General features: G+C 36.2%; 1 protein-coding gene and 1 long non-coding RNA gene across 13 annotated transcripts; one reads left to right on the top strand and one right to left on the bottom strand.

The window, feature by feature from the left end:
* Positions 1–1890: 1890 nt before the first annotated feature.
* LOC123818635 lies at positions 1891–5522 on the bottom strand. The gene is made up of 3 exons (XR_006785670.1): positions 5463–5522; positions 4447–4603; positions 1891–2387 (listed from the first exon to the last, which is right to left on the bottom strand). It is a non-coding gene; the product is annotated as an uncharacterized LOC123818635 (long non-coding RNA).
* A 45971-nt stretch (positions 5523–51493) lies between these two features.
* On the top strand, positions 51494–129278 carry RBM26 (RNA binding motif protein 26). 12 transcript variants are annotated; one of them, XR_006785683.1, is made up of 24 exons: positions 51494–52032; positions 76415–76533; positions 77740–77876; positions 81371–81459; positions 82076–82293; positions 83958–84218; positions 85651–85890; positions 86329–86469; positions 86814–86969; positions 87776–87887; positions 89003–89162; positions 91980–92144; positions 92793–92924; positions 94176–94247; positions 102157–102282; positions 102628–102702; positions 104317–104484; positions 106039–106143; positions 109417–109629; positions 111125–111211; positions 120457–120570; positions 122165–123329; positions 123939–123996; positions 127631–129278. XR_006785683.1 is itself a non-coding variant. In XM_045838966.1 (22 exons), exons 1-22 carry the CDS (start codon positions 51962–51964, stop codon positions 127652–127654), a joined length of 3015 nt encoding a protein of 1004 aa, XP_045694922.1. In that variant the 5' UTR covers positions 51494–51961; the 3' UTR covers positions 127655–129278. The 12 variants fall into 12 exon arrangements, 2 of the variants coding, with proteins under 2 accessions (XP_045694922.1, XP_045694921.1); XR_006785682.1 differs by having other exon boundaries at positions 86299–86469; positions 86829–86969; XR_006785679.1 differs by having other exon boundaries at positions 86299–86469; positions 123942–123996.
* The last annotated feature ends 14901 nt before the right edge of the window (positions 129279–144179 follow it).

The following is a 144179-nucleotide window of genomic DNA, read 5'->3' as shown; positions in this document are numbered from 1 at the left end:
GAAACTGCAAAATTGTTATTCTCTGGAGCAGTTAAGATCTTTCTCTCTTGTGTATGTAGTAAGTTTGGCTCAAATAAACCCTTGTAAAAATTTCTCTACAGGTTTGGACATTCCTAGCATTGACATATTCCACTGTGTGAATATACCATATTTGTTTAACCTGTTTTACTGAATATATATACACAATGGACCTTTGAGTTGTTTGTGGTTTGGGGCTTGCATTCGTTTCCTAGAGCTGCTGTAACAAAGAATCACAAACTGAGTGGAATAAGCAACAGAAATTTGTTACCTCTCAGTTCTGGAGGCTCGAAGTCAGAGATCAAGTGTCAGCAGGGTTGGTTTGTTGGGAGGGTTGTGAGGAAGAATCTGTTCTATGCCTCCTCCCTGGCTTCTGGTGGTTTTCTGGCAATCTCTGGCATTTCCTGGTTTGCATAAGGATGACTTTGATCTCCACCCTCATCTTCACATGGCATTCCCCCTGTGTGCATGTCTCTTCCAAATTTCCTCTTTCTGAAAGGTCACTAGTCATATCAGAGTAGGGCCTCACCCTACTGCAGTTAACATTTGGGTTATTTCTACCTGAGTTGTCTTATTTGATCTTTACAATTATTACCCCAGTAGACTTGAATTTGAAGGCTGGCTCTGTAGCTCACCAAAGCTGGCCTAGTCAAATGTTTCTTAGCACATTAGTTTTTTCATTTGTAAAATAAAAATAAAATTACCCACTTTACTATACTGGAATGAGGATTTAATAAAATAACAAAATACCTAGTATAGTTCCTGTCATATGGTAGATACTTAATACATGGCAACTAGTAACATAATGACTCATGTTTATAGTAGACAATTCTAGAATCTGTTTCATGACTTTCAGGATAATCTAGACTAACATATGTAATGTATCTCCTGCTTCATGAAAAGTTGCCTTAGGTCATGTATACATGACATATCCTAAAGATAATTTTACCTTCTAAAGTACTGAAATCGTTGAAGGATGACAAGAAACATTTCTGAAATGTGTACTTTTATTCTACAAGCGATCTACTTGCCAACCTCAGAGAGGTTAAAATGTTAGTTCAGAGTTCAGTTTTATGGAGTACCCAATCACTTGTCTTTTCAAGGAAAATAAGTTTAATATTATTTATCTGGCAAATAAGGAAAATCATATCTCTAAGGAATATGGCCCTAATAACTTACTGGAAATAAAAACATCTTCAGACTTAACTGAGACCATCTAATTCTCAGAGGGAGCATCTGGGAAAATAAATGACCAAACTTTCCAGGAGAATTCTTAATGAACTTTTATAAAATCTAGATTTAGATTGCCTTTAATGTAAAATATTAATATAAACCATAAAGAACTTTTAAGTATGCCTTATAATTTTAATAGCTAAAGTTGTATAATAAATATTTTTCTGATTATAGAAGACTTGAAAACATACAAAAAGAACAAAAAGTTTATTTCCTGGTCTTTTTTCCTAAGCATAGTTCTTTTGGGGGGCCTGGAGGAGTAAATATGGTGAATGATTCTCTATATTTGATTTCATATCCTTTTTCCCTTCAATCTTATAATCTACTACCCTACATAGGATTTTTTCCAAAGTGATGAAAAATTTTTTATTAACACAGTTCAGGAGAGTGAAATAGCAAAGTAATTAAGAATGTAGACTTAAGCCAAATTTCTGGGTTCAAATCTTGGTCCCAGCAGTTGCCAGCATTAACCTGAGTAAGTTACTACTTCTCTGTGTCTTAGTTTCTTCATTGAAAAATGGAAATATTAACAGTATACATACCTGATAGAGGTGGTATAAGTATTAAATGTGTTAACTTTAACACATTAATTCATACATATTTATTGAATACATATCAATATTTTAATAGTGCATCACATGCTAAGCATTCTATAAATGTCTATTATTATTATTATTAGCAGCTATTAATATTCTTTAGTATGGTACTGTATTGAAATCTTAAAATAAGACACATAATAATTGACTAACTACACTTGAAACTTATAACATTATTTATGGACAAATTATTTATAATGCTTTCTCAGTTTAAATTTTAAAATCTATAAAGTATATCAAGTCAAGTAGTATGAATTCTAATCCCTAATTTTTTTAATTTATGGAATAATTTTGTGATTTTTGTTTAATTTTATTTTTTGTGTGGACATAAACTTTCAATTCATTTGGCTAAATACAAAGGAGCACAATTGCTGGATCACGTGGTAAGAGTATGTTTAGTTTTGTAAGAAACCACCAGACTGTCTTCCAAAGTGGCTGCACCATCTGCATCCCCAGCAGCAGTGAGTGAGAGTTCCTGCTGCTCCAAGTCCTCACTGTTGTGATGTTATTTTCCACGTGTTAAAGGCATATATATCTTCCCTGAAAAACATAATTTGTCAGATCTTCTAAAGAAAGTGCTTAAAAGTACAAGCAAAAATTAAACTTCCATTCCCCAGGCCCACTAACCACTTCCTCATATCAACCAGTTCAATAACTATATATGGCTAGTGGCTACCACATTGGACAGAGTAGACCCATGAGGTTCCATCACTACAGAAAGTTCTACTGCACAGGGCTCTATTTAGGTCTCTCGGCAGAAAGTGGAATGTTTAGATTATGTATCAATTAAAGAGTACAAGAGTAACATGCTTTTGATCCAATTGAATTCAACTATGCAATATTTAGTAATTAAAATTTTTCTATTATGATCCAAATTTATATCATGAAAACTAGATCAATCATCAATCATCTAAGGATCAAATGCAAAAAAACAATGTGTGAGCGTGATATACACATCTTATTTCACAGTTTTCTTTTCTGCAATAACCGAAAAGCTCCTCTCACCATGCTTAACAAATGTTATCTTTTAAAATACTTAATAATGTAACAGATTAAACACAGCTTTAAAAACTTTTTTACAATGAAAAATCACAATTTACTCAGAAGTAGAAAGACTAATATAATAAACTTCTTTGAATCCATCACCCAATTTCAACAATTATCAATTGATAACCAATCTTTTTCATCTATAGCCTACCTGCTCTCACCCCTTCTGCTCACTGAGTTCTTAATATTATCAAATATATAGTCATTAAACAAATAAAGGAAACCAGTTAGTATTTCTGACTTTTACATCAAATTTCAAAGTTGAAAGCGCATGCGATATTGTCATCTGTTCAAGGTCACTGATCATTTTGTGTCAGAAACACTACAGATCAATATTCAGGAAATGAGAGCAGTATGTTTTAATCTATTATTTGCTAAGAACAAAATGAAGCTTTAAAAATAGACTAAAAAATAATCAATAGGAACAGAGGTACTTAGGCTATCAAATTATTCAAAGTAGACCAAATAATCTTAATAATGTAAACAAGTTACTACCTCATACCCATTAGGGTAGCAACCATCAAAAAACAGAAATTAAGTGATGGCGAGGATGTAAAGAAATTGGAACCCTTCTGCACTTCTGGTGGGAATGTAAAATGGTACAGCCACTGTGGAAAGCAGTATGATGGTTCTTCAAAGAATTCAAAATAGAATTACCATGTGATTCAGCAACTCCACTTCTGGGTATATACTCAAAAGAATTGAAAGCAGGATCTTGAGGAGATATTTGTGCACCCATGTTCAGGCAGCATTATTCCAAATAGCTAAAACATGGAAGCACCCCAAGTGTCCATGGAAAGAGGAATAGATACACAAAATGTGGTATACAAATACAATGGAATATTACATGCCTTAAAAAGAAAGGAAATTCTGACATGTGCTGCAGCATGGATGAACACTTGAGGACATTGTGCTAAGTGAAATAAGCCAGCCAAGAAAACAGTAATACTGTATGATTCTACTTACATAAGATACTTAGAGTAGTCAACATTGTAGAGACAGAAAGTAGAGCGGTGGTTGTCAGGGACTAGGGGAAGGGTGAAAAAAGCGGGGATGTTACTGTTGAATGGTATAGAGTTCCAGTTTGCAAGATAAAAAGAGTTCTGGAGATGGTTGGTTGTGATGATCATGCAACAACATGAGTGGATTTGCTTAATACCACTGAACTGTATACTTTAAAATGGCTATGATGGTAAATTTTGTTATGTGTATTTTATCAGATTTTTAAAAGTTGGGGGGCAAGAACACACCACACTGCTATTCGCAACAGAAGGCAAACTATATAAAGCGTGAGACAAGATGGATTATGTGTTTTGCACATGTGTTTGCAAATCTAGCATACACAAATAGGTAAGCAATCCCTGTATATCTTGAAAGAAAAATATTATTCATATAGGAACTTAGTTTAGGCTTGGAGATTTTGTAATTTCTATTTAAGGTGGAAAAAATAATTAATAGTATAAATATGAAGAAAACATAAATAGCTGATGACAAATGTCTGCACTGATGGGCAAAAATAAGTTGATCTGCTCAGATAAAAGATTCTACTCACAGGCCAGCAGAGATGGAGAATGGATTCTGAAACATTCAACCAACTTAGCATAGAAATTCAGACATAGGGGTGAATAGACGAGACATACTGTCATTTGCATGGAGGTTACTAGTTGGATTTACTGGTGCATTGGGAGATTTGGTAACCATTGTAGAAGCTGTATGGTAAAGAGAAAGGTAAACAAAGAATCAACAGTACAGATGAAAAAAACAAAAACAGGAAACATAGCTGAATACAGACCCAGTTGTTTCAGATGAGGTGTATGTATGAATTTGAGTTACAATTTATTTTTCATTTTTTAAAAATCTGTAGACATTTATAAAATAGACTACATGAACTCTGAGATCCTGTCCACTCTAAGTTTAATAAGTTTTGATAAGTTTTCTAAATTTCAGTTGCCTTTTGAAATTTTAATTTGCATTCTAGCTCTTCTCTGGTCAATAACTTGTTGGCTTTTTAAAATTTTAAATTCAATCATTCAGTCGTTCACCCAGTCATTCTTTGCTTTACAAAGTACCTACAACAATATTTTATGGCATTGTGGTATATAGTGAGGTCACAAAAATAAATCAGGTGTCTTTCCTGCTCTCAAGGAGCTTGGTATCCATAGCAAGGCAAACAGGTATACAGGTAATTTCATTATTTAAAAGGATAAGGATGACTGGGGTGAAGAAGTGGGCTAAATGAATTTCTGGCAGGGACTTTTAAAGGTAAAACCTGGGGGAAAGACACACAGTGCCTGGAAAAACTGCAGGTAGTTAAGCATTCTTGGGGAAAAGGGTGATGAGCAATTGGGCTGTACGGTTAGGAGTGGCTTTGTAATTAACATCTCCGTTTGGCATGCTAAGGACTTGGACTTTATCCTAAAGGCAAAGGGAAGTCAGTTAAGAACTCAAACTAGAAATATGAAAACACAAATCTAAATAAACTAATCTGAAGATTATGTGGAAGTGTATTCAGAAGACTAGAGGCACGTAGGGAAACTGAAAGAGAAAGGTAGTAATCTTTATCCTTACCTAGACCCAAAAAATGACAGTGGACACTCAGAGGCAGGAATAGCGTCCAGAGATCATTGAGGAGGTAGAAATGGCTTGATGTGTTAAAGGTCCCACCCTGGTTTTTAAAAGGTCTAGGGGCGGGATCTTGGAACCAACAGTTCAATAACATTTCCCAGGTAAGGCTGTTGATTAGTCAGGTATGGGACCCACCCGTGCAAACTGCGTCTCAATGAGCTTGAGCATGAAAAGAAAAGGGGGGGGGGATGGCAATGAAAGGGCCAAGGGGAGCCTTTTTATACAGGTCAAAGAGACTCTGCTGTTCCCTTGCTAAAGGAAGCAAACCAGCAGCAGGGGAGGAGCTGGAGGAGCTGAGATCGTGGAATGTTGCAAGGGAAAGATTTCAGGAGAAGGAAGATCTCGGTTCTGAGAGAGGAACGAAAGAAGAAAGGATAGGAACATACACCCAGACAGCTGGGGAGAGAGTGATAGGAATAGGGTTGAAGGAATTCTACCTTGAACTCCCTCCTTTTCACTCAGTGGAGCAGGTAGTGGGCACCCAGGACCTTTTCTGAAAGGGCCAAGGTACATAAGAGGGGGCTCACAAAAGAAAGATAAGCAATGGATAAGTTTTTAGTATAATTATGTCTTATGTAATATTTGGAACACACCTAAACTAAAAAGTAATTTGAAATTCAAATTTAACTGTGCATCCTATATATTATCTGGCAACCCTGTATGAACACTTGAAAAACCAGACGTGTGGATTATGACCTAGTACCTAAAGTTAAGGTTGAAGTTTACTATGAAAATCCCCTGCATTTATTAATACTTATTGGCAAGCAAGACTCACTGTCAGCAGCAGACAGGGTCATGGACACATGCCCATAGTATGGCACAAACCACAAGCAACGTTGACCGATTAGCTGGTCCCTGCCAACCTGCTTCTTTCCTGTGTCTGCTTCTGCCCCGTTTCCCGGAAACATCCCCTTTCACTCTGACCCAGCATCCGTGTTTCCGAACAGTGGATCGTATGTTAGGATTTTGTTATCCAGATTTGAAAAATCCTGGTTGTTTCTCTTGCACTACACTAAGCCAGCTACCCTGATAGGGTAACCAACTGTCCCAGTTTGCCCAGAACTGAAGATTTCCCAGGACGTGGGATTTTCAGAGCTAACACTGGGAATGTCCCACACAAATCAGGATGGCTCATCATCTGCCTTGACCATAGTAGATGCTTTTAAGCCAGTGATGTCTCTATGTTGAGTATTAAGCTTTAATTCTCCGGGGAGAGTTATAATTTTTCTCCTCAAAAACCCTGGTTTTCATTGCTTAAATTCTCCCTTATATGAAAGGTAATACTTTACAAAGAAAGAGGTACATTTTTTCATGTTTTATGCCATATCACACTTTAGTTCTTAGAACATTCTCACTGGAAAAGTATGTCAATTACAAGATAATATTTTTTCTAAGCTTATTATTAGAGATGCTATTTTTAAATGAGTGGGTCAAGAGAAGAGCTGATCCTTACATGTAGGCTGACTTTACCACTTATATGCCAATGTAGAGATATCCCATGCTCCGTGAATAATACAGAATGACACAGTATATGTATGTATCTGTATAAGTATTTCCTGAAGGCAAAAGGAAATGCAAAATATGAATGACTGGCACCCTGTCTTACTTTCAGAAATCAAAAATTTTGTTTTTGTTTCTTGAAGCAAATTATCTTCATGCAGACTTCAAGGAGCCTTGCATCCCACTGGCCAAGCAGATCTTTACCATGGGGCATGAACAAAGGCAACATCATTTTGGAGGAGTGCTTAGATCAGTTAAAACCTTAATTATGCTGGCAATGTTAGCTAGGGTCCTAATTTATAGTTATAAGAAAGGCTAGGTGCCAGAGCAATACTGATTTTCTTCTTATTTAATAACTAAACTTTGATATTAGTTCAGGATAGCAATATGACCAGTTAAAAGACTCCTTTTGACATCCTCCATTGCAACTAGATGTAGAATTTAGAAAGGCTCCTTAAGAAAGAAAGGGACAGCCCACTTGCATGAGCTCTTTTCACTTTCTTTCCTTTCTTTTACTTCTTGCCTGAAACTCAGACATGGTGGCTGGAGCTTCAGCAGCCATCATGGGCTATGAGAAAACCTTGAAGATAGAAGCCATGGATGGATGGGAAAGACACAGTAGGAATATTGAAACAGGCTTGTTCTCTGGTGACCCCGGCACCATCCTATGAGCTCTAGACCACCCACCCTCAAACTCGTTTTACTTCAGCAGAAAAACACTTAAAGATCCTGTTATTTTTCTTCTTTGTGACTAGCTGCCAAATGTAAAGCCCAACTGATAGAATTGTTCATTGTCGTGACTACACGTATGTATACATAAAGGTGAGGTAGTATTGGTTGGATTAGTAGTAACGGTAAAGCTTATTGAGTGTTTCCTATGTACCAACTTCTGAAATACTTTCTAAATAGTATGTTATTCAATTCTCAAAATACTTTATGAAGTAGGTATGTATATACTTCATTTTTCATATAAAGAAATTGATCTCAGGGATGTCAAATTCAAAGGCACAAAGAGAAAGTGGTTATATTGGGACTCAAAATTAAACTTTGGATGGTGAGCATACAGTAGAGTACACAGATGTTCAATTATAATATTGTACACCTAAAATTTATATAATATTATTAACCAATGCTTCAATAAATTTAATTTAAAAACAACAGACAAATTGTCATGAAAGCCGTGGTTCTATACTTCTCAAAGGTGAAGGTAATACAATCCTAGTAACAGAATGTGAAGATTTTATAATTTTTAACACATCAGTCATTCATTTGTGGAATTATCTATGTCTCTTATAAGCATAAGACATATATCCCATTTTTTATAGCTACTAGTTTCGGGGAGGGGAACCTTGTAAATCTCTCCAGGAATATTAATAATCCCGAGGAGATTATGAAATAGGAGAGGCGCTTCTTCAGAGCCCTCAGGCCCGCATCAGCCCTTTTCCCACCGCTGGTCGCAGGGAGAGCGGAGGCAGGATTCTGCTGGGCTCTGTGCACAGCCATAGTCATTACTGCTTTCTTGAATTTATTTCCACAATTTTCTGGCAGATAGCAGTAAAATCATTTTTTCTGACTTGCACACTTATTTGGGCTAGTGGCAAGGCTGGTTATGTGCTCTGCTCCTCTACTCTGGGCACCCTAATTTGTAATCTCCTACTCAAAACACCCCCAAAGTCTGAATTCATAGAAGTGAGTGTATGAGCATGTGTGCATGTGTGTACATGTAAGAGAAAGGGAGGGGGAGAAAGAAATGAAGTGAAGTGATAGCCATTTAAAAATACTGTAGTCCTGGCCGGGTGGTGTAGTTGGTTGGAATGTCATCCCATACACCAAAAGATTGTGGATTTGATTCCCTCTCAGGGCATACACCTGAGTTTTGAGTTCGATCCCTGGTTGGGCACGTAGGGGAGGCAACTCATTGATGTTTCTTTCTCACATGGATGTTTTTCCCTCTCTCTCTCTCTCTTTCTCTCCCCCTTAAACTCTCTAAAATCAACAAACACCCTTGAGTGAGGACTAAAAGTTAATGATAAAATAAAATTACAGTATCCTTACTCTGATTACTATAATCCCTCGATCATCTCTATCTCATTTCCCAGATGAAACTCTTTTTAATGCTCACACTTTTTTCCTGGTATTTACTTTCACATTTCTAAGTAATCTGTTTATCCTGGTATACTTATTTATCCATTTCAAATTTATTTATTACTATCCTGTAATAGTAAATGAAGATTTACCTCTCTTCTACCACCAGCCCTACTTTCCTTACATCTGCCAATTTCCCAAGATAGTTATAATGCAATTTTTTTAAGTGGGTTTTCAGTATTACATTTGCATGCCTGTGTAAATGCTGACACTTCAGAGTCGTGTTTTTTCCTGTAAAACACGATTTTTCCTAGCATTAATAATGGCCCTATTTTGTCATTTCTGAACATTAGTAACAGGCACATCTTTCAATGTCTCATGAAAAAAATTATGTACATGCTCCATCCTATCCCTCTAAAATTAATATTTTTCAAGTGCTCAAACATATCAGATAATCTATCAATTTTTTCTCAGAGGCCCTAGCCATCCTTCTGCTCAAATCTTGATTGATTTACTCTTGGGTTTGTTGCTCAGCTCTCATTTAGGGTGCCCTTTCACTATTACCCTGGGACTTTCCTTTGCCTCCTACCTGTGCTGAATCGCTTCCTTTCTGCGGTCCCAGAAGTTTGCCACCACAGGTTCATTCTCATCTGTTGCAGTGTAATCTTCAGTAGTCTCCTACAAAAGTTCTAAACTGAGTTCTCATGTGTCTTCAAGTGCTTTTATTTACCCTCATACTTAACTATGAATTTGTCTAGGAGAAAAACCGTTGTTTCAGAAACATTTGGAGAATTGTTTCTCTGTTTTCCCAGATGCTAAATTTCTGCTAGCCAGTTTGATGCCACTCCTATTCCCTTACATGTGAACTGATTTAAAAGACATTTTCAAGATTCTTTTAGCCCTCGTGTTCTGTAATTTCATGACTATATGTCTTGGTGGGAATCTCTTTTCATTTAAAGAGTCGTTTCAATCTAAAGACTCATGGCCTCGGTTCCAGGAATTTTTTTTGTTCTCTTTCTTTGGAACTCCTCTTTTCTCAGATGTTCTCCTACATTAATCCCTAGAATCTATATTACACTTTCTTTACTTGTCTTTGTCTTTTTGTCTTATTTTCTGGGAATTTTTCATCTCTTCATCATTCATATTATTAATTTCTAAGAGCCCTTTGTCATTTTTTTTCATTTTATTCTGTTTCTGTTTTTACTTTTTAGGTGAGAAAACATAAAATGGAGTAATTTTAAGTGAGCTGCTAAAATAATTAACAATGTGAAGTTTGAGGCATGTGGGAAAACATCATTCTTGTTTAACTAGCTGGAAAATGTAAACATTTTTTAACTTTCCAGTCTGTGTCAGTGCCTGGTTATACATCTGGACCTCCAGGTAACCTTCTGATTATTCCCCAAGGACCCATGTATCTAGTGATTAGCCTCTGAAGTACTCACGTGTACATCCATCAGACACCCAGTGTCCAGACCAGCCTGGGACTGACCAGACCTTGGGCACCCATCAGACCATCCCGCATGCCTCATCCTGACCGCCTGATGTCTGACTGATAACCACTCTTGACCAATCCTAGGGCTAAGAATACAGGACTGATACTTTTCAAGAATATACCTTTTACTACAAGAACTTTTTAACTTTTCTTTCTCCTTTAGAACACTTCTGGGGTTTTGCTCTGTATCCCATTTGCAAACTCCAAGACCCGTGAATAAATCACTATTATCTCCAGCAAAGCCTCCAGACTTTTTTTGAGTGTGTGTAACATAGAGATGCAGTATCTTGGGGGGAGGTTAGGCATGCACCAGGATATTAGTGTTTGGGGATCAAGTCAGGAAAAGACGATTAACAACTTTCTTGGGAGAAATGTGAGGAACTAATACACTTACACATTTTCTAAGAAGATCACCAGGAATAACATAGGATCAGACTGCTTTACTTCTCAAAGTAGCTTTAGGGCTGCCCTTGTTGAAGTCTGTGAAACAACAGTTTCTGAGTCCAGGTAAAGTCAAATGTGTAGATTAGGTTATAGTAAGCATTAGACAATCTAATGGCTGGAGAATGATATCAAACAAAATAAGATGATCTTCTTATTGTTGAGCTCTTACCAATACCAAAACGTGAATTTAGATTTCATTTTATCTTCTAACTTTCTGGCTACAGGATTCCTTAGGTTCAGAAGTAACTCGAGTGCTTCACTGAGCAAATTTGCTCAGCTTGGTTTGATAGTATGCACAATAATAATTGAGGTCCACACACTTCATCACTTGAGATGATTTCTCTCAGAATCTTTCTTGTTTTATGACCTTTTCTGTTAACTAAGCTAAACTTACATTTTGTAGTTCTCTCAGTTTTTTTGGTTTTTAGCACTTTCCTGAAAGACCAACCAAGTAGCTAAAAATCTTTGCACGTTATATAGCTGTCAAACTAGCCCCCCGCACTCTCCTTTTTACCTTGAAGATAATCTGATTCTATTAACTTCCCTGTATGAAGTCCTAGAACAATTTGGTCAGGGACAAACATCACAGCCTCACCCTACTCTTCAGCTGGTTAGCCAACATATTTACACAGACGGAATTTCATTTAATGTGAAAATCAGGGGTCATTGCAGTGTTGTTTAAGAAGCATGAAGGATAAACAGTCTGACCTTTTCTTTGGAAGACAATGGAGGCAGGCCTGTGCCGATGATACAGATTCAGCCCTCAGGCCTGTCTCTAGCAGAGACTCAGCCACTTCCTCCCTTGGAACCGTCGCTGTCCTGAGTCACCACCTTGCTGTTGCCAGGTGCTTGTTTGCTAAGTAGTAATGCGCTACACCCCCACTTCCCCACACAGAGTTCTGGGGAATTGCCCCAGTTTTCAGCTCTGCTAAGGTGGTTTGTGACTCATCCTCCTTTCTCTTTAGTGACCTTTTAAAGAGACAGGAATAACCTCTATTTTAATTTTTTTATCATTTTCATCATTTCTTGTGCAGACCTCTTTTATTTGAACACAAGCTATAATTAAGTCTGAAATCAATAACTTTGTTTTGCACACTATTTATATAGGTGACTTTGTATTCTATTTCTCAGTTAAAATATTTTCTTTCCATTGGGAGAAAAAAATAGTGTGGGAGGATCTTATTTCCTACAGGACAGTCAACTACATTTCCCAATAAATGCTAACAGCAATTGTGCAAAATAAGGCACAGAACTGCAATCCTAGGAGCTCTACTTAGGATCTGTTTACTTTTAGCTTTACATACACTACATCTCCTGGAATGACAAGGACTGTCAGTGCAAGGAAAATCAAGGGAATGATTTTTTTTTTAGACATTTTATTTATTTTTAGAGAGAGGTGAAGGGAGGGAGAGAGAGAGGGAGAGAAACATGGATTGGTTGCCTCTCACACTCCCCCAACTGGAGATCTGGCCTGCAACCCAGGCATGTGCCCTGACCAGGAATCCAACTTCCAACTGGTGACCTTTCGGTTTGCAGGACAACGCCCAACCGACTGAGCCATACCAGTCAGGGCGAAGCATCTGACCTTTGGACTAGTCGGCAACATCAAGTGATGTTTTTAAAGAATCTTAATTCTAGTATATGTATTTCTATGATTTATTTTATTGTTATGGTTTAAAAATTGCTATCATAATTAAATATCCTTCACCTTTTCTTAGACTTGAAAATGCCCTTACCAATATTTTCTGTTAAAACTTTTTGGCATGCTCATTAGCAATTTAATCCCCCATAAAGTGGAGAAACCCATGTGGAAGATATGTCTTTGTGTATGTACTCAGCTCCTATCCCTAGCCCTGGAGCCAACTGGATTAGACAATTTTAAGCAGCCCAATTTTGTTAGAACATAAGGTGTGAAGGTGGGAATGGCAGGAGATGATGTAAGAGAGACAGTGTTAAAGAGCTTGAATTTTGTTATTTTAGAGTTTGTCATAGGTCTGGAAAGAAAAGCTGGGTATAATCTAATTTTAGCAAATCTAAAATCTAAATTACATCAATTTTCCTAAGTTCAAGAAGCAATATTTTTAAAAATTTAGAGGAAAAAAGTATAAAGCCCCTATATAGTTCAAGAGAGCTTAAGGCTTCAGAAATATATTCCTGATTACATAATTCAAAGGGCACTGGCAATCATACTCATACTCAGGAGATACTCTACACTGGAGCGCTATTGGTTTAGCATATGCATGAGTGAATGAAAGGTATAAAAATGTGATTCACAGGGAATTTTCTGGTAATTTCACATTTAAATTATATATATTATATATATATAGCTTTGAATGTGATATTTTCCATATATGAGTATGTGTGTGTATATATATATATATTGGAAATAAAAAGCACATAAAAAAGGACACCGCCCAAGGACAGCAATATGCGTAAAGAATGAGCTAAGACTGTTTTTCAAATACCATACATAGCGAGTTCCTTTTTTTTTTTTCCCCTTTCTCCTGGCTTCCTTCCCCCACCCCTTTCTTCCCCCACCCCCTTTCTTCCTTTCTTCCCTTCTTTCTTCCATTTCTGTTGTATTTGATAAAAAAAAAATTAAAAAAAGAAAAGAAAGAAAGAAGGCCTCAGGAGCTGGAATTAGAAACCATGGGTCCCAGCCAGTCCTGCCGCTCCTGGAGACCAGGCTTGCAGACTGGTAGTTGCTGGGCGGTGCCGGTGGGTGACGGCTGTGGAGCCGCGGTACGTGCGTGGATAAGCACTAGTCATTTTTATATAACCTCAGACCAAGTAGCAAGATGGTCTCTATGACATAGTAGAAAACTGTACCTAGAACACAAATGAGGTTAATGTAACACAGTTTGCTGAAGACACTTTTACACGCCATCTGCGGCAATTATCCTGGAGTTTCAGATGCACGTGTTTCAAGAGCAGCCGCAGATTCAGGTTTTCTGGGGCTGAAGCACACGCCGTTTGGGAGGAGGCCCCTGCTTAAGGAGAAATAACACTGACAAATTCCAAACCTCCTATGGTTTCTCCCAAGGCCTCGGGAAAGGCTTATGCAAGTGGGGGACCCTAAAGCTTAATTAAGCTCAAAATTGTCTTTGCTCCAGGGGAACTTCCTCTGACGTGGTAGGACCTGACCCTGGGCAATCAATCACAAAGCCATTGCCACCACCCAGACACGTTCTTTGAGGGACTCTGGTCACCTGAAACACAGAACAGGAAAAAATGATTTGAATGACAGTTTTCTCAGTTGTCCCAAGATCATGACCTAATTAATACCACTCTATCTAGATACACAGGAAAGAAGTTAATTCACTGCACACAATAGCTATCTCAGTGTAATAAGGCCTAATTCTCTCTCAGTTGAGGAAAACTGCCCTAGCTTCATATCTAGGCTTGTTATTCTTCGATGAAAATGCATCACTGGAAGTTACAATAAAATGTACACGATAAAATATGTCAGAGTGCTCACTTTTGGTCTCTTCAAAGCTGATTTCTATGAGATTAAGTTACCATTTCAGATTGTAGTTCCAGACATAGGGCTTACTCATAGTGGACTTATATAAGCAAATATGTCCTTCTAGTTAGCATCAGAGAAGTAATATCAGTAATTAGGACCAAGGGGCAAAGGTGAGGTCACAAACAGGAAGTGAGGGAAAGCATCAGGGACCATAGTGGGCAGGAAGGAGATATCAAATCTAAACACAACCGGTGTGCAGGCGACACAGTGAAAGCATACACATTTCCTATGCTGTTCTAATGTTTTCCCTCAAGGAGAACAATCTCCTAATGGACAATCATGAATGAATATTAGTAAACAAAGGAAACTCACAATCTTCTACATGAGATGATGTCTCCTAAGTTGGGTAAGTTCCGTGTCAGTTGTGGGATATAAAGCACAGCTACGCATTAGCTGTGCTTCTGGGAGAAGACATCTGGGAAGGACTCTTAAAAAAGGCAATGCTTGAGAGGAATCTCGGGGATGAATACAACATCGTAGGGGGACAAGTCTGGGTAAGAAAGCAAAGCAGTGTAAACAAGAACTTGCAGGGGCAGCTGTGATGCTTGAGCAGCTGTGAAAGATGGATTCAGGGCAGGAGTGAAATAAAGATCATACAACATTCAGAAGAGAAAAGATCATTCCACAAATCCTAAAACAGTTGATCTCAAGGAGGCTTCTAAATTGGATTATTAAAGAACACTTCCTGTCTTTCTGGTTCCCAGCATGGATTAACTTGAAAAGATCAATACATTCTAAACTCATCTCTCCAAATCCCACAACCTAGTTCATGACTGGCAGTAGCAAAGAGTGTCTGTGTGCTTAAGGGAGGGGGAGGAGGGGAAAGAAAAAGAGGGGCATTGACCAAGGGGCTTCAATGAAAATTAGAATAACAACACTGGGGATTAAAGTAAGCAATGGAAAGACATAGCACTGGGAGATATTAAGTCCAGATGATTGAAGAAAGAAAAAGAGAAAAAATGTGCCAAGTTTCAAAAATGTTAGAAAAAAGAGTTCCAGACATTAAACATAGAGTACAGTACCAAATATACGGATAACAAGATAATAACAGCAGGTGCAAACAGTTTGGGATTACATGGAGGAAAGAGAATTCCTCATCATCTGATGGAGGAAGTGGGTCCTGAACGGCTGCCGTAGAACAACTGTTCTTCAATTATAGACCCCAGATGAGAACTTGTTAGACATACAGATTCCCAGGCACTGCCTCAGACCTAGTGAATCAGGGTCTCTTGGGTGGGATCCAGCAATCTGTGTTTTAACAAGCCACCAGGTGATTCTGGCACACGCGGAAGTTTGAGAACCACTTTCCTGGCAGTTCAGGTAGAGTTGACAGCTTGCTTTGTTGGGAATGGGGAGCTCAGTCTTATCCCAAGGGCCAGATTCTACCTTGATGGTTTTAGGCTAAAGGTTTTTGTTTCAAAAGTTATCCAAAGTTTTTGCAGTGTTTAGATTTCAGGGATCAGTCACAAATTCTTTTGTTAAAAGGATCTGCTGCAGAAAAGAATATAATTTTTCTCTAACCACCGAGAGTTATAATGATCTTTTTATAGCTCTGAAAATAAAAGATTGAAAGAGAAAACTTAGTGAACTTGCTGCTGATTCATTTGTACCAACCGATAAAATTTATGAACCATCATAAATTTCACTGTAGCTATTATATCATGACTTTAGGCAATTATTTACAACAATGCTTCACAAATCCTTGACGCACTCAAGTACAAAGGTTCCTATGAAGTATTTTATAATAGATAATATCAGGTTCCATAGCACATCCTCTTCTTTCCGGGCACAGAAGCTCAGAGAACAGAGAGTACACTATAAAGCAAACTACTGTTTAATTTAGGAGACTGATTCCCTTCCTAGTAAATCCAATGAGCAAAAGGTTATTTAATTGGTAAAAAATAAATTATTTCCTTCTCAAAGCGTCTAGGAGTCAGGGTCCAGGAGACAGAATCCACACCAGTTACTTGAAACGGAAAAGTTCGATATAAAGAATTGTTAAATAGTAGAAGGTGGTTATCTACCAAAACAAGTCCAAAAATGTCAGGCATTGAAAAAGCATCTACTAGCCCTGACTGATGTGGCTCAGTTGGTTGGGTGTCCTACAAACTAAAAGGTAGCAGGAATGATTTTTGGTCAGGGCACGTGCCTATGTTGCAGGCCAGCCCCAATTAGGACAAGTGCAAGAGGCATCCGATTGATGTTTTTCTCACACATTGATGTTTCTCTCCCTATCTTTCTCCCTCCCTTCCCCTATCTCTAAGAATAAATAAACTCTTAATAAGAATAAAGAAACAAAAAAGCAGCTACTATCTGTAGGTTGCAAAAGCACAGACACAAAGGAACTAAGTACCAGGAGAAGGCTGCCCCCCACCCCAGGATGAGATTTGGATCTCTTGAGAGAGGAAGCAGCTACCATGGTAACACACAGCCTGTGAATGCATGAAGAAGTTTCCAGAGGTTGGCACCAGTCACTAGAAGGGGCCCCCCATTGCTGGAGCTTGTGAGTGGGCTGGAGCTGGTCTCTGGAAGTGACACACCATTGCCAGAAGGTGTAGGCAGGCTAGAGCTGCTCAGACCATGGCCTCAGGGCATGGCTGGAGTTCATCTGCTAATTTCCTGCTCTGAATAATAATATCAAAGAACAGAACCTGAAAGAGAAGTATAATTCTACTGCTATTGCCTGGAGGATCGCACCAGTGCTCCCTATTGGCAAAGTCTAATATTCCCCTAATGGAAGAATAAGATATGTTTAGAGGGTCTAGTTGGGTATCACATCGTATGGCAAAGCTGGGCAAAGAATGGTGGGTAGGAGCTGAGAGAGACAAATTAATAACAGTGAAGTCTATCCTTTGGCTACTCAACTTCCATATGCACTTTTTTACACGAGTTTAGACTTCCACCCAATAACAAAACAGTTCAGGTCTTCCACCCAACATGAGATGAAGCTATTCCTCATACATGTGAAGTTCTCACTCTCTTCCCCAAAATGGGAGACACATTGTTCTAAGGGTTATTGTAATTACTGTTTCTTAATTCAGCCATAGACCCGCTGAATAATCTGTTATCTGAAGGATAAATTATAAATGTAACCTTCAGATACTTGTATGTAAAATAATAAATGAAAGAAAGGAGAAAAATCACTTTATATATATATATATATATATATATAAATATATATATATTTATATATATATATAAATGTATACACAAAGAAAGCAAATAGATAATGTACAAAGCTACTACAGTCCTTGTTTCTGTACTGGCCATGAGGCTGCAGTTAATATCTATGACTTTTTTCTTCTACTATTCCCTCCATGTTTCCCTGTTTCTCAGGGAAAATATCAGTTCGTTAGGGCTCTTTACCTGATAGAATGATTCAAAATTAATTCCTTAAGAGTCTGTATTCTCAATAATCTTGTCTTCCACTTGTTTATTTTTGGTTGCTGAGTAAGTATTCCATTACTCTTAGAGCATGAAAGTATTAAGGGGTAGCCCAGAGGATTCCTGGGTTCTAGACATAGTCCTCCTTGCCTTTATGAAGAGTAGCAACCTAGTTTCCCCTTGGTAATGGGAATCAGTTATGCCACCCAGCAGAGCAACACTTTTTTTTTCTTGTTTATGTAGTGGTACAACGTGTTCAAATGACCAGGTGACAATCTTATTTTCCAATTCAGTAGAACCATTATTTTGTCTTCTGGTGGAAGTGTTCCATCTGGGAACTAAGACGTCCAAACCGGTAGAGCTCAATGTTGGGACATGAAGCAAAAATTCTGCAAGTGGAATATTAGGTTCGGCAATAAGGGAAGTTATGCCTGTTTCTACCCCTTGATTCCTACCAACATATGTTATGGGGGAGAGAGTACCATACAATAGTCTCTGATGTAAAGAGTGTAATGTAGTCTGTAAGATAGACCCCATATTTTTTTAAAAGATTTTATTTATTTATTTCTAGAGGGGGAGGGAGGGAGAAAGAGGGAGAAAGGAAACATTGTCGTGTGGTTGCCTCTTGCACACCCCCACTAAGGACCTGGCCTGCAACCCAGGCATCTTCCCTAGACAGGGAATCAAACTGTTGACCCTTTGGTTTGCAGGCCAGCACTCAATCTACTGAGCCACACCAGCCAGGGATAGATCCCATATCTTCAAGATAGTTTTTTCCCAAAAAACTGGAAGCATAATTTGTTTTTTAAAAGTCATTTACTAATCAATTAAGCCAACTGCTTCTAGGCCTTTGAGTTCATAATTTTTCTAAAAGAAAGGACTTACACATTTATTTTTAGAGCAGAATGAAAATGGCTTGTCTAGTGTGGCTTGAACCATAGTGGAACATTTGACAAATGGATCATGATACACTTATGGACCATTTAGGGAAATATGCATTGATTGGATGGCTTGATCAGAAATTGGTTGAACACCCACTCCCAAAAGAGTCACAGGTCAATGTCACTTAGGAGGTACATGCCTAAGATATCAAAGCAAAAGAATATCCTTGGCCCATAATGTATCCCAGTTTGATAAATCACACGAATCATTATATGACGTTGAGGGCATACTCTTCAAATCTGTGATGATACAAAATTGGAAGGGATATAGAATAAACTGAATGAGTCAGGATATTAAAATAGTTAGACCTTAAATTTGGGACTTAACAAGATTAAATTTTACAAGGAATCAATACAAATGCTACTAAGCTTTTTGGGGGTTAGACAAGCTGATTTAAAGTTCATATAGAAAAACAAAAAGGCAAGAATAACCAGGAAAACACTGAAAAGGAAACACTAGAAGGGGGAAATAGCCCTACCATACATTAAAAAACATGGTTCATACAAATCCTCTATAATTAAAATGTGTGGTACTGGCTTGTGAATAGACAGGCCAGTGAAATAAAATAAAGTAGCCAGAATGAAGTCCAAAGTCTTATAGAAATTTAATATATAAGAAAGGTAACTATTCAAATCACTGAGTTAAAGATGGACATTTTGATACATGGTTGCTGGAATAATTGAGTAGCTATTTGAAAAAGGATAAAATTAGATTAATATATCACACACAAAATAATCTCCAAATGGATTAGTAATCTAAACACAAATTTAAAAAATCATAAAAGTACTAATAAGATGGGTGAATTCCTCTTTACCCTTGGTGTAATCAAAGACTTTCTAATCATGACTCAGAATTAGAAGCAGTAAGAAAATAATCAATTTCATTACATAAGTATTTTAAAAACTTGTATGACAAAAACAAAGACTAAGTACAACAGATAAACTGGGAAAAATACTGATCACATATAAAATAAAGGACTAATAATCTTTCTTTAAAGAATTTACTTATTTTTAGAAAGAGAGAGAGGGAAACATCAATGTGAGAGAGAAACAGTTGCCTCTTGCACACTCCCAACCAGGGACCTGGCCTACAACCTAGACATGTGCTCTGACTGGGAATCAAACCAGCGACCTTTTGGTTCACATGACAGTCCCCAACCCACTGAGCCACACCAGTCAGGACAGGACTAATAATCTTAACATATAGCAAATCTTAAAATTGAAAGATAGTAGGTAAGCAGTGCTTACTAAGGTATTTAAGGTATTAAATATTTATATTAGAAAGGAAGAAAAGTCTCAAATCAATAACATAAGTTTCCAATGTAGGAAGTATCAAAGAAGAGAAAAATAAACCCAAAGCAAGAAAAATGGAGGAAATAAAGATTAGAGGAGAAATCAATGAAGTCAAAAGCAGAAAAACAGTAGACAAAGTCAATAAAACAAAAAGCTTGTTCTTTGGGGAAAAAAAAGTGAAATTGACGAACTTCTAGCAAGACTGAATGAGTGGCACAAAAACACTAACAGGAATGCAAGAAAGGATATCACTACAGACAATGAAAGGATAATACAGGAAAAGTATAAATAATTATATGCACATAAATTTAATAACTCATAGGCACATGATATAAAAAGGACCAATTTCTTGAAAACCACAAATTTCCAAAACTTATCTAAACTGTAATAGATAACTTGAGTTGTCCTGTTACTAGTCAAGAAATTGAATTCAGTTTATACAAACAAACAAGCAAAATGTAACCAAAGACACTGAAATTGAGAGCAGGCTGACAGTGACCAGAGGGGAGAGGGGAGGAAATTTCAGGGGAAGAGGGGAAGGGTTTGAAGGAACAAGTATAAAGGACTCATGGACAATAACAAGGGGAGGTGGAGATGGGAGGGAGGAGGGGAGGGTTGGGGGGTGGGCTAGGATGGGGGGTAAAGGGCAGAAAACTATACTTGAACAAAATTAAAATTAAAAATAAGTAAGTAAATAAATAAACCTTTTGAAAAATAAATACCCAGCCCCAACTTTTTTTTGCTAGGGAAGTCTACTAAACATTTAAAAAGAAATAAAAGTAATAGGAAATCTCTTCTAGAAAATAGAAGAGAACACTTCCCCGTTTATTTTATGAGGCCAGCCATTACACTTACATCAAATCTGGTCAAAGACGTTATAAGCAAACTACAGACTCATACCTTAAAAAGCATGAACACTAAAATCCTCAACAAAATGTTAACTAATGCTATTCAACAACATATAAAAAGAATAATAAATCACAACCTAGTGGGATTTATCCAAGGAATGCAGGGCCAGTTCAGTAACAGAAATGTAACCATTATAATTCACCATGCTAACAGTTTAAAGAAAAATAACTCATTGTCATTACCAGTTAATACAGAAAAATCATTTGACAAAATTTAACATCTATTCTTGATTTTTTAAAAAGTCTTCACACCCAATGGACAGCTAGAGACCATGTTGGAGCACCACTAAGAGAAAGAGCAAGAAATTGAAAGCTTATTTGAAAAAGTAATGAGACAAAACTTCTCTATTTGGTGAAGGAAATAGACATGCAAGTCCAGGAAGTGCAGTGAGGCCCAAACAAGATGGATGTGAAGAGGTCCACTCCAAGACACATCATAGTGAAAACACCAAAGTTAAAGATAAAGAGGGAATCCTGAAACCAGCAAGAGAAAAGCAGTCAGTTAACTACAGGAGATTCCCACAAGACTGTCAGCTGATTGCTCAAAAAAACCTTTGCAGACTAGAAGGGACTGGCAAGAAATATTCAAAGTCATGAAAAGTAGGGACCTACAGCTAAGATTGCTCTACCCAGCTAAACTGTCATTTAGAATCAAAGGGCAGATAAAGAGCATAAAGAGCTTCCCAGACAAGAAAAAACTAAAGGAGTTCATCACCAAACCATTATTACATGAAATGTTAAAGGGACTTATTTAAGAAAAAGAAGCAGATCAAAACTATGAACAATAAAATGACAAAAAATACATATTTATCAACAATCGAATCTAAAAAACAAAGTAAGCAAACAAAAACAGAGACAAAATCATGGATACAGAGACTATTCTGATGGTTGCTAGATGGGAGGGGGATGTGGGGGAATGGGTGAAGAGGTGAGGGGATTAAGAAGTAGACAAACAGGTAGTTACAGAACAGCCATGGAGCTGTTCTGGAAATGGAGTAGCCAAAGAACTTATATGCATGACCCATGGACATGAACAATGGTGGGGGGATTGCCTGAGGGTGTGGGGGTGCTGGAGGGGCAAAGGGGGAAAACTGGGACAACTGCAATAGCATAATCAATAAAATACAATTTTTAAAAATAAATACAAATTAAAAAGTCCTGTAACTTTTGAGTAAAGACTCCTTTCAGAAAAAAATCTCAGCAGGCAAGAATAGACAGGAATTTCCATCTACAACAAGTCTATAGCTAACCTCTAAGTTGAATATCTTCAATGCAATATCAAATATATACATATATATTTAATATGTATTTATATTTGATATGCACATACTTAAGGGTAAAATTTAATACATATAAAAATTTTTTCCATGGGTGTGATTTTACAAAGTTGATACAAAGGCTTTCTCTAACAGGTGATGTGGATCACATATTTGTGTACATAATGTATAAAGAAGACAATTTTTCCCTTCTTTCCATTTTCTTAGGATTTATAATGTATGTTCTAGTGAAACTAACCTTTTTTTTTAGTTAAAAAAAAAAAGTCAGGCCAAGGCTGGTGTGGCTCAGTGGACTAAGTGCCGACCTGTGAACCGAGGGGTCACCGGTTCGATTCCCAGTCAGGGAACGTTGGTGGGCTGTGCACCGGGTTCCCAGTTGGGGTTGCCTCCTGATGTATTTCTCACACATTGATATTTCTCTCCCTTTCTTTCTCCCATCCTTTCCCTCACTCTAAAAATAAATAAATAAAGTCTTTTTAAAAAAGAATTCCAAAGTATAGAGTGTTCTAGCTTTTCATCTTTTACAAGGAGGAAATTTCTTGTATAAATAAAATGGCTCAATTATAATTACAACAAAGACAAGTAGCCCTGCTGAAAAACAACCTCAGATTTTTTCTCACGTATGTCACATTCAATGTGATTTTATAATTTGTTTGGTATGTTCGAAAGGTAATACTCGTATAATTATCTTACAACACAGGGTGTACTGTAATACAAATTCTCACCTGAAGCATTGTTAAATGTTCCCTTTGTAAAAGGGACATCAATGAAAAGGTCCAGATTTATTTTAATCAGACAGGTCTGTATTCTATTCACATGAAGAATTTGGGAAACAGAAGCTCACTTTATCTCATCAGCCTCATTACTATTTGCTTCTGCCAAGATGGAACATTAATACAGCTTATAACGACTACTAAATTGTAACTCACATAGGTAACTTCCCAAACAAATGACTAGAACAAGGTTTATTCTATAAAATATAACTCTTATTTTAAAATAAGTTAATCACTTATTTTTGTTTCCTTTGAGTACATAAACTTGATAAGAATGAACACTTATAAGACCAGTATAAAGAAATGTCATGGACTGAAGTGTGTGCCTCCAAAATTCACAGTAAAGTCCTGACCCCTAGGAGTTTATTGGAGATAGGCTATATACGGAGGCAACTGACGTCATATGGGTGGGCCCTAATCTAGTGTGACTGGTGTCCCTTAGAAGAGGAGATCAGGATAAGGGACATAGACAAACACATTCAGAGGAGAAACCATGTGAGGACACAGGGAGAAGGGGGCATCTGCACACCGAGGAGATAAGCTTCAGAAGAAACCAAACATGCTGACACTGTGCCTAGAACTTCTAACCTTTAAAACCATGAAAAATAAGTTTCTGCTGTCAAGCCCACGTATTCTGTGTTACCTTGTTATGACAGCCTTAGCAAACAAATACAAGGAGTTTTTAATGTATCAACATGTGTTGAGAGTTGCCTGCCATGTGCTAGGCACTCTTTTGGGAAATAGTTGTTTCATTAAAGAGCTTTAGAATATTCAGACTTAATTGAGTTCAAGACCACTATGGTATATCCTGTCATCTCAAATAAGGAAAACAATATATGCATACATATTCTTTAATAAATGGAAGAGAAAATTGAGTGTTCTCTTCATCATGTTTAAAATAAATTTTAACAGTGTTTTTTTGGATTGTAATACATAAAACTCCACAGTAACATGTAAAAGTGGTTAAATCAGAAAAAAATATTAGTGGAAAACTTTTTTTTCTGTTCAACAGCATTATCACAAGAAGTACAGAAGCAAAAATAGTAAAATATAGGACATTTAATGAGAATGTCCTAATGATCTCCCAACAGGTGCTCACGAGCAATGAGCCCCCCTGAAAGAAAACGAGGTGAGGCCAAAGGACTGATCACTGGCACTGAGAACAGGGCCCACCACCAGTGGAGCTGGAATCTGGAATCCAGACTGTGCCATCCAGGATTTTACTGTTGTTGCAAAACAGGAGCGGCTCCTGTGTTTGTGATTGCTCTGAGAGGGAACGATGGAATTTCTCTCAGTAAGAAGTTCCAAAACTCACCCAACTGCTTTCTCCACTTAAACTGTATTGGTAGTTAAAAGAAAATATGTGGATAAATGAGAGTTTCATCTGCTCCCTGTGGTTTGCTACAAACTGGGTAACATATTCCAGACCATACATTTACATTACCCATCTCTTATCACTGAATAATTGAAAGTTAGCCTCACAGTTGAGCACTTACTGCATTGTCTTCTCATACATTCTTAATACTATATTGCTAATAAGTTTATAATGTATCCCTCCTAATAGAAATAAATAATTAATCAAAGGTGCTGAACCCTGGGAATATGAGCTGTCAGCTTTCCTTTCTTCCCTAAATACTGAGTTCATTACTTTGATCACTTAGGTCAGTAGCTGGGGATAGCCCGTCCTCTACTGAACATTGAATAAGCATTTGGGGAAAGCTCCTTCTGGAAATTATTCAGTATTTAATTATTTTTATTAGAAAGGGATACAAATTTCATGGTTGTAGTACTTGCTAAGAAATATTCCCGAGGCAAAGCTAGCCAGTGTGACTCAGGTGGTTGGAGCATCCTACCATAAACCAGGAGGTATACCAAAAGGTCTCGGGTTTGATTCCTAGTCAGGGCACATGCCTAAGTTGCTGGTTCAGTAACAGTTCGAGGAGGGTATGAGAGGCAACCAATCAATGTTTTTCTCTCACATTAATGTTTTTCTGTCTCTCTCTCTCCTTCCCTTCCCCTCTCTCTAAAATCACTAAGCATGTCCTTGGGTGGGGATTAAAAAATAGTAAATGAAAACTCAACAAGAGGGGGAAAAAAAAGAAATATTCTCAAGACATAGTTATTGCTGTAAACTATGTAAAGCATTCTTAGGTTTTGTCTATAACTTTTATGATTAATGTTAACCAGGTTAACTTCATTCATTCAGGCAGTCCACAAAGGTTTGCTTAATGCCTACTGTAGGATTCTAAATTGGTCAACTTCCCTAGAAACAGAGCCTGAGTGGGGATTCTTGCTAAAATGACTAGTTGAGGGAGTGATCTCAGGAGAAGGGGGATTAAGGAGGCAGGACAGTATAGAGGAAAGAAACTTCACAAGGGTGTAGTCTCATCAGGACACCAGTGTTAGTCTAGTGCCATAAGGAAACAAGGAAATTCTGGTCCCATCTTGAGGAAAGGGGGCCAACTTTTGTGCTCCTTGTCAATTATTGCTTTGGGGCTATAACCCTCAGGATGTGGCTGACTCAGTGTTCTGTTTTACCGAAGAGAAGAGAGCAGTTCTCCTAGGTGGGGACAGCTGATACTCCTTACAGCTAGGGGATGGGCAGACCAGCCAGACGGGGAAAGGGCATCAACATTGGGCAGTAGATGACGGTGTTAGATGGAGTCATGACTTGCTTAATTTTTGATGTAGAGGGTACCTGAGAGATTAGAGAGCAAGTTACCACTCATTTTCCCGCTCCAGAAGAACTGAAGCTCAGCGATAGTGTTAGAAATGCCCAGTTTGGCATAATATGGATCAAAGCACAAATCTGACTTCCAAGCAGTGTGACTTGTACGAAACCCTCATTCCTATTTCCAGATATGTTTCTTTGGATTAATATATAGGTAACACAACCTATGTCTAATATTTTTCTTTCAGAGAACTGAAAAACCTGATAATGTTTTAGGACCACATAAGTTTTGTCATACGAAAGAATTAACTGCTCAAGAACACGTAACTGGACTTTTCCTGCTTGCAATGACTTTAAGAAAAAGAATTCAACATCTAAATTTAGATGAGAATAATAAGGAGAAAGGCAGCCCCAAACTGAACGTAAGAATAGGAAAGAAGAGCTCAGTTACTTTCTACCACAAGTGATGAGGCAGAAAAGCCTTGGGCTGGACTTTCGCCTGGAAATGAAGGGGCAGAAAGAGATGTCTCGGCGTCAGAATTTTTTTAAACAGCACTAAGTATTTTGACCACATTTTGTGAGGAAGAATCTTAAAAGAAACTGAATTATGATTCTATTTTTGAGTCTTTAGACTTCACACAGACAAAACCAGAATTTTTCTGTTCTCTTAAAACATTCTGGCTTTAGAGATGAGATTATGTTATCTCCGGGCATTCTGTAACTATATATACCAAAGAGGCCAAAAGTAAGGGTTATAAATTCTGTTTATCTTTCTGTTTATGAGTTCTTAACCTGGAGTCTTCGGATGCCCAAAGGGCCCATGGGTAGGATTCAGAGCATTCTTGAATTTGATGAGTAAAAAATAATATGCATCTTTATTTTCAATGATATTTAACTGAAATTGAGAAGATTCTTTAAGTATGAGTTTTGCCAAAAATCTTAGTACCTGTGACCTTGTAACCAGTAGAAATCACAGATACTTTCAAATCACGGTGAAGTTGTGGCAGATATTTCAAAATGTCATTTATGTTTATCAGTCTTTTAAACAATACTTGAGTATCAGTTCTCAGCCTCCCTGTCCACAGACACTCTTGCACTGGAGCTAGTCAATGTCAGCGCAACTCTGGGTTTCCAAATGGCAAATCTATACAACCCCATAGTAGAACTTTAACTAAACAGCTTTAGAGACTTTTGGTATTTCTTGACAGACTCTCTTCACTTCTTGTTAAGCAAGCTATGGGTACTTCAATTAAACTTATGATAATATATTGTGGAAAATTTAGATTGTCAGCACTTGTAACCAAACAAACAAACAGAAGAAAAACCACCCCATAATTTCTAGAAGTCAATTGGATGTTTCATATAACATGCACATTGCTATTTTAAAAAGTTTATCATTCTTATTCATACTAAGCATCAATAGCTGCCACACTAATAAGTGTTCTAAAAATAAAATTTAACTTTGTCTTGTTTATATTTAAAATTTATTGCTATTTATCATATTTTAGAATCACATATATTGTTATATTACAAAAATATTTATAATTGTTTCAAAATAACTGATTTTCTTTATAACCCTATATAGTCTATGTATTCAAAACATTATTTTTTAAAGATTTTATTTATTTATTTATTTGTCTTTAGAAAGAGGGGAAGGAGGGAGAAAGACAGGGAGAAAAACATCAATATGCAGCTACTTCTGGCACACCCCCTACTGGGGACCTGACCTGCAACTCAGACACGTGCCCTGACTGGGAACTGAACCAGTGATCCTTTGGTTCACAGGCTAGCACTCAATCCACAGACCACACCAGCCAGGTCCAAAACATTATTCTTAATAGAAGTCCATAGGCTTTATCAGACTGCCAAAGAGTCCCATGATACAAAAGAAAGTTAAGAACCCTTGATTTAGAGATAAGTTATTTGTTGTTTATGTGAATCATGACATCAAATAGTCATTGGCCTTTGTTTTTGTGTTCTGACTCAAATCATTTTTATTATTTCCTTAACTATTTTTTCCTACTTTTATATCTTTAATTTTATGATATTGTACATATCATAAAATTTGCCCACTTCAGGTATACAATTCAGTGATTCAATTAGTAACTTTATTGCATAGTGCAACCATCACCACAAGTCAGTATTAGAACATTTAAAGCCCTTATCACACATGCCTTTTGATGGCCCTTAGCTCATTATTAGGCATATTAAAATTGTATCCCACCTCTCTATCATTGATGATAGTGTTTTTAGGTTGTAAGAATTCCTCTATAATGAAAGTCCTATGACTATGCTAACGCTTAGCATAATATGACATAATAATGTATACACATTAGAAATGAGTTTAGAATAAGTTTAATTAAAAGATATTCCTTCTTTTAATTCATTGACTCAGGCAGTAGTCATCAATGGATGCTAAAACTTGTGCGTAAATGTCTGAGGATTAACAGGATAGTTACATTATTTCAAAATATCTTTCCCAAAGGCATTTGTTCATTGTAAGAGGTAACATAATAATGCTACAGTGGAGAAACATGACAGACACTACCTTAGCCAAGTGATCAAGGTTAACTTCACTCATAATGAGATATATCAACAGCATATGCCTCTTAATGTGGTGCGGTGAAAAGAACATGGCATCATTTCTGTTGTATTCCTGCCAAAAGTGCATAACTTGAACCTAATTGTGAGAAAATATCACACAAACCCTAGTTTGAAGGACACTATACAAAACAATTGTCCAGTATGCTTAAAAAATGTCAGCCTCTTGAAATATAAAGAAAGTCTCAGGATTTCCATATTGAAGGAAAGTAATGAGATACAACAACTGAATACAATGCCTGATCCTAAATTTCTTTTGTTGTCATTGATATTATCAGGCCAATCAGTGAAATGTGAATAAGGGCTGTGGAGTAAATAATAGTGTATTAGTATTAATTTCCTAATTTTGAAAATTAAATGTCCTTGTTTTTAGTAAATGCACACTGAAGAGTATGAAGTCTGTCTAGAAAAAGTCCAGTGATTGTTAATAAAACGAGAATGGTTTCTGAAATGTTGATGTAACCTGGCAGCCAAGGAGAGTGGACTGAAATGCGCATGTGTGAACAATGAGGACTTCACTGCAGTAGTCAGTGGGGTAGTAGACACCGCTGAGTGAGCATGTACTGTGTGGCTGTCACATTCAAAATGAGTGAGTAGAGCAACAAATCTGCATCAGACTTTGCTTTAAGTTGGAACAGTCCTCTGTGAAAACTATTTGGATGATTCAGAAGGCAACAGTTATGGGAAACTGGTGATTAGCAGCTTCCTCACAACAATATGCCCACTTACGCATCAAATCTCATGTAGAGTTTTCTGGTGAAACATCAAATGACCCAGGTGACTCAGCCCCCTATAGCCCAGACTAGGTGCCCTGTGACTTCTGGCTTTTCCCAAAACTAAAGTCTCCTTTGAAAGGGAAGAGATTTCAGACTGCCAATGAGATTCAAGAAAATATGACTGGGAAGTTGATGGTGACTGGGAGAACTGTGTGAGGTCCCAAGGTGCCTACTTTGAAAGGGACTGAGGTGTCATTGCCCTATGTACAATGTTTCTTGTATCTTGCATCTTCTTCAATAAATGTCTTCATTTTTCATATTGCATGGCTGGATACCTTCTGAACAGACCTCATATAGCAGAAAAGAGGTATCATATCTGAAACGTACTCTTAAGTGCTCCAGAAATGTGTGTGTGTGTGCATGGACACATGTAGAGAGACTGAAGAAGACTGTGAGTACAATAAAAGTTAACATTCAGGGGATTTGGATGGAGGATACCCTGGAATTCTTTGTACTGTTTTTGAAACTTTTCTGTAAGTCTGACATTATGTTAAAAAGAAGCAAAATAAAAGACAGTTCTAAGTGTACTCACTGTCATACCCGTACATTGAAAGTTCTGGCACCTCAATTTACACTCCACTATTAGTTATTTTTAGCGACTAGCAAGTCTTCTCCATAGATTCCTTGCTGTGCCCATTTGCTTTTCTCATTTGCGTGTTCGTGCTCTCCTCTTTTGTTTATTATTTCCCTAGGGCAGACGATGCTGAGTTTCAAACATATGGCCACTTTCATCTTCTGCAAATCACCACCACCAACAAAAAAATGCCAAGAAAAGACCAATCATTGTGATAGACTAAAATAAGGTACGGAAATACGGAGCAGAATGAGTCATATATTTTGAGCATCAGCAGCTTTGTTTGGCCGCTGATTTATCTGGTGACCTTGGAATATCACACAGCATTGCTTTGTGCCCCATTCTCCTTATAATCCTTCTTTATCGCAGAGCGTTGAAAGGATTAATTTATGATTGTGCATCACTTTGAATCTCCATGGTTTAGGTATTAAAGGAGTTACCACAAATAAATATCCCTATAAATAGCATACTCATGAAAATCCTCGTCTTGATATTTTGGTACTTGTTTTAGAACTGTGAAAGCTTTTCATAATGCTCACAGTATTACCAGCATTGGCTTGCAGTATACTTTTTCCCTGTGGACATTGTGTTATTGAATATTATTATTATTATTAAGATTTTATTTATTTATTTTTTAGAGAGAGGGGAGGAGAGAGAGAGAGAGAGGAGGAAAAACATTGATGGGTTGCCTCTTGTACACCCCCAACTGAGAACCTGGCCCACAACCCAGGCATGTGCCCTGACAGGGAATCAAACTGACAGCCTTTCAGTTCACAAGCCGGTGCTCAATCCACTGTGCCACACCAGCCAAGGCATGTTATTGAATATAATGAAAAACAATAGAAATAGAATCCCTGTCATGATTTCCAGGGGTTTGATCACCACAACTTTGCCTACATTTTTATATCTAGACTAAAAGTGTCTAAATTAACTTTTTTTTTCCTTCCAATCTTTTATTCTCCACACCAAGCCAGTTGGTTTCACCTTCCTGGCATCCGGTCACCCTTTTTTTCTGACATTGAGTTTAGCATAAGGGAACATGCCTGCCCCCACTCAGTCCTCATGGTTTCACTGGGACTGACCCAGGACGATGGGGTCTATGATACAGAGCTGATCAATCAGAGCAGAACATGCTTTGTCTACAATGACTAGGAATGGGCACGTTGATGCCAAGGACCATGAGTCCCTGTTATGACTCATTCTAAAATTATCAAGAAACAGGTGGTTTCTTTCCACTGGGAATGCTAAAATGGGAGACTGTAAGCACGCCCAGTCTTTCTAGTAGCTGTCTTGCCACCGCGAGGCAGAGAGTAGCCTAAGCCTGACCCAATGCGCTTGAGCACCTAGATTGGTTATGCCTATACAGAGACACCTGAACTTTGCGAATGTGTCATTATATTCCCCTCACTTTTTTTGTTTGAGAAAGACACAGGAAGAAAGAGAGAAATCCAACGAGATCATTTGGTACTTACAGCAGAGAAATTTAGCTGCTTATCCTGTATCAATTTTCTCCTTTGTCCTTAGCAACATAATCTCCGTTTTATTCAAGGTACCAATTGTTCTAGCTTAAAAAGAATACTTCCCAGCCTCCTTTGTAGGTAGGTGTGACTATGCAACTAAGTGCTGGTCAAGAAAATATAGGCAAAAATTATAGGCTGGGATTTACTAAGAGGATCTTATCACAAAGCTTGGATGAGAAATTTTACTCCCCACCATTTCTACTTATTCCAACCTGAAATGGATATAAATGGTTGCAATTTCAGTGGCCATCTTGTGACCTTGAAAATGGAAGCCGTGGTAAGAAAGGTGCTGTGGAAACATAGAAAGGCCTGGATTCCTGTTGTCTGTGGAACTCTGTACCAGTGTGGATAGCCCACTTTTGAACTTCTTGTACATGAAGGAATACTCTTAGTTGTTTAAACCATTGTAGTTAGGTCTCTAACTGCTAGTAGCTGACAAAATTCCTACTTGATATCCTGTATCTCTGCAATTGAACATCAAGGGTACTTCAAGACATGCCTGGATTTCTTTTCTGTGAATGGAAAATGAGAGAAAATGCAATAAAAATAACAATTTTTTTAAATGAGAAAAAATGGAAAAAGAATATTTTTGCTTAAGGCTGTGAGTAATTCTCTTCAGTTTTGACTCACTTATAAATTTTAGGTGACAAACAATTAGTAATTCTGGCTGTTACTACCTCAACCTCTTTTCTGATCCTCCCTATACAATGAAGACAATTTTATTATTATTTTTTTGAATTTTATACTAGTTTGTTTAAACCAAACTGGCGACGTGCTGGGAAGCAAGATCTCAAAATGCTCTTCCCTGAATTTTAGATGGGTCAGATGTGGCAGTGTAGGGTCACAAAGCCCACCACTGGAAGCTTGTAGACGTTGGCAGTGTTTTGCATTCTACATTCTTATGATCACGGTTCCATTTTAGGTCATCATCAGTCTGTTACCTGGGGCTCCCTGCATCTGATGTTTGTTCACTAAACCCAGTTCTTCACAATCACATCAGAGATGCGATTCAAATATACTTCATGTTTTTTTAAAAATTGTATAGAAAACAACTACCTAAATGAACTGGGGAGTGACCCACATCAGACAGGAGCAGGAGGGAAGTCAACACTCGAAAGAAGAGGCAACAGGTGAATATATGTATATATATATATGACATATGTAAAATTATATATGTATAATTTTTATCCTGCAGGTAGGCTCCAGCATGGGAGCTAAAATTTGGATTGAAACCCACAGTCATACGGGCTTTAAAGAAACAAAAAACAAAGCACAGGGTTTGGAGTAACCACTGTAACTGAAAAGAAAAAAAAATCTCATAAAAGAGAAGTTCAGGGAGGAAGAATTTCAAATTCTCTGAACCGTCCTGCATGAGGAAGATTTAAAGTAACCCAGATGAAGTCAAAAGATTTGAACAGAGATTTCAGCAGCTTCCTTCCATAAGGAAGACAAATTTTATGCTATCTTTCTGTTAATAATAATAATAATAATAATAATAATAATAATAATAATATTAACAATAATACCACCACACTTAGTGAACTCAGAACAAAGGGGAACTTCTTTAACTTTATAAAGAATGTTTACAAAAAAAATTTCCATCTAATATCATACCTAATGGTGAAAAATTTGAAGCTCTCTAGCTAAGATCAGATACAAGGAAAGGATGTTCCCTCCTCACACTGCTTTTCAACATCTTACTGGAAGTTCTAGCTAATACAGTGAGACAAGAAAAGGGAATGACAGTTACACAGATTGGGAAGGAAGAAATGAAACTGTCCATGTAGAAAAACAACAACAGCAGCAACAAAAGCCTCCTGGTTGCAGTATATCGGGTTAACAAAATCAAAATTGCTTTCCAGTATACCAGCAATGGACAAGTTTGTTCCGAAACTAAAAACACACAACCATTTACATAAGTACCTTCCTCCCAATTAAATACTTATGTATAAATTTAATAAAATAAGTACAAGAGTATATGAAGAAAACTTTAATCTCAGAGGAAAGAAAAAGAGAACTAAATAAATGGATAGAAAGACAAGATTATCAAGATGTCAGTTTTTAGACATCTCGATCTATAGATTCCATGAAATCCCGACCAAAATCCCAGTAAGTTATTTTGCGGAATTTAAAGTTTATATGAGCAAAACACCCTAGACTAACAAACCCAACATTAAAGGAAAAGAGTGAAACTTGAGAACTGACATTAGGTGGCTTTAAGACTTACTCTAAAGCTACAGTAATCAAAACAATGTGGTATTGGTGAAAGAATAGACAAGTAGATCAATAGAACAGAATAGAAAGCCCAGAAATAGACCACACCAATATAGTCACCTGATCTATTTTTTTAAACTGTGGTATAATTGACACATGACACTGTATTAGTTTCAGGTGTACAGGACAATGATTTGTATATATTGTGAAACTGATCACATAATAAGTCCATCATCATACGAAGTTATGTATTTTTTTCCTCATGAGAACTTTTTAAGATCCACTCAGCAACTCTCAAATATGCAATAGAGTGTTAGTAACTATATTTGCCACACTGTACATTATATCCCCATAACTTATTTATTTTATAACTGGAAGTTTGTACCTTTTAACTCCTGCATCTGTTTCATCTGCACCCCCACCCTTTGCCTCTGGCAAAGGTCAATCTGTTCTCGGTATCTATGTGCTAGTTTTGTTGTGATTGTTTTTAGATTTCACATATAAGTTAATTCAGAGGATATTTCTTTTTTATATTTTTTTCTTTATTGAGAGAGAGAGAGGAAGGGGAGGGAGGGGGGATTAATTGTTCCACTTATTTATGCATTCATTGGTTGATTCTCGTATTCTTGTGTGTGCCCTGCCCAGTGATTGAAACGGCAACAGTGATCTATTGGGAGGAGGCTCTAACCAACTAAGCTACCTGGCCAAGGCCTTGGTTATTTCTTATTGTCTGACTTATTTCACTTAGCATGATGCTCTCAAAGTCCATTGATGTTGTTGCAAATGGCAAGCTTTCATTATTTTTTGCGACTACATAATATCCATTGTGTATATGTACCACACCTTCTTTATGCATTCACCTATCATTGGACACTCAGGCTGTTTCCATGTCTTGGCTATTGTGAATAATGCTGTTATGAACAGGGGTGTACATATATCTTTCAGAATGAATGCTTTCATTTTTTCGTATAAATACCCAAAAGTAAAATTGCTGGATCACATGGTTGTTCTCTTTTTAGTTTTTCTGTGGAAACTCCATATTGTTTTCCATAGTGTTGTATCCATTTACAATCCCATTAACAGTGTACAAGTGTTCCCTTTTCTCCACATCATCTCCAACACTTAGTTCTTGTTTGTTTGTTTTTTTTAATAGCCATTCTGACAGGTGTGAGCTGCTATCTCACTGTGGTTTTGATTTGCATTTCCATGATGATTAGTCATGTTAAGCATCTTTTCATGTACCTTTTAGACATCTATATGTCTGCTTTGGAAAAATGTCTATTCGGATTGTCAGCCCATTTTTAAAATGAGATTATTCAGTATTTTTTTGCTATTAAGCTATTTGAGTTTCTTATATATTTCAGATATTAACCCTTTATCAGACATACTTATATGGTTTGCAAATATTTTATCTTATTTCACAGGTTTCCTTTTTATTTTGTTGTTTCTTTTTCTGTGCAAAAGCTTTTAATTTATTTTTATTATTTTTTAATTTCTCAATTTCAATATTATTCTATAGTAGTTTCAGATGTACAGCAAAGTGTTTAGAAAATTATGTACTTTACAGAGCTGGTGCTGCCACTGCTTCAAGTACCCACCTGACCCTGTATACTTTTATCTCGACATTGCTGACGATATTCTCTAAGCTATAAACTATGTCTCTGTGGCTATTCTGTAACTGCCAATTGTGCAAATGCATTTTAGATCAATGTAGTCTCACTTGTTGATTTTTGCTTTTGTTGCTTATGCTTTTGGTGTTACATCCAGAAAATAATTCCTATATCTTTTCTTCTATAACTTTTATGATTTCAGGTCTTACAGTTAAGTCCTTAATCCATTTTAAGTAGATTTTTTGTGAGCAATGTAAGATAGGGGTTTAGTTTTATTCATTCTTTTGCATGTGATATCCAGTTTCCCAACACCATTTATTGAAGATAATCCTTTCCCTATTGAATATTTTTGGCTCCCTTGGCTAATATTAGTTGACCATACATGGGTTTATTTCTGGGCTGTCAAAGTTGTTCCATTGGTTTATGTGTTTAATTTTATGTCAGTACCATACTGTTTTAATTACTATAGTTTTATAATACAGTTTGAAAGCTGGAAGTGTGACCCCTCCCGCTTTATTTTTTATCTCAAGATTGCTTTAACTATTTGGGGTCTTTTGTGGTTCCATATATATCTTAGAATTGTTTCTTCTATTTCTGTGAAAAATAGCATTGGAATTTTGGTAGGGATTGAATCGATAGATGGCTTAGGGTAGTATGGATATTTCAACAACATTAACTTTTCCAATCCATGAACACAAGTTACTGTTCCATTTATTTGTGTCTTCTTCAGTTTCTTTCATCAATGCCTTATAGTTTTTAGTGCATAGATTTTTCATTTCCTTTGTTAAATTTATTCCTAAGTATTTTATTGTTTTTGATGCTATCATAACTGAGGGTGTTTTCTTTATATTTTTACAGATAGTTTATTGTTAGTGTATAGAAATGCAACTGACTTTTATATACTGATTTTGTTTCTTGCAACATTACTGAATTCATCTATTATTTCTGACAGTTTTTTGGTGAAGTCATTAGAATATTATACTGTATTGGTGGCATTGAGATATTTTGTTACCCAGTTCAAAAAACAATATTGGATCCATAATTCACACTGTACTTCAGAGTAAAGTCACAATCCAAAAATCAATGAATAAAACAAACAAACCATGAAAACACCAGAATAAAACATAGAATAATTCTTTATAACCGGGGAATGGGAATGACTTTTCTAACTATGACCCAAAGTCTAGAAGGCATTAAACAAGACTGATACATTTGACCATGTAAATATAAAAACTTCCACATGCCATATAAACACCATAAGTCAAAAGACAATAATAAAGTGGTGACACATATAACAAATGCCTACCTGTCCTAATAAGGAGAGACCATCCACAAATTAATAAGGACCAACAATTCAGTAGAAAAATTATCAAAAGATTATGAACAGTAAGTTCATGGAAAGGAAATACAAATGGATCTGATGTTAATGTTCAACTCACTCAAAAGAGAAATGTGCATTACACCTACACATAGATACGTGTTCTGTCTATCAGATTGGAAAAACTCAAGAGTTTGGTAACACTTGGTTGTAAATGTTGTGAAGAAATAGGAACATGGTTCCTGAGGAAATATAAATTGGTATAACCTTCATAGATGTATATTTGGCAATATTTATCACTATTACAAACTCAGATGTCCTTTTACCTAGCAATTCCACTTTTGGGACTTTATCCTTCTGACCCAGTCTCCATATATACAACATGGCACATGTAACAGATTATTATTAAAAATAGTTTGCCACACTGTCCCCCACCCCCAGCAGGCCTACACCTTCCCTTTTACCCCCTTCTCCCCAGGTGCATGCACTTTTACCTTCCTCCTAAGCTCCAAGAGCCCCTTCTTTTACCTTTGTAAACTTCTAAACAAACTTTAACTTTGAAAAAAATAAAATAATAAAAAATAGTTTGCAATAGGAAAAGATTGGAAACAACCCAAAAGTTCATCAACTAAGAACAGGTAAATAAATTATGATATATTCTTTTTTAATTGATTTTAGAGAGAGAAAGGGAGGGGGGAAGAGAAAGACAAACATCAATTTGTTGTTCTGCTTATTTATGTATTCATCAGCTGATTCTTGTATGTGCCCTGACTGAGGATCCAACTGCAATCTGGGTGTATGGGGACCACACTCTAACCAGCTGAGCTACCCAGCCAGGGCCCTATGATATGTTCTTAAAATACACTTCCTAGCCACTATACAAATTTTTCAAACAAATGCCCAAGGTCTACACTATAGACTTACAGAAATATTTTGAAGATTTATTAGTGATAAGCAAGATACAGAATAGGATGTATGATATACTACTTTTTGCATAAGGAAAAATGGATTAGAATAAAACTTTATATTCATGAAGAAATTATGGAAGGATATATAAAAAACTAATAATGGGTAATTTATCTGTGTATGTGGAAGGGCTGAGAATTGGGTGGATGAGAATATATATTATATTACATATGCAAGAATTAAATTTAAAATGCGTCATAGTTTACCTAACATGTTTTATGTTTGAAGCTGGAAGTTTTCCATATTAGTTTAGTACACCTTCACAAAACCAGAAATCTTAGAAAAATTTTTTTGACATCAAGTCTATTGAATGTAATAGAAAAGTAAACAGAAAGAACTACCAGGAGACTGGTAATTTTAAGTGCTTGCCATTTATAAATAAAATAAATGGTATCAATATATTTTTTGTTTGGGAATGTATTTATTATTTTAAGCAAAATACAAAATTATTCTTACTAATACATTTTTATTATTTAAATAACAACGGTATTTTTCAGAATCCAACAGTTTTCACCATACACAAAAATAAACTCAAGATGGATAAAAGACTTAAATATAAGTCACAACACCATAAACGTCCTAGAGGAGAACATAGGCAGGAAAATCTCAGATACTCCACACAGAAATAATTTCACCAATATGTCCCCTAGAGCAAGAGGCATAAAGGAAAGAATAAACAAATGGGACTTCATCAAAATAAAAAGCTTCTTCATGGCAGAAGAACACATCAGCAAAATGGAAAGGGAACCAACTCTATGGGAAAATATATTTGCCAATGATACCCCAGCAAGGACTTGATCTCCAAAATACATCAAGAACTCACATGACTCTGCTCCAGGAAGACAAATAGCCCAATTAAAAAATGGGCAAGGGATCTGAACAGACACTTCTTCAAGGAGGACATTCAGAGGGCCCAGAGACGTATGAAAGGATGTTCAGCATCACTAGCCACCAGAGAGATGCAAATTAAAACCACAATGAGATACCACTTCACACCAGTCAGAATAGCTATCAACAAATAACAAGTATTGGTGAGGTTGTGGAGGAAAGGGAACCCTGGCACACTGTTAGTGGGAACACAGACTGGTGCAGCCACTGTGGCAAACTATGTAATTTCCTCAGAAAACTAAAAATGGAACTGCCTTATGACTCAGCAATTCCACTGCTGGGGCTATACCCTAAGAATCCTGAAACACCAGTCCAAAAGAACCTATGCACCCCAATGTTCATAGCAGCACAATTCACAATAGCTAAGTGTTGGAAGCAACCTAAGTGCCCATCATTAAATGAGTGGATCAAAAAAACTTTGGTACATTTACACAATGGAATACTATGCAGCAGAAAGAAAGAAGCAGCTCCTACCCTTTTGTGACAGCATGAATGGAACTGGAGAGCATTATGTTAAGTGAAATAAGCCAGTTGGTGAAAGACAAATACCACATGAGCTCATCTATAAGTAGAACCTAGTCAACAAAACAAACAAAGTATAACCAGAGACATAGAAATAAAGAACAAACTGACAGTAACCAGAGGAGGGGGGAAAGAGAAAGGTCATCAAGGAACGTGTATAAAGGACACATGGTCAAAGCCAAAGAGAGGTAAGAATAACGGTGGGAGGTGGGGATGTGTGGGGTGGAGGGAAGTGGTGGGGGGGAAATGGAGACAACTGTACTTGAACAACAATAATAATAAAAAAAAGAACCCAACAGCCTTTAAAAGATAATTTTCTAAGTAAGGTAAAAAGCAAAAAACAGTTTGAGCTCCCTCTGCTGGCTCTGAAGTGGCATTGTTACGTATTGAGTGTATTTTGGTTTTACTTAGAAACGGATATGGTTAATTCCAATAATTCATTTGCCAATATTAAACAGAAGAGTTTTAAACTGTTTTTATACTTTCATAAGTGGTAAGTTCTGCTAATATACCACCTATATTTTCAAGATGAGCATTTGAATATAAATGTTAAAGTACCTGTTCCATTTAATACATCCCTACATGCAGTACCACTTAAGTGGGTTGTGCAGTCAAATTGTAGTAATCATAAAACCAACATGTTGTGTCAAGATATTAATATTTAATTGATTAAAAATACCATATACATATTTTTAAGCTAAATAGAATATAAAATATTTCCACAGCTAAGCAATGATTTCCATGACAAGTCTGAGTATCTATATGTTTTATTCTTTGTCATGACAGCATAATCTATGATGTATTAATGAGTGATGTGTTTCAAAAAATTACCACCTACCTTTTTAATTTTTTTTTATCTCTATTTTTATCTTGCAGATCATTGATTACTGTCTTGGTGGTGACCATGTTATCCTCTCATTTTTCTGCTAAATCTTTAAATTTCTGTGTTGTATTTAAGTCTTTTTAAGAATGCCTGTTTAAAAAATTCAGGTATTCTTCTCTCTCATCAGTTCTAGTTTCCTCTTGTTTGTTCTGATACTCCTCTCTCAAACTCCTGGTGCTTCTTACATAAGATGTTGTTTTCCATAATTGGTTCATGTGTTTAATTTTGATTGTTGAAATGCTGTAATTTTCCCATGTGGTGGAAGGTAAATCATCTGAACTTAAAATTAATCATATTTAAAAGGCAATAAATAGTAAAAAATCATCATTTCCTAACTATTCTACTTTATTTTATTATTTATGTTCCTCGGGCTATTTATATCTATTGTATCTCCACAGCAGAAATACTGTATAATGGCGTGTCGCTGTGACTTCCTTCCCAGCTCTGCATTCAGTGGCATGTTGGTAACTCGGATGTGGCTATGGTGAGAGCATTCACACCATGGAGACTGGCAGGAGCTACAGAGCTGGGCTTGATTTATTGTTTTGTTGATTGTCTAGGCATAAGAAAGTGATTCAGCAAGTATTACAGACAGAGGCATTTGGCAAAAATCAACTGAAACTTTTTTGTGTGAGAACAAATCTGTTGTATGAATTTACAGTAAAGAGTAATGTATATTTTGTTATTACTTTGAAACTGTGGGCTACACATCCTTTATGTCAGTAAAACTTATGTATATACATAGGTATCCACACATTTTGTTTTCTAGAAAGCCAGTTGCTAAACATTAACCAGCATACCACCAAAGTCTCTGTCCCCAAAGGTACTATAGACAAGCAAGTAGTCAATTCCCTGCTGAGGCTCCTGGAGGAATCACTGGTATAGTACTTACCCAGCCGCAAGGGTAATGTAGGAGTTTAAAAATAAATGTACAGACTCTTTGATATATTGTGCCTCCTTTCTAAGGGTGAGGCCCAATTTGCCTACCCCGAATGTGGGTTGTTACTTGACTCTAATTAATAGAACATGGTGGATGTAATGGTGTTAGATTTCCAAAGCTTTTTTTTTTTTTAAATAAAAGACATTGTGGTTTCTTACTTGCTGTCTCTTAGATTGCTTGCTTTGGAGGAAGCCAGCTGCCATGTCACAAGGCCACTTACACATCCATATGAAGAGGCCCACATGGTGTGAAACTGTGGACTCCTGCGAACAGACATATTGGAGAGACATTCTCCAACCCCAGGCAAGACTACCAAGACCGTGGCCCCAGAAGACATCTTAACTGCAATTTCATGAGAGACACTGAGCCAGAACCTCTCAGCTAAGCAGCTGTCATAGATCATTGTTGCTCCTTCAGTTCCCAGCAAGTGGTATACAGTGATAATTTCCGTTGTTTTGCGGAGGGTGGGGAGAGAGCTCCAGAGAAGATGGTGATATGCATGGGCCGTGGATCCAGGCTGCCTGGGTCTGAATCCTGTCCCTCCGACGTGGGCATGAGCTCTGGGATCCGAGATGAGTTACTTCACTTCCCTTTGTCTCAATTTCCTTGACAGTGAAACAGGACAGAGTGGTAGCTACTCAACAATCTATTTTGGAAGCTTATATAGACCACCTAGGACAGTACCCAGCATATTTTAAATGAACCCTAGATTTATCATCTTTTAGCTGGGTGACCTTGAGTGAGTTATTTAACCTTTTTACATCCCAAGTTCTTGACTTTAAAATGAGAATAAGAAAAATAGCAGGAACTTCATAGGACTGTTGAGGATTAAGTAAAATAATGAATGTAACTTTTCTAACATATAATGTATGTAGAGCTTTGCATGTGATAGGATTTCAACAAAATGGTAGTTTAAAAAAACACTGTTTCTCCTGAAATCCATAATATTTTACTAATATTGCTAATATGGCACAAACCCAATGATATAATAGCCTACACCGGGAACTCCTTGACAACAGGAACTTTGTTATTAATCTTCTGATAAAGAGAAAACCAGTTCAGCCGACCACTAAAATGTGCGGGAGGAACTGAAGATTGAAATAGAAACCGCAGCTTTCAAAACGGTATTATCATTCACAAAATGGCAAAAAAAAACAATGTCCAAAACCATCATGGCATGCAAGGAAAACTAAGTTCAGACTCCTAACACAGGCTCGGTCAGACCCGTGATGTTCTAAATAAGGCCACAGACAAACTAGCAGAACAGTAACTACACGCAAGGCCATGTGTCCTAAAGACAGACCCCTGATGGTTCCAGCACCTCCCTAGTTTACAAATTCTGACCCGTCTCTGCCGAGGCCACCCTCTGACTAACTCTGCAGATGTTCTTCCCTAACTGTTACCTGTTGAAACGTGGTGTGTGCTCTCCCTGGCCGCAGCAAGCACATCACCTACTGCATTTTAGATACTGAGATAAAACAGTGAATGAGAAAAGGGATTTTGCCTTCCAGGGACCTAATATTTTAATATGGTGGATAACAAATACTAACAATGCAGTGTGATATAATTATAACAGGAATAAACCCGGCGAACATTCAGCCCAGTCAAAAAAGGCTTACTGAAGGAAGTGATTTTTAAGAGAAGTCCTGAAGGGTGATTAGGAGCTACGTAAAGACAGGGTTGGGTACGGTCACTTCGAACAGAAGGCCCTCCTGTGTAAAGACCAGAATGAAAAACAGCATGGCTTGCTTTTACATACGGATTAAGGGTTTTACAGGATGAACAAAATAAAACAAAACTGTGTATACCTTATCCTCCCCTTCCCTCTTTTATTCTCTGGATAATATAAATGAGGGGAGGAATAAACAATCTTTTGAAGAAGGTCCACCTTTACATTTTGTTCTTGTTTCCTTAGTAGCTTGAGGACAAAACTGTCTATTATAAAAGTAACAATGCAGAACCTTAATTAAGGCCTTTGAAATGTAATCCCACACTCTTACTGGGGGCCGGAGCCAGAGCAGAGGAAAACACCAAGAACAATGAAACAACAGACATCAGGCACCATTAAATGCCCACATAAGACACCCTATAAAGTTTGAAAGCCACGCTGCCCAATAGCGCAGCTGCTAGCAATGCATGGGTATTGGGCCTTTGTGATGCAGCTTGTTTGAACTGCGATGTGCTGCAAGCGTAAAACACACACTGAATTTCAAAGACTTGGTAGTCAAAACAAAGTAAAATGTCTCAGTAATTTTTATACTAATTGCACATTGAAATGACACTATGTTGGATAAAATGGGCTAAATAAAATGATTCAATTAATTTCACTTATTTTTTGTTTTGTTTGTTTTGTTTTGTTTTACGTTGTAAAAATGTGGCCATTAGAAAATTTAAAATTGTATTTGTAGCTCACATCCTACTTTTATTGGACAGTGCTTTTCTCAAATATAAGGATATTTCCTCCGTTGTGGAACAAAGCAATGAGCTCAGTATATTAATAGCGCAGCTCCTAGTCTTCTTACTCTGTACTGTTTTGGTGTATTTTGGATCCCTTGTATAAAAGTACTGCTATAGGGAGCCATTATAATCAGTTATCAGGGTACGGAGTGTGTGCTTCGTAAGGATGGACAGCATGTCCAGATGGCTGGGCGTGGGCTGAGGGCAGGGAACAGGAGAGGCTGCGGGGTGACAGCGCTAGGCCAAGGCAACAGGGACCTGGGAACTGCTTACACACCAAGCCACGCCCCTCAGGGACGGAGGTCTGAGGTTCCAGGACTGAGGGCATGGCTGGTAGCCAGGTGGTAGCCTTTGCAAACCACCTGGGGCCATGGCAAGGACACTGAGTTTCATGGCACAGTGCCAGGTCCTGCAGGTGTTCAGCTGCGTTGCCCAGGCAACCATGGGCCTGCCTAGCAGACACTTAACTCCAGTGGGGAGGTTCTGCTTTTAGCTGCAGGCGCCCTGTCTCTTCCACTGAGGCTGCCTTCTGCACTGCCTGAGAGGATATGCGGGGTTCTCAGCGTTCCTTTTCCCAGGCCTTTGGTTCAGTCACTCTCTGTTGGTGGGCCCTGCGTATGGGCAACTCGCCGCATGTGGGGACTAGGCGTGGTGGGTGGGTGGGTGGGTGGGATACACAGAGTCAACAGAGCACCAGGAGAGTATCCCCACCTTGGACATGATGGTAGCAGGGAGAGGTTGTAGCACTGAGTGTGTAAGGCTAGCAAGATAATTGCGTAGAGAAAAAGGCTCTCCTACCCACTTCTGATACCAGATTTGGGGGGTACCCAGGGGAAGACAGGTACATACACAATGGAGGTAACAAGGGAGTTCTGGCTGGTGTGGCTCAGTGGATTGAGCGCCAGACTGCAAAACAAAAGGTTGCCAATTTGCTTCCCAGTCAGGGCACTTGCCTGGGTTCCTGGCCAGGTTCCCAGTTGGGGTGTGAGAGAGACAACTGATTTCACCTCTCTCTAAAAATAAATAAAATAAAATAAAGAAGTTAGAATGGTGGTGGGAGGTCGTGCTGGACCAAAGAGGCCTGGTCTGTCTAGCCTGGGGAAAAAAGGGATTGGTTGGGGGTTGGACCCACCCACAGCACACCAAAGTTTGGGAATCAGTCATTTTGATAAAGCACCTGGCCCATTCCACACCTAAAACAAATATAGTCCCAGGGGAAGAAGGAAACTCGTTCTTGTTTGTCACTGTCTCCATGGGCCCTGTGGCCTTAGCAGTCACGAGGCCCATGGCCTCGAGGAGGGAGTCTCTCCCTCTCGAACTGGTGGAGCATCCACTGGTGCATTTGTGCACTCTCTCACTCAGAAGCTTGTGACCTTGCAGTCTTAGCAGCTGCATGGCCAATGGCTACGCTGGTTCCACATGTGGCCTTTAGGAAGGAGTCCTAAGCCAGACTGCAGCTGGGAACAAACTAAGCTACCTGGATGACTGCTTAGCAGGCACCTCAGGCTCCAGAAGATGGTGTTTTATTTTATTTTTTTAAAGATTTTATTTGTATTTATTTTCAGAGAGAGGGGAAGGGAGGGAAAAAGAAAGGGAAAGAAACACGGATGTGTGCTAGAAACATCAGTTGGTTGCCTCTCGCACACACCCAACTGGGGACCTGGTCTGCAACCCAGGCACATGCCCTGGTAGGCAATCGAACTGGTAATACTTCAGGTCACAGGCTGGCGCTCAATCCACTGAGCCACACCAGCCAGGGCCAAAAGATGGTGTTCTAAAATGCAATAGGAACTTCGGGCACTGCCTTGTGTTTGCTCTTGCTTAGGATGGCTGGGTTTTGTCTGGGTTTTGCATAGATGAGCTCTGACATGGGGAGTCCCCCATTTTTCCAGACCATTGAGCATCTAAATAAAACCCTCTTTCCTTTCTCACCAGCCTCTGCCTCTAGAGTGTGCCTTTTTTGGTGGTGGGCAGCTGAACCCCCATTTTTGTTCAGTAATACACCGAAGAATTGGTGATTGTCTTTCAAACTCTTTTTTAGCAGAAGCACTCTGATCTTAGTAAGGGGAAAATTGTAGTATGTCCTCTATCCCAGTTAACACTGCTACCTGTTACTGAAGCGTTTCACCTTGAACTATCTACAGACTTACCCCCCATAGCATGCATTATTTTTCTTTCCAAGTTATGTGTCTAGTCTCAAATGAGAAAACTATATTATCTTTAACGTGCTCTTAATTCTATTTCTAGATAACTAAAAATCTTGGCATTTATTATGTTAAAGGTGATTTGCATCCCTTCTGTTTTTATTTAAAAATCCCCACATTTAATCAAACTTTTTCTTAAAAGAAGTACATGTGCAATCATGTTTTCAGTTCATCCTGACATACTGGAAACTGTTTATGATTGTGCATTATATTTGAAATAAAATCTGGTTCAAAAATCTTAATATCGCCCATGTTCACCTAATTTAATCAGCAGCCATTCTCCCCCTACCCTGCCACCCTGCCACCTTTCTGCTATTCTTTCAGATCCTGGTGCATCCTCACTCAAAACACTTCGCAAGCTGTGATGTCGGCCTGCAATGTTCTCATCTCTCTTTTGTTTCACATGACCAACTTCTACTTATTAATCAGTCTTCTTAATCGTTTAATACCATACCCTTAGAGAAGCCATGCTTGAAACTTTCTAAAGTGTTACAATGGTTCGTATTTTCCTGTTTTCTTTCATCATACCTAATTTTATTTGTGATTATACATCTTTCCCTATATGATTATTTGTTAAACGTCCCTCTTCTCTATTAGGCTGTAAGTTCCATGGGGCAGATTTCATGCCTCTTTTGTCCACCACTGTATTTCCAGCAAGTATGTCTGAAACACGGCAGGCCTTCAGTAGACATTAGCTGAAAATCAAATTGGGAAAACTAAATAGAGTGCAAGAGTTGAAAACAGGAGAAAAGGAAGTAACTTATGAAACAGGGTACTTAAGGAGGCCATAGGGGACTAAATTCAGAGCATTACATGGAAGATAAAATGTATGTACATTAAAAAATAAAACGATAGGTGCTAATTAAATAATGGCCATAGAAAGTCAAAGTCTTGTTAGAATGTGTGTCTTGGGAGAGATATTAAATTGAGGTGGCTAAGAATGATTTTAAAGAAGTAACTGGGTCAGAAGTTATGTTTAAGTTTTATTATGAACTATAATTTTTAAAAAATTCATAAAATGAGAATGAATCAGATGATTTAACTTACAGGTTGGGCTCTCTGGGGTGCAGATGTTGAGATACAGTTAGAAGCGCTGAAAGTTTAGCGGAGAATAGCATTTGTGAAAGGGAAAGGGAGAAAGTAGTATGGGGCAAGGGGACCCCTTGGTTTACAGATCTGACAGAGCTTTTATTATTCCGGTGTTAAGCAGACCCTTATACTATGTCCTGCTTAGTGTTGGTTGAGGAAGGGCAGGGGAGAAAGAGATTGCCATAGTAGTGCAGCTTCAGCTGAGAGAACCCAGGAGCTAACAGCTGGAGGCTGTCAGCTGGCTACATGCCTTGCAGTTGAGCGTGAGTCCTCTCCTGAGGTTATGTATATCGGGAAAGTGCGCCTCGGTGACTGCCAAATAGGAGGGAAGACCCCCCAATACCAGAATTTATTTATAAAAATTGTGTACTTTTCTTACATGTTTAAACTTTAGTCACTTTCAAAGTACTCTTCATCTGATGCAAGGCATCTATCAAGATTTTATTTCCACTTCTCAAAACAGTTTGTGAACTCATCGATTTTGATGCCTTTTAGTGCTTCTCCCATTTTTTGTGTTACCTCTTTCACATCAGCAAAATGTTTCCCTTTGAGCACTTTTTTGATTTGGAGAAACAAACAAACCACTTGGGGTGAGACTGGGTGAACAGGGAGGGTGGGGCATAGGGGTCATTCTGTTTTTGGTCAAAAACTCCTGAACACTCAGCACAGTATTGGCAGGTGCACTCATGAAATAGACAAACATGTTAAGAGAGTCTTAAAAAAAATTCACTGTGGTCAAATGCAACCTCTCACAACAACCCCAGCTGGTATAGATACAGGCGGGTTCATAGTGGGAGAAGCCTGTACTATAGGGGGCCCGCTCTCCAGAAGATAATTCTGTGTTTTTCTTAATGCCCCCTGTAATTAGATAGGATGTTAATTCAATCCAAACGAATCTATACATTTAATGAAGGATTTTTTGACAAGCTCAACAAGTTTGTTTTAAGCATTTGGAAAACCAAAGGTTCACATTTAGCTAAGTAAAATTTGAAAAAGAAGAGCAAAGAGAAGGGGTTTAGTTTATTCCATAAGATAGGCTATAAGATGATGGCAAATAAAAACATGGTACTGGTGTCATCACAGACAAGCAGACCAATTAAAATGGTCAGAACCAGAGCCACATAGAAATGGACTTATGAAGATATGATAAAGGTGGCATCAAAAATCAATGAGGAAAGGTCCTGGCCAGGTGGCTCAGTTGGTTGTAGTGTTGTCCCATACACCATACAAAGTTGTGGGCTCACTTGTCGGTCAGGACACACACCTAGGTTGTAGATTTGATCCCTGGTTGGGGTGTGTATGGGAAGAAACTGATCAATGTTTCTCTTACATGGATGCTTCTCTCTCTCTCTCTCAAATCAATAAACATATTCTAGGGTGAGGATTAAAAAAAATCAATAGGGAAGCGACAGACTATTGATTGAGCAGAATTATGGAGAAAAATTGGTTGGCCATTTGGAGAAAAAACAAACTAGATCCCTACCTTACACTGCACACATGAATGTATTCCAGAGAGAATGAAGACCTAAATACTATTTGCTGAAGAGAGTAATAAACTGTAAAACAAAGAGAAGAAAATACAGAGTATCTTTGTGATGTTGAAATGCAGACTGAGTTTTTCAACAAGACCCCAAAAGCACTATTGAGAGTAGCAAGATTGTAGCCATCAGCTGGGAGAGAGAACTGGAAGAACCTGAGGAGTTGAGCACATTCTGGAAAACATTCCTGGGATCAGGGCAGCTAAGTAAGCCATAAGGATACATATAGGTTTGTTAGGAGATACATCATTATGACTTGCCTATCTTAAATATTTTCCCCTGCATCTACTTTCCTCCTATTTAAAACAAAGTAGTACCCTTCAATAAACATTTTTGAGTTCCAGACATTGCGTTAAGTGCAGGAAATATGAAGAAAAATAAGCTTGAGTCCCAGTCCTTAAAGAGCTCATAACCTAGATGAGACAGATGAGAAAACTAAATAAAATTTTTTAATTCCTCTTCTACAGGTAGTAACCAAGAGGCAACTACCTTTGTCTAGGGCATCAGTAAGAAGATGGTATTTGAGCAATGAGGTAAGCCAATCCAGGCAAAACTGAACAGCACTAACAGTCACAGGACTTTAAAAAAGCAAGGTATGTTGGAAAATGTTAATCAGTAACCTAATACTGGACATTCTGAAACATTTGTTACTGAAGAAAGAAAGTAGCCTGTAAGGGTTGTTTTAGTCTTTTCTTAGTAACATCGATTATCACATTAAGTAATTATCACCTTTGAAAGCAAAGCCAAAGAAGATGAAGCACTGAATTAATGAGGGATACATGTTAATGGTTAAGGAAGAACAGCGTGCTAGGCAGCACTGATGGCAACCGTGGAGTGACAACAAGCATTCTATCATGGATTTAGAGAAGGAAGTGATTGCTTATCAGTTCCAGTGGTCAGGGAAGATTTCATGGAAATGGTAGGGCTTCATTTGATCATTCAAAAAGTAGAGAACTGAGAATTGTCTCTATACATTGGGTGCTGAGAGTGGAGTGCGAGATTCAAAGCTTAGTCCACTAAGGAACAGATAATCAGATAGTTGCAAAAATAAAGCAATGAATGCCATCATAGAAGCAAGCACAGGCTGATTTGGGAAAAACAGAGGGCTCTTGCTTTAGATCAGGGAGGCCAGGGATAGATTTTCCAAGGTGATGCACTGATTTTCATGGATTACTGAGAGTTTGTCAAGTGAAAGGGAGGAAAACACATTTTGCAACGGCTCGGTTTAATGAGAACACACTCCTTTTAAGGAAGGTGAAATAGTTCAGGATGGCTGGATCAAAGGCTGAAAGGCACTGAGGGAAGTTTCTAAGGCAAATAAGGGAGGGGTTTAATTATGAAAGGCCTTTTATGGGATGTTAAAAATTTTGGAAATTTTTTTAGCGTATGTACATTTATTAAAGCTGGGGACAGTGAAACAAGGAAGGGCTTAGGATAGTAGAAACAACAGAAGATAGCCTAGGTGGGGGTGCTTTGGCTCTTCAGAAATGCTATAGTAAAGAAATGAGCCCAGGCAGGTCCGCTTTGGATCACTAGAAGTGAGAGAAAAGGGGCCTTGGAGATAGGATCAGGTTAGCCATGGATGAGCTGCCACTGCCCACTGCTACCCTGGTTGCAAGTCTTGTGGGGACCCTTAGAGTTCAGGAGATGCACGCCTGAGAGAGAAGAAAGGCGTGGGCGTGGTCCTGAGAGGGAGAGCACCAAGAATTTGGACTTTTATCCTGAGGACAACGTGGGAGTTGATGAGGCTTTTAAGCAGCAAAGTGACATGATTTAGATCCAACTTCACTGCTATTAAGGCAATTATGATGAAGGTGATCGAACATGGACTGATATGGGGGTGACCTAAGAAGCAAAGAAATTAAAAGGCTGTTGCTATTGTTTAGGGAAAATAAGAGAAGACTTCAAACATACACTAGCAGTGGTATTAAGAGAGAAGGAAGTTTGAGCTGCCAGGGAAGGAAGAAAAGACATTTCCTGTGGAAATGATGTGAATAAATGTTTGGAAAAGTGGAGGGAAAGCAAATCAGTCTTCCTGGAGCATACAGTATACGACAGTAGAACAATGACTAGCTTTGGAATCTGGGATGAATGGCCAGAGTCATGGAACTGCTGGCGATGAGGTTGAAAACGTTGGTAGAATCAGCTAGTTACAAGGCTTTTAAATAAAGAGGCTAAACAATTAGAATATTACTTTTCTCTCAAAATACAATATTCTTTATTGAAGTAAAATATACATAACATAAATTTATCATTATAACCATTTTAAGTGTACAGTTCAATGGCATTAAGTACATTCCGATTGCTGTTCAACATGGCCCATCTCCAGGACTTTTTCATCATCCCGAACGGAAACTCTTCACCCATTAGAAAATAACTCCAATTCTTCCCTACCCCTCCCATGCCTGGCAACTACTATTCTACTCTTGGTCTCTGAGTTTGGTTATTCTAGGTACTGCACAGAAGTGGCATCATATGTTATTTGTTCTTTGGTGTTTGGCTTATTTCGCTTAGCTAAATTGCTTTAATCAACACCCTGGTTGTTTCATAACTGGCTTTTAATTTGCATCCTACCCTATATGTTGTATTTTAAAACACATGTCTAGGTTTTACTTGATAATCTTTCCCACTTACTGCCTTTGGACACTTCACTCCAGGCAATGATAAACAGGAAATTGTAAACTTGGTGTACTTAATGACAATTAAGTGTCTGTCATAAGTGACTTTTTATTGGTCTACTTTAAGTGTCTATATTGTTAATTTTTTTCATCTCATTATAGTTTATGGGTACTAGACCTTTTGCAAAATTTCACCTAGTACCTTAATAGCACATAGAATAACTCAGGCAAAAATCAAACTTATTTGACGTCCCTGGAGAAGGGAGGATAATTTTGGGGGGGATGCCGATGCAAAGGTTCTTTCTTTTGAGACTACGTAATTTCCCTATCTGCTGTGGAATCGCTCTAAATGAAGACAATTGAAAACACACTTTTCTTATCTTTAGCTGGGGAAAAGCCCGAACGTTTCAGATGTTTGGAAACTATTTGAGAACTGCCAAGGTTATTTCACCTTTCATTTGAGGCATCCCTAGATTATCAGTGCTCTGCCAACAAACTGAGTAATTTCGGACAAGACACCAATCCTCTGGCTGTCTCATGGGTTAGATTAGGCCAGCCTATGCTTCCCAAACCACATCACAGCACACACATACCGCAGGACGCACGTAACCGGAGGAGGCAGTACAGCGCAGCGACACTGGAACCCAGGGGCAGCCGTGAGCCCAGGCACACCCCGGTGGGGACGCCCTCCAGCCCCCAGGTTTGTTCCACCTGACGCGCCACAGCCGGGTGTTACAGAGGACGAGCTGGGGCTCCAGCTGTTTCTGAAGTCATCGATCTTTCCCACCTAGTTTTTTTTAAAGGTCTTTATTCCTTAAAATTATCAAAGTGTAAAAAAGGCACAAGAGCCGCAACCCATCCAAATACACACAAAATATCTAACAGTAAGCTATCGGCGAATTTTACGTTTCTTCCCAGCAGGCTCCGGGAGTCATCGCGAGACTTCGCCAATTCTCGCGAGAGTTACTGGCAGCCATCTTCTCGGGGGTGCTGGGAGCCGGGAAGACCCCCCGAGTCGTTCCCATTGAGCTGCTCTTCGTCTTCGCTTTCTTCACTTTTTCCTTTTCTGCGTCACCTACAAGCACCTGGTCCCGAGGCTGAGAGAAAGCCCGGGTCCAGACCCGTGTTCCGCTCCTGGTTCAGAAAGATTCGCTGGGGTGGAGGGAAGGGGGAGGGCCCGGGCAAGCCGTTGCAGCCTCAGCCCGGGCCGGGGTCCGGGGAAGGGGAGCTCCTAGCAGACTGTGGACTTGCGGCCTGCGGCCGTCCCCGCGCACCTTTTCACCGAATCCAGTTCGCGGGAACCTGCCACCGGCGCCTCCCACCGCGGCCCACGCGGGCGGCGCGCGGAGGAGGGGGCGGGGGCAGCGGCGGCCGTAGCGGCCGCGACCCGGGCGGGCGGAGGAGTGTGACGGCCCTCGGGGCCTCTGTGGATGGTTTCTAAAATGATCATTGAAAACTTCGAGGCACTGAAGTCCTGGCTCAGCAAGACTCTCGAGCCCATGTGAGTATCCGGGCCATCTGCTTGCAGGGATGAGGTGGGAGATAGGCGGACACATCTCTGCAGTTTCCCCAAGTGCCTGCGGTGGAGGCCGAAACGGTGAACTGAGGTCCCAGGGTTCTTGTGTTTTCTCTGTTTCTTCTACCCTCGTTCCCAGGTTCTGCTTATCCCGGAGAGCCTATTTCCTATCATTGAGTTGGCCCTTAAACCGCTGTCTCCTGCTCTTTCCCGTTATGTGTAGACCGACCCCAATCTACACAGACACACTTGTGTTTGTTTAGTAAATCGGCTTTTGTTTTTTTTAAGCGAATCCGTGCATAACCTCCTGCCCACAGATTATTTTATTATGCCCATTTAAACGAAGTGAGTGGCCTTTATTAGGGACTTGGAACTAGTCTAAGCCACTTACGTTTTACCGAAACACTGTTTCTGAAAGAAAGGCCACATCTGCCATGTGCTGTGTGGCTTATCGGCACCTCTCCTAACTGATTGAAGATGTAACAGGTGCTGAGGTGCTGAGTAAAATTCCCTATACCCATCTACATGGTGGTTCTCTTGGAGAGGAGGAAGAGCATGCAGTCTATCCATATGGAATATTTAGCAGTTTTCAGTGGGATGCTGTTTACCTTAGAAAAATTAAGGAGTGTTTTAAGGGTCTGTCTTTGAATACATAAATATATCATGGGCCCAGTGCTTTATCACAATTGACTGGTTTACTATAAACAACTTAAAATGCATTGAAGAAAATCCTCTCATTCAAGAAATTTATTAAGCACCTGACTAGGTACTGTGGGAAGCTTTGGAGATGGAGCTTTCAAATTCCAAAGTCCAGGAGACTTAATAAGCAGATAAGATAACTTAAGATAATAAGAGCAATGACAAGTGTACTTAATAGAGGATCATGTAAAAGTGATTAGTAGGCTTCTCAGAGTAAGTGACAGTTGAGCAACACCTTAGGGGAAGAAGGAACATATGTGTGAACATTTGGAAAAAGTGTTTCTTGCAGAAGGAACAGCAAGTGCAATGGCCCTGTAACAAGTGTGGTCGAGGTGTGTTCCAGGAAGAGAAATGAAACTGTTGGTGCCAGAAGGAACCTGGTGGTGGGGGAGAGAATGGAAGGACACGAAGTTGAAATAGGCAGGGGTCAAGTCATGTAGGATCTTTGAGGCCATGGTCAAGAGCTAGGATTTTATTTAAATTCTAATGGGAAGACATTAGGTAATTTAAAGCAGGCAAGGACTGATTTGATTCTGTTTTAACTCCACCTGCTTTGTGGAGATTAAGGGGGCAAAAATGGAAGCAAGGAGACTATTCTGAAAGGCATTGTGGGCGGAGATGTAGGTAGTTTGCATAAGAGTGATAGTGGACACAACTGAATACAGGGTCTGGCACAAATAACGCCCCTTTGGTAATCTATACCAAATCTTTTATTACAAAACCATAAGCACGTAATTCTGTAACATAACAATATCACACTCAAGTACACCCTGTGACGTTTTAGGGGAAATGCTCAAATTGCTGTCCATGTCGTGCAAGGCATTAACATACCCTACCAACCACACTCGGTAGTACTTCTGCCAGACCCTGTATATTTAATAAGTAAATTTGATAGAACTTGCCGTTGGATTGTATGTAGAAGATGAGAGAAAGGGAAGTCAAGGATGAGGACTAAGAAGTTAGCCTAAGCAACTGGGTGAAGACAGGAAGAGAACAGGTTATGGGATGGAGGGAAAGGTTGTTGGTTACATCAAGTGAGGTGTCAAATAGGTAGTTGGGTATATGAGTCTAGAACTCAGGCCAGGACTAGAGAAATTTAAATACCATCTTGCACATGGTATTTAAAGCCATGAAACTGGGGGAAGCTTCCTAGGACAATAGGTAGATAGGGAAGAAAAGAACCCAGATTTGAGTAGGAAGAAAATTGGGATGTATGACAGTGCAAACTGTCCACTTGATGGGATGCTGCAGAATGGATGAAAAAGATGGTGGCAGGTGGCAGGTAAGTGGCCCTTAGATTTGGCAAGGTATGAGTCATTGGTAACCTTAGCAAAAATAGTTTCACTAGAGTGGAGTGGTACAGATAGGAGCCCTATTGCAGTGGAATGGAAAGAGTGAGCATTGCATCAGTGTGGTATAGTGGTAGAGGGGACAATTCGAGTGGGAATGGCTGGGTTTGAGTTCTGCTTCTGCCACTTATCAGCTGTATAATACGGGGTAAGTCACTTAACTCAGTACCTCTGTTTCTTATGTAAAATGGAGAAGGTGGTGAATACATATTAAGAAACTCTTTGAACACTGCTTGGTTTATCGTTAGCACTGTATTGGATGAACAGAAAACTTTCAAAAATGTTAAGAGTCAAAATAGTGTTCCTTCTTTTAAGCTTCCAGTTTTAATTACTTACTGGCTTTAGTACCATTTCCCTTTTTTCCGCTAACCTAAAAGAAGCTTAGTTGTGGTTACTTAGTGTGTATGCTTATGTATTTTTTAGTTTTAATAAAGCATGTTCCAGGTATCATATAGCCTACTCAGGTCACTATTACTGCAGTAATTATTGTTGGAATAAGTAAGGCACTACAGTAGTAGGAATTGGGATTGGTCCTTTTTATAATGTACGTTGGTTTGGTAAAATTACACTGCCCCTTTAATTGCATTTGAGGTGAATTCTTTAGATGATGTGTTTTAAAGCTGATTCCAATTATTTAAGGCCTGTGGTTTCTTTCTTTTTTTTTTTTAAAGATTTTATTTATTTAGTTTTAGAGAGGGAAGGGAGGGAGAAAGAGAGAGAAACATCAATGTGCGGTTGCTGGGGGTCATGGTCTGCAACCCAGACATGTGCCCTGGCTGTGAATTGAACCTGCAATACTTTGGTTTGCACCCGCGCTCAATCCACTGAGCTATGCCAGCCAGGGCCTAGGCCTGTGGTTTCTAACCTTGGTTTTGTAAAACTTTAAGATGGGTTTGTTATCTGGAGGGATTTTTTTTGTGTAATTGCCAAAAAGCACCTGTTTGAGGGAGAAACACTTGGAGAACTAAGAGTAAGATGTAACTCATTCGTATAAGACTTTTTAGGTACTTGTGCTTGGATTTGAGCCACATTTCCAATATATTAATTCAGCAAACATTTATTCATTTAATCAACTCTGCTAAGCAGTGTGTTAGGTATTGGGAAAATGGTAGGAAACAAGACATGAAATGACTGTATTCAAATTGTTTACCATTTAGCAGAGAAAACAGGTGTTGTACAAGTAATTACAAGACTAGTGAGTGCTACAAAGTCCAGAATTCTGTCAAAATACATGTTTGGGAGGTCAGGAAAGGCTTTCTTGGCATGATAACATTTGATTTCAGCCTGGAAGGATGAAGAATAGTTTGCTGAGGCAAAAGGATGGGAGCATTTTAGGTTTTGGAGAACAGATTGGATGAAAGCTCTCTAAAATGAAGGAAAAATGGTGCCTTGGAGAAACTGAAGGAAACTGAAAAAAGAGCAAGGGGAAGAATAGCATTGGATAGCTTCAGAGAGAGGAACCAGATCACATACATGATTTTGTTGAGTCATATTAAGGATTTTGGATGTCACTGGAGGATAGTAGGAATCAGTGAAGGGTTTTAGGGCAGGAGAGTTTTCAGATTGATATCTAAAACAAAACTAGCCTGGTTGCAGTTTCAGCATGAAGTAAAAGTTTGTAAATCTGTATTTTATTTGATTATAAGGTCTGTAAGTATACCAGGGTTCTGAGTTTTCCATAAATTATTAAAAATTTAAGTGTTAAAATTGGCATCTTGAAATACTTAAGATTGATGTTTTTTTCCTCCCAAACATTTGCTTAGTCAATACTTGCTAATAATAAAATAAAATTAGGTATTGGTGTTTCTCTAACATTCACTTCTTGTTGGTGAGTGAAGTCCTGGGATAAATTTAAGGTTTTTTTGTTTTTCTTTTTCTGAATGTTCAGTTTCAATTTTTGTTTTTGTTTTTTATACAGAAAAGATTTTCTGTTGTATTTTAAAACTTTTTCTGAGTTTACACATCACTAAATGTGGTACTTTTATAAAATCATGAATGTTTTTAGCTAAAGAAAAATCTTAAGATATCATCAAACCCCTTAATTTTTCAGAAAATAAAATTGAAAGGCAGACATTTAATAATGTGCCTAGATTTTGTGAGGTTAGTAGTATAGAATAGAATGCGTAGTTTTGTGCTCCTGCTGCTAATGCTAAGTACTGCTAAGGTGATAAGGTATTGTGGTGAAAACAAAATAAGTTTTGTGTCCACATAAACCAGTGTTCAAATCTTAGTTCTGCCACTTATTAACTGAGTAATCCCGGCAGGTGAACCTCCCTTTTCCTTATTAGTGTAATTGGGACAATTGAAAGGATTGAATGAGGCCCATTTTTCAGAACCTAGTTCTTTCCTTAAATATTGGTTGGTTAAACACAAATAGGTTACATTACTATTGCTACTATTACTATTACACTGTTGCTACTGCCACTACCACCTAATATTTGTATGCATTGATTAAAGTTTTCTGTTTAAGTTTTATGAGGTGAGCATTGTTACCTCCATCTTGCAAGTGATGATGCTGAGGCTCTGATGCACAAAGTTAAGATAACTTGTCCAGAATCCGGCAGTTCGCTATACAGCCTGTGGCCAAACAGTGATTTAAAGCTTTTAGACTTTGGAGTCATGTTTTTAATTTAGTACTATACTGTATTATTTTGTTTTCTGTTTACTGTTACATTTTCCTAGTAGTAGCTGCTATTATAAAGGAGCAGGGTTCTAAGGCGTCATGGTTATATCAGTGCTTTAGAGTTTAAGAAAGAAACCTCTTTGAAGTTTTTGTAGTCTTTCCTCACTTTCCACCCTTGTTATGTACCTTTCTCACCACGTTAAAATGCATTTTTGTTCCTGTTTTGTAGGAAGAACTGAAAGATGATTATTTTACTCCTGAACTTTACTCTTGTTTCCTTCCTTTGATCTTTCCCTTTCTGCAGACTCCTTGGGGCATAGAAAGTCAGTCTTCCATTCTTTAAGGAAGAAAATCTCAGCAACAGTAGTAGCAAAAACAACAAAAAATACATCATACTTTCCCTCTAGTCACTTGCATCCTAGCTTTCTTTTTTTTTAGTGGTAAATCTTGAAATATAGTAGTCAGTTTTTAATTTTTCACTCACTTGCCTCCAACCATTTGTTTCTTAATGTTTTATAGTAGTTTCTTTTTATTTTCAACCAGAATTGCTTGCCCCTCAGTGTTACCAGTGATTTGTTTACTAAATGTAAAGATTGTATATAAATTTTACCTTTGATCTGTGTTTATAACATTGGACAATGGTGATGCTGCCTTTTTTATATTTTTAAACTTTTGAGGTCTTGATTCCCTAATACTTTGGGTTCTCTTCTCAATCAGTTCTATTCCTTTTTGTCCTTTTTTTGCCTTTTAATTGTATTTCGCAAGTTCCGTTTTCATGACTTTTTCTGTTTTTCAACCATTTCTACTCCTGCCATGTCATTCATACTCATTCCCATTCATTCCCATGGATAGTTTCTATTATAATCCATGCCAGTGCCTCTTAAAATTTTTTTGTATGTGTTGTAGATTCTTTAAAAGTTTAATTAAAGTCTTTCTTCTGTAGGATGTTGCATATACTTCATGCACATTGCACTGAATTTCAGATCTTTTTCAAGACTGCCTCTACTCCATGCATTTATTTCTTACATGTTTATCATGGACTTAACCACTCTTCAAAACTTTAAGCTCTTATCTCCAATTTTAGCTGTCTATCCACCAGGTTCTCTTATCTGAATTTCAAACTATATTTTTGAAAATAAATGTTCTCTGAATTCTCTTACTGCCTTTTCATTTTTTCAAAATTATTCAGGTGTTGATGTAATGAACATCCAAACCTGTAGAGAATTTTTATTTTTAGAAGAGTTTATTTGAGTCAAACCGATGGCATTACCAGGAAGCAAAATCTGAAGTGTTCTGAGAATAACAGTTTTGCAGTTTCTTTTATACCTTTGGAATTAGGGAGGGAAGGAAGGAAGTTTACCTAAAGTTGGGTGGATGCAAGATAGAAGATGGTTGACAAGATTATGTGCTCCCTGGACTACTCACCATGACCTACCTAGTTAGGAATTTATGATTAGATCACTCTGTGAGGTTACTTTCCATCACTGGACTGGTTAGTTTTATTTTAGAACCCCTTTTTTTGTCTACAGTTTTCCCATTTGGTCATCAGTCAATCCAAATAATGCATCGATGACCAACTTTTTGGTCAGATTGTGTTGTCTTATAGCACTAGGAAGACTCATTTTTAGGAAGTCTCAGTATCGACGTCATCTTATTGAAATGGTTGGTTGTTGGGGATGGGTGATAGGATAAGCTTGGGATGGGAGCTGAGACTGAATTTTCCCAAAAGGGAAGGGCAGGTAAAGGGAAGGCACTCAGGTCTTACGGTCTTCGTTGTGGAAAACAACTCTGGGTTATTCTGTGGACTATCGTGATGCGAGTTAGAGTGTCTTTTATTTGATATTCTTTCCAATAAACAAAATCTCTAGGGTGGCAGTCAGTGATCTTTAAAGCCTATTTCTCCTGGGAGCTGACTGTGAAAGTAAGCATTTACCAACTTGCATTTTCTTAAAGTGACTTTAGCAGACTACAGCAATTACATAAAATGTCTCCTTCAATATCATGTCATGTTTCTACATTTAAGTGCAGCTTAAGTGCGCTATAATGCATGAAGAAATGCAAACCCCCCCGCAATGGGGTTTTCCAGGGAGCCTGGAAGAACGAAGTAGCCATCTTGGGTTTCCTGGAGCCCCATGTATTGACTTAATTTACAACCATTGTTTGCTGATATAATATACGCTACCGTTTTTCCTTCACTTGCTTTATAATGCGTCCTATGCAATTTAACATTAAAAAAAGCCTGCTTATTTGAAAATTTCTATTTTCAAAGGAAAAAGAACATCTTTTGAGGTGTTCTTTCTGGAACAAAAAATGTTCCAGAAGGACCTTCTGAAACAGGGGTCCTTCTGGAACAAAAAATGTTATTCCTACATATGTTGAGATTTCAACTATTAAAATATCAATTTCTGATGAAAACTAAGAAGTTAAACTTACAAAGACATTTTTATAACCTGTAGAAGCAGGATCATTTTAATTTGTTTTTATCTTATTTTTTATTGAAATTATTGGGGTGACATTGATTAATAAAATTATATAGGTTTCAGATGTACAATTGTATATAATACATCATCTGTGTATTGTATTGTGTATTTACCACCCCAAGTCAAGTCTTCCATCAGTATTTATCCCCTCTTTACCCTCTTCTGCCTCTCCATCCATTCTTTCCCTGTGGTAATCACCATACTTTTGTTTGTGTCCATGAGGATTTTTTGTTGTTTTTTTTGTTTTGTTTTCTTCTGTTTTTTTTTTTTTTTTTTTTTTTCTGAATCCCTTCACTTTTTTCACCCAGCCTCCCAACTCTCCTCCTTCTGACAGCAGTTAGTCTGTTCTCTGTATCTGTGAGTTGTTCTCTAGGTCCATCTATGCCATCCCAAAGGTAAGATTTTCTTTTTTACATTTGAGTAGTATTCCACTGTGTAACTGTACCATAGCTTTTTTATCCACTCATCTACTAATGGGCATTGGGACTGCTTCCAAATCTTGGCTATTGTAAATAGCACTGCCATGAACATAGGGGTACATGTATTCTTTTGAATTAGTGTTTCGGCTTTCTTTGGTTAAAACCCAGAAGTGGGATTGCTGGATCAAAAGGCAGTTCCATTTTTAGTTTTGTGAGGTAATGCCATACTGCTTTCCACAGTGGATGCACCAGTCTGCATTCCCACCAACAGTGCATGAGGGTTCCCTTTCCTCCACATCCTTGCCAGCACTTCTTGTTTGTTGGTTTATTGATGATAGCCATTCTGGCAGGTGTGAGGTGATAATCTTGCTGTGGTTTTAATTTGCATTTCTCTGATGATAAGTGACTTTGAGCATCTTTTCATATGTCTATTAGCCAATCTGTATGTTCTCTATGGAGAAGTGTCTGTTCAGGTCCTTAGCCAATGTTTAATTTCATTTTATTGATGGTTTTCTTTGCTGTGCATAAAGACTTTTTAGTTTGAGGTAATCCCATTTGTTTAATACTATTTTTTTATGCCCTTGCCTGAGGAGATATGTCAGAAGAAATATTGCTACAAGAAATGTCGAAGATTTTATTATCTATAATTTCTTTTAGGATTCTTACGGTTTTAAGTTTTACACTTAAGAAATAAGTGGTGTATGCTTCCACTTATTTGTATCGTCTTCACTTTCTTCAGTGTCTTATATTTCTGAGTACAAGTCTGTTACATCTTTGGTTAAATTTATTTCTAGGTTTTTCACTCTTTTTGAAGCAGTTATGAATAGGATTCTTTTTTAGTTTCCCTTTCTGATTGTTTATTGTTGGTGCATAAATATGCAACTGATTTCTGTACATATATTTTGTGTGCTATTACTTTACTGAATTTGTTTATCAGTTCTAATACTGTTTTGGTGGACTCTTTAGGGTTCTCGATATACAGTGTCGTGTCATCTGCAAATAATAGTAATTTCACTTCTTCTTTTCCAATTTGGATGCCTTTTATTTCTTCTTCTTGTATGATTGCAGGGCTAGGACTTCCAGCACTGTGTTGGATAATAGTGGTGAAAGCGAGCATCCCTGTCTTGTTCCTGATCTTAAAGGGAATGCTTGTAGTTTTTGCCCATTGAGAGTGATGTTGGCTGTGAGTTTGTCATCTATGGCATTTATTACACTGAGGTATGTTTCTCATATTTCCAGTTTCCTGGGAGTTTTTATCATAAATGGGTGCTGAATTTTATCAAAAGGTTTTTATTCATCTATTGATATCATGTGTTTTTATCCATCATTTTGTTAATGCGGTGTATCACATTTGTTGGTTTGGGTATGGTACCAAGCTTGCATCCCTGGAATAAATCCTACTTGATCATGGTGTATGATCTTTTTAATGTATTGCTGTATTTGGTTTGCTGCTATTTTGTTAAGTAGTTTACTATCTATGTTCATCAGGGATATTGGCCTAGAATTTTCCTTCTTTGTAGTGTCTTTATCTGGTTTTGGGGTTAAGATAATGCTAGTCTCATAAAATACACTTGGAAGTCTTGCCTCCTCTTGAACTTTGGAATAGTTTGGGAAAAAGAGGCATTAGTTCTTCTCTGAATGTTTGGTAAAATTCACCTGTAAACCATTTGGTCCAGAAGTTTGTTGGGGGGGTTTTTGATTACTGCTTCAGTTTCACAAATTGTAATCTGTCTGTTCATATTCTCTGTTTCTTCCTGATTCAGTTTTGGAGGATTGTATGTTTCTATAAATTTACCCATTTTGTCAAGATTGTCCAGTTTATTGGCATATAGTTGTTCATAATATGTATTTTCTTAAAAGTCCTTCATATTTCTGAGGTGTCAGTTCTTTCATTTCCAATTTCATTTATTTGGGTTTTTTTTCTCTTTTTCCCTTGATGAATCTTGTTGAAGGTTTGTCATTCTTGTTATCTTTTCAGAGAACCATTTCTTGGATTCATTGATATTTTGAATTTTTTTTACACTCTGTTTTGTTTGTTTCTGCTCTGATCTTTATTATTTTCTTCCTTTTACTCACTTTGGTTTCATTTGTTCTTTTTCAAGTTCCTTTAAAGTGTAAAGTTAGATTACTTGAGCTTTTCCTTGTCTTTTTTTTTTAATTTTTAAAGATTTTATTTGTTTATTTTTAGAGGGAAAGGGAGGGAGATAGACAGAAAGAGAGAGAGAAACATCAATGTGCGGTTGCTGGGGGTTATCGCCTGCAACCCAGGCATGTACCCTGGCTGGGAATCGAACCTGGGACACTTTGGTTCCCAGTCCGCGCTCAATCCACTGAGCTACGCCAGCCGGGGTTCCTTGTCTTTTAAGATGGACCTATAATGCTGTAGATTTCCTTCTTAGGACTGCTTTCTCTGTGTCCTGGAGAGTTTGGATTGTTGTGTTCTCATTTTTGTTTGTTTCAAGGTATCTTTTAGATTCCTTCTTTGATCTCATTGTTAACCCATTCGTTGTTTAGTAACGTTATTTAGCCTCCATGTCTTTATGTATTTTTTCAGTTTTTTCTTGTTCTAGTCATAGCATTATGGTCAGAGAAGGTGCTTACTTGATATAATTTCATTCATTTTAAATTTATTGAGAGTTGTTTTGTATCCTAACATGTGGCCTGTCCTAGAAAATGACACTTTTCTTAGTTTTAACAGTCCAAGTTGGTAGTTAAGAGTTTTTTGTTTTCTAGAAGGTGGTGCCATAGCACAAGTTTTTGTTTTTCTTAGAGCTGACTTGCTGCAAAGTTTGGGAGTGAGGACATTAAAAAAAAAAAGGCAGAATGTGGTGGCAGTGCCCGGGAAAGTGTGTCCTTAGCACTTGGATCTTTGGATGTGCCCACGACCTACTAGGGGGGATCTTCAAGTGGAGGGGTCCCAGATTTCCCTGGGTGGTCTTCTTGCTTCCTGGGGCAGACAGTGGGGAGACACTTTTCCTTCAGTTCTCCTTGTCTGTCTACTTTCCTTTCTCTTTCCCTGGTCACTGCCATCTTCTGGGAGAGGCACTGGTCCCTTCAGCTGTAGTACTCATGGCCATTGCAGATCCCCACTCACAGCCTTGAACCTTCCACCTCGTTTCCAGAAAAGTTGTTCTGGCTTGCTGCTGTACTGGCCAGCACCTTCTCTGCCATGAGTGACCAGCTCCCCGTCTCTCTGGGCCCAATCCTTCCAACTTTCAGGACACACAGATGGGTGGATTTCTTGGGTGTCGTGATAGTTGGGCAGAGGCTTTCTTTTTCTTTTTCAGTTAAGGATGTCTGATTAGTTGTAAACCAAAGGGAAAGAAAGGGGGAAACACTCATCCTGCCATGATGCTGACATCTGTGATATACTTTTAAATGCAACAAGAAGTACTTTTAGCCCTATGACTTAGGACCTTTTGGGTATATTTTATAAGAAATTGTCAGTGTGACAGTTGTTAATATGTTTATATTAATTTCCTTAATGATATCTCATGTACTTATTTTACCTTTTTAAAAAGTTTAATTGTTTATAACAGGAAGACTATGAAAAATATTGGTTCAGTTTTGAAAACTTTTTCATAAACTTGCAGTGACCAGTCTGGATTGTATTAAGATTTTAGGTTGCTGATGATATTGAATAGCCAAAATTGGAAGAACAGTAAAATTCTGTGAATAATTATGACTTTGTTATGGTCAGGAAGAGGTTTTTGAATCCAACTTGTTACCGTTGGTATTATATTTTAAAAAGTGGTTTTGTTGCCATGCCAAAGTGTTTGGACATTTGGGGAACTAGGTTATGGACAGAGGGGAAGATTATTAAAGCAAGGGAGTAACTCGATCAGATCTCTTTTTAAGACTGATACTATGGTGTGTCGAGACACCATAGGTGTGATTAGACAGTAGCATTTTGGAGACAAGGAAGGTTAGTTGGTGGGTTTTTTTAGGAAAAAAAAAAATCCTTGTTTTAAGAGTGAGTTGTGAAATGCCTGAATTTGGACATTGGCAGGAGGTAGGAAAAGGGAAGGTAATATTTTTGGTACATATGTACTGAATATATATCAGGGCCATCTCTCAGCAGTCAGGATATGGAGGGAGGTGCAACTAGGAAGGACTTGTCAAAATGCTGGAGACATTTTTCATTGATTTTTGTTTCCGTATCTTAGATTTTTTTTTAAAGTGAACTTTTATGCTTGCCATTATTGGTTTTGACCTACACTGAGACTTGTTTGTTTATGAGTTTTGGTTGATATGCCCTGTGATTTAGTGTGCAGTTATATAATGTGATAATTAGTAGACACTTCGTAACACCTTGTGGTTTGATCTGGGGAAAATGTAGACATAGCTGTGGTAGAATCCTTGTCTGGGAAATAGACAGGCACAGCAATAGTAATAGTTTAACCGTGGTAGAAATATTGCAGATCTTAAAGTCTGGCGATTTAGGAAAAGTATATAAAACATTTCTTCTTAAAATTCAGTTATTATTTATTTCTCCTAAAGGTTTAAGATTTGCTCTTGAATGTTCAGAAAAGGGTATTCTATGGCTCTTGAAAAAGACTTGGAAAACATTTTTTATTACATATTTAATTATTTTAAAGTTCAATGAACTAAAACTTCCTGGAAATGAGAGGAGGGGAGGGAGTACAATGATGGTGAAAGCTTAGCATTTTATTCCTAAAAATGACCCACTTTTTTAGACCATATGGCTCAGTGCCTTTGTTTTGAAAATGAGAAAGCTGAAGCTTAGAGAGAAATAAAATGCTAGCCCAGGATTATGTAACTGATGGATAAAGTAAGATAACACTAGACTAGAAATCTGAAAACCCCTGGGTTTTTGGAGTTCAGTCCAGTGTTTTTTGTTTTTCATTTTTTGTTTTTTGTTTCCCACAATACCAGACTGCTTCAAGGAAAGGCCATCTTTCCTCTAAGACCTCTTAAGTTTGGTTTAGAGGACCAGTCGATTTGAAAGGGAACAGTACTTAAAACATAGTATCCAGATTTTAACACCTGTTCTAAAGTGGGGAGGAGGGTTTGGGTTTCTTGTAAGTTTAAAGTTTTTACTGTGTTTCATTCTTTAGTCTATTTTGTAACTAAGTAGAATGTGAAGCCAATTAATGAGTAACTGAAGGGGTGGCCTTTGGCAGGCAGAACCCTTTCCCAGAGAATTTAACTCTTCTTCAGTTACGAATTGGAATGTAAAATGTATATTAAATATAGGGTTTTGGCCCTGGCTGGTGTGGCTCAGTGGATTGAGTGCCAGCCTGTGAACAAAGGGTCGCTGGTTTGATTGCCAGTGATGGCACATGCCTGGGTTGTGGGCCAGGTCCCCAGTAGGGAGTGTGCAAGAGGCAAGTACACATTGGTGTTTTCTTCTTTTTCCTGCCCTTACCCTCTCTCAAAAGAAAAATACATACATGAAATCTTTAAAAAAATAAATATGGAGTTTTGTTGTGGGCTGTCATACTGTGGGCTGCTATATTAGCATTTCATCTGCAGTCCCACTTTTCTTTTAAGAGAGAGTTCTGTGGTATGATGCTATGACCACAACTATCTGCTCAGTTTGCCATTTGGGCTGTGCTATTTTCACTCAGTAGTATAGAGATTTACAATCTGATTATTAGGTCTTTGAGAAGATGAATATTGCCTTTGCTTTTGAATTGGGAGAATCAGTCTGTTGTCTTCTAAGGCAGGCGTTAATGGTGTTTGCAAAAAAAAAAAAAGTGAAAAATTGTCAATCTTCCCACAAAAATTTTATTTTCTTGGTGAAAATATGTGTATGTTTTAATTTAAAAAATAGTGTGTTTAGTTTTGGGAGAAGTTATTAGTCATAGAGCTCTGCCTGTCTTTGCCCTGCAGTGGGGATATGGCTGATGCTGGGGGAGATTAGTCATTTTTATGGACCAGTGTGGTGCAGGGGGAGAGAAGGGCAGGCCCTTTTCTTGGGCTTCACTAGCTGTCAGAATAATGCAAACTTGGAACTGCTGTGGACCATCTTGATTGCCACATGAAGAAGGCCTGCCTAGAAGCAAATTAAGGAAAAGCAGCATGGAAAGAAGAGGAGCCTGGTGCCGTTATTTGAACTCGTGGATTCAGCTATGTGTAAAGATAGCTCCACTGTTGGACTTTCCACTTATTTTTATCAATAAATTCCTTGTTTAGATTATCTTCTCTTCAAGGGGAGGGATAGTTATGTTAAATTATAGTAGATTTATTAATAATTAATCATTTAAAAATTCCCCAGTTTTAATTTTTAATATGGTAAATATTGGTAGATGTAATTCTTCAAAATAAAAGCTCCTTGCAGTTCTGTATAATTTTAAAAGTGTAAGGAGATCCTGAGACCAAAATGTTTTAAGAACCACTGTTCCTAAGGTAAGAAGGAATCACTGTTGTTTCTTGGGTTCAAAATACAGGGAAATAAAGGACACTGGCTGAAGAGTTTTCAGTGTTTATAATTACATGTATTGTGATAAGTTTTTTTTTTAGTGATAAGTGGTTTGTATGATGCTCGTGGATTCGATGTGATGTTTTATGGTGGTGATTTTATTTTATGAAATTAAGTGGGCATGATTATTCTCAATGAGTAACCTTTGCTGTAACTAATTGCTACATACAAATAACCTATTTTTGCCTCCTGATTTGAACTGAATGAAGTTTTGTAATAAACTACAACAGTTGAATTTTTCAATGTATGTATTATATTTGTTGGAATTTGGGTTTTTTTTTTCAATTTTTATTTCTTTTAATTATATTTTATTGATTATGCTATCACAATTGTCCCACTTTTTTCCCCTTTGCCCTCCTTCACCCAGCATTTCCCACTCCCTCAGGCAAACCCCTTACTATTGTTCATGTCCATGAGTCATGCATGTAAGTTTTTTGGTTACTCCATTTCCTGTACTGTACTTTACATCCCAGGGCTATTCCGTAACTACCTATTTGTACTTCTTAATCTCCTCATCTCTTCACCCATTCCCCCACACCACCCTCCCATCTGGCAACCATCAGAACTCTGTTTCTATGATTCTGTGTCTGTTCTTGTTTTTTAGATTCACTTGTTATGTATTTATTGCCATTTTCTTGTTCATAGTTTTGATGTACTTCCTTTTCAGTCCCTTTAACATTTCATATAATAATGGTTTGGTGATGATGACTCTTTTAGCTTATTCTTGTCTGGAAAGCTTTTTATCTGCTCTTTGATTCTAAATGATAACTTTGCTAGGTAGAGCAGTCTTGGCTGTAGGTCCTTGCTTTTCATGACTTTTGGTATTTCTTGCCAATCTCTTCTAGCCAGCAAAGTTTCTTTTGAGAATTCAGCTGACGGTCTTATGGGAATTCCCCTGCTAACTTCTTTTCTCTTTCTGCTCTTAAGATTCTCTTTAACTTTTGGCATTTTCATTATGATGTGTCTTAGAGAGGGCCTCTTTGCATCCATCTGGTTTGGGACTCTCTGTGCTCTGGATTTGCATGTCATTTCCTTCACCAAATTAGGGAAGTTTTATTTCATTATTTTTTCAAATAGATTTTCAGTTTCTTGCTCTTTCTGTTCTTTTTCTGACACCCCTATGATGTGAATGTAGGACCTCTTAAAGTTGTCCCAGAGACTGCTTACACTAGCTTTGCTTCTTTGGATTCTTTTCTCTCCTTGTTCTGGTTGGTTGTTTTTTTTTGTTTCCTTATGTTCCAAATGATTGATTTGATTCTTGGCTTCATGCACTCTACTGTTGTTTCCCTGTAAATTGTTCTTTATTTCAATTAGTGTCTCCTTCATTTCTGATTGGTTCTTTTTTATGCTGCCGAGGTCCCCACTAAGTTCCTTGAACATCCTTAACCAGTGCTTTGAACTCTGCATCTGAAAGATTGCTTATCCCTATTTTGTTTAGTTTTTTTTTCTGGATTTTTGGTCTGATCTTTCATTTGGGCCATGTGTCATTGTCTCCTCATTTTGTCAGCCTCACTGTGTTTTTTCTATTTACTAGGTAGAGCTGCTGTGACTCCCTGTCTTGGTAGTGTGGCCTAATGTAGTAGGTGTCCTGTAGGGTCCAGTGGAACAACCTCCCCTAAGCTGGGTACTTGAGGTGTGCTCTTTTTGTGGGCTGAGTACTCCCTGCTCTTGTGGTTGATCCTTGATTGCTGTTGGCAGGTCAATGGGAGGGATTTACCCAGGCCAGTTAGCTGCAAGGATTTGCTGTGACCACTGACCACCAATCTCTGCCTTCTGTGGAGGATCAGCTGTGCAGGGGCAGGGTGGTGGTGCTCTGACATGGTCTGTGGCTGTCCACTGGATGAGCTGGCCCTAGGGTTACCTGGCTGGTATAGGCCTAGTTCAGCTCCCACCTGTGTTTTGCCCAGGGCCACCTTGCGTGAATTATAAAGCAGTTTGAGATGGTTGCTACTTGTGCTGGGCTTGGACATTCCCAGTCCTACCAAACTGTGAATCTAGGCTGGCTGCTGCTAATGTGGTGCCTAGGGCCACTTAGCAAGAGGTGGAGGAGGTAGCTGGGGGCTTGCTGGGGCCAGTGTTGCTTATTTGAAAAGATTTAAAAGGAAGTTATGAAGCATGTGCCAAGATCAACCATTCATATGGAAAAGTCACCGTTAACAGTTTTGGTGGGCCCATAAGTTGGGTGGGATGGAATCTCTAGGGCTGGGCAAATAGTGTTAGCCAGGTCAATGGAGTCTCAAATATGGTACCTGCCTGCCAGCTCTGTGACTTTGGGGGAAGGGTTCAGAAAAAGGACATATGCCTCTGCCTTCCCTTCTGTCTGTGAAAAAGCTGTCCCCCAACTCTCGCCTTGATGCCAGACACTTCAGTTCCTCTCCATATGTCACTGGCTCCTTTCACACTGCTACCTCTGTGCTGGAACTCAGAGGGAGTGAATCTAAGTAAGTGAGGCTCTGTATGGATTCTTTATGAGGAACTACTTGAGACTCCAGCATTTTCTTCCACCCACTCAATCCCTGCTGGATTTTGCAGCCAAAAGTTATAGGGACTTATCTTCCTGGCACTGGAACCCCTGGGCTGGGGGCCTAGTATGGGGCTGGGACTCCTCACTCTGTAGATATATCTGCCAAATTTTTATTTACCACATGTGGATGTGAGACCAGACCATTATGTGTCTCTGCCCCTCCTACCAGTCTGGATGGATGTGGTTTCTTTAATTATGTGGTTTTCAGACTTCCATTCAACTCAATTCTGATGGTTCTGAGTGATGGTTTTTCCATACGTTAGTTGTAATTTTGATGTGGTTGTGCGAGGAGGTGAGCCATGTTTACCTATGCCTGGAATTTGGATTTTTAAAAGTATTCTAAGTACAAAACAATAGAAGCATGGCTAATGCAAATTAGATATTTTTCTTGAATGTAAAGTGAAAATTTGGTAGGAACAGATGTGGGTGTATATTCGTGTTCTCAAGTTACTGAGTTAACATATTTAAAATTAATTTTAAATTCCCACTGCCACCTCCACCTCTTCCTTTTCAAGACTACTGAAAATGGAAGCTTGGATTAAATTTTATCTGTTATCTTTTCTGAATTTCTAAAGCCTATAAGAAACTTGAGTAGGAGAAAAGTTTTTGGAATGTACTTGATGTTAGCTTTTTAAAAACTGTTTTATTACTATTTTGAAAGTTCTAATTTAAAAAGTAAAAACTAATATGATGAATGTGTTAGGAGTAATTATAACCTCTATATTAGTGCTGATTTAATTTATGTTATTTAAAGTATTAAGAGAATTCAGTTTTGGAGGGAGACTTTCTTAAACGTTTGATTTTTGCATTGCTGTGGCTTCTGTGGCTTCTTAGCATGTGTACATTACCTCCCCAGACAACAACTAGAAGTGAGTGACCCCCTAAGATGGCCAACCCTATGCTTTTCAAGGCCATTATTATTAGTTGTATCCTTAACACTGTATTCAGAAATTGATAAAACTTTATATTTATCCTTCAAAATCATTGGTTTGAATGACTTCATAGCCATCTGGACATTAAATTTGTCAAAGCTCTTCAAAGCCATGGATTTTAAATCCTTACAGGGGTGAGAGATTAGAAATCTGAATGTTTATGAATGCTCACTTTGTCCAATTCCACTGGACTCTTTTTCCTCATGTATGAAGTAAACACCCATCTCAAGCCTTTTCTGTTGGGTACCTTGGCCTACAGTGTCCTTTTTCCAGATAGCCAAAATGCTTGCTTGCACTCCATTTTGATTCTGTATTTAAATCTGATCCCCATTTGTGTCATTTTATCAGAATCCTTTCCTGATGATCTTACTTAAGATACTTGTATATTCATTTATTCCTTTCTTTTCCTTCCTTCCCTTCATTTGTCCTTTTATACTTTATCCCTTTACCTTGCATTATTTTTTTTTCAGACCACTCGTCTGTATGACAATACATTGTATGTGTCTATGAATTGTCTGTCTCCTCTCTACACCCCCAGTGTAAAGCCTTTGCGGACAGGAACTTTATTTATTTATTTATTTTTCACAGTTGTATCCTCAGGATCTAGAACAGTGCTCGACATAGCAGGTGCTTATTGAATATTTTTGAAAGATAAATGTGATATTTAGAAGATAATCAATAAATGATATATTTATTTTATTTTCAGAACTTATGAAGATTAAAGAAAGGATCCCTGACAAAAGTGAACTATATTGATCTAGTGAGATAGATTTGTACATACTCTCTTTCAGTATTCTGTCTCAGGCACTGTGTTAGGCCTAGAGCTACACACATAAGTAAGAAATTCTATTTTTGAATTTTGATGAAAGTATCTTATATAACATGTATTTTATCTATAGAGTGTAATTAAAATGTTTTTATTACTGGTATTTGTAGATCAGTAATTGAAAAGAATACTGTATTATATTTAATATATTTGCACAATATCCCATGAACAAAATTAGACCTACAGATTATGCTTTCAGGTTTGTGAGGGATTTACTATCCAATCCAGTGCCTATCTGTCAGGGGCTATTCTGTCCATGCTTGTTGGAGAACTCTTTCTCTCAGGCAGTTTATTTTGCCTTTGGGAGGCCTCTGATCATTAAAAAAAAAAGTCTGTCTTTATTTTAAGACAAAATCTGTTGCTTCCACTTACTGGTTCTAGAGTATTTTGCTGTGTATAATGTGCACTTTTTTGGCCAAATTTTTGAGGGAAAAATAAGGATGTGTATTATACATGGGTAGTGCCAATTCCGTATCTGTATAAATGTTTTTCATCTTTTATTTATGCTTATGCATTAAAAATGTAACTTCAGAAAGCAAAAACAATATCCATATGCAAAATAATACCCTGAAATAGGACAGTTTTGTTTCTAAATATAAATTTAAAAAATTGAATTAAAAAATTAAAATGAAAGATTTTTTTCCTGAAAGTTTGGGTCCAAAACATGGGTGCGCATTATACATGGGAGCACATTATACACAGCAAAATACAGTATATCCCATGGAGGATATATTGAATAAATGTGATCCTTTCTTATGGTAGGCCTTCAGTTATTTGAAAACCTACAAAATTCTCTCTGGCATTTTAATTATCCAGACTGAGAATCACTACTAAGCTATCTAATAATGACATCCATTTACCATTCTGGTCATTTTCTAAGAATTTGTTTGAGTTTGTTTATATATTTACAAAAGTTGGCACCTAGAGTAAAATCAGTAGCTCTCCGTACTACATAGAACACTCTTTCCTTTATAGTTCTCAGTTTTCTGTTTTTGAATCTTTATGACTTAAGTTTTCTCCCAGACATTTCATACCTTATCTCATTTGGATTACTGTTAACTAAAATACTTAGTTGCTACACCTCTACCACACCTTTTACCTGTGCTACTGGTAGGTCATGTCTCATGCCTTATTTTGTAGTTTCTGGTTTTCTTTGCTTTTTCCCCACCTCCCCCTACTCCCACTGTTCCCTCCCTCCCAAACACACACACACACACACTCTCTCTCTCTCTGTCTCTCTCTCTCAGGGTAATTACTCTGTGGTTAGAATCATGCTTTATTGGCAGATTATGTTTTTGCTGGGCTAAGTACTTATGGAATAGAGAATCTGCGGGAATTCTGCATGCTAAGATGAGAATGAAGTCTTCTACTTTTTCAGTGTCCTTTGTCCTTACACATTTTCAGAATCTGATTTTTTTGTCTCTCTCTAATCTGAAAGAAGATTTCAGCCCCACTTTACTTTCACATGTTTCCAGAATACTAGCAGTATAGCAGAGGGTGAAGTCTAGCTCTGACAAGATATGTATCATTCAAATAACAAACTGGTGTGGTAAAGTACCTAATGAACAATCAATGTTGCTTGCCATGGAGACAGTTTTTAAAGTAACTGATCCCTTACTATGTGCATATAATTTTTTATTAGGTAATTTTAACATTTTTACATCATTAATTTTGCATAGCAGGTTACCGCTAGATGTTGGTATGATGCAGCATTGACACTTTTAATTAAGACAAAAAAACATACTTTTCCTGTCCCTGATCCATAACATTTTATTATATTATTAAACTTTGTATATCTACAGATATGTGCACTGTGTTGTTTGTTTCACCATCCCAAGTTATGTCTTGGTCTATCACCATTTATCTCCCCATACCCACCTTCACCAACCTCACCCCCCTTCCCCCATCAATCACCACAACTATTGTCAGTATCAATAATTCATTTTCTTTTTCTTCTTTTTGCTCAAATCTTCTATCTCCCCAGACCCTGCTCCGACAGCTGTCAGCCTTCTCTCTCTCTATGAGACTGTCTCTATTTTGTATGTTCATTAGATTCCACATATGAATGAAATCATATGGTATTTGTCTTTCTCTGACTGGCTTATTTCACTAGAATAATGATCTCCAGGTCTATCCATGTTGTGGCAAAGGGTAAGATTTCCTTTGTTATGTCTGAGTAGTATTTCATTGTGTAACTGTACCATAGCTTTTTTATCCACTCATCTACTAATGGGCATTGGGACTGCTTCCAAATCTTGGCTATTGTAAATAGCACTGCCATGAACATAGGGGTACATGTATTCTTTTGAATTAGTGTTTTGGCTTTCTTTGGTTAAAACCCAGAAGTGGGATTGCTGGATCAAAAGGCAGTTCCATTTTTAGTTTTGTGAGGTAATGCCATACTGCTTTCCACAGTGGATGCACCAGTCTGCATTCCCACCAACAGTGCATGAGGGTTCCCTTTCCTCCACATCCTTGCCAGCACTTCTTGTTTGTTGGTTTATTGATGATAGCCATTCTGGCAGGTGTGAGGTGATAATCTTGCTGTGGTTTTAATTTGCATTTCTCTGATGATAAGTGACTTTGAGCATCTTTTCATATGTCTATTAGCCAATCTGTATGTTCTCTATGGAGAAGTGTCTGTTCAGGTCCTTAGCCAATGTTTAATTTCATTTTATTGATGGTTTTCTTTGCTGTGCATAAAGACTTTTTAGTTTGAGGTAATCCCATTTGTTTAATACTATTTTTTTTATGCCCTTGCCTGAGGAGATATATCAGAAGAAATATTGCTACAAGAAATGTCGAAGATTTTATTATCTATAATTTCTTTTAGGATTCTTACGGTTTTAAGTTTTACACTTAAGAAATAAGTGGTGTATGCTTCCACTTATTTGTATCGTCTTCACTTTCTTCAGTGTCTTATATTTCTGAGTACAAGTCTGTTACATCTTTGGTTAAATTTATTTCTAGGTTTTTCACTCTTTTTTGAAGCAGTTATGAATAGGATTCTTTTTTAGTTTCCCTTTCTGATTGTTTATTGTTGGTGCATAAATATGCAACTGATTTCTGTACATATATTTTGTGTGCTATTACTTTACTGAATTTGTTTATCAGTTCTAATACTGTTTTGGTGGACTCTTTAGGGTTCTCGATATACAGTGTCGTGTCATCTGCAAATAATAGTAATTTCACTTCTTCTTTTCCAATTTGGATGCCTTTTATTTCTTCTTCTTGTATGATTGCGGGGCTAGGACTTCCAGCACTGTGTTGGATAATAGTGGTGAAAGCGGGCATCCCTGTCTTGTTCCTGATCTTAAAGGGAATGCTTGTAGTTTTTGCCCATTAAGAGTGATGTTGGCTGTGAGTTTGTCATCTATGACATTTATTACACTGAGGTATGTTTCCTCTGTTCTTAGTTTTCTGAGTGTTTTTATCATAAGTGGGTGCTGAATTTTATCATGCTTTTTTTTCATGTATTATATAATCATGTTTTTTTCCTTCATTTTATTTATGTGGTGTATCACATTTTATTGATTTGCGGATATGGTACCAAGCTTGCATCCCTGGAATAAGTCCTACTTGATTATGGTATATGATTTTTTTAAAGATTTTATTTATTTATTTTTTAGAGAGTGAGGAAGAGAGGGAGAGAAAAATCCATGCGAGAAACATTGATTGGTTGCTTCTTGCCAAGCCCCTGCCAGGGACTGAATCTGCAACCCAGGCATGTGTCCTCACCGAGAATCAGAATCTAACAGTTGACCTTTTGCTTTGTGACGAGATGATGCCCAACCAACTGAGCTACACCAGTCAGGGAGGTGTATGATCTTTTTATTGTATTGATGGATTTGGTTTGCTAATGTTTTGTTGAGGACTTTAGCATCTACGTTTATCAGGGATATTGGCCTATAATTTTCTTTCTTTTTAGTGTCTTTATGTGATTTTGGAATTAGAATAATGCTTGCCTTGTAAAATGAACTTGAGAGTGGAGTGTTCCTTCCTCTTGGATTTTGGGATGGTTTGAGAAGAACAGGTGAAATGTTGGGTGAAAATTTACTTGTGAAGCCATTGGGTCCAGGACTTCTGTTTGTTGGGAGCTTTTTGATTACTGCTTCATTTTCACTAGTTGTTATCTATTTATTCAGATCCTCTGATTCTTCCTGATTCAGTTTGAAAGATTGTGTATTTCTAGGAACTTATCCATTTTTGTCCAGATTGTACACTTTGTTGGCATATAGTTTGTAATGTTGTCTTACAGTTCTTTGTATATTTCTGGAGTCAGTTTTTACTTCAGACTATTTTTTACTAGGCTGTTATTTGCAAGTACATACCTTTTTTGTTTTCAAAAATATTGAAATACAAATAAAATAATTCCTTACAGAACTTAACAAAGATTGCCTGTCATATACAAAGTTACTGTTATTTTGCTGTTAAATATGAAATTACAAACCTTGTGATTTATAATTTTCAGTCTAACAAATTTTAAAAAGTAGCCTATCTCAATCACTTAAGGTTTTTGGGTGTGGTAGTTGATTTGTTGTGGTTGTGACTTTTATTGGTTCTTGATTTTTTTCCAGTTGCTTCCTATAGAAGTTGTTGAACAAGGATTGTTTGGGAATTCTGTCTTGCTGTCTATAAAATTTGGTCTATGGACCATAATAATTATAAAAATCACAAAGTCTTTTTCTAGGTTTTTAGATGCTAACATTTTAATCCACTTTTATAGTGTTCTGTGTAAGAACTAATGAGTAATGGAATAGATTTGGGGTTTAGTTTAGAGAATTGTAAAGTGACAGTTATATAATTAGAAAAAAACATTATTAAATTGAAAATTCCCAACAATCAAAGCAGTATTGAATCAAATTATAGCATTTGGATTTAATATAGAAACTGAATTTCTTATTGACAGCAATTGCAATGAAACTGTATAACAAAGATAGTGTTATATATCACAGTGATTTCTGTAAACTGAAGTGTGTTTAGATTGATGTCTGGTTAGGTCAATGTTTAGTCGATTGTGTTTATTCAAGTTACCTAACATGTGTAAGTATTGTTTCGTGGGCTCTCATGCAATAATGCTAGGTTGCCAGATGTAAGTATATCTATAGATATATCATGAGACAATACATTATCGTCCCATTTTTTCATGCTTTATTGCATCACAGGTTTAAGTATTTCCATGCTCATTATAAATAGATGTGAAAATACTGATTTACCATAAGTAGTTTTATCGATATTTTGTTTTAAATTGTTTGTATGAGTATTTTGAAGTAAATTACAGAGAAAAAGTTTCTAAAAATCTCTCATGTACCACTGAAATGGATTTTTTCTTGTTTAGGTTATAAGCCACTTCAAGTCTTTGCAAATAAATAGTCATGTATCTTTGCATATTAACAGTAGTAGATATATGAGAGAAGTTGTTTTGTGATAAGTAACAAATTACCACGAAAATTAACTTAGTAGCACAGCAGACATTTATCACCTCATGACATTTATCATTTCTGTGGGTCAGGAATTTAGGAGCAGGTAGCATAATTCATCTCTTCCTCATTGATTTGGATGCCACCACTATAAAATCTAAATTCTGTGTATGTTTGGGTCTATCTCTAGACTTTCTTTTCTATTGTTAAAGTAATTATTGAGTGGTTTATTTTTAAGTTTCTCTTTGTTACACTCCTTTTCAGTGTTTTTCTGGCTTTTCATCTAGTTGGGAGGGGATAAAGCCTTTTGGTATTTTTATCATACCACACCAATTATATCAATTTTTGATGTTTTGAAATTATTTTTCCTTTGCTATAATTTCTCTTTTTAATAATAATTAAGCCTGCTGAATTCTTAAAACATGTATTTGGAAGGATACCAAATGATAACAGCATGCATCATCATGTAAAGTATATTAATATAAAGGAGAATTTCTATTTCTTCATTGCTTCCTACAAGCCTTCTGCAATCTTTTTACATATATTAACTCATAAAACTACTTACTATGTTAAGTCAGTTTGTAACGGGAATTTGTAGAGTGGGCAATTATTTATGGTTAAATTTCTTTCAAATTGCTTTCTTCCTTTAGCTGTGATGCAGATCCATCAGCCCTAGCAAAATACGTTCTTGCTTTGGTGAAAAAAGACAAAAGTGAAAAAGAGTTAAAGGCATTATGTATTGATCAACTAGATGTATTTCTTCAAAAAGGTAAGATCAGTGGTTTAAAGATGCTACTTTATTTTAATAGGTTATTTAAAATAAGATTATACAGCTTTCCATGAAAGCAGCCTGAGGTGTCCTTTGAAAATGGTTTGCTATTCACTTGACCTAGAAAACCTCAAAAAATCATGCAGATCAAGAGGTTCAGATCTTTGTGTTCACTTTAAGAACCCTTGTGAAAGTACCCTGGCCATCAAAGGTTTGCATAGCCAAAAAGCTACCAAATACCTGAAGGATATCACTTTATAGAAGTAATGTGCCCCATTCTGTTGTTACAATGGTGGAGTTGGTAGATGTGCCCAGACCAAACAGGGGTGCTGAATGTAGGGTCCGTAGCCCAGAAGAGTGATAAATTTTTGCCACACATGCTTAAAAATACAGGGATTAATGCGGAACTTAAGGGTTTAGATGTAGATCTCTGGTTGTTGATGACATTCAGGTGAACAAAGCTTCCAAGATGTGGCACAGAATTTACAGAGCTCGTGGACAGATGAGCCCATCCATGAGCTCTCCCTGCCACGCTGAGTGATCCTTACTGAAAAAGAGCAGATTGTGCCTAAACCAGAATAGGAGGTTGCACAGAAGGAAAAAAAAAAAATCCCAGAAAAAACTGAAGAAACAAAAACTTACGGCTCAGGAGTAAGTTCATCATAAAATAAATACTAATAGGAGTAAAAAAAAATTACCCACAGTATTAAAGGAATTCAGTAAGAGACAGGTTCTAATTGTAATGAAGTTGAGGAAACAGTATTATTGCTGATTATATCCATAGCTTATTTATAAAGAATGCCTTTCTTTTCCTTATTAATTTTATGCTCTTTCTTAAACCATGCTGATATTTTTTTCTGTAAAGATTAAGAAAATGACTGAATGCTTATTAATTTAAAGATATTGCTCCCTAGGAAACTACTTTGAATGTTGTGTAGCACAGTGCTTTTTCACTATCCAGCATCTAGACAATGGTAATGTTTGTGTCTGAATATGGGGTAGAGTACATGGAAATTAGGCATGGCTGGAAGGGACTGGCTGAGAAGCTCTGGCCATTCCTGCCCCCATCACCTTGAAAATTGAGCGGATCAGCATTACCACAGGACTTGTGCCATGGCACACTGGTTAGGAAGCTTTTAAGTGGAGAATACTATCTTAGCACATGTCTTAATATGTGGGTTTTTTGTTTCCTTATTTTATTTTTAGAGACACAGATATTTGTGGAAAAACTTTTTGATGCTGTGAATACAAAGAGTTACCTACCTCCTCCAGAGCAGCCATCATCAGGAAGCTTAAAGGTAGAATTTTTTCAACACCAAGAAAAAGATATAAAAAAAGAAGAGGTAAGGATTTGTGTTAAACCTTACATTTCCTTTAAGAACATGTAAAGGGTAATTAAACTGAGTTGTATTTTCCATGTCTGTGTCACAAGTGTTCAAGACCACCCCCAGGTTCAGTGATTTCAGTAGGAGTACTCACAGGACTTAGCATGTGGTCATTCTCATGGTTATGATTTCTTTTTTTTAAATTCATTACTATCATTATTTTTTAATTTTTAATTTATTGCCTTCTGGAGAGAAGAGGAAGAGGAGGCAGGGGGTGGGTGGGGAGAGAGAGAAACATCAGTCTGTTGTTTCACCCATTTATATGTTCATTGGTTGATTCTTGTATGTGCCCTGACCAGGAATCAGACTCACAACCTTGATGTATCTGGATGATGCTCTAACCAACCCATCTACCTGGCCAGGGCCACAGTTATGATTTCCTACATTGAAAAGATACAAAGTAAAATCAGCTAAGGGAAAAAAGCATGTGGTGCAAAGTCTGGAGGGAAACAGGCACAAGATTCTGGTGTCTCCCAGTGGAGTTGCACAGGATGTGCTTAAGGAATAATAACAATATGTGTGAACCAGGGAAGCTTGTTCAAGTTCAGTGCCCAGTGTTTTTATTTAGGTCTAGCCACATAAGTGCTTTCTGCCTAATATGTTCTAGATTGCCATGAGGAAAGCAGGTGTTCACCATAAGCCCTACCATGTGCACAAACATTATAGAGATAAGTGAGCTGTTATTATCAGGGAATGATGGGAATCCTGCAGGAATAAAAGTTTGCAGGTGCCAGCCAAGGATCTACCTTTCAAGCAGGCCTTTCTGCACAGTACCGTATAGCTATGGACTCTTATGATCCGTGTTCTGTGAAAATAATTAGATTGAGAGTAGATCTGTTTGGTTCTGTTCCATAAGCATTTTGTAGGGAACAGTTTTTTTTAAGATTATATTTATTTATTTTTAGAGAACAGGGAAGGGAGGGAGAAAGAAAGGGAGAGAAACATCCATGTGTAGTTGACTCACACATACTCCCAACTGGGGACCTGGCTCACAACCCAGGCATGTGCCCTGACTGGGAATTGAACCAGTGACCCTTTGGTTCATAGGCTGGCTCTCAATCCACTGAGCCACACCAGCCAGCTCTGTAGGGAACTATTTTTAAGATAGTCAAAATATAATGACCTTTACCACAATTGAGATGACCTTATGCTTAAGAGGTTTTGAAGTTTTTACTTTTTATATAAAATTGTCCTTCTTGTTTAATAATCATGTAATAATTCAGACCTCTTCAGTTTTATATTTAAGGATTGTAATTCTAGCAAAAATTATTTGCAATTAAACTATTATATTTCTGCAGTTAGCCTAGCTTTAGTCAAACAAATCTTGGTTAAAAGTTTGGCTTTACCAGTCACTGCTTTGGACCTTGAAAACATTACTTTTTCAAGCCTTAGTTTACTCAGCTTTGAAATGGAAATACTATAGGCTCGTTGTGAGGAATAGTTAAATAATGTCTACAAAGCACCTGGTAGAGTGTGTGACGAATAGGTTTCTCAGTAAATGGCGATTGTATTAGTATTGAGAGGTTGTTGCGTGGTGAAAGATATAGTTGTGATCTTTGGATTTTTTACCCCTCATCTTTTTTCTCCCCAGATTATAATTAATACATGTTTATTATGCAATGATATATGTATATATCATATATAGATCATATTACATAATAATTCTGAAATATAATTTTATTCCAGTATACCTAAACATATTTATACACATGAATATGTATGCAGTTAGACACACACATAAAATACCCCCATTCTCTCGGCATGGGAACTAATTTTATAAATGCTTATTTTATGTCAAACAGTGTAGGGATTCTGTTAGTAAGGAAGAAAGGGATAGTATAGTGGCTATTGTGCTGGCAACTACTTACGCCATGTGGATATATACAATAATTTATTTAAGTTTTGCCCACTGATGGAAGTTTGGGTTGGTTCCTGATTTTGCTATTACAAAGTATATTTTAATTCTTTGATTTTTTTCTTTTTAGAGTGTGAGAGGAAGTGGGAGAGAGAGAGAGAAACATTGATTTGTTGTTCCACTTATTTATGCATTTATTGGTTGATTTTTGTATGTACCCTGACTGGGGATTGAACTCACAGCCTTGGCATATCAGGGCAACTCTCTAACCAACTGAGCTACCTGGCCAGGGCGATTTCTTTAAAAATCTTTAGTAAATCATGGTCTCTTGGTTTGAGAAACAGTAAGAAGTTTTCTGCCAAAACCAGTTAGTGGCAAAGCCATAGTTTTACATCTACTTATATAATAATATGTCAGGACAGTTTTTTTTAACCAATTGTTACGAATATTTATCACCGGTCTTTCAGAACTGTCAAAATGTCAGCTGGCAATCTGGATTAAAAATGCTGTGGGTATAGTGAAAGTTTCCAATTCAGCACGCACTGTGGAATATGATAATCTGTCAATATAGAAGTGCCTACGGAGGGTTTTATTTGTGCCCAGTATTTTTGGGTGAGGGAGGGTTGATGTGGGTGACAAAAGAACAAAAGTATTTATAAGAAAAAAAGTCAAACTCTTAAAATAAGGCTTTTCCGCAGTGTCAGAGTTTGATCTGTTGGTAGGATTTCCATTTAATTTATCATCCAATATAGGACACTTTTGATAGCAAGAGGCTCTTACCTGAAGGGGTGCTGAAACAGCTGGCATAAACTGGAACATGTTTATATTATCTATGTAGATTACCTACATCAGAATATCTTAGGGTTCTTATTAAAAATGCAAATCTTGAGCCCTATCACATTTCCAGAAGCCACATATTCAATATTTTCTGACTTTATCCTCTAAGTCCTTTTTTTTTCTAGTAACACCTATTAATGTCATATGGAAACAGTGTTCTGGGCAGTACATCATGGAAAATTCTGGCCTTGACAAAGTAGCACTGAACAAGAGAATGTTTTCCAGGGCTGCTTTCTATAAATTATATAATATGAATGGAGGCTTTATGGAGGAAAGAGAAATATAATAGCTGCCACACTAACTGGAGAAACTGAAGAACTGTTTTATCTTATATATTGTTTTTTTTCAAATGTTCTCCTTTGTTATGACTTGGTTAGTGCTAATGCATTCTCCTATAGTCCTTAATTTGTTCAGTGCCAAACCAAATCCATGAAAGCAAAACATGAATGTATGTTGGACTTTTGCAAGAAGGAATAAAGTTGGGTTTTCACTAATAATGTTAAAATGGGGACTCTTGCTTAAAATGTTTTTTACTACTAAATGTTACCTAAGATAAGCATTTATGAGTTCCTTTAGATTCACTTTAACTTTCAGCATGCGTGTCTTTAGTAGTTAAACTAAATGATGGTACTTAGAAGAGAATTATTTGTTTGGATGCATTTATTTTGCTATTGTATTTTCATATCCGTTAAGTCATTGAAATAGTAAAATGGTAAGGAATAACTGTTGCTAAAGTTCTACTCATTTTTTTGTATATCAGATCATAAAGGAGGAAGAGCGAGAGAAGAAGTTTTCCAGAAGGCTAAATCATAGTCCTCCTCAGTCAAGCTCCCGATACAGAGAAAATAGGTGACTAATTCATTGAACCATGTTTGGTGATTAGACATTGGTTATCTTTTATACACATGTTTAGACTTGATTATCTTTTATGCAGGGTCAAGTAATGTCTATTCTTTTATTAGTCTGAGAAAGTGTAACTCAGTCTTTTTCTACCAAGAATATCTAATTAACATTCAAAGGCCTGGAAGTGATTAGGACAGCTTGGCATTTATTAGTTATTGTTATTATTTTTATTGCATGAAATCTCAATGAGACTTTTTTTTCTGAAGTTTCCCTTTAATATAAATACATTATTTTTCATTAGGGCTTCAAAGGCGTTTAGGATACAGTACATGTGATACATGCTTATGAGAGCAGACATATGTACAAGTATGCTTTTCTAAGACTACTACATGTATAGATGCCTTTATGCATAAGACTTTGAGTTTTTCTTTTAAAGGAGTTTTAAAGTATTTAAGCAGATCACGTTTATTTTTCAGTTGTCTGAGTTTTCCATGTTTGTATTCTGATGACGTGATAAAGAATCGTGATGTTACAAGAATTAAATTACTTCTGCATTTAATTAGAGTTTTTCCTGTGTCATCTTAAAAATTATTTACACAGAAGTGATCGTATCTTTTTTTAGAAGTCGTGATGAGAGGAAAAAAGACGATCGTTCTCGCAAAAGAGATTATGATCGAAACCCTCCTCGAAGAGATTCATACAGAGACCGGTACAATAGAAGACGAGGGCGAAGTCGCAGTTACAGCAGGAGTCGGAGTCGAAGTTGGAGTAAAGAGCGGCTTCGTGACAGAGACAGGGATAGAAGCAGGACTAGAAGCAGAAGCAGAACACGAAGCAGGGGTACATCATATATGTGTATATTTGGGTTGGAATTCTTTTATTGGGAAAATACTTCTTATTTTAGGGTGTTAAAAGTTGTTTTAATTTTGTCATTGTTGTCAATTTTTCTATTTTGATTTGGTCCAAATGAATGCTTTTTTAAAATTTCTTTTTCATGCAAATTAAAAGTACAATGAATTACCACTGTGTATCCATCAGCATGACCAATAAAAAGACTGACTTTATCCAGTATTGTTGAGGATAGAGATAAACTGGAAATCTTTGGAAAACACTGACAGTATATTAAAAATAAATGTAAAACTTACACCTACCAAATGATCCAGCCATTCCATTCCTAGGTATTTACCTAAGAGAAGTGAAAGTGTGTTTCCACACAAAGACTTGTACACAAATGACCATGGCAGCTTGATTGGTAATAGGCAAAAATTAGAAACAACGTAAATGTCCATCAATAAGTGAATGGATAAACAATCTGTAGTATATACATACCATGGATAAAAAGGGGAGAATTATTGATACAACAAAATGGATGAATCTCAGAATAATTATGCTGAGTGAAAGAAGTAAACAGAAAGGAATATGTATGTACAGAATTTTAGAAAATGGAAACTAAGATGACAGAACACAAATCAGTGATTGCCTGGGCTGGATTATGTAGAGGCACAATGATACATTTGGGCATCAGTGTATGTATATTGTATGTACATTATTTTGTTTGTGGTGTTTTGTTTCGCAGGTGTATACATATATCAGAATTCATTAAATTGTATACTTTAAATATTTTCAGTTAATTACATATCAGTTATACTTCAAATATATGAAAACAGTTAAAAGTTTTCATTTTAGATGTGTGTATTTGCAAGACCATGTCATTTCCAACATGTATAACTTTCCTTGCAGTATTTATTATTGAGTGGAAGATACTAAAGCCATAAAACAACAAATACTTCTGAGTAAAACACCTTTACTCAAGCTTAGATTTTAGCTACCCTTGTAACCTTTATTGTATAGCCATCTTTAGTTTAGGAGATAATTTTATAGCCTTTGTATAATTGTATAAGCCCTGTACTTGCTATTATTCTTCTTTTAGATTCCGCTGCCCTGCCCGACCCCCAATGATCTACGTGTACTAGGCCTCTCTGCTCATTGCTTCACTTAACGAGTCTCCTTAATCCCTTTCCTCAGGACCATATGCAGCCCAGTTAATTTTTTTGTTCATGTTTAATATGAACTCCTTTTTGTTCCTCTGCTTATTGAGTCACGATAATCAAATAGTGTTCATTGTAAAAAAGCATACTGGTATCTTTAGATGGATGACAGTTAAATGTTCATAGTGTAAAAAATTAGTTTTATTACATATTTTTTGTGGGCTGAAGTTATGCATATAAGATTGCAGTGAAGAAAATTTTAAAATAATTTTTTCTGTAAACAGAACTTAAAGGAAAAAACTCATTAAATAATACAGCAACTTTATGTGTAGTTTTGTAGTTTAGGTCATATTGAGCAGAGATAGCTTATCTTGGAACATGGTGTATTCATTGTTAGCTTTTAAAAGGAAAGGAGGGTTGTATAAATTTGGACATTTATCAAAACATGTTACTTCTTAGATCTGGAGCATGTGTTTTTTAAATATAGTATTATAGGTCTTTTATATTTTGTTGCAGAAAGGGATCTGGTAAAACCTAAATATGACCTGGACAGAACAGATCCACTGGAAAACAATTACACTCCTGTTTCTTCGGTACCTAACATTTCATCTGGTCATTACCCTGTACCTACTTTGAGCAGCACTATAACGGTAATTGCTCCTACCCACCATGGTAATAACACTACCGAAAGTTGGTCTGAATTTCATGAAGACCAGGTGGACCACAACTCTTATGTCAGACCACCGATGCCAAAGAAACGGTGTAGAGACTATGATGGTAAGTCTTTGACCTGTTTCATGAAGTATTGAATGAATATTTCCAGCTGACTAAATTCTGTAAGTTAAGGTGCCCATAGTTATTCAAAGACTCAACCTATTGGAAATGGTGGGAAACTAATCATAAGCACCCATGAATTCTTCAGTGTAATTGAAAACTTTCTTAGTCACCACTCATCACTGAATATCAATTTAAAGATATTTATTTGCATGTAAGTCTTAATATATTTTTGGAATTTACCAAACAAAAGTAATGTCTACAGGATTACTTATGAAGGAATCTGCTACTGAAACATTTTAGACAAAACTCACTTTAAAAATAAATGGTTACTTGTATGTAAGTAGAACCTAGAAATGTGGTCTTATCTACTTAAGAATTTTATAAATGAAGACTTAAGGTTTTACTGTAAAAGTTTTATAAATTTTATGAAAGCTATAGTTGCAGTATTCTTAAAGTTTTAAGTGAGATTTAAATATAGGAAATGTTTGTAATGAAAAACTATACAAGGCCTGTCCAGAAAGTATCCAGCCATGTAACATGAAAAAGAGAGACTTTTATTCAAGAACGTACAATATACAAGAAACATCGTACATAGAACGCTGATGCCCTTTCAAAGTAGGCACCTTGGGACCTCACACAGTCCTCCCAGTCACCATCAGCTGTCACATTGTATTTTCCTGAACTTCAGTGACAGTCTGAAATTTCTTCCCTTTCAATGGTGATTTTAGTTTAGGGAAAAGCCAGAAGTTGCAGGGCGCCAAATCTGGTCTGTAGGAGAGCTGAGTCACCTGGATGATTTGATATTTCACCAAAAACTGCATGCAGAGATGTGATGCATGAACAGGCCCGTAGTTGTGATGAGGCTGCCAATCACCAGTTGCTCCATAGCTGCAGCCTTCTGAATCATCCAAGTAATTTCTGTGGAGGAATGTTCAAGCTTAATTCAAAATTTGACACAGATTCATTGCTCTACTGGCTCATCATTTTCAATGTGATGGCTACACTGTACACATGCTCGCTCACTCAGTGGCGTTTATTGCCCCCGCTGGCTAGTACAGTGAAGTTGTTCACACGTGCATTTTAAGTACACTCTCCTTGACTGCTCAGTTATATCATGCCATGCAAACTGTCTCATATTAACAGTGGCTGAACTCTTTCTGGACAAGTCTTGTATATATAAGCATTATGCCATCTTGCTAGCTAGGTATACTCACTTGAATTTGTTGATACAGTTTTTAATGTATGTGTTAGCTATGTTACCATTTGATAAGTATTTGTAAATTACTGGAATTAGCCATTTGTTCTTGTGATATGATTAATTACACTTGTCCAGCATTTTAAAATATTCTTATTTTAAAAATATCTTACTTTTGTTAACTTAGAGAAAAATTTATATGTCCAGCACTTTTCATATTTCTATATTTTCTCACAGAAAAGGGTTTCTGTATGAGAGGAGACATGTGCCCTTTTGATCATGGAAGTGACCCAGTAGTTGTAGAAGATGTGAACCTTCCTGGCATGCTGCCGTTCCCAGCACAGCCTCCTGTTGTTGAAGGACCACCTCCTCCTGGACTACCCCCGCCTCCACCAATTCTTACACCCCCACCTGTGAATTTGAGACCCCCAGTGCCACCACCAGGCCCATTACCACCCAGTTTACCACCGGTCACAGGTAAGTAAATGTGTTTGCCTGTACTAATATGTCTGTTTATAGCCTTTTAAAAAAGTTAATAATTTGATGCCTGCTTTTATTAAAAGTATCTAAAGTAACTTTATAGATGTTGAAAATCAAGAACAAGATATTCCCATTTGGAATATACCCCAATTTTGCTTGGTTATGCCAAACCTATGGACTACTATGGTTCAGAGTGACTCAGAATTATGCCCAACCCTGATAAATACCAGCTGCCTGTAGTCCTTTATAGCTCAAGAGAAACCTATTTTAGAAAACATTAAAAGGGTATTTACCCTAGAAAACTAATAAGTTGTAAGAGCTTGGTGTTTGTAGATATTATAATTTGATGAATGAGAATATCATGTTTGGATATATAAATAACTTATTTTATTTGTTTGCTTTCAGATGATATTTCTTATTCTTTGGTTTTGACAGGACCACCACCTCCACTTCCTCCTTTGCAGCCATCTGGCATGGATGCTCCCCCAAACTCTGCAACCAGTTCTGTTCCTGCTGTAGTAACAACCGGCATTCATCACCAGCCTCCTCCTGCTCCACCCTCCCTTTTTACTGCAGGTGCAGTTTTGGCTCTCTCTGTGTTCGTGCTGTCATAGAGTTTTAGATCATAGTTTATTTGAGGAATTTTTAAATGTTTAGAGAGTGAATTGCTGTAGTAGACCTGTTTTTCTCACTAAAATGACAGAATAAAAATATAAACATGGTGAATGTACATTAAATGTAAATCCTCAGGACTTTTTTAAGAAAACTAAGTTATATTTTTAAACATTTTTATTTTTATAAAATTTACATTTTCTTTTTAAAGCATGAAATATGTTAGCTTTATGTAATATATAGCTTACTTATTCTATTATCAATATATAGAAAAATTATGAAGTTTTATAATTGTTTTTTAATTGCAGTTTTTGTATTACCAGATACATATGACACAGACGGCTATAACCCTGAGGCCCCAAGCATAACAAACACTTCCAGACCCATGTACCGACACAGAGTGCACGCACAAAGGCCCAACTTGATAGGACTGACATCAGGAGATATGGATTTGCCGCCCAGAGGTACTGTGATTCCTTTTTTAAAGTAGTTTTCATATCAAGAGTGACAAAACATTTATAAAGACCAAAAGGTCCTGCATTTATAGGAGTTGAGTAAAAGATGTTTGTGTTTGTTTCTTGAGTCCTTTGGTCTCCCATGAGAGAAAAGGTAATGTTGTATTTCTTAGGGAAAGGGGATTTTACAAAGGAACATAATTTCTGAGGTAGATTTTATTGAGTATTTTCCGTCATTTGCAGTCTTACTAGGTTCATTTAAACTCTTGACAGTGATGTAATTTTTTTTAAAGATTATAATTACTTAGATTTAGAGAGTGGAGAGGGAAGGGAGAAAGAGAGGGAGAGAAACATCAGTTGGTTGCCTTCTGTACGCGCCCCTACTGCAACCAGGGCGTGTGCCCTGACCAGAAATCGAAGTGGCATCCTTTTGTTTTGCACCAACTGAGCCACACTTGTCAGGTCCTAAATGATCAATTTTTAAAAGTCATAAGGTCATATTTGTGATGAGATTGATGGCAAAGGGAACAGTGACATGGATTTTACCACACAACCCCAATAGAAGTGGCCCACAAAATCACATTTTAATTTCAAATGTGAGAATTACTAATTCTTCTTTAGTTGGATTGAAGTGAATTGGGAGTAAGTTAAAATCCCTTTATTATTACTACATTTGAATGTGCATTTATTTCTGTTTTTTTCTAAAATATAGAATATGGAAAAAAGCCAGAACTTTGTTTTCAAAATATGAATTTAAGGAAGTAGCTGTGATAAACAGAAAATATTAATCTGTGTTTTCTTTTCTTTTCAAACAGAAAAGCCTCCTAATAAAAGCACTATGAGGATAGTAGTGGATTCAGAGTCAAGGAAAAGAACCATTGGTTCTGGGGAGCCTGGAGTAACTACAAAGAAGACTTGGTTTGATAAGTAAGCTGGAAGGGGAAATTGAGGCCTTTTATTATGCAGTAATTTGTAGAGTAGTTGGAGAATTATTATGACAGTATAGTGTTCTTTTTCAAAATAAAATGTATATAATTTTACTCTATAGGCAGTTTCCCCCTGAAATGTAAGTTTTCTAAAAATCTGTTAATGACTTGTACTTGGAAGGCATTTTCATGTAGAAATGGTGTGGTGGGTGAGGACATAAGTTTCCTCTTTCTCCCTTCTTCCACCTTCAAAAAATATTCCTTATGTTAGAGATGTCATTGAATACTACCTATATATAAAGGATAGTCATGAACTTAATATTGGGGAAGAAAGGGTGGTTCTGGGCTGGAAAGAGGCATTAGCATGGGGCATTTCCTTTTTAGAGCTAGTAAGGCATATTTTGCGGGGGAGGTAGTGAGGTAGGCTGCATAGGCCCTGAAGTTGTCAAGGAAGGGTTTCAGAGAAAGGGGTAAAGAATCAGAATGCTGGGGTGTTGATGATGATTCATTTATAAATGTTCATGTTTGAGGAGAAACTAGGATCACACATTTTTAGAACTTTAACATAATTTAAAAGTGAATAATTTCTAGTTGTGCCTCTGCCTTTAAATCTGTGACCTAAGGCGAGCATTGTGAACTTCTCTGGGCTTTAGTTTTATCCTTTTTTTTGTAAATGTCAAATGTATGGTCTACATTTAGGACTTTCTTTTGAAGTTGGGAAGTGGTTGACACAGTCACTTTTAATCAATGTTTTAAAATAGGAAAAATTTTAGTAAGCTAGCTTTTGCAGAAATGAAACAAAGGTTATATATGCAAATTGACTGAAGTATGGTGTTAGGACCTTTCCTGTTAATGATTTTAATTAAGTAGGAGTGGATTGAAAGTACCAAGTACAAATGATATGGAAGAATCCTTTTCAGTTGGCTTCTGTGAAGATGCAAACACTACTAATTTGAAGACTTCATTTTTTTTGGAAGAAAATTTCAGTTTTTATTATCAGCTAATAATTTCAGTTTTCAAAAAAAGAAACTTAAATTGTAAAAATTTATATCTTTATACTTGATAGGGAACAGGATTTATAAATGAATGTATTAATTAACTTTATTTTTCTTACAGACCAAATTTTAATAGAACAAACAGCCCAGGATTCCAGAAAAAGGTTCAGTTTGGAAATGAAAATACCAAACTTGAACTTAGAAAAGTTCCTCCAGAATTAAATAATATCAGCAAACTTAATGAGCATTTTAGTCGATTTGGAACTCTGGTTAACTTACAGGTAAGAACTGTGAAGTGATTCTGTTTTCTTTGCTCAATTATTTAGGGAGAAAACTTAATAAGAAAAATACTCTTATAACAAAATATTTTGAAAAATTTGGTAATCTAAATTTGTTAAATTGGATATGAAATAAAACTTTATATTTTTAGATGTATGATTTTTTAATAACTTTGGTACTTTGAAGAGGCAGTGGTTTTGATTGATCATATTATATGTACTTTTTACTCAGGAGAGGTTAGCATAAAATTAGAGCAAAGTTAAGTAATCACACTAGTAAACTCTAATCTTACTATAGTTTTCATTTCCTCAGTTTCTCAAAATCATTACAACAGAATGCTTTAATCAAATGCTTTTTGCTGCCTCTCTGATAAGATGCATTAACAGGTGGGACCCAAATACTGTGTAATTCATAATTAGTTTAAATATTTACTTTTTCCTGTACCACTTTTTATCATTTTTCCAAGATAAATATCAGTGTAGTTTGTATTTACTTCACCTAAAATTGGAGCTTGGCTTGAATGTCTGTAACTTGTAAGGTTATTTAGTGTTGAGTTTACATTATGTGATATGTTAAAAGTGTTGAAATAATGTTAGAATGTTTTCTTTCTCAGTTTTTATGATGCTCTTTTCAATTAAAATTATTTTCTTTATCTGATAAAAATAATAAAGTTTAGAGAGTACAACTTAAGTAGATAGTTTAGAAACTTTTATTTCTTGCCATTTAAAAATAATATAAAAGTAACTTATGAAAAAATGCATGCTTCCTTGTGGTAGGGCAACAGAGATATACCGACATGCAAACCGAAGGATCGCCAATTCGATTCCCAGTCAGGGCAAAGGCCTAGGTTGTGGGCCAAGACCCCAGTGGAGTGTGCTCGAGAGGCAGCCACACATTGATATCTGTCTCCCTCTCTTTCTCCCTTCCCCTCTCTCTAAAAAACTAAATAAATAAATAAATAAAAACAATTTTTAAAAAGTTTGTAGGTCAACTCTGTCTTCTTTACGTTTCTCTCCCCATATATCTCTAAAATATAGTTACATCATCGTTAACAGTTTATCCTGTATCCTCTAGATTTTTTTAAATCCTTACCTGAGTACATAATTACTGATTTTTAGAGAGAGGGGATGGGAGACAAATATCAATGTGAGAAACATCAATAGGTTGCCTCTGGTGTGTATGCACCCTGACTGGGGATTGAACCTGTGACCTGTTGGTTTATGGGACAATGCTTCAACCAACTGAGCCACACTGCCTAAGTCTTGATTTTTTGTTTCTAATTTCTGTATGTATATACTTATCAATCAATATGCAAATATAAAAAATACATGTTTTAAAAATATGTACCTGTCTTATATACATTACCCTATTAGTTATTTAACATCGAATACCTATGATTATTTTTAAAATTTTATTTATTGATTTTTAGATATATATAGAGAGGAACATATATTTGTTGTTCCACTTATTTACACATTCATTTGTTGATTCTTGTATGTGCCCTGACCAGGCATTGAACCTGCAACCTTGGTGTATTGGGGCAGTGCTTTAACCAACTAAGCTGCCTGGCTAAAGCCTGAATATCTTTTTATGGCAGTTGAATTGATCTGTCACATTTAGATCTAGACAAAAATTTCTCAAAATATTTTTTTCTCACATAATTAACTACAGTGGTAATATTAAATTTAAGAAATTTTTCAAAGCTGGGGGGCAAAACATGGTATCTCACTATTCAATTTGCATTTCCTTAATTAGTAATAATAAGGTTGATATTTTCTCATCTCTTTACTGGTCATTTTGCTATATCTGCATACACTTGGATTATTATTTATACAATACTTGTTTTTTAAACACCAGTTTTAATAACTTTATCCTAATAAACATATTGATGAGTTGATGTTTTAAATCCCAATAAATGCATAATTAATAAAAATGTGATTTAAAATCATCCTTGTCACAAATATTTATTGAATACAGTAATGAATACTTACTATATACTCTCTGTTATGCATGAATTATATGACTCAACAGTATTGTGTGGGTTTTCCTGTTATGGAAGGGGAAACAAAGGCACAGAGAGGTTAAATAACTTGCTCATGCTCCTGTGAGAGTAACAGTCAAGGTTTTAGTCAGGCTGTTTTAGAGTCTGTGCTCTTAATCCTTATTTCACAATATTTCACACCACCTGCAGTTTATATATCACACTTTAGAAAGTACTGCTATTATTGAAAGAACAAGAAATTTGAAGTGAAAAGCCTTGTATCTAGTACTCATTAATACGGGTCTGTAGAATCGTATACTCTTTGAATCTCAGTTTCCTTATGTGTAAAATACGACTTCTTAAATTTTCGTGTGCTCTTGGAAGTAGTTTTGTGAGAATTACATATTCGGAAGATTTTACAGATGGATGTTTTTGTAATTTTTAGTTAGAGATTACCCCCTTTTAAAGTAGTTTTACTGTCTTCACCTAGCTTTGGATATTGGCCAAAAGTCAGTCATTGACATAGGGATTATTTCTCATAGTCTGGTATTTGGGGTAAAAAATGAAGCATTTGGAATACTTGTTTATAACATCTGTGCAGATGAGCATCCTCTATTCATTGTCACATGGAAGAGGCTCTTGTTCCACTCTGCTGAACAGTCCTCAGTTACCGTTTTTTCTGGAGTGAAAGTAGGCTACGGTAACAATCTAGATTTAAGGAAATGTAAACATAGAATCTTACTTAGAAGAACCAGTATTTCACTTGTCGAGAAATTTTACTGTTACGAAGCAACAGATTCATTTGGAAATCCACTATTTTTAATATTTAAAATCTTAGGTTGCCTATAATGGTGATCCTGAAGGTGCCCTTATCCAATTTGCAACTTATGAAGAAGCAAAGAAAGCAATATCAAGTACAGAAGCAGTGCTAAACAATCGCTTTATTAAGGTTTATTGGCACAGAGAAGGAAGCAACCAGCAGTTGCAAACGACCTCTCCAAAGGTAAGGGAGATATTTGTGTGAATTAAATGCCCTTGTTAGAAAACATAATATTTAAGAGCAGAGGCATTGTGGTCAGGTAGACTTTTGAGCTAGATCCTGCCTCTACCACTGTTAAATGTATAAACTTGAGGAAGTCACTTAATTTCTCTAACCTCTTCATTCATTTTCTTTCGAAGTGAATTCCTAGTTTAGGAAATTAAAAGGTGGTTTGTGCAAAGCAATTTGAAAAGTCCTGGGTAGATAGGAGACAGTACAAACATGGTAGCTTACGTATTTCACAAAGTCAGACTGTGGGTTTACCTTGGAAATCTTTCTTTCCCTCTTTGTCTTTTAATCAGTGAATCAGTCAGTATGTAATGTTAGATTAATTGCTTGTAGAGATGTCTTAGAGCAGTCTGTTTCTTTAATTTTCTCCTGTTTATTAAAAAGAAAAAGATAGTGAAGTATAGATTTTAATTTTTTCTCTACTTTATAAGTTCTTATATACAAAGAAAAACATATGAAGAAATTTGGAAGGTGGCTAAGTTTTGATTACAAGCTGCACCTTAAGACACCCTTTGCATGGGCAGTTTAGTAAAAAAATAATAAAGGTAACTTTGCGTGCTCATGAACTAGTTAGCTTATTTAATGTTTTTTTCTCATTCTGAGGTGATGCAGCCTTTAGTCCAGCAGCCCATTTTGCCTGTTGTGAAGCAGTCCGTCAAAGAACGGTTGGGTCCAGTACCCTCCAGTACTGTCGAACCAGCGGAAGCCCAGAGTGCCAGTTCAGATCTTCCCCAGGTAAATGAACAGTCTCGCTGTTGTGTCTGTCACACAGTAGGTTCTCAGGAAATTGTTTTCCCTTGGTGATTTCAATTGTAGTTAATTTTTGTATATATTTTGTAGTTACTTTCTGTATATATTTTATATAGAAATATGATAGTCTCTACATATTTGAACTTCATCTTTAAATGTTTTTGTTACTATTATAACATTTTCATATTCTGCCTTTTCTACAGTATTTGAATCTTCAATTATTCTCTAGTTAATACTTATTTATAAGAAAGAAGTCTTTTTCATTTTGTAGAGGAGATATTTTCCAGCAAATCTGCCTGAAAAGTGAAGTTTAGTACACTAAATCTTATTTTTCCCACCATCTTTTACTTAACTAGAATTCTTTTACAGAGTTAATTATGCAGTAGCCTAAACTCAAAGCTTTTGGGACAGGAAGGCTTAAACCCTCAGGTTTTAGCATGCTTAATATTATACTGATTCAAGTTATTTATGCAGCTCTGTCAGAACTTTGCATCACTTATTCCTAACTCTCGGATTTTCTTCTCCATATGTCATTCCCTTCCCACTCCCTTCCATACTTGAGTGGCAGTTTCTTATTTCTGTACCCTCAGTCTCTGAAGCTTAGCTTTCCTTTGTCTCCAGATGTTTCAGCATTTGCTGTATAAAACAGAGTTAGGATATACTATCCTACTTAGCTAATGGATGCCACCTTATTAAAATAATCTTTTGAATAATTCCTGAAAAGTAATGTATTCAGATTCTGTTATAAAATACAGAATGTAAATTGGTAAATTATTAGTTACTTTAAAAAAAACTAATCCTATTCCAAATCATAAGCAAATGCAGTGTATTTGGTTATAAAACAAACATACTTAAGGAAAGAATGGCTTTTATTTTTAAGCTCAAGAAGTAGGCACATCCTTTATTTACTCAAATCTAATATAGAGTTCAACCTTTGTCAACATAGGATTTTAAGAATTTATGGATTCTGTATCAGTGGAGGGGACTTTAGCAACTATCAGGTTCAAACATCTGATTTTATATCATAGTTTTTCATGATTGAGTAATATTGCATACTGTTTGCTTTTTCCATACACATTTTCTTTCTGTTTCTGTCATTGAAAAAGACTCAGGTTTTGTGATAAACATCTGTATGCTTATAGTCAGTATATGTTAGTAGAATCAGAATGTTCAAAATCCCAACAGACTTATATATGTTTGGGGAAACACTGAATATTTCCATTTCAATTTTTTTAGAATGTAACTAAATTATCTGTGAAGGACAGGTTGGGTTTTGTATCAAAGCCATCTGTTTCAGCAACTGAAAAGGTAAGAAGAAGCATGATGTGTTTGTCTTGGCTTCATAAATGTTTTCAGGTGGCATCTTAATTTTTTTAATTTTTTCATAGATCCAAACTTGTGCTTCTTAGTAGTATCTATATCTCTTATTCCTACCTTTTTGCTTTCCATTTGCTGAAAAAGAAAAATATTTGCCTACCTTTTTTTACTTTTTGCATTAGCATTTTAATACTTGCCGCTCACTATAGTTCCATGTGCTTCATTCTTCCTCTTTTTTTTGTATTTATTATATTTTCTTTAGCGATATTTTACATTTTAATTTGAAAATTCTGGCAGCCAATAGAAAGGGCCATGAGCTAGGGATTTTACTGGAGTTTGAGCTTTGGCTCTTTACTTACTAACTGCATGACATTGGGCAGTGCTGTTAATCTTTGTGAACTTTTTTTTTTTTTTTCATCATAAATGGTGATGGTAAGAATTGTCCTGCTCATGGAGTTTTGTAAGGATTAAATAAAATTATTTAAAAGTATTTTGTGAGTGGATGAGGAGGCCGAGTGATTAAGGCAATGGACTGCTAAAAGTATTTTGTAAATTGGAAAAGATGACGTAAATGTAAGACTTTTATTTATTATTAACAACTATTGTGTACAGCCTGACAATACATTTAGTCTTTTTTTTTTAATGAAGGGGCAAATATTGATTAAATTAAGACCATTTATGGGCCTATCTTATAGTTCTGTATAGATGTGGGGTTTTTTTTTCCTGTTTAGGTATGAGTAAATGCCCTGATCTTTAGTCTTATTTGAGGTATATAGAATCAGAGTATTCGTATTAGATAATCTTTCCCGTTTCTATACACTCACTTGAACCCTGCAGAGGTTGAGGCTGATCTGAGTGATGGAGACGAACTTGACTTATGCTGTAATTTTTTTGACCATGACCTCTGCAGTGGTAGGAGAGTAGGAGAGGCCCTAATAGTTTTTGGTTGGCCTATACACTTGAGTTACTGAGCTAGGACTAGAATCTGGGTTTTCTATTTTTGGTGCATGGCTCTTTCCATTATGGAGGTTACATAGGAAATTGACTTCATAGGTAAATAGAACACATGCTCTCTTCACTGATTCTTTAGTATATTGTTTTCCTTATTTACTATGTAAAAACAGTGTCATTTTCTAAATTGGATTTCCCTTTTGGGCACCTTAGCATTACTTGAGGCATAATATGCCTAAGAATGATTCATTACTTCCCACATAAATTAATTTCTTATAGCCCTCACCTTTGGAAGTGATATCACCATTTTCCAATTTGTATAATCTAAAAGCCTTCTGAGTCATTTGCTTGTGTTTGTAGTCTGCATCTCTATCACCTTCAGGTCCCTGGCCTCTAGATACAGTGTCATAGCTGCCAGCCCCCTCCCTTCTCTAGTGTTCACTGCCACCATCTTGCTCTCAGACTTATTTTAATGTGAGTTCCTTACAGAAACCTTCATTTCCTCAACTAAAGGACAGCTTGGTTGACAGCTCATCATTCCTGTTACTCTGACAGCTCATCATTCCTGTTACTCTGGTTCTGTTACCTCTACTTTAGTCCTTTCTTCTTCTCGAAGGAGTCTTTTTCTACTTATTATATCTTGCTATTTTTTGTCTTATTTTTTTATTGTTTTTGGTGATAATTTTCTTGGAATATATTTCCCTGTGCCTAACTGAATTCTAGTCATTCTTTTAAAGATTGCAGACTCTCTAACCTGTTCTGTGAAACCTCCAAATTTTTCCACATGATACCCCCCTTTTCTCTAAGTTCGTGTCCCTTAGTCTGTGCTAATAAATTTAGCGGTATGTAAATATTTGCTTTGATTAGGTTTATTTTCCTTGATACTAAGTAACTAAGAAAAAAATAACAATATGAGGTCTTTTAACTTAGCGGTTCTGGAGAGGTCTAAAAGTCTGATTATGTTTGGTATCTGTTAATGTTGAAATTTGGACTCTGAAATTGAAGTTACCTGATAATAGGTTTTACAAAACTTTTCTAGTATGTTTTATTACTGCTTTCATATTTTTAAAGCATGATTTATATGGTTTTAGGATAAAAAGGGGAGAAACCTGGAACTGATAGCATAATATACTAATATAGTTACAACTAACAATTTGTGAAAAATCACTAATGGCAGTGGGCTATTTATGAAAAAAAAAAAAAAGATTTTGTAAATACTGTAAAGAATCTTTTCAGGAAAGCAATTATTTACAAATACATAACTTGCAGTCATCTTCAGTGACCCTGTTTAAAGAATAGCATTTTATTTTTGCTTGTGTTTGGTGCTGTCTCTTCCTCTACTCCATAGTGATTTTTGCTGCAGAATCTTTAGAGGTTAATTATTCAGAAAAGTCTTAGGAAGAGTAGACGAATGTTCTCCATCATCAGATATTGCTGCTTTTTAAAAATTTATTTATTGAAGGCAGGAAAAAATCTCAAAACTAGTATCCACCCAGTATCTTCTGTCATTGTTAAAGCAAATAAATACACAAATGCACTGTAAATAACATTGAGTATACCCTTCAGTGATTTTGAAAAAAAATTTAAGTTTCTATTTTTGTGAGAGGGCTAAGAGAAGAGAAACTTAAAACCAATTGATACAGCTAAATATTAAAATATTGTAGTAGCTATGAGATAGATACTATTTGACTAGAGTGATCAGTCAAATGATGTTTGAGTGCTTCTGCTTACTGTAGGGAGATGTATGAAGAATAAAATCATCTGCTGCATATACCATCCTGGTTAGTTTTCTTAAAAAGATTTAGATTGTCCACTTTATCACCTTAAAGCCCATCTAAATTCTGACAAGCAAGCTGATCACTTGAATATTTAATGTTCTTATTACCAGTTTTAGGTATATCAGACATATAGTACAGGGTACTATTGTTTCTTAGTATTTTTTGTTATCTGAAAATACATCTTTTTGTTTGTTTTTATTGTTTTTTTTGTATGATGATATACTAACATCTGTACCATGGCACTTTTAAGAGGGAAATTGTGTGGTAAAACTGAAGGGACATTGCATGCCATATAGAAACTTAATGCTGTTGATTTCATAGCTGACTTCCTGTATGATTCTGAGCAAGTCTTACTCTCTGTTCACTGAACTTTGAATGCACTCATGTAAGTTTTTAAATTTGTACTTGTGTAATTTTCCTACCTTAAATATGAAGATTAAGAAAATTTGTGATAGTTTTTTAATAACTTACTGGCTAATTTTGATTTTTTAAACTATATTGGCCTTTCAGGATTAATACCTGGATTGCTCAATTAAAATTGCTATCAAGATTATTTTTTCTTCAGAGAAATAAGGTTTTTAAAATAAATTACTATGCAGAATTTTCTGGGAACCAAGCTATTTGTAGCAAAAAATGATTACTGACTACACATTTTTCTTAGATGTTAAAATATATCTGTGCAAGATCTTTAATTCCTTTGTGTCTATTAAGCTACTTAGTTTTATTTTTTTCAATAGTACCGTTAACCGCTGAAAGTATTTTACAAATTTAACTTTAAATCATGTTATTCTCAGTAGAATTTCTATTTGGTTAGATTTTGCTATAGAAAACACATGTATATGTTACAGAAAGAGACTTTGATAAATGAACATTCGGATTTATTGAAAAGATGATTATTGCCCTGGCCGGCATAGCTCAGGGGATTGAGCGTGGGCTGCGAACCAAAGTGTCGCAGGTTCGATTCCCAGTCAGGGCACATGCCTGGGTTGCAGGCCATGGCCCCCAGCAACCACGCATTGATGTTTCTCTTTCTCTTTCTCCCTCCCTTCCCTTTCTAAAAATAAATAAATAAAATCTAAAAAAAAATAAAAAGAGAAAAGATGATTATTTACTTGAAATAAAAATTGACCATATAGTAATTATATTAATAAACTTCCTACATGTAACTCCTCCGCTACTGTATTTTCATTGCATTACAAGGCACTTCTGCTCTGGAAACCCATTAGAATGTGATGGGTTGACTTACTGTGAGTGTGATTGTGAAGCATTGAAACTGTGTTTCTTTCATATTTGATTCAAACATGGGCATTGCTTATTAAAAAGTGACACTTGGAGTACTTTATTTCTATTGCCTTCTTTTGTAGTAATTTTTACAAAATATTTTGTCATCTTCCATTCTTATCCATGACAGAAATCCATTTTCCTCTGTCTTAAGTATATTAATAATAGTTACAGCTGGTAATATTTTACATAGGAAATAGGATCAGGAGTTATTATAGATTATAACCTTTATCTTGTTAGGGAAATGGCCTTTTGTCTTAAAAGTAAAAGGTACTAGTGATGTATAGTTTAAAAACCAAACATATGATACATTTTAGCTGATCTTAAGAATTCAATATACCTTTGATACCAAACCTGGAAAATATATAATAAGAAAGGAAAATTACAAGCTAATGTCTCATGAACCAAAGGCACAAAAATCCTAGACAAAATATTAGCAGAAGTCCAGTTATATGAAAAAAATAATAATACATCCTGACCAGGTAGGATTTATTTCAGAAATGCAAGGTTGATTTAACATTTGGAAACCATTATCATTCTCTCCATTAGCAGAATAAATTGGGGTGGAGGATGGAAGGGAAGAACCCTATATGATCATCTCAGTAGAAAAAACATAATATTATAAACAGCATCACATTAACCATTCTGAAAACTAGGAATAGAAAGAAACTTGCTTAATTTGGCAAAATATATATTCAGAAAAACCATACAGCTAACATACTCAAGGATGGAATATTGAATGTTTCCTTTTGAGATCAGGAACAAGAAAGGATGTCAACTCTCACTTTTTTTCAGTAGTGTAGGGCCTCGTCAGCACCTAACGGCAAGAAAATGAAATAGGTGACATAAAGATTGGAAGGGAAGAAACAAAACTATTTACTCACAGATGGCATGATTGTGTATATAGAAAATACAAAAGAATTCACAGACAGTTGGAGTTAATAAGTGAATGAGATAAGGTCAGTGGAAATAAGGTCAATGTGTAAAAATATAGCACATACAGAAATCTGTTTGGAAAATAGAGAAGGTGTGGTAGTTTGCAGAGTCCACTGCCTGTGCTTGGGCTGTGTTCTTAGGAATTGTAGCATCTTTTCGGTTGGGCTTGTTACTTCCCTCCACTGGCTTAATTTTTAACAGATTTTCTCTTTTACCACAACTCTAACTTCTTCTTTTGAATATACAGATATTTTTGCTAGCCAAACTCTTTAACTGTCTAGACTCTGGAATCAGATTCAAATAGTGAGTAGTATTTGCAGTCATATATTTCATTGTTTTAAGACGTTCTGTTTTTACACTTTACACCTCTGAAACTGGGCTCTATTTTAGTCATTGGTGTTTATGGTTGTAATTGGCAGCTTTTTTATTCTTTAGTGGGGAATATAAAAGGATAATGTGTTTCAAAATTAGTGATGTCTTAAATTCAGTGAAATATGTTAGCTTTTGTTCTATTTTTACAAATGGAAGTTCCTGGATAAAATAAGGGAGTGGAATGTTTCTAGGAATAAAGGAGTCTTCTCATTCTTGTCAAATACGTTTATTCACTTTGAAAAGCTCTCCTTAGTCTAATATCTGATGTTAATAAAATAGCTTTGAAAAAGAACATTCCCTACTCACTGAAATTGGAGAAATGTTTAAGCAAAGAAATAATTTCTTTACTTCTGGCTTTCTCACAGCTTTTTTGATAAAATACATTTTGAAACTAGAAGATAGGCTTATGATATTTATTGTTCCCAACTGATTTGAGTACAGAAATCTTTTTCGGTTACAAGTTTTCAACTTGTTACAGAACTCTCATGAAGCAAAGTTTATGAAACCCTCCAACTCTGTTTTCAGCAGATTATCTTGTGTTTCTCCCTTTAAGGTTCTTGTCTCATCCTTTATATAATTGTACAGTTTGGTATTGTGTAGTATGTGGTAAGGTAGCATGGGAGAAATTTTTCTCTAGAATTACAAAGAATGGTGACTGAAGTTCGAGTACAAACTAAATAAATCTGTTTATCCTGTGTTTGACTGAATAAAACATTTTATATATTAGTGATATCTGACTATTAGTTTTCATTATTGCAGAAATTAGCAGTGAAATTTTGATACACATCAAATATTACAAAGAACATTTATTTTTAAACATCAGTTGTGCTGTATGGAACAAGTATAAATACAGTATTCTGGGATTTTATTTTATTTAGAAGCTAGTGTTCTCGAATAGTAGTGTTCTTGATCTATTTTATTTAGAAGCTAGTGTTCTGGAATAGTGATGAGTTACCTAAACTTTGTGATGTTCTCCAATCTAATTTCATGATAAAAGATTACAATGTAGAGTCGAGATTGCTACTTCTCTGGTACCCAAATATTTACATTTTAGTTGCTTAGAAGGTAGGGCTCTTTTTCCTCATTGATGCTCTTCTATTTATATAGTTTTTAATAAACCCTCTTTCCGGTCATGAATTCCTTTCAGACTTTGGAAGCTATGTTTTTTCCTCTGGGAATTTACATTCTTCATGTATATGATTTCATGTTTTGTTTTTATAGTATTCAAAATAGATCTCCGTGAAGGGATTCCTACACTCCTTTCCAAGAACCAGTAACCAACCGCCACCCCTCCTCCCCCCATGGAACTTAAAACATTTTGCTTGTACAGATTAAAAAGGAACCAATATACCATATTTTGCTGTATATAATGCACACTTTTTTTGCCCAAATTTTTAAGGGAAAAATAAGGGTGAGCATTGCACATGGGAATTAGCATAAAAATGTGGGTGCCCATTATACATGGCAAAATGTGGTACTTACTTGAACCTTGTGTAGAAAAGGTTGTCCGTTCAGATCTATCTATCATTGTTTCATTTTGATATAGTGAATATTTAAATAAGTGAATATTAAGTTTATATTCAGTGAATATAAGCGAATATTCAGTGAATATTCAGTTTAGTTTATTGAATATTTACACTGTGCCCTGGCACTGTTCTAGGCACTAAAGATACAGCAATGAATCAAGCCAAAAAACCCTTATTACCCTTATACATTTGTTAAGGAAATTATACATCATCAAATTGAACTTTCTCATTTTATACATAAACAAACCAAGGTCCAAAAAGGTACTTGAACTTTCCAGGGTCTCATAATTAATTAGTAGCAAGGATTAGGTCCTGGAAGAAATGCAAAGAGGAGAAAGACATTGTTTTTGTTTCAAGACATTTACTGTGTAGACAGGGAGAGAAACAATATATCATTAAGTCATATATACTAAATATCTTAATAGCTGTAGGAATAAATTTTCATAGAAGGACCTAGGTAGAAGCAATAAATGATTAGGACTTTGTTGGAGGTCTTGGCTGGTTGTGCTGAACCTGAGCTGGGCTTAAGGGAATAAGGTCACTCGAAGCAGAAGGAGCAACGCTAGCAAAGGAATGGAGAAAGAAAGCAGCAAACTTAATTTCTACACTGCAAATTACAAATTACCATGAGGGACAAAGAGTTGCAAATTGTTTGAGGGCCAGTATTCAGTTTTCTCCTGTGCCATGCTCTTAGATACAACTTTTCTGTAGTTACTTTCTAATAACTACAGTACTAGCAAATATATTCAGCAACTAATATTTTCTCAGTGATATAGGAATGACCGTTTTTTTGTGAAGTTTTTGTATGTCTGTTTTTTGTGAAGCTCTTTTCCTGTAGGTATATTAATTTAAATTTTTTTATGTCATAGCTTATCCATCATTTATACCTTTCTTTTGAAATCAAGAAATGATTTAATTATTGTATGTATGTAATATAGTTAGTTTAGTGTGCTAAATTTTGACAGAACTGCTTTAACATTGTTTTATAAGAAAACAGAACTTAGAAAAACATGGATGCTTGATACATTTTTTACAAAATTGAATTTGTATTGGTAGGTGTTATCTACATCTACTGGCCTAACAAAAACGGTGTATAATCCAGCTGCTTTGAAGGCTGCACAAAAAACTTTACTTGTTTCCCCCTCTGCAGTTGATAATAATGAAGCACAGAAAAAAAAACAAGTAAGTACAGCTATTATTGTACAAAACTGGCATATAGGAAAGCTTTTGTGCATGTATGTGTTTTGTCAGTGCTTATAATAGACTGAAAGGAGTATGTCAGCTGCCACTGAACTTTTATTTTCCATAATGTAGCAGTAAATATTAAATTTTTTTTCTTGTAATGATAGGTTGTCCTGACTTTTCAAAACTTACATATATGTTTAAGTTTTAAATAGGAAAACTTTGCATTTAATTTTTGTTGCCAAGCTTCTGCAGTTAAAACCATTTCTGTCCTCTTGAATCATTTTGTTTATTGGAAAAATAAACGGCGAGTAGTCTAATGATATTTTTGACCCCTTTCTCTAGGAAGCCCTGAAGCTTCAGCAGGATGTAAGGAAAAGGAAACAAGAAATTTTAGAAAAGCACATTGAAACACAGAAGGTAAAATATTAAGGCTAGATTTGGCAAAATATATTTTTAAATGTTATAACATTGAGTTAATTTAATCTTACACTGTATACATATTCCTGAAAAGCTTTTACTGTAATTGATCATGGAAAAACTGAAATGTTGTCAGTGATTAAGTATATTATCAATTGCTAGTATATGGGGGATAAAGAGCATACATTAAATAGTGGACTGGGAATCTGAATAGTTTAATGGAACTATGGTTATCAGATTTGAAATGAAGATAAAGAATGTTTATCTAGGTATGTTGCTGTGCAAAGTACTTTGGTTCAACAGATACTGATGTGGAGCCTTTTCTCAATATTGAGATATGTACCTTTCTTTAATTGGTTTGTGATCCTCTTGTCCTTTATTGCCTAATGCAGTAGCTAACAGCTACATCTGACTATTTACTTGAAATATGTCTAGTCCAAGTTTAGATGTGCTGTAAGTGTAAACTACATGCCAGATTTCAGAAATGTAGTATGAAGAAAAAGAGAAAAACATCTCCATTTTTGTTGAATTGGAACATTTTGAATATCTTTGGTTAAATAGAATATATTATTTCTTAAATTAATTTTGCTGTATCTTTTTATCTTTTTAAAGGGACTCCTAAAAAGTTAAAAATTGCTTAGGTGGCTTGCAGTATTTCTTTTTTATAGTGTTGCTCTGGTTTATAACATTAATTTAGTATAAGTTCTTGATCAAGTCTGGTAATAAAGGAAATGACATTTCAAAATACTGAAGAAAATATAGAAATTTTACATTTTGGTTTAAAATGGATGTCTTTTACAATTTAAATTCTGATATGCTTGAAAATAGAAATTACAATGTTTTACATCAAAAACTGTGAAGCCATCTTGACTCAGAGAACCTATGATATTGTATGGTATCTTCTACCCCATAATACTCTGCTTATCTTCTTGTTCTCCCTCCGTGTTAGGCATATCATTCCTAGGCTAGCCAGGTACTCTTTCCCTGTAACAAGTAAAGTAATTATATATCCCATATTCCTAATACCTTATTCATATGGAAGGAAAGCAAAACTTTTCTTGTAATTCATTCTGGGTTACAGATTCCATTTGGAGTGGGAGTGCTTGGAGGCAGTAATAATCACCAGTAGATTAGAAATTTTCCAACCCTGGCAGTTAACTCAGTTGGTTAGAGTGTCATCCCCATGTGCCGGGGATGCAGGTTTGATCCCCAGTTAGGGCACATGTAAGAATCAACTAATGAATGAATGAAGGCATAAATAAGTGGAATAATAATCAGTGTTTCTCTCTGTCTTCCTTCTCTAAAAAAGCAAATAAAAATTTAAGACAAAAAGAAAATAAAATTATCAGCACTATTTCAAATTGGTAACTCTTCAAGGATTGAATTGAGTTTCTTATGTTCAAATAGTAATACTATAGTTTTTAGGAAGAAGCCAAGATTAAGGCTTGAATAGAGATAGGTAGTATCACCAATCTGCTATTGTAGTGATTATAATCCTTGTTATGAATATATAAGCTATAAGAAGTATGTGTTTATTTTTATGCTTATTTGGCTGTGTTTGGATTATTAATAGGAATAAGTATCTTACATTTTTTCTTTTTAAAAATTTGTCAGATGTTAATTTCAAAATTGGAGAAAAACAAAGCAATGAAGTCTGAAGATAAAGCAGAAATAATGAAAACGTTAGAGGTTTTGACAAAAAATATTACCAAGTTGAAAGATGAGGTCAAAGCTACTTCTCCTGGACGCTGTCTTCCAAAAAGTATAAAAACCAAGACTCAGGTATTTTGTGTTGTTATTCATGTTATTCACTTAAAAAACAAAACATTACATTATTAAGATTCCTGGGTTTTTTTTTTTAGATAATACCCTTTGCTCAGAATCTGACCAATGTATGCTACCATTCTCCCCTTCCTTAATTAATAAGTAAACACAAACAGGAAAATTACTAATCTTTTGAATTCTGTGAATTACTGGTGGAATTAGAATAGTTATGGATAATCTTGAAAAGATAGCTTGAAGGTAAAATGACATAGGTACTTGAATGCTTGGCTAAGGAGTTTGAGCTTTATTTTATTAGGAATTTGTGATATAAAACATTAACAGGAGAGTAACATTCTGACAGCACTGTACAGAATATATTTATTGCACCAAGGGAAAATTCATTAAGTAACAAGTGAACAAGTTAATTTCAGATGGTAATAAGTGATTAAGAAAAAAACCAGAGTTATATACCATATTTATACTTAGTGTATGCATACTTGTATAAAATCATTTTTACCTATTGTATTTCTGATTCTCATCCAACACCATAGGATTCTTCCTTCTCTTATTCCTTATTTTATCTGCCCATTCCCATAATGACAGCTTGGTTTCCATTAACATCAATACAGTACTCATTTGCTCAGTCTGGTGATATATTCCAAATAGTCTCAGAATTGCTACTTCCAACAACTAACTAAAATAAAATTTAGAATTTATTTGTGGTCTTTATAGCCTCACAATATATTCAACTAATGGTATAGAATCAGAACTGTTGTCTAGTATTACTTTTTGTGTGGTTATATAAACTTTGATAAAGTTGAGTGTATTTCTGTATGTATTCAGTTTTGGATCCTCCTCATTCTTACTGATTTAATTTTTTTTAAAGATTTTATTTACTTTTAGAGGGGAAGGGAGGGAGAAAGAGAGAGAGAGAAACATCAGTGTGTAGTTGCTTCTCCTGTGCCCCCTACTTGGAACCTATTGCGCAACCCAGGTATGTGCCCTGACTGGGAATTGAACTGGCCACCCTTTGGTTCGCAGGCTGGAGCTCAATCCACTGAGCCACATCAGCCAAGGCTTACTGATTTAATTTTATTTTTTGAATATGTGAAACATCAACATGATTCCGAAGTTAAACTATGAAAAGGTACATAAGTATGTAGATGACCTTTCCCCTTTGATCCCTGACACTGTTCCCTACTCTTCCTTTTTTAGTGTATGTGTGTATGTATTTTTTCCTACATAAAAGCATACTATCTATTGTTAATACCTTGGTGTATTGTTTTTTTCTAATTGTTTCCTGAAAATTACTTTATATCAGTTCATAGAACTTTCTGGTCTCTATATGGAAAATGAATTATAGGAAAATCAGTGGAAGTAGGATCAAGTTAGGAAGCTATTGCAGTAGTGTAGATGAGAGGTGATTGATGACTTGGACTGAGGTGGTAAGACAGGAGATAGAGAAGAAATATATAGATTAGGTGGTAATGTGTAAAAATTCTTTGTAAAATGTTTTGTATAAATGTAGGTTATTAATTATTGTTACCTAAAATATTAATTACTATTTTATAGATGCAGAAAGAATTGCTTGACACAGAGCTGGATTTATATAAGAAGATGCAAGCTGGAGAAGAAGTCACTGAACTTAGAAGGAAGTATACAGAATTACAGCTGGAGGTATGTTTCATCAAAGCAGCAGAGGAGCAGATGTAGTTATGGTGGTTTATTTGAAAACACATGCCCCTCATGCTAGTCAAAAATTCTTGGCAGTCTCTGGCATACATATTGGGAGTTGATATAGGAAAGAGGGAGTTTAACAAATTTTTTAGAGCTAATACATACAATCTGTTCTATAATGAGGGATGGCAGCTGTTCTACCTATATACCTGAGTCCTTCCATTTCTAGTGAATTTTGCTACTTTTCTGGTTTTTGTCTGTCCTTCTCCCTGGATTAGAATCTATTAAAAGCTTTTCAGCTATTATTTCACAGATATCCTATGCATAAATAAGCATATTTTATTAAGTCCTATAAGGATCAGACTTCTAGCATTAGTACTATATCGAAGAACATGCTTAAGTTTTGCCTATAGATGGTGCTGTGGATATTTATAAGAGAGGAAATAAACTACTTTCTTACAGTCATATGATTATTTATATAAAAAAAATCAAGTGAAGTTGATTTATATACATGAGAATTTTTAACATTTAGCAAAATGATGTATAAAAATCAGAATTATATTTTTAAGTACAGGGAAATTAATGTCATCAACATATTTGGTACTTGTCTATATTTATTTGGTGTTCCAATTTAATTTTAACATTTTAGATTATTACTTTTGCTTAATCTGAGAAAATAATTCTTTTACACATTTGCTAGCCACTTGATCATCTTTTTCTGACATAGCTCAAATCATCCAGGTGTTAAAGATTTAGCAGTTAGCAGCCACTGCATTTTTTCTTAAAGCTCTCTCTTATCTAACAGTCATAGGAAGCCATAGGATGGTGCCCCTAAACGTGCATATTTTGTGTTCTGTAGAAATTTGATGCGGTTACCTGTGTGTCCTGCCCACAGTAACAGGTTTTGGAAAATACAGATTTCTTTTTTGTTAAAATAGAAATTGTGTTTTCCCCATTCTGGAGATTCGATGCCTGTGTTGGTGGGGCTTAAAAAAATTATCATTTAAAAAGTTTGGCTAATAATTTTAGTAAATAAATAATAGTATTACTAATAATTTTACTTGTCTGTGTTTTAGTTCTTTATCATGATATAGCCAAACACTGAATAATTTGTGTTTTTTTTATTCTTTATTTTTTATAATGGCTAAACTTTGGCCATTTAGTTTGCAGTCAGTATATGCAGTAATGCAGTGTCTCCCAGAGTGTGGTCGTTCACCATACCAATTCCGCCTTTTTGGTTAACAGATATTAGTGAAAAGGCTCTGAGGCCAAGTAAACTTGGAAAAGGTTATATTAAACATGACTTTTGGCTCTCAGGCTTTTAAGAAGCTTTTAATTTGTAAATCTCCAAAAGTACATATTAAAAATTCAGTGTTTCTCAAACTTCTTTGTCCATGGACTCCCTTTTTCAGGGAGCACTTCGTTCTTCAGAGTGTACTTTGGTGTGTGCTAGTCTGTTCTTAACATTAATCCTTGACCTTTGAAGTTTATTTGGGCTTTAGATTATTTTAGCTAACGTTAAGATTTACTGTCTTAAGATAAAAAAATGGAAATATTTATGCTTGCAGAGATTTGGCAGTGGTGCCTGCTTGACATTTCCACTTGAATGTTTTACATGCTCAGACTCAGCATGTTCAAAACTGTGCTTATTTTGACCCTAAACTCCATCTACACAATTCCCAAACCAAAAATCTGAGAGTCTTCATTGATTCCTCCCTTTCCTTCAGTATTCATGTCCAGTTAATTACCAAGCTTTATACATGTTAATTCCAAACATATCTTCAATATGTTTACTTCTCTTGACTCCACTATAGACCAGCTGTCTTCAGTGGCTGGGGTTATTGAAGGAGACCACTGACTGTATCCCAGCTTGTTCTTGTCTTCCTTCTACTCTGTTCTTAAAACGCTTGCCAGAATAACATTTTGAACCCTGATTTTATTACATCACTCTACTTGTCTGCTTTAAATGTTTTAATTCAGGGGTGTCAGACTCATTTTCACTGGGGGCCCCATTAGTCTCGCAGTTGCCTTCAAAGGGCTGAGTGTAATTTCAACTCCTTAACTGTTAAGGAGTAGTTACATTTATACAGTCCTAGAATTGTTTCGGCCCCTAGTTATTAGGGCCCCTGGTGAAAATGAATTTGACACCCCTATTTTAATTGATTTTCATGGATCTTGGGATAAAATTCAAAATCTTTAATGTGATTCTTAAAAGTTATTCATGATCTGGCTCTGTCTAGTTCTCCAGCTTCATCTCTCCATCCCATGTGGTCCATCTTCACTGGATTCTATTCATGCTTTGAAGTACTATGTTCTTTTCAGCTTTGCTCCTTTGTTTATGCTGTAACCACCCCCCTCCCTCTTACCCTGGCCTTGCTTGTTTTTTGTTCTTTCTTTGAGTCATTGAACAAATATTAAGTATGTACAGTCTGCCAGCTACTATTATGTGTGCTGGGGATAAAGTAGAGAATAAAACCAGGGGAGAAAATCCTCATGAAACTTTCATTCTGTTAGTTTACTTATTGCAAATCTTAGGGTTTTGTGCAGATCTTTTGTGTTCCGTTCTTCATTTTTTGAGTCACTTCATTAATGTAATTATAGAATATAAACTTATTTGCTTAATGTCGTCTTGCCCCTCTAAGATTTGAGTTTCATAAGGGTAAGGACTTGTGTGCATAGGAAGTATTCATTAAATGTTTATAGAATGAAAGAATGGTGTGCTATTCATATAGAGTGATGTGGTGGAATATAAATTACTGTGCAACATTGGGATGTATGATGTTACTGTAAGTGATCAAAATAATGAATTTAAGATGAATACCTACCTACTGAAGTCAACAGGGAAACAAATAGAAACACTTCGAAAGTCACAAATGGGAAAATACATTTATCGTGTATGTAGATATTTTATGTGTGTGTTAAATTGACTTCAGAAGTAACATTTAACACTGTTATTTGGAAATCAAGAATTGCTGGTTTTTTTGTGATGATGGCTGATGTCTTGAAGAGTAAGAACTTAGTAGAAGAAAGCACATTTAATAATTTCAAAACATGGCTTAAATTAATTTATTTGCTTTCTGAATTCATTAACTACATAAATTTGCTTTCACTTTAGAAAGTAAAAATCTCAACTGAAATTATGAGATCCTTTTATAGGGCATTATTTTGAATATGATGTCGTATTGTATAAAAGTTTGACTTATCTGACAAAGTATAACAGTTGGCTTGTGTTAGTAATTGTGATGTTTAACCTGTGTGTCTAATTTCTTTTAGGCTGCAAAACGAGGGATTCTTTCATCTGGTCGGGGCAGAGGAATTCATTCAAGGAGTCGAGGTGCAGCTCATGGCCGAGGCAGGGGTCGGGGTCGAGGTCGAGGTCGAGGTCGAGGTGTGCCTGGTCATGCTGTGGTGGATCACCGTCCCAGGGCATTGGAGATTTCTGCATTTACAGAGAGTGATAGAGAAGATCTTCTTCCTCATTTTGCGGTACTTTCTTACTGCACAACAAAACCAGTATTGATAATCATTGTTGGGGATCATGGATATATTAAAGGGGAAATTATGAAAATGACATGAGTAATTTAAACCCATTAATCTGACCAAAGAGTTTGATTAATTTATAATGTTATCTTTTAAATAACAAACTGTAGGGGTTTTTGTTTGTTTAATTATTATCTGGAAGAAATGTTACCATTCTTACACTTAGTAGGCCTTTAGATATTGTGAAATAAGCGATTTAAACTATTGTTTTTAGAGAGGAAAGTCCTATAATTTAGTTTTATCTAATATTTTTAAAGTTTAACGCATTGCTATGGGTCATGCAGATTTTTTAAATTAAGATGGAACTTTTATTTATTAATATTGTATTCTTGATCGATCTAGCCAACCTAGAAATGAAACTGCTACTGGTCACAGTGGATAAAAATTATAGCTTAAAACTTGTAGAGCACTTATTTTTGGGGAGCTATTCTGAGTGCCTTATATAACTCATGGTGTTATGAATTATCTTGACAACTCTGTGAGGTAGGTGCCTTTTTTGTACTTGTTCTAGAAATGAGGAAAGTGAAGGATAAGGAGATTAACTTACTCAAGTGTGCTCAGCTAGTAACCAACAGAGCTGGGATCTGACTGATTATAGAGTCTGTTGTCTTTAATATGCTCTACAGAATTTTTCTGTATGGAGTAGTGTATGCATTTAATGAAATTGTGTTTATAATTTTATTTTGGAGTAAGAAAGAAGGCAGGTATTAATGATATATAAAAAGAAGTATAATTTTATATGATAAAGTTGCTGTTTGTAGAAAAATTCTTCATGTAAAAAATAAAACCTAACCAAAACAAGCAAAATTTCATATGTTTAGCTTTTAAATGGCTTAAAAGAGTGTGTGTATATGTGCGGTCTAGAGAAGTGTATAGTAAGAGTGAAATCAGGATTACTTGGTGTTAAATTTTTGAATCAAAGGACCTGGACTTTTAGTCTGATAACCAACTTAATTATTTGGGGGAAATCACTTAAGTTCTTAGTCTTTTTTACCCCATCTTTAAATTGGAAATGATACAAAAAAAAACCCAAAAAAACAAAACCCTCAGAGAATATTCTGAGGATTAAAATACTCTGCTTTAGAAAGAATTTAGCACATTCCAAGGTCAGAATAATGAGTATAAAAGACTGTACGGAAGCTGTCTTTGAGCATTGTTTCCTTTATTTAAATAATAGTTCAATCAAGTATAAGTTTCCTTAATTCTAGAAAGTATAGTAAATTAAATTGTAAAATAAAGTAAATTGTATTTGGAAGATAGGACACGCCTTATCTTACAGTTATCAAGTACTGAAATGAATTATTCATTATTTTTGTTAATCACCATGAATTTGTTATATGCTCTGGATTATACTATTTGTATTTAAATATTTTAAAAACCATTAGGATTTTGGCTATTTCAAAATATTTATTTGGAGGAAATACTTGTTTTTAATTTAAAGCAATATGGTGAAATTGAAGATTGTCAGATTGATGACTCTTCACTTCACGCAGTAATTACATTCAAGACGAGAGCAGAAGCTGAAGCAGTAAGTATTACAAATACTCTAATTTATTGAAGATTCAGATTTAAGTGTCTTACAAATCTTGCTTTTAAATTTTAATATAAATGAGTTTTTTAACTTACCAAATAACTACATTTTGGCAATAGATAGAACATACAAAGTGTGTCTCCTTTCACAGGAGATAAGGTCTCCCCACTTTTCATTATCATTTTTCTCAGGTGGCCCAGTCTTCTTTGTCAGACTGAGTGGTGAGGGATAAGGTAGAAGCTGAGGGAGAATCTTCGTGGCTGCCCTTCTTAACCATTTGTATTTTCTGCTTCCTAGTCCCAGTTGGCTAAACCCTAAAGAACTGTCCCTAGCTCAGCATATGCCCAACTGTGCCTCTGCAGCTTTTTTGCCCAAGACACGACATATAGCTGTAGCTTTTTAGAGTCTTTTTAGTATTGTTGTCTTAAACTATGTACATGTTGAATTGTCTTTCCAAAGAATGACCACAAAGTATATGCAGCCTTTTCTTTCTTCTGGGTTTAAAAGATCAAAAAAAGGAGAATGGGTATGAGGTGTGGGGGATTTATAGGAACCATTTAAGCCTTGTGTGTTCTTTGTTTAGGATTGTAGAAAAATAGATGTATCATTTTGTCCTTGGAAAAATGCAGTAAGTGTTCCAAATTGGTTATCTAATGAGAATGGAAGAATTTGTTGGTTTTCAGAAGTTTTAGTTGATTGTGGGGTAAATAAGTTTTGGGAAACCTGCTAAAGATTGATTTATCCTTTTTGTAGCTCCTGCCAGCACAGTGGTACATTGCTGGAGTTTACCTGGTAGGAGTTGCTCTTGGGACATTATAACCAATTAAAGACATTGGGTCTGATAAGTTGCAGACAAGTGTTCAGCTGAGCCCTGGAATAACCTAGTTTCTAGGTTAGTGGGGTGGGTAAGTGGATAGTTTTATAGACTAGGAATTCCTTATTCTAAACTTTTGTTTTTATAAATATAGTTTTGACTCCTATTTAATGATCTTTTATGGAAATAAAAGCTTGTAATTTATAATTGATAAGAGTTTAAAACTTTCTTATAAACTTATATGTAAATGTTATATTGGAAAAGTAGATATTTGATAATGTTTTCCCTCAAAGGTATTTTTGAATACAAGTTAAGAATAAGCTTCCTTTAAATGATGGCTTCAGTGATCATTTTCAGTGTAATATTAGCTACATGAGTTGTATTTTATTTTTTAGGAAGTAGTCACATTATAAAACAATGGTAGTTGTTAGTTATTGTATACATGGTTAGAAAATATATTGTCAAGTTTGTGGATTTAGTAACAACTTTTAAAATATATGTATTCGCTCTGCTTACTTATATGGCCAATGAGGGGGAAAATAAGCCTCTTGCCTTTTAGTAGTTTTTGGAGGTTTTGCTCTTGCTAAGACCTATTGACATTTACCTTCTTTCTTGACTCTTAATTTTTCTACCTCAGATGTATAAATTTATTCATTATATATATATTCCAAATGAATAGCAGTCAATTTAAAAGGCTGGGGATTAATGTATAAGAAAGACTTGAACATTGAGTAAGTGATAAAGTAGCTTAAGTTAGATATAATGTAAGTTATCTTTTCAGGATAAATAACCATTTTAGTTGGATTTACTGAATAGGCTAAAAGGAGAAACTGCCATTGATGTGATAAACATTTGGAATTAAGTTGTAGAAGTTGTTAAACCATAACCATTTCCTTAAGCCATAACATTTCTTTAAATTTTGTAACATTCTGTTTTAGAAGAGAATAGAAAATTCAGCTGAAGCTTATACAGGCAGAGTATAAGCTAAAGCACTGATTTTTAAACTTCTGGATTTCAGGGACCATTTAAGTTCAGAAATTTAAAAATTGGTATGTTTGACATAGGGGTGCTGATTTTTAATTTTGTCATGGAAGAATGCTTAAAACGTACAAAAGATACTGCATTTATCATCACCATTGTGTAAAATTTTAATATGAAAATGTCGGAGGATATAGTCAAGATAAAAGACCTCAAGAAACTTGTCAAACTTTGCTAATGTTTATTTTCTAATATTTTTATTTTCTGAACCATTGTTGTAGATGAATGAATGAATGTCTCTTTATTTTCTATAATTGATAGATACAAAATATTTCAAAGTGAAAGTACAGGAATAAATTAATTGAGACATTCAAATATAACTGAAAGGTGAGAAACCTTACCTAGGAAAAAGGCCAACATATTTTAGGAGTAATAATAACAGAATACTTTTAGTATTAGGCTAAGATGGTTATGGTTTGATTCTTACTAGTTAGAAGATGGTTCCTACTGCTTTATTTTCAATTTTCCTATCACCATCCCATGTACTAAAAACAGATTAGTATCCAAACAAGACAGAAAAAAGTAGTCTCTTCCCATGACTGGTTAGAATGTTGTTTTTCCTACTCTGAATTGTTCCTATACCTTTGTAAGATACAAGGATCCAGTTTTAGAAAAGGATGGTTAATCTTCTGTTTCATAGAAATCAGTCTCAAACCCAAAGAGGTGTATTGTAGTAGACCATCCTGTGTGGTGTGAGCCTAGCCTCCTGTGGCAAACATTTACTGCAAAATAACTTCCTAAAAACCATCCTAAACCTTCCAAGGACCAGTGTAACTGGTTCAACCACTTTGGCCTTTCCATTTGCAAATATCCCTCTTCTGTGATATGATTAGCAGCATTGGCTCCTTTGTTTTCTGTAAAAGGTAAGCACCTAAAGTAAACCTGTGCATCTGTAAATGAGGACCATCAGGTAATAGGCGGAGAAACCCAATAAAGGCCTATTAAGGCAGAGGCCGCAGCTTTTGCTCCCCTTGAGAGAAAAGCCATGCTGTCCCTTTTCCTCCACCGAACTTGGTAGTCTGTGTGAATGTCTCATTTCATCCATAATGATGCGGACACTGCGGGCCAGTATCTGCATCGGTGTATAGCTTTTTATTTCAAAAGGAAAAAGAATCTTATTCTGCTAGTACATTTTTGACACTTGTGCTTCAACTCCCAGTAGTTGTGAGGATTCACTAATTCACAAATTGTGAAGTACTTAGAACAGTGCTTGGGATATAGTAAATCCTCTTAATGTTAGCTATAGTTTAATAACTATTAAACTATAAACTATTATTTAATAACTTTTAAACTATTAAACTATTATTGCGGGGTTTGTTTTTTCCAGAAAGAGAAATGTTTGGAAACTGAAGAAAGACAAGAAAGAGGAAATGATTTCAAAATTCTTATTCTTTAGACCTGAAGTTAGAAATAAAAAATTGGGTTCATAGAGAATAGTGCAATAACAGCTAGTAATTGATGGGGCTGACTGAATAATAGTAAATTAATAGCAAGAACAATATGTGTAAGTGAATTCAATCATGAGAAATCAAATCATATATATAGCATAGTCTTTTGTGTATGTTTTTACTGATTCACTTTTAAGTGATGCTATATGATAAGCACTGTGCTACCAGAATTAGTAAATCTAAGTCTAAAGCTTGTTGGGAAGTGGCCATGTAGCTTGGACTCCAGAGTTTAAGGAATGGAAAGAGGTCTTTCCCTGTAAGTTCTAAAAATTAGATTTTACCTTTCTTTTTTTAATTTGTGGTCCTTTAATGTAATTTCTGCCTAAACATTGTATACTGTGGTTATTACAAACATTAATAAACTTGGTTTTAGCTTTCTTTTATAGATTAGTTTTAATCATTATGTTTACTAAAAATGTAAGGTACGCTAGGGTGGGATTGCAGCTTTAACTCTTCTGACCTTAGGTCAGTTTTCCCAGTTTTTATAGAACACTGGTTTCTGCAAGAGCTCCACTAGCAAAGGATTCTCTTGTTAGATAAGTTTGTGAAAAGCTGCATTTTATGTATTTCAAGTAGATTGATAATCTGAGCAACTTGAAAAGGAGAAGGTAAACACATCTGTTTAATTTTGCTTAACTCTTTTTTTTTCCAAATGCTAATTATTTCTAGAACCATTTTCCATGTAGGATAACTGAACCCACCTTATAACTACTTTTCATTCCTTTTTCTTCCTTCATCATTTGTCAGATCTTTAGCCTTTTCCCCCTTCTGTTGTGCATATGCCTCCTTCCTTAGTTTTTATTTTGTTTCAAACTTTGAATGATGATGTGCAAGAATAAATAGGCAAAGGTCTAGGACAAAGCCTATGAATGAAATGCTTTTAACAGTTATCCTTTACATTTCACAGCATAGAAATTAGAATTATGAAATGAACCCCTATGCTCATCATAGAGTTTCAGCAGTTACCCACACACAGCTCATCTTATTTTGTTCATAACTCACCCACTACAACATTTCAATTTATTTTGGAGCCATTCTCAGTGATATAATTTCATTTGTAAACATTTCAGTGTATCTCTCAATGTTAGAGCCTTAAAAACATAATCCAACATAACTTATTACACCAAAAAATAATTGATATTTTCTAGCAATTATTAAATATCCATCAGGGTTTACATTCCCCAATTTTCTTCTTCTTCTTTTTTTAAACTCACTTTGTTTAAGGGTCTAGAATATGGTTCATATTTTGAGATATCTTGATTGGTATCCTACAGTCATGAACTCATAGATCAAAACATTTCATGGGTATTGATCCATTTTTCTCAGTTATTTATGTAGTGTCCAACTTTTGGTCAGCAGCTGGTTTAAAAGTTTGTTTCTGAGTCCTTTTGACAGGACCCTAATGGATTATGATAGTATCTTTCCTTTTGGTATGAAAAGGTGTTCTGGGTTGATCTTACTCATTTTCTCTTCCAGTCCTGGGAATTGGCCATTTTTTTTAAGGAGCTCTGATTTTTTTTTTTAAGCTGAGCAAAGGTATTTAGAGATGACAGCCTGAGTACTAGGGGTGCTCATTACTACTGAGTATGTTACAGTCACTATCCTTTCCAGTGGTCAGAGCTAGGAGTAAAAAGTATATACATACATTCATGAACACACATACACATACTCACATGTATATTCTCATATATATACGTGTATAAAGAAAATTCAGAGCTAATATTTTTCCCTTTAATTCTGAACTCTGTAGGGTTTTGTACACATATGCACACACGTACTCATAGAGAGGTAGGAAGAAAGAAGAAGAAGAACTTGGACTAATACTTGCTAGTTAATTCTGGATTATATGCTTTTTACTGCACTTACATAATCACAAGGGTCTCTGTATCTCTTTTTCATGCTAAAAACACAGCATTTCACTGACAACAGCATAATTAGTTATGCTCTGCATATGTCTGAAAATAAAAATATCACCTTTACCACAGATAATATGATTGCTGAGAAGAAAAGTTTAATATTTCTGAGTTCTGTATGGTTTATTAATCAGGTATATACTGTGTATACATATTTCAAAGTATTTGTAGGCATTGAGACCATTTTAATGAATGTAAAAATTTTAAATGAGGAAGGAAATTTTAGATGACAATCATCTTGTCTTTCTGACTTATTGTTATGGTTGTAGTTGTACTTTATATAGTAATTAGATGAATTAACAACCCTTTTTTAAAAAAAATTCCTTTTCAGTTTCAGAATATGGTTCAGTAAAGTAGGGGTTATACAACTCTTCAAAAATTATTGAATTTTGACAGCATACATTAATGTATTGATAATGTTCATTGTGTTAAAGGTTGATGGTTTATACATTTGAGTGTTTTTTCTACTTTAAAATATAGCTTTAAATTTTAGTTTTAAAATCAATGAATTTTTTGGATAGATAATACATGGTCATGACATAAGAACTCCAAAGGTTGTGGAATAAGAAGTAAATTGTCTTCTCATCCTTTTCCTTAGTTTTCTCCCTGCCCAGACATTACAAATATATTTAGGTGTCTTTTTTTGTTGATGTTTTCATAATGAGCCTATAAATCTACAAGAATATATCTTTTCCTCACAGAAATGATAGTGTATGTGCAGAGTTCTTTACCTTGACTTTTTACACAATGCCAGTCTATCCTCAGATAATTTCATATTAAGAGCTGCCTTATTTCTTCGTTGTCGCATAGGTATTTCATTATATGGATGCACCAAATGTAATCAGCCGTATTGTCAGGCTTTGTTTTTATTCTTTTACTGTTCAGCAGTGAAAGTACTCTTGGTGCATATTTATCTGTACACATGTGAGTATGATTATAGGGTATGTTCTTGATGCATTACTGCTGGGTGGAAGGATATGTGCATTTAAATTTTTAATGGATAGTTCTGAAATTGCCCTCCATACTAGGTTGTACCATACTTGCTTATCTACCAAAGATATGTTTTGTAAACATTAGTATTTTTAACTTACTGAACAAAGTCACCAAATATGTTTGAGTGCCTTTTCTCCACACTCTTGCCATAGTGTGTACTATACATAGCAGTTGTACCAATTTTCTTACTTAAAAAATCCGTGGGTATGTAAGTCATAGTGACATATCAAACAGTTTCATTTTTGTAAAATAGCAACTCATTTCAGTTTTATTTCACTTTTCTCTTTATCAAAGTTGAGCAGTTTTCAGCCAATTTCCAAGCCAGTGTCTGAAATCACTGTTTCTTTCCCTCTTTCTCTTTCCTTTCTTTCTAAAAATAAATAAACAAAATCTTTAAGAAAAACTAAAAAATAAAAAGCCAGAAAGACAAAAAGCATCAAAATAACTAGGAATATTCTAAAAATTATGAGGAATGATCATTGAATTTATCATGAAATAATTAATATAGTAATGATATGGAACAGGGTGGTAATAGAACACAATAGAGTTTAGTAATAGACCTAAGTAAATACAAGAATTTTAGCAAATAACAAAAGAAGATGTTGTATTTAAATCAGGGAATAAACCAAATTATTCATTAAATAATGTTGGGATAACTGACTGGAATAAAAAAGACATATGTCTTTATTTTTTTATATCAAACTAAATTCAAGTTGAATAAATTTTGTTTTGTTTTAATACCTAAGACTAGGAACAACTCAGGATCTCTGAAAATACTCTTAGTGTGGCGAGAGCTTTTTACGTCCTTGCAGAGAATCTTGAAGCTATAGAGATAAATGTTGATAAATTTCAGTTTATGAAAATTTAAAACTTCTTTGTGGCAAAAACAGCAGCAACCCTTCCTCCTTGAAGAAAAACATGCATATAAAGAAAATATCCAGTTGAGAAAAAAATTATTTTGTCATGAATATGACAAAACTATTCAAGAAATTGGTTTAAATATGATAAATAAGTGTGTGTGTGTGTGTGTGTGTGTGTGTGTGTAGCCATTCAAGAAAAGTGATACATTTATTGGTATGGATATAGAGAAAGGATCTATGAAAAACATGGCTTAATAATATAAAAAGAAAGTAATAAAAACTGGTAAAGTATGCTTCCACATATGTATCATACATATGTTTGTATGCAAACCCTTTTAGTATCTATGTAGGACTTTTTTTCAAGCTCTTCATTGAATGGTGGTTACACTTAAGGATGGAGTAATAATGGATTATGTTTTTCATTCATGTGACTTGAAGTTTTAATTTTTTTTAATTTTTTTTTTTAAAGATTTTATTTATTTATTTTTAGAGAGGGAAGGGGGGGGAGAGAGAGAGAGAGACAGAGAGAGAGAAACATCAATGTGCGGTTGCTGGGGGTTATGGCCTGCAACCCAGGAATATACCCTGGCTGGATATCGAACCTGGGACACTTTGGTTCCCAGCCCGCGCTCAATCCACTGAGCTACGCCAGCCAGGGCTTGACTTGAAGTTTTTAAAAAATAAAATGGGTGAGTTGCAGAAGAAATTTTTAAATTTTAAAGATTTTATACTGAAGAAGGGAAATAAGGAGGATACATAGTAATGGAAAAAATACAATAAAAATAAATTTAACAAAAGATTTTATGTTACAGATTACATGAAATAAGTTTATATCTTCAAAAGGTTATTTAAAAAATTTACACAGCAAAGTGGCCAAGTTTCTAACGGAACAGTTAATGGAAAGCTAAACATACCTAGCTTTGAAAATCATCCTGTAAATAATTTTAAAGTTAAAACTTAAGAGAATTGTAGACTTGCCTTATAAATATGAAGAAGCATATGCTGAATATAGAAATTTATAATATTAGGTCACCAGAAGTTTTTGTCAAGAACTTACAGAAAATGTCACCAACATTTTTTGCCTTTTTAGCTGGATGATGAGTTTTTTTGAGTAAACATTTTGCATGAGACCATTGGAATTCCTTACAGTAATATATTTTTATGTAATAGTTATATCTTCAAAAATTACAAGTTTCTGAACTTAACTCTTATGTATTAAGTACTTAAAAAATTAGTTACATGACATTGTGAGAAGGCTGTGGACTAAAGACTGCTGAGCTGCATTTTGAATCTTTTAAATTTATCATAAATTTATATGTACAGATTTTAAATTTTTTATACCTGAGGACTTTAATATCACACTACTCATGGTCAGATCCTTGAACATGTAACTTTTTACATTTCACATTATGCTGTACTTTGACATTGTGCTATTTTGTTTTGTTGCCTACTTTGCTTTATATTAGTCCATGTTACTTTAACTTACACAATTTCCAAAGCAGCCACTTAATGTGGCAAATACTTAGACTTTATTACTTTTGTTTTATATGCCACTCTGAAAGCTTTGTAGAAAGTACTTCAGTTTGTAAGAGAAAAGTTCAGGATTTGAGATATTTATATTTTATTTATATTTTATAACAGTAATATATCAAACACTTTGTGATCACGTGATGTAATTGAAAAATAATGTGCTATTTTGTACATGAAAAATTATACTTCTGTTAAAGTTTTCTTAGTTATAGTTACTATATGTGCCATTTGTAAATTAAGAATTAAAATGCAGTGAATAACATTTAGCCTGTTGATTCTAATTTAGACTTTGATTCAGCATCTTGAAGTACTTTGAGACTGTTGCCTTGAATGGCAATTATCATTGTATTGTAAACATGTAGACATAGTTCTTCTAGTCAAATCGTGGCCAATAGTGAATTAACTCCAATCAGTTACGAGAAATTGTTCTTGTTTTCTTTGTAAAGGAATTCCCAGTCATTATACTGATGTTAGAAATAACCATAAAAAGTACATTATAATATGTCATAAATAGAGAATAACCAGAAAGCAAATTGACAGCTGTCTTCACTGTGTTTAGCTAATTTAATTTAAATATTAAATAACATTTTATTTTTTTCTTCCGAAATTATTAATGTTTTATATTCCCATGTCTTAATTATTTTAGGCTGCTGTTCATGGAGCTCGTTTCAAAGGGCAGGATCTAAAACTGGCATGGAATAAACCAATAACTAATATTTCAGCTGTTGAAACAGAAGAAGTTGAACCTGATGAAGAGGAAGTATGTTTTTGTTTTTCACTTAGTTTTGTCCTTACATGTTCACATTTTTATATAAAATGTATTTATGGCTATAATTTAAACATAAACCTTATTTCTGAGCCATATTTCAGACAGGGATAGCAGATAAATGCAGACAACTTTATGTTTTCTGGATTAATGAAATCTGTGGATTGCTAATCCAAAAAGAATACATTAAAATCACCCATACTCAGTTTTCATTTACCGTTAGAAGAAAATAATTATTCATTAGATTTTTATCCACAGGAACTTACAATATTTCAGGTTCTAGAGTATGCTCAGTTGCTTTATTAATCTTTCAGGTATCTTTTATTTTAATTTATACTGTTTTAGGTCACTAGAGTGAATGGCTGCTATATTGTAGACACTGTGATAGGCATAAAAATGAATAAGACACGGTCCCTATCATTAAGGAGCTTATAATCTGCAAAGGGGGATGGTGGTAACAGACACAAAGAAACTAATTATAATAAAAGGCACACTGATATGCTGAATAGAGATTTGAACAATATGCCGTCGGAATCCAAAAGAAAAAGTGATTATTTTCATCCAGAAGAATCTTGAAAGGAGTTGCTAACAGTGGAGCTGAACCCTCAGTGATAATAAAGCTTTCCTTAACTGAGAGAGCTGGGATGGGGAATATAGTTGAGAGGATATTTGAGTGGAGGGTTGGTGTGGAAGATTACATTCTTCTTGAATAACAGCAGTTAGTCTGATGACTTGGACTTGTGAGCATAAAGAACAGGGAGCCCTTTGAACAACCCAATATTAAGAATAAGCAACTCTGTTTTGTTTAATCATTAATAAGCTATAGGAAAAGGTGAGGAAGTTAAGAAATAGAGGTAAGGTAGGGGCACTAAAGGAACCCATGTTTTACGTTTAGATTTTCATAGTGTCACTTCACTTTGTTAGAAGAGCATTCAAGGCTGTTATACATCTCCATAGTCAAATGCAAGAATAAATTGTGTCTTTTGAACTCATATACATGATTTGTCATTTTATATTTTAGATTATACCTATGTCCTTCCATGAGTTTGAATTGAATGGGGAGAAAAGCAGGAGAGCTCCTGGTATTAGGTATTTTGAAAAGTTTGAAAAGCAGTCCTAGAAGGTCTTACAAAAGGAATAGAGAAAATAAAGGAGTGCTATAAAGAAAATGTTTGTTTACATACAGTAGAAAATCTGTATAGATTTTTATATAACTTGTTGGTTGATTTAGTGTCCAGAGTTAGGGTAAGTCAGAGAAGACTTACTGATGTTTTCTTTAAAAAAAATTCTAAGCAGTGTTTTGCAGAAGGTAGCATCATTTGGTAAAGAGAGGCAGGGGAAATGGCATGTACAAAGGCTTACTTTGATAATTCTTCAGTGCCTGTATGATGCAAATGAGAATAGATATTGTAGAGAAACCACTGAGTCCATAAAGGTTGCTTTTCTTTGTTTCTTGAATGTTCTAGCTATAGAAATACCTTTTTTGTATTCGACTCTGTTGGGAGAAATGTGTATTTAAAAGTGTCACCTTTTTCTTTTTTTTCTTTTTTTTTTTGGTGTAAATTCCTAAATGCATTTTAACCTAAAGTTTCAGGAAGAGTCTATGGTGGATGACTCATTACTTCAAGATGATGATGAAGAGGAAGAGGACAATGAATCTCGTTCTTGGAGAAGATGATTTGACTGATCATTGATCTACATGTGCTAGAACTCTACCTGTGTTTCATTAGTATTATCTAATGTACTTTTACATATTTGTAAAAACAATTTTTGGTAAATGTGATGGAGATGGATTTCACAAATAGACAAAAGAGAAGAAAACTACCTTCTGATCCTGTATTTTGAAAGATTGATGTTTGCATTTTATTTCAGTAAACAGTTGCTAAAGACATACTAGAAACATGCAATGTTTTTATTACAAACTTCTACTGAACATTATGGAATTCTTTGGGTTCTTTGTAATTTAATGAATAGGTCTGAAAACTTATGACCAATACTTGTTATAACTTAGAGGATTTTGTTTTACTCCAAATAAGGAATGAATTTGCATTTAAAATCTTAATGAATGTTTTCAAAAATGAATAGATAACATAGTACTCTAACTAAAATCTCCAAGTATGTACTCATATTATTACATAGTAGTATGCTTAGGCTTTACTATGTATTAGCCTTTTGTTGGACTTGTGTATGTATTTTACCATATGGGTTTCATTGATAATGGTGTATAACTGCTTTGCATATGACTCCCTTCTTATGCATTCAGATGTTTAAAATAAAGTGGAATGGTCTCTTAAAAAGAAAAGAAAAGAAAAAAGTAATGACAAAAAAAAAAACAAAACAATACAATGTTCCTTGATTTAAAAAAAAAAAAGAGAAAAGAAAGAAAAGAAAAAAAGTTAAAGTAGACCATTCCTGATGGTAATATACCCTTCCCCCCAATTATCACAAAAGGAGCTATAATCACTAACCTACTCTTAATAATAATGGTTACTGGTACCTTTACAATAATGTACAATCCAATGTTTAAAATTTATACCACTTCAGTTTGGTTTGATCCTATAAATTTTCAACAGATGTCTTAAAATTTAAAAGCAGGCTGATTAGTTTGGACCCAGACTTCAAGTAGAGCTAACATTTGGTGAATAAGAAAACCATCACATTACATTTTGGATGTATGAAAGAAAACTTGACCATTTGAAGATGTATGAATAAAGAAATGTACTATAGATACTGCTTTAGGAAAACACTGTTTGGTAAGTGTTTCAGTCTGATATTTTAAGTGTGCATTTCCTATACTGTATAAAAATCTTTGACATTTGCAACAATATTGTGATATTTTATGTGGGTATCTCTGGCAAGTGAACATGATCACTTAAAGTTGATTCAGGAAATAAATGCATACTTTGTAGAATGAGGGGGTGGGAGATGATATATTTACATTTTTTAATTCATTTCGGTTACAAGTGTTTCTGCTCCTTCTGAGGTAATAGTGATTACATTAAAAATCACATTACAAACAGCACTTTCTTTACATACTGTGGTCCTCACAATCACAAACTGTAATTCTACCACCCATAGTCTTCGGCCAGTGGGGTGACTAGTGGGTTTGTTCCATACTCAGGGTTAAAGTTACTTACATACATGTTCTTGATAGTAATACTATTTCATAGGAATATTTTGACTTATAATTGATACATTCTGTTTGTATTTAAAATTCTAAAATCAAATTTCTTTTGTCAAAATGGTGACTTTACTTGAAAACTTCTTTATTTAGATCTGTGATATACTTTTATATAGTCTCTTGTATGTTGACTATGTGCTATTCTGATTTGTTAGGTAAGTTTGTTTTCTTTTCTTTTTAGTAGTCGTGAAAGTGCCAAATTGGCAGAGGCTCACGTTTCTTCTCTTTACACCAAACAGGTATTATAAAGAAAGAAAATCTTTTAAAGGCCAGTTAAATCTCCTTGATGATTTTTGGCTTCATAATCTGATTAGTAAATTTTTGCCTGATATTTTAAAAGTTACCGTAAATCACCTTATAAAGTAACTGAGATTACCTATTATTTATTTAAATTCACAAATAGGTAATTACTTTTCCTAGTTTTACATTCTCTAGTAAGGTAAGCCATTTTGCTGTGAATGAATCTGAAGACAAGTTTATTTTAGTTTGGTCCTGAAGTATGGGGATTAAATACTAGCAACATTCATTAGGCTCACAATTATATTTTTATTAGCATTAATATGATTTTATAAATATTAGATTTTCATTGCTATTGAACTGTTAAAATTAATATGTTTTCAAATACTAGTATTCTACATGTACTTTCATCTGTTCTCATTTAAAACTGAAGATATCCCTTTAAGGTGGTTGTTAATTTCCATTTTACAGATAAGGAAACTTGGGCTAATAGAAATGGAGTGACTTGTCTAAAGTCACAGCTGGTCATGGGAAAGACTAGGTTTGAATGTATGCATTCTGGTTCCAGTGCCAGCTATCAATTTTTTTGAAAAAACTCTACATTGCTACCTCCTTTTTAATTATTGATTGAGCATGACATCATGTGTGCAATAAATATGGTAGTTCTTGCACAATATTAGTAGACTTCTTGGTCATTAGCCAGTTTATACCTTTACCCTCCCTTTTAATACAGCACTTTGTTCATATCTCTGTTACAAGTACTTATGTTGTAATACAGTTTATCTGGTTTATACATCTGTCTTCCCCACTAGATTACAAGCTCCTCTAGGAAGGGGACCATGTCTTATTCATCTTCTTATCTCTAGTGATTATCACAAAGCCTGACTCTTATTGGGCACTAAGATGTTTGTTGGATGAATTAATGAATGAATGCATATTTGAACCTCCAGTAATGGAGTGGCAGTTACCTTCCTTGTGAATACTTACCAATTTTTCAAAAATATCTCTTGAAGGTCTTCTCAGTCATTGGGACCATTTTGCCAAACTGTTGCTATTAAGCATTGTACCACTGAGGTTACAAATGCTGACAGGAATGCATGTGTAGTCCTAGTGGAATATCTGTAACAATTAGTAAGCCATTAATATTTTAGGGAATTAAATGTTGTAGGCAGCTGCAGGAGTAAAATGGCTTTTTGGTTTCGGAAATGGCAAGAGCCACCAATCTAGTCCATCCTACTAATGTTTTATATCCAAAGATGACCTAGCATAGAGTGCTGGACAAGGGTTAAGAGATTTAGCTTTTGGTCCCAGCTCTGTAACTCACTCTGTGACCTTAGACAAGTCTCTTAACTTATCCAGGGCTGTTTCCTTGTCTGTAAAATGAAAGTGGCTGGACTAGATGATCTCTAAGATCCCTTTCACATCTGTAGCTTCCCTGGTGTATATAAGTGTTTAATCTAAAACAATTTAATACATCTATACCAACTCTGCGTACGTGTTGCTGCTATTGTTTCTATCTTATCAATAGAAACAATTTTGATTTGATTATCATAATTCATATTATATGTCTTAGTACAGTTTTGTATGTGGTATTTTCAAAGCTTGCCTTTGCCAGCACAAATTCCATTCAGCCTATGAAGTACAGATTAACTTCTGTATTCACTAGCATGTTTCCTCTCTACTTGCAACTTTTCCATTCACTTCTGAACTCAAAGTTTTAAACTCTTTCCTTATTATAATATGCTACCTAAAATGTGAAACATATTTTTAATTACAGTTATAACAAGTTTTTTGCTTTGGTACAGATCTAGGCTGAGTTGGGACTGAAAAAAGGATTGAGAGTGATGTAGGTAGATATTTGTTATTGGAAAAAATTGAGGGAAATTATGTATTATTGGTTAAAAGATTGAATAGGGTTGTCTCAAGGGATGGTTGAGTTGTTATTTTACATATTTCAGTATTTTATGTCTTTGCCTAAGCAGTGTTTTAAATGTTGTTGGATGAGGTAATATTTTCAAAATTAATTTTAATATTTAACCAATCCCCAGGCATTTATTGAAATCATGTAGGAATGGGAGAGTATTCCATGGTTCTTGTTTTATTGTAATATGACCAGATGTATCATAGTAGTTTACTGTGAAGACAAGCCTTCACTTTTGAGCTCATTATCTGTAGAAAGTATTGCTGAGCTTAACTGAAGGAGATTTCCTGTCATTAGAACTGTTTTGTGAGGATGGCATTTCCAGTCATACTTGGAACAGTAATCATTGGTTCTAAGGGTTACAGAAAGAAAGCAAACAGTTGCATGTTTGGTGTGTTAAAATATCAATGGCTATATTACAGAATTGTACAAACTTTATCATCTATTTTCTTTTTTCCCCTTACCTGTAATGTGAACTAACTATAGAAAATAATTTTTACTATTTCTAGAATTTATGTAAGTACTATAGTAAACTATTTTTTCTTTCACAAGAGACTTTTTAGCCTTTTAAAACAAAAATATACTGCATGAAATTCTGGTTAGTTCACTTTTTGGTCTTTCTCAGGGTTTTTCTTACTTTTCTAAAACCCTATAAATTTAAAAATAGAAATTTAATCTAGTTTTAAATTATGAGTATACTATTTGAAAGGCAGGAAGAAGATTTCCTTTTCCCAGACCTCAGGAACTGCCTTGCTCTTGTATACTTCTTGAACTGGTTAGTATGCAGGTTTTTAGAGAAGAGTAGGTTTTTTACTTGCTCTGATTCTTATATACCTATCAGATGACAGGAGATAATTTTCCAAAATAGCTTCTTCAAAGTCCTAAAAAACAAATTTCGGAGAACATGACTGCCATTGCTCAGTAATTTCTAATGAAAACATAGCTTAGTTGAAAAATTTCTAATTTGGTAATAAATAACTTTCTTGCACTTTGTAAGTATGATGTTACTACTTAGTATAATTGAAAATATTTTTTATTTTACCTTTTTGGTATCATTTGATTATATTTGCTCCTCCCTAATCACTCTTTCTTGTTACTTCATCTCTCCACTCCCCTCCCCATCATCCAAAATTAGTCTTCCTTTTTATACCAAGGACTGTCTCATTTTGGTGTGTTCCTTTTTATTTTTGTTGTTTAATCATTGTGCTTAGTATAGAATTTTATGTCATATATAGTGTGACTAAAGAATGAAATGATTATCATGTGGAATTTAAAGAAATTAGATATACGTTGCAGTTACTTTGAAATCTTCAGGAAACAATTATCTTAATTGTTTTTGCTTTCATTTTTATATATAAAATCTTGACATTTGTTCATGATTTTTTCAAATTACTTTGCCTACCCACACCTCTAAAAATTTGCTATTTGGTTGGTTACTACATTTCCTAACGAAAATTTTTAGATCATAGTCATGTGGTAGGGCTGTGATTTTTGCAGCTTAGTGTTTTAAGGAAGCATGATGCAGAGAGGTTTTGTTAAAATCATTTTAAGCCATAGTTGATCTTTTGTGAAATCTGTCTACAACATTTATTTTGATTCTTTCTCAAATAGACTTTTTTGATGTTTAGAAAAATTGGAGGTCAGTTTATGGTGTGATTCAATTTTTAGATTTATTTACTATTTTCAGTTTTTTTAATAGTCTTCTCTTTTTCCAGCAGAGAGAGACCATCATTGCCTGAATTTAGCTTTGACTACAGCAGCAAGATCTGTTCCCGTCTGGAGACGACTGTTACAATGCTACCACCCTGGCATTTCATGTTTGCCCTTTATCTATTTGAATAGGTGTTTACATGTGCTACAATTAGCGTTTTATCTTTACAGTTTCTAAGGGCACATCTGAGTCCAGAAGTATATCGGAGTGTCTGCTTTGTTTTACCTTATTCTTAAATATTTTCCCCCTTACTTTATAGCCATTTATTTTTTTATACACCGTAAGAAGGCAAAAGACCTCTTGGTTTCCTAATGTGACGTAAGTTCAGTCTCAGCCAAGTTGAGAATTGTGTCCAGGAAATCTGTAAAGCTGTGATGCTGTTTTAATTCACATGAAAAATTTAGAGTGAAGAAAATGATTAAAATGTTAATTTTGGGTTTAGTTTAATTTTGAGAGGGGGTTCAGTGGTGTACGTTCCAGAGTTAGAATAGTCCCTTAAAATGATTTCAAACAGATGGTAAAATACTTTTTTACTCACCCTTGCTTATTTCTTCTAAATATACTTAGTGAAGTTGTTCCCAAGACCACTTACCTGAATAATTTTTTTAATATTCTTAGGTCTTCAAAACCAACAGTGAGACAATTTTTTGTCTTTTCAAGTATTGCAGAATGACCTGTGGAGTATAAGTATTGAAAAAATATCTATTAAATGTCTAACTTACACAGTTTTTCCATACTTTCCTCGCACTCACGACATCAAAGACAATCTTAAAAGCAAGGGGAAATAATGTTGTGTGTTTAACATTGTTAAAGACCATAGTTTTTCTATCTTAAAAGGTGTATGCCCATATTATTTATTAATAAGCAGTATGGCTTAGAATTATTTATAGAGTATGATTCAGTTTAATCCTAGGTATTTACCCCAAACACCCTTTTTATAATGGGCATCAATTTCAAAACCAGTTTTCAGGAAATCAATTTTTGAGTATTTCAGACCCTTGTGAGGCATTTGAAAAGTTGGAGGTTATACTTGGTACAAACTCTTCATTGGAAAAGTCCAAATGGCAGTTGATTATATTCACCCTTGTTCATGCTATATTTTCCTTTTGTACGCGTATGCAAAGTTGACTGTTCTGTAAACATTTCTTTCTTGAGTATGCGTTGCATTTGTCTTCATGAAAAATAAAAAGAATGAACACATCAGTCATAACGTAAATGATCTATTTTGATCCACTTTAGTTGGAGACAGCATAGTTAATATTAGGCATGGTATGAAGGAAAAGTACATACTTCGGAAGGTCTTCTAACATAATTATGACCTAATATGTGTACAAGGCCTTTTTAAAAATAGACTTTAGTTTTAGTTTATATTTGCAAACTAGCATATAGTTGCAGGGAATTTGTAAATATTTTCCCAGATTAATTCAGTATTTTTTCAAGGAATGATTCTCTGCCCGTCCAGTAATGGTTTATGTGCTGCATTAGAAACCCAAAGAACATTGTCTGCAGAGGCCATATTTGCTGCTCCCAGTTTTAGCTGGTTGTTGGATGTGGACCACACACTACCGCCCTCAATGTTTTTTTGTCATCTTCCTGTTTTTCCCTTGCCTTTAAATTAAAAACAAAATAAAGCAAAACAATATTGAACTTACCATTTGGAATCAGAGTTCAGGTGATTTGATTCTCAAGATCATTGCACTTTTTAGAAATTGCTGTGAGATCCAGTAGGTCAGTTACATAAATTCCCATGTTGATGAATTAAAGATAAGGATTTCTTATTTCATTTTCCTGAGTAGAATTCTCATGGAGCTCTGTGTAGTTAACTGTGCAGAATCACTTTTGTGTAATTGAATGAAGCAGTTTATCTTTGCATGATTGCATTATGGAAGCCTTTTTATATATATCTTTATATTTTTCAATATACTTGGATTTTACACTACTAGCTGCTCTAGTCATGCTATATTTGTTTTTCTAAAATAGAGTTTATAAATATTTATGCTCAAAATACAGATCAATTGAATATTTTGGTCTTGTTTACAAGGTAAATAATACTTTAAAGTGATGCAGCCTCAGAGTGTCTTAGGAAAAAGTCATTGGTGCTATAAAATCTTTCAGTATCATTTTTGAGCCTGTTTTTTAGACTTTGCTAGGCTTTAATCTCTGATTGCTTGTGACTTATTTTATTCTCAGAGCATAATTATAAAAACGTGGTCGGTGGTTAGTAAAGAGCCCAGCCCATTAGAAACACCCCATAATTTAAAAATAAGCAGAGTGACATCATATTTATTTGTGTCCAGCTTCCCAAAAGAAAATAGTTTGTTCAGTTTGTCATCAGCTCTTTTGAGTAAGAGGAATGGTGTCAACCTGGCCAGAATTTTAAAAAAAGATCATTTAGCTTGGCTCAGTTTTCCTGTCTCCGTTTCAAATGGAAAACTTGTCTAGTCCCCAAATATGGTGTAATCCTGCTCTGCTCTAAATTCCCATTTGTCTTTTACTCAACAAGATGCAGGGTAATTCTTAAGTATTTATAGAATATTTGATGAGTTGAAAGAGATGTATTATTTACATTGTACAAGTTTTGTGTTAATGTGTGGATTGTTTTCTACATCCACAAGACTTCATTCCAGCACCTTAGTGAATGTTCTTAAGATTCAATTCTTAAGTATCAACAAAGCATTCATAGATGTGATGTTTATTTTTGATTCTCAGAATCCTGAAACCTGTTTTGGGTGTGATAGAACATGTCTGGCACAAGAGGTTCTTTAATAAGTGGTTTAATTTAACTCAGTTTCTGTGGATTGTTGAACCTTAGAACACCAAAGGAATCTTTTCTTGTCTGGAGACTGGACTGTTACAGTTTTTAACACCTGTGCCCATACGTGTCCATTTCACCAGTGTGTGTTGGCATGGGGAAAAAATTCCCTGCTCTTTTAGTGGAGCAAAAGTAATTGGTGAAGCTGTAGCAGCTTTTTTGTTTGTTTATTTTTAAAGTACTAAAACTTGAACTGAAAAGGGTAAAACTTGAACTAGAGAACTACTCTTTTATGCTTAGAATGTTTATAGTATTACATGTTTATGTGGGGTTGTCAACATTTTTATTTATAGTTGAATTATGTTTTGTTTGTTAAATATCCATGATGTTTATTATTTTTATATTTTGAAAAAATTTTAAATAAAATAGTCTTACCTAAAAGCAGTTGTTAAATTTTTAAAAATTGTCCTGTATCTTGCATCAATAGAAAGAAAAATTTGTAGCCCTCAGGCATTACACAATTGAGAATTCTGAAAATGTTTATATTAAGAAATGGCTTCACATTGCCTCTTCCCCTCTTTGCCCTCCATTCTCACTTTAAATTGTTTTAAGTCACCTTTGGTACCAATGTATTACTGGCCTAATGGCTCCTTTTCTCACACAAATACAAATCTTCCATAGCTTATGCTCCCTAACTACTGCCTCTTTACTGCCAGAAACTTTGTCTTCTATTTGGGGACCAAAACGTTTCTCCTTATCATGAGCAATGAGAACAAAAGTAGTGTTATGTCAGAGAAGCACTGCCATAGACTAAAGTGAAATTTGGCATCAAGTGCTTACACTGCCAACCTCAAAAACTACTGAAAGTGTAGAACTTCCCTCTATAATTTTCAGTTTTAATTTGGGCATTTCTCCTGACCTAATCTGCTTTTCCAGCATTTAACATATTCATTTCATATTTTATCAAATGATAAAATATTTCTTCTTTGCAGAAATACCTTCTGTATCTATCATCTGTAATCTGGGTTAAATAAGCTTGGTTTCCACTAGTGACACTGCTTCCATGAGAAAATACATTATCTCCAAGTGCATAACTCTTGATAAAAATATAGCCAGATCTGAATGTGAAATAGAGGACTCTAGCTTGAAATAATAGAGAGGACTTTGTTTAATAATGGCACACTTGGTAAAATTATTGAAAGGAGTTACATTTCTTACATGAAGACTGCCAGTCCCTGTGAAATTTTGCAGATTGCACATTTTGTGAGCTTTACCTTAGCCTGCAAAATACTTCTCTATAAAGTATGTATAAATGTGGTCTTTTATATATATTTTTAAAAGATTTTATTTATTTTAGAGAGGAGGGAAGGGAAGGAGAAAGAAGGGGTGAGAAACATCAGTGTGTGGTTGCCTCTCACGAGGCCCCTACTGGGGACCTGGCCTGCAGCCCAGGCATGTGCCCTGACTTGGAATCGAACCAGTAACCCCTTGGTTCACAGGCTGGCACACAATCCACTCAGCCACACCAGCCAGGGCTCATTTTTTAATTTTAACATAAATGGTGCTGTATCTTTGAACATGTTTGATTATTCTTTCAAGATATCTTAGAACTAGTGGGTCCAAAGTATACTTGCTTTTAAAATGTGATACATTTGACCAAATGTAAATTTGGCCTTTTATTTATTTTTCAAGGATTTTATTTATTTTTAGAGAGAAGGGAAGGGAGTGGGAAAGGGATGGCCATTCAACGTGTAGTTGCCTCTCATGCACCCCCTACTGGGGGCCTGGTCTACAACCCAGGCCTGTGCCCTCACTGGGAATCGAACTGGTGACCCTTTGATTCACAGGCCATCACTCAGTCCACTGAGCCACACCAGCCAGGGCTGATTTTTATAAGTTTTTTATGGCACTTCATAAAATTTCAAGAACTATTGTGATTTGATAACTGTATCAAATTACAATAGTATTAAAATTATGGAATCAGGATGGGAATTACATTTCTTAATACCATATCCACTCTAAGAATATGCAAAGAGGTGCCAAGTTATTTAAAGCAACAACAAAGTCCCCATATTTTTTTTATCTCAACTCTCCAAACTGCTTTTTCTTCAAAGTACATTTCCTCCATGAGTTTATGAACATTTGTTACTGAAACTCATGAAACATGAAATAGCTAATGAAAGAAGAATATAGAATTGGGAAGGTAGTGGGTTCTGCATATCTCCCGTCTATATCACAAATGGGAAATTCTAGTTTTTGAACAGATAATTGGGGAGAATAAACTCTTGCAAACTATGAACATTTTCCTGAGCTATCCATGTAATGGTCATGTTTTAGCTAATATTTAACAATATTACATTAATTCCAGTATTTGAGAGTTTGCAAATGTCATGGCAGTTTTTTTAAATTGTCAATCTTTGATTCACTTATAAATTTAAAATATGTATTACTCAAGTATGCAAGAATATATTTTATGTTCAGTGATAATGAGGGTCCTGATTCTGTTTGAAATACAGTCCTCAGTGTATTTGTTTATTAAGATTTTGAGTCATGGAGTTAATGAAAAGACCAACAACTTCTGATTTCAAGGATGATAGAGTGCAGATTACATATGAGAAAAGTCTATCACATTCTTCAAACATTAATGTTAAACTGGTTTTTACCCCAAAGATTTCATTTAAATAAAAAATTTCAGCGACATTACCGGTCTGTTTTTTAAAAGAATATAACAAGAATTCATGGACATCCTGTACTTTTTATTAAAAGTCAGTGTTGGGAAGAAATATGTAAATTGTAGGGGTTATAAGTATTTGCCGTTTTGGAGTTAGAAATGGACAACTGTAGAATTTGTACTAAGTTGAATGCAATATTTGTTTAGTTTTGTGATAAGTCTAATAGGTAATATGCCAGTTTTACTTTTTGTTGTTTAAGTCAATATTCAGTTAGAAAATTAAGGAATACTAAGAAGGCTCTCTTGCTCTTAGCAATTGCCATGTGAATGAGGTAAGAATTTAAATAAAAACCAAAGAGGTAACAACAAATATTCTGACTGCTGATAGGACTATTAGTCATTATTAGTCATGATAACCCTCATGTGTCATATCGTAATACTACATAGATTAAAATTACATGTTAAAAATATACTCTAATCTTAACCCTTTTTCTAGTTAACCCAAAGGAGTAGGACTTTTTAATTTTGCTAAAATCTCTAGTGCAAAAAGGGAGAATCTCTAAATGGGAGCACTCACAAAAGAGTAGAGCCCTCTAAGATGCCAAGGCTGGGAAGAGAAAGGTGGGTTGCAGGTTTAGTCCTGCATTTGTGCAAGATCTGATTCAAAGCATCCTGGAAGCAAGTACATTTCTGTTTTTGTTTTTTCCTCAATTGACAAGTTTTGTCAAGCATCAAAAGACATGAAAATTTCATAGCAATTCTTGCAGCCGAGAGCACAGTTATTTGGGATAACTCTTGTGTTCCTCATGGGAAGCACTCAAGGTCGGGTGATGATAGCCACCTGAGTGAGTTCCAAGGTACTCGACCCCCACCCCGCCAGAGAGCGCCCATTCATTGGCCACAGGAGCACCTCGGCACAGTTGATACTATCACATGCAGCCATGAGCCGCACTGTTCAGACCTAATATCTAGGTTTATTGTTTCAAGATACTTGCTGTGTTGTACCTGTGAACCTGCCTGTGACTTCTCTTGTCCAGCTTGGACTTCGGAATTTTCCAAATGTGAACACTTAGGCCCCCCTGGGTGCATTTCGATCTGTGGCTTTCCACAAACCGTAACACAAAAGCCAATCCTATTTCTGTATACTGGTATGGGGCCTTGGAGACTGAAAAAACAATGCCAATTATAAGCACTGATGGAAAAAATAACACACTTGGAGTAAATCTAACAAACCATGTCCAGGACTTGTATGATGAAAACTATGAAATGAGAATGAAAGAAGATATAAATAATTGGAGAGATGTGTTCATGGGCTGGAAAATCCAATATAGTACATGTAGGTATCAAAATCACAGACATTTTTTTTATAGCTAAAAACAAAATTATCCTGAAGTTTACGTGGAAAGGCAAAAGACCTCAAAAACGATTTTGAAAAAGACAAAAGTGAGAAAAATCAATCTATCCAATTTCAAGATATTTTATAGCTACAGTAATCAAAACTTCTCAATAAAGGATCTTGAGAGGGATAAACACATAAATTAATGGAACAATATGGATCTCAGAGGTAGACCCACACATACATGCCCAGCTGATTTTTGATAAAGTGCAAAAGCAATTGAATAGAGGAAATACAGCCTTTTCAACAAGTGATTCTGGAACAACTGGACATTATTTTTAAAAAAGAAAAACCTGATCAAAGTCTCACACCTTAACAACAATGAACTCAAAATGGATTGTGGACAAACGTAGGACTATAAAACTTAGGGGGAAAAAGACCTTTGAGATCTAGAGCTAGGCAAGAAGTTCTTAGATTTGACACCAAAATCATGATTCATAAAAGCATGATAAAATGGATTTTGTTGAAACCTAAAACTATTGCTCTGTGAAAGAATCTGTTAGAGGATGAAAAGTTAAGTCACAAAGCGGGAGAAAATAATGACAAAGCACACCAATATGTGTCAGCACTGCTATCTCAAATATACACATAACTCCAAGCTCAACAATGAAAAAGCAAGTGATCCATGGGCAAAAGACAGAAATACATTTGCCTGAAGATAATATTTAGATGGCAAAGAAGCACACGAAAGCTATTCAACATCCTTCACCACTAGGGAAATGGAAATTAAAATTGCAATGAGATATAACTACCTTCCTTTCAGAATGGTGAAAGAAAAAGTAGTGACACCAAATGTTGACAAGGATACAGAGAAATTATCACTGACACGCCATTAGTGGGAATGTTTCTCTGGAAAGCTATGGTAGTTGTATAGCCACCCTGGAAAACAATTTCTTGAATAGCTAAATATGCAAATATCCTATGAGCCAGCGATTGTACTCCTGGGCACTTAAATTCTTTTCACAGAAATGCTTTTACACAAATGTTCATAGAAGCTTTATTCATAATAGTAAAAAAACCAGAAATAACCCAAATGTCTTTCAGCAGGTGAATGGTTGAACTGATATATTCATTCCATGAAATATTAGCGGTAAAAACAAACAACTGATGCATGCCACCCTAGATGAATTTCAGAGATTATAGTAGGTGAAAAAAGCCAATCCTAAAAGGCAACTGTAATTCCATTTATATAACATTCTTGAAATAACAAAATTGTAACGATGAGAAAGAGATCACCTGTTGCCGAGGGTTTGGGAGGAGGTGGGTGGGAGAGAAAGGAGTGTGAGCACAGAAGTGCAGCAGGAGGAGTTCTCGTGGTGTTGGAAATATGTACCTTGACCATAATTGGTAAGCTGGTTGTATTGCACTAGAGTTTTGCAAGGTATTACTGTTGGGGGTAATTTGGTAAATGATACATGGAATCTCTCTTGTTTCATACAATTGCATGGGAATTTAAATTATTTCAAAATAAAAGTGTGAGTAAAGGCAGAGTACTATCTAACTAGTTCCATCCAGTCTCAGGAAATGTTTTGGAGGGATGTGTGCTTGCCAAAAAGAGTGAGCTCTTGAGAACACGTGTTTGAGGTGTACAAAAGGAGTGAACTGAGTTTGCATGCTGAGAATTTCTGGAAGTACCACAGACTGACTGCTTCCACTGGTTACACGCCACCAGTGCCAGCAGTCCTGCATGTGTGGTGACCGTCATTGTTTCCTTCAGCCTTGCTGGCTGAAGGGGACTCGGTCTGAGAAACAGCAGAGTTCTACCTAAGAAAAGGTGGGTGAGGAGTAAAACAACTGATGCTCACTTTGCACTTCCTGCCCTTTACCATGGTTCAGGAGGGTTGCAATCGTCCAAACAGGAAGGAAGCATAGAACAAGAGCAAAATTATAAATTAGCTGCTCTGAAGAAGCAGTTAATTTCTGAGGGAAATATAAAACCTGTAATATCAAGAAAGGCTCCCCATGAAAGTGATCTTCATTTGAGGCCTGGAAGCTGAGCAGGAGTGTACTAGCCGGGAGCACTTTCTTGAGGGAACAGTTTTGTGCCAGAATGCCATGGAGGGACCCAATGGGGTGCATCTGAAGAACAGAAAGAAGCCCGGTGTTGTTGCAGTGTGGAGAGAAATAATTTTAGAATTATTGACTGTAGAAGTTTTAATCTGTGGGTGAGGGTGAGATTGGTCCTAGAGATCAAATATAGAATGAGGAAATCTGCATTGAATCCAGGTAATGTGGGCAGTTTCTGTAAAGAAAGATTAGAAAGGGCAAGGACAGAATTAGGAATGGGAGTTACAAGTGGAGGCCAAGGCTTAAAAATAAAAAAGCTGTTTTAGGAAGAAGGGAGTGATAATATTATAAGGTAAAGTAAGATGAAATGTGAAAAAGTCCAGAAAATGTCCACTGGATTTTGGGGTAAGGAGTGTGTTTTAGTTTGGTTTATGTGGTTTTGTTTGCTTTACAGTGGGACATGGGAGCAAAATGAATAGGCTAAGGAGTGAAAAAAAAGGTAAATCTGGAGACAGTACAAGGCAGCAGGGTGCTTTGAGATTTTTTTAAAGATTTTATTTATTTTTAGAGAGGGAAGGGAGGGAGGGAGAGAGAGAGAGAGAGAGAGAGAGAGAGAAACATCAATGTGCGGTTGCTGGGGGTCATGGCCTGCAGCCCAGGCATGTACCCTGACTGGGAATCGAACCTGTGACACTTTGGTTCACAGCCCATGCTCAATCCGCTGAGCTATGCCAGCCGGGGCTTTTGAGAAGATTTTTAAGGGTAGAAGAGATATATTAGCAGTTTGCAAGGCAGGTGGGATAAAGAGGCGGCCGAGACTTAGTCATGTTTCAATCTGTACAGAAAGGAGTTCTAATGAGAAGACAGTGCAGAAAACATTGACCATTTAAGATGTCTGAAAAGATGGGACAAGAATAGATCCAAAGGACAATTAAAAAGACTGCTCTTAGTAAGGGAGACAAGTCCTCCATTGCAAGGCAGTGAGAGGGAAGAAAATTCATTATGTTTATAGGTTTGGTGGTGGCATTCAAAGAGTTCCCATCGAATGGTTTGTTTCTGTAACTGGTCAGAAAATCATTTGCTGTGTACCCTCACCTGTGTAACTGCTAAACAGCACCTTCCCCTCCACTTCACCATCTTTCCCAGTTGTACCTGAGAATCCCCTGTCTAGTCCTAACTAGTCCCCTTCCATTCTTCCGTACCAGACTCATCTGGGCCTCTCACCATGGCCTCTATTGTCTGTTGTAGTGGCTTCTGTTAAAACGCCGCTTTACCGGGTACACCCAGCCCTCACTGCGGCCCCTAGCCCACCCACGCCACACCAAAGCTGCTCTGTGGTTTGAGGAAGTTAATGGCCCTTCTTAAAGTGTGTCCGTCATCGCACCTGGGATGCAATGCAGCCTCAGCTTAGAGCCTGTGTTTTTGGCTCCTCCTGTTTCCTGCTCTAAACTGCTCAAGCCAGTGGGTGAACAAACATCCTGCCATTCCTTCCATAATTCCTTCCTGCTCTATCCACTCTCTTCCCTGATCTCTAATTTAGGAGGGAAAAAAGCTCCCATATAAATATCAACGAAAAGAAGTACTCAGAGAAATGGCAAGGAGCATGAAGCAATCAGAATGTAGAGTTCTAAGAGGATACATCTTTGTAAGTGTGATGCTATTTATGCCATAAACCTAAACCAGCACAACAGCCGCCAGGGCAAGCTGGAGTGAGCTCAGAGCAATGGTTCTCCCCTATACATGGAACACAGTGTTCAGGGTGGGCCGAGGGAGGCTGCAACAGGGAGCAAGAAAGGTCCAGTATCTCGAGCCCAGGAAGAAGTCAGGGAGGAAGACAGATCATGGCCTGGATTCCCAGGAGAGCACGGCTGGGCTCCAGGGGCTCCAGCATGGGGTGACCCCAGGCAGCTGCTCTCCAGTTTCCTGTTCCCCAGCTGTGTTTTATTGGCTGGCCGCCTGCTCCAACACTGCCCACTCCCCCAGCACCGAAAGGCACAGCGGCACCTCCGATCATTTCTGTTACATCAAGACTGGCTGGAAAATGCAGAATTCACTCTACCTCAGGACAGGAGGGTGAATGAGTTACAGAAAAATAATTTGAGACTTTCCACAAAATAAAAACTATAATGTCAATTTGGTCAGAAATTCAAAAGATACACAAACACATACAAGCAGGGCCATGCAAAGAAGAAACACTGCGTATGTGTGATTTTATTTGGCTAGGTTCCTTTCAAATAAAAGTGGTGTTTGGGGAAAAGAGAGATTTTCAAGAAAAATAGAAGATAGAGTCTAGAAAGACACAAGGTTCAGAACATTGTCAGAACTTTGAACTTCGTCCTGAGGTGTTGGGGGGCCACTGAAAGGTGTGGAAGTTTGGAAGGAAAAAGGAGATGGGATGGAAGGAAGACAGAGATGAAGCAAGGGGAGTGTGGAATGTTTATATTTCATCTTTGATTATAAGTCATTTTGCAGTGGCAAAGAGGATGTGTTGGAGGCAGGGACAGAGGGGCAAAGGGACCCCATGCTTGTGGACTGAGCAACACAGTTGATGGCCATGTCATACTCTGAGATGGGACATGTGGGGTTGGGAGCAGGGTTACAGGATAAGAGAAGTTAAATTCAGTTCTGACATATTGAGCTTTAGGGCCTTGCGGGATATCAACATCGCAATGTCCTGTAGGTAGGAGAGAAGTCTGGGATGCAGACTTATGTCATTGATATATATGACTGAGATGACTCAGTAAGGACATGAACATGCAAAGAGGGAAGACTGAAGATGGCGAACCTCAATATTTGCAAGGACAAAGGAAGAAGGTACCCATAATAAGACAAATAACTATAGGCAGTCTTTGCTTTTACACCATTCCTATGTGCATGAATTATCACCTAGTCCCCCAACACCATGAATCACAATTGGTTACCATAGTATGTTACCTATGATTGTTTCCAGTGCAAAGTTCATGCTAGCTCTGAAGTCTGAAAATCACTGTGTAAATAAGAGATGCACATTATAATCAGTGACCAATCACTTTGCTTCTTTTCAAAGTCTGTTGTGATTGGTCCCTGTGCATCTTTTATTCATTCACAGGCAGGTAGCAAAGCATGTAGTTGTGCCACCTTCTTGTCTCCCAGTGATAAACTCACGTAACATTTTAGGAAAATGGATAATGAAGTGTTAGCTAACACAGCTTAAAAGAGATGGAAGTGGTTGTCGAGCTCTCAAGATCAAAGAATAGAAGGGGGCAGATAGTTGTCAGGGAAAAGGGACCAACACACGGGGGCTGCTCGGACTTCTGCAGGGACCACACAGCTGATTTCAAAGGTAATAAAAGATGTTGGAAGGATGCACACAAGAGCTGTGAGTAGGAAAATCTTTTCGCCCTTTTTTTCCCCCTAATAGTCTCCCCACCGTGCCTCCTGCTGGCCCTGAGTTTGGGAAATGTAGTTTGCACCACAGCCAAGTACAGAAGCGTGGGGTTGGGCCTGAGAGGCAGTCGCTGCCATCGCCATTTCTCCCAGGACTGGGGGAAGAAGAGGACTGCTAATGCCTTGCTTTGTGCCCCAGGTCTCCAAAGAGGCACGTCCACAGGACCGTCGTGAATCTGCTACACTTGTAAGTCACCCATTGAAGTAAGTGGACACACGTTGCTCAGACAACAGCCAGAGGTCAGCTACAACTACTTTTTCTTGGTCATCAAAAATCAGGCTTCTCTCCCCGCCAAAGGCAATCATTGTTATTCGCTAATAGTTTATTTCATTTCTTATCCTCGAATGGCTAACCTTTGTGTGATTCTATGTCCAGGAACTTTGTTGGCCTTCTCTTATCTATTCTCAGGCTGTAGGCTTGCTTTTTCTTTCCTTCCTTCCTCATTTGCCTTTCTATTTCTGGTAATGAGGTATCTTGGGTGTTGATTCTTTGAGAGTATTTTTCAGTTTGCTACTCAAAGAAAAAGAGGCTGAGAAATCTGAGATTTTAATTTATTTCAACTTTCTCTGTTTCTTTCTTATGCCTCTGCTGGCCCACTGGGATGGAACAAGTCTACCCTTTTGGAGAATTTGAAGTTTATGTGCTGGAAAAGAAAACAGTCTTGCACTTCTTAATATATTTCTTGTTTTCTTTTACATGCCTTCTTTTTTTACACATAAGCATTTCTGTGTAATTAAGAGAGACACCTACAGCATTTGAGCACTTAAAACATTCTATTAAAAAAATAAAAAATAGCCCTGGTTGGTGTGACTCAGTGGATTGATTAACACACTGTGAGCTAAAAGGTCACCTGTTTGATTCCCAGTCAGGGCACATGCCTGGGTTGCGGGCCAGGTCCCCAGTTGGGGATGTGCGAGAGGCAACCAATTGATGTGTCTCTCACGCATCAACGTTTCTCTTTATCTTTCTCCTTCCCTTCCCCTCTCTCTAAAAATAAATAAATAAAATATTAAAAAAAATAAAAATAAAAAACACTATTGAGACAATTCTGAGATCTTCCCTGACACCCACTTGTGCCTGGATGGAAGAAGATAATATGAATATACATAAAAAGTTAATAAAAATCACTAACTGAACAACCTATTGAAAATACAATATAAATGACCAGTCTTGCTTATATTCTAATTTCCATAGCTATTTTTTTCAAATGCATTTTTGATATGTTAAGAAGCTAGCTATATGATACCAAACAGTTAAACTGATCTGTGTTTTTTTAATTGCATTTTTTTGTGTTTTACTACTTTTCATTGCAAACTTCTAAAGGCACCTCAGTTTTGATTTTAAAAAATGGTATGTTTGCCCCAGAATTCTGGACTAAGCTGCAGTCAGTTTTTGAAAAATTATGTCACTGTGACTTTAAGGGAAGTTTGGCTTGTTATGACACACCAATGAGGTCTTTATGATACATTGGTCTGCTGACACCATTGGTTGAGAAATAGTAAGTGAAGGTTCTAAACTATTATGTATAATATATAACAGAGAATGACCAGAACTAACATGTCCTGTCATGTATTCGTTTCTATTAACTAGCTATAGAAATAAAAAGCATACTTTAGTAGACAGAACCTTAGGTGACCAGAGTTCTAGTTCAGGCTCTAGTACTAATTAGCTCGGTGACCTAGGCAAAGCTATTCAACCTCTCTAGACCTCACTTTGTTTACCTCTAATAAGATGAAACGAACTAGACCAGGAGTGGCAAGCAGGATTCATCATGACCACCAACTCCGGAAAGCAGCCTGCTAAGTGCTGAGCTGAGAATTCTGAGGCTGACTCTGGGCTTAATGAGAAGGAGTGCTATGATCGATTAGTATTGTCTGCTATGGGTGCAGGAGGTGAAGAGCGGCTCCAACAGTACCATATATTAGCTGTCTCCCTAGACTAGATTATCTCCAAGGTCACTTGTGCTATGCCATGTAATTCACGTTATTCATCATTTAAATTTAAGTGTATAAACAGAAAACGAACTGGAAAAACAAACCTGAGGCTTGCTGATTTAAGTACAACTTTTGGAAAACCCCCTTTATTTTTCCTTTTGGATATAAGAGTGAAAAAAGGAATTTCTGCTAGAACAATTTTTATTTGAAAATTAAAAAAATATTTATTGATATTTAGAGAGAGGAGAAAGGGTTGAGAGAGAGAAACATCAGTTTGGTGTTCCACTTATTTATGCACTCATTGGGTGATTCTTGTACGTGCCCTGACCAGGAATCTAACCTGCAACCTTGTGTGTTGGGATGATACGCCAAGCGAGTGAGCTACCTGGCCAGGGCTATGCCTGAACTTTTTGAAGGAGATTTAAAATAATGTCAATTTATCTCTTCTCTCTCTTTCATCCTTTCATGAAACACTTACTAAGTACCAACTTTGAAATTGAGGCAACTCTGGGTATTGAATATTTGCAGAGTAGAAATGAAATAGGGCGTCCAAAGACATGCAGACACAGTCTTCGCTCTCGTGGACTTCATGGCCCAGTGGGGAAGGCCGGTGTTCTAGCAGGTAATTCCAATACAAAACGTGAAATGCTGTAATGGTCTTGTGAAGCTTAAAAAAATGAAATGACTGTGTCTCAAAGAGTCTCGGCAGGTTTCACAGAAATGGCATCCGAGCTGAGTGTTGAAGGATGAACAAAAATTTGTCTGGTGGAGGAAGATAGTTCAGCTGTTTGTTATATGAAGTGATTCCTGGTATTTAATGTGACCAGCACCACCCTTCCAAGCAACCCGACTGCCAGTTCACCGTAGGAGGGGCCCCCACATCACCTGAAAGGGATGTGTTTGCCCAGGAAAGTTGGGCCCTTTGCGTTGTTTACTGCCTTGTGTCATACAACTCTTAACAAGCACGTGCCACGTGGCTATAAGCAGCCCGTGTGAGCGCAGGCTGCGTGGCCATATACGTATAACACTTCTGTCTCTTTTCACTGGAGAGATGACTGCCCTGCTGCCCTCGAAGTCTGTGCGTTCCTTCAATCAACTCTTGGTGTAATTCCGAAGTTATCAGCCTCTTTGGTCTTCAGGCCCCGGGAGATTTTCCTCACCACTGGCAAGCCAGCCCAGAGACAGGAATGGGAAAGGGAAAAGGAGTTTCTGTGGGGCGGGGGGGAAGTCCTGAGCTGGCCATCGACCTCCGTGTGGGGCAGGGGGCAGCCCCTGTGTTAGATGCTGTGACCCGCCATGTGGCTCCTGAGACCCCAGAAAACCCCGGCTGGGCTGGAGCTTCGTTTGCTGAGTGTTCTCTTGTCCGCTGAGGTAAGAAGGGTGTGAGTGGTCACTGCCGTGCGCTGGCCACTTAATTCATGGGTCGTTTGGTTGGACATTGGCACTCCTTTAAGGCTGAGGTGAACATTGAGAAAGGAGCAGGGGAACTCCAGACGGGAAAGGATTTGTGCTTATGTACCTTCCATGTGGCTACTGACCTGCCAAAGAAGGTTGAGGAATAAGATACCAAAATATAAACCTTATCTTGCTGCTTTATAAAGTTGGGAAGAAAAAGGTTTCAGGCACAGGAGATGGGCAATAGTTGTGAAGCTGAAATGGATGTAAAAACCTGGAACCCGTGGGAAAAATAGCAATGAGAATGAAGACATAGAGGTCGTAGAAGACCCGTCCTTGCCTTAGGATGAAATTGTGACACCCGGCCATTAATGCCACCAAAAGCGAAGGCACAACAAATGTAGGTGGGCCCACGGGGGTGCGGGTGGAGCTGGGGCTGGGCTGGTCAGGTGAACAAGTTGTCGGAAGAAAGCTCGTATGGAGCCCACCCAGGGAAGATTGAGCTGACTGAGTACTAGTGGGTGAAGTCTTTGTTTTTAATATGCCCCCCTCCCCCCAAAAAAAAAGTAGAGAAAATACTCTGTAGAGTAGACCCTGGGGGTTTCTGGGGAAAAGGGGAGAACTTGTCAGACTAGGAATCTTCTTGGAGGGAAGAGATCCAGATCTCAACTCCTTCTCCCTGTGAGCTACTAAAATCTGTTTCTGTGACACAGACTTCAGTATAGGTCAGAGCGTTTGGTTGCTGATGATCTGAGTTGTGTCGGCGTGCCTGGTAGATGGAGTTAGCAAACCGACTTCCTTCCTAAGCGGCATGGAGCTGGTTTGGTCACAGCTGGGCCTTATTGGTGTGATGATTGGATAATAGTGTTGTCCAGGGCCTCGACTGTGTGAGCCTATGAGGCTGAATAGTGAGGTCTCTCCATTTACCTACTGAAAAAGCATTTATAGACTAAAGGTACAACAGACCTTTT

This window comes from Phyllostomus hastatus, unplaced genomic scaffold, assembly GCF_019186645.2.
Source record: "Phyllostomus hastatus isolate PE091 unplaced genomic scaffold, TTU_PhHast_1.1 phas_contig_29, whole genome shotgun sequence".
Lineage (NCBI taxonomy): Eukaryota > Metazoa > Chordata > Mammalia > Chiroptera > Phyllostomidae > Phyllostomus > Phyllostomus hastatus.
Note: the sequence above shows the minus strand (reverse complement) of the source record. Positions and strands in the feature narration are given on the sequence as shown.

Excerpts from the sequence above, each read along its gene's own strand:
- RBM26 (XM_045838965.1), top strand. The coding sequence starts at position 51,962 with ATGGTTTCTAAAATGATCATTGAAAACTTCGAGGCACTGAAGTCCTGG. Across the intron at positions 92,145-92,792 it reads TGCAAACGACCTCTCCAAAG|GTGATGCAGCCTTTAGTCCA; the intron begins GTAAGGGAGATA and ends TCTCATTCTGAG. Across the intron at positions 109,630-111,124 it reads ATCTTCTTCCTCATTTTGCG|CAATATGGTGAAATTGAAGA; the intron begins GTACTTTCTTAC and ends TTTAATTTAAAG.